Source organism: Megalopta genalis, unplaced genomic scaffold (genome assembly GCF_051020955.1).
Source record: "Megalopta genalis isolate 19385.01 unplaced genomic scaffold, iyMegGena1_principal scaffold0149, whole genome shotgun sequence".
NCBI lineage: Eukaryota > Metazoa > Arthropoda > Insecta > Hymenoptera > Halictidae > Megalopta > Megalopta genalis.
Window position 1 is genome coordinate 219,572 of NW_027476218.1, and position 144,179 is coordinate 363,750.

The window sequence follows — 144,179 nt, forward strand, 5'->3', positions numbered from 1 at the left end:
CTTCTGGAAATTTGGCGGTACGTCATGCGGCCAGAATATGCCGTGAAATATGATCGCCACGTATCTTTCTTTTGGAAAATTTTAACGTTTTCGTAGAATTTTTAGTCCGTTCTTTTCTATTTCCCAGGTTTTATTCGTCGATTGTTATTTATGTATTTAACGTTGTTTTTATGTTGTATGGTTTTTAGTACGGTTATTTGATGCAGCAATGGCTCGAATGATTCTCAAAGCTAATTTAATAAATAATAATCGTGTTAAAGGACGTGAGGGATATGTTTGTTAGAGAAATATGAAGAATATTATCAATAAGATACTCACCCATTTAGTTGTAAAATCCACTTTATGCACGGAAATGTGTGGGGGATAGTGCATTGACCACATTTACGTACTTTGTTAATCTTCACTGTACACCACATGTTTAAAAATTTCATACGTTACACACAAGGTGTCATGCACACTAGAAAATTAAAACGGCCGTCACGGTTAAATTACTTACTATTCCGGGTCCGAAAAATTAGTAAATATTCTTCAGACGTTCTAAAGTAAAGGTGAACAGCGTTTTTCTTAAAAATATCACTGTAAAAAAAATCCGGAAAGTTCTCGCTTCGTGATTTGTTCAATACTTCGAACGCGGCTCGAGTCCGACCCGACCATCTGTCAAAGCCTCTTTCTGCGGGCTCTCGAACTTCGCGCCGTCACCTCCCATTGGTCAGTGATTTCCGTTAATAACTCGTAAACAAAGACGCAGATTGCATTTTCGCAAAGGAAAAAGTTACTTCAAATGACCTCAGCTACCCCTCATTTTCGGCTGTTAGAATAATTTGTGGAACACCCTGTATATATAAATCATTTATATATATTTTATTGAACATTTATTAGTTAAATATCTCGAAGTTCGAAAAATCGGCAAAATTAGCCCAAAAGTGATCAAAAGTAGCTTCCTCAGATAAGAAAGTTAAACAACGAGAGTTTTTTACTTCGTTTTGTCATTCCAAGTACGTAATAGCAAAATTGTAACATTATCTATTATACAGGTCCCTCTATGATCTAAAAAAAATTCAAATCGTCTACTCTAATTTTAAAAAAGTTAAAATTGCGCCTTGAGAAGTGTTCGAATGTCAGTAGGACTCACTGTATACATATAGCTGATGGCCGGTCTCGGCGACCAAGGGTTGTATTCGCGAGGCATTTTCACGCCCGGCATCTTTTTCGCCGGCATTGTTCGTCCTTGACGAATACGAGTTCTCTGTTCTTCAGCAAGGGCGAAATAAAGAGCCCTCCCAAGCATTGGCGGATTAATGCGTACTGGTGCCCGAGGCGCGATACAAAATTGAAATCCCTAATACGCTATGACACGCTATGACAAATAGAGCGATTATTAAAAAAAGTTTTATTTGAAAATAAAAACTTTATTTATGGCATTGAGAAATTAATTTCAATAACAGCTTTTCGGGACTTTTGCTAGTGCACAGTCGAATGCATGTGTAGATTTCAGCTAGCAACTTGCGTTCATTAGTCGCATATGCATTGCATTTATATCATTTTACTACATGAAATAATATCACGTCGTTCGTTTCATATAACAGCTGTTATATTATGTACAAAAAAATAAAATACTACTAATTTATCAATATGTAATTTAATCAAAATAATACATGTTTGCTGGCTTTAAATGGACTTACATCATTTTCATAATTAGTCAATTGTAATAATCATTTAATTTCAGTTATGAAATTTTAAATATCATTTGAAATATATTTTCTATTAATCCATATAATTTTGTTTATTAATAATAACAATAAATAAAATAGGAGTCTCGTTTCTTATTTTGAACGTCAAATATATTTATATATTGTTAAACTTAAAATAAGATATTGTTATTATTTATTTACCGTAAATAACCAGACCCTGTTTACTCCCGGTAGGTTCTGCTTTCCCTTGCAAATCATAATTTTCATCAAGGCTCGGTGCGAGCCTGTTTACAATGGTTCCTTCAATTGACTCATTTGCACTGGCTCGGCCTAATCCGCCGCTTCTCTTTTTTTTTTTAATTTAACCGAACGAGCCAATCCTTGCAAAATCCGTATGACACGACCGGTCATCGCAGGTACATGTGCTTACCTGATAGCCGGCAGCGGTGGCTAATGGTTTTCCACGGGAGACGTTTTTATAACTGGCGCATCTTTTCCGGTAGTATCCTTTTGTCATTGTTCGTCCTTGCTGATTAGGACGTTCTGTCCTTTAGCAAAGACAGTATAAATAGCCTGCCGATGTCAACGGAAACACTTATTCTGCGATCAGTGCAGCAACAACCAGCAATCAGCAAACAGCAGTGATCAGTGCGAAGACTTCGGCGAATTTTCTCAGTTAATTTTCCCAGTAAAGTATAGTGACAATTTCTTAGTGAACTAAAATGGCATGGTACGTACATTTTTGCTATATTTTTCCGGGAACATTCTTCAGTCACTTGTTTTGACTAATGTTTTCCGTGTGTCGGGTATAAGAAAGAACAATTTATTTTTACGAATTTAAATATTTATAAATAAAATATATTTTTCATCGAGACACGAATCAACCTCTAGTTTGGCCGGATACGGAGAATTCTCCCTAATTGATGCTCGGATAGTGCACGAAGATGGACAAGTCGGGAAGAGGAGATACGATTATTCAAATTTTTGTAAATTGAAATCTTGAAAATTATAACATTTAAATACTAGATAATTTAAAAAATGTACATTTAGAAATCGGAGAACTTAAAAATCGTGAATTTGTAAATCAAAGAATTTAGAGATTGAAATCTTAAAAATTAGATCATATAGAAATCAGCTAACTTCGAAATTGTAAATTTATAAATCAGAGAATTTAAAAACCGTCAATTTGAAAATCGTACGATTCAGACATTGGAATCTTAAAAATCAGAAACTACAGAAACCAGATAAGTTCGAAATTATGAATTTAGAAGTATGCGCATTGAAACACCGTGCCATTCGAAACGGTTGGATCGAGAAATTGCAAGTTTCTCGGAACGGAAAAATGTGTTTAATCCTGGCGTATAAATATTTCCAATTTATTCGCTTATAAAAACGAGTCGTCTACAAAGTTGTCGATTCACCGATAACTATAAAAACGAGCCGCGAGGCTCGAGTAATCGTGTCTCCTCTTCCCAGATTGTCCATTTCTGTGCGTAATCCGAGCGTCAGTTAGGGAGACATTACTGTATCTCCAAACGTTTCTGCAAACTTGATTCGATTAAAGCTTCCGTCGTTTAATATACCGTTTAATATTACTATACCACACGCCATCAGAAGCTGCAAGATACGTGCATACTAATTAATTGTTTCTTTTCGTTCAGTTCCAGAACTACAACTGAATCCTGCATTCAGTGGGGCTCCATAAATGGTGGAGAAATCGAGTTCGAGTCTCTGACGGAGAATACTTTGGAGGGAGCATTAGAAGTAATAAGGAAAAGCTTTTTCCCCAACGAGAGCATCTGCAAAGGCATAAATCTGTTATCGGATCCTTGTAGCGTCAAAGCGCTCGAGGAGGTGTGTTTGGCAGTTACTAGAGACGGTGTCAGCCTTGTCGCAATCGAAGTCAAGACTCAGAAAGTTGTTGGTGTCGTTCTCAATAAAATTAAGAAAATAAAAAGAGATGAAATTGACCCGCGGTGGTTGTGGGGGCAACCACCGTACGATCGACTTCCCCCGATCATCAGGCATCCTCCTGAAATGACTTGGCTTGAGAGCTTCAGAGAAGATTGTGAACATCACACGGCCAATGCCTACCTAGATTTGATGATTGCTATAAACGACCAGATAAATTTATTCGAATATTATGATGTTGATTGTATTATGGAGTGTATGTTCCTGGCTACGCTGCCGGAGATGCAGCAGCAAAATATTGGCGAGAGCTTAGTGTGCTTGTCCGTGGATGTTGCCAATGCGCTGGGTAGTGGAGAAGATGTGAAAGTACCATTAGCCGATACTGGAGGTGATAGTATAATCCGTCATTACCTGGGCGTACCGAAGTTAGTGACTGCCGTCATGACTTGCAATTACGCGCAGATCATCGCGAGGAGGTGCCGCTTTAAGGTCTTTAAAAGGATCAATTACAGGAACTTTGGCTGGGATAACGTACCGTTCCGCGAGAGAATCGGGGATGAGCATCGTGACTTCACTGTAGTAGTCAAGAAAATAAAGAACTTGTACGATTCTTAAAGAAGATATCGCGATATCAAGAAAATTATATTTTATTTAGTATTTACGTGTGTTTAGCACGATTACGATAATATAATTTTGACCGAAGTTGTCAATTATTATCCTCGAAATTATCTTTGGAATTATTAATTTTGAACTTATCATCTTCGAAATTGTTATCTTCGACATTGTGATCATCTTCGACATTATTATCTTCGAAATTATTATCTTCGAAGTGATTCTAGAAATAATTATCTTTGAAATTGTTATCCTAGAAATTATTATCTTTGAAATTGTTATTCTATAAAGTGTTATCTCCGAAATTGTTATCTTTGGAAATATAGATCTCGAAATTATTATCCTTGAAATTATTATCCTTGAAATTATTATCCTTCAAATTATTATCTTTAGAATTATCATCGAAATGATTAAAATAACACCAATTGACCAAAATAAATTCGCTATCCATTGCTATTGGAATCTCGTCGATTTAGCAATCGACTTATCAATGAAAAGTGTAGAAATAAAACAATGAAATTTATACTTTTCTGCCTGGTTACTCGTCGTTTAAGCCACTTCATGAAGGAACGGAGATCAGGCACTCGCGCATTTGCATCAACATTTGCATTGTTGCGGCGCAACGCCGACGTAAAATAAATAAAGCAAATCGCCGAGAATTCCGGAATTCATAAAGTTCGCACGGAATCGCAGTTATTCTTTTCTGATTATTATTCATGGTCGTGATGAATAAGTCGCGTCCGTTCCTTCGGAACCAACATCTTTTTCTGTGAAATATCAGCGGAACGATGCCGCCGTAGAAACAAATTGGAAATATTTATACGCCGGGATTAAACACATTCTTCCTTTCCGAGAAACTTGCAGTTTGTCGATCCAGCCGTTTTGAAAGGTACGATGTTTCAATGCGCATACTTCTAAATTCACAATTTCGAAATTATCTGGTTTCTGTAGTTTCCGATTTTTAAGATTTCAATTTCTGAATTGTCCGATTTATAAATTCACGATTTTTAAGTCTTCTGATATCTAAATTAACAACTTTGAAATCATTTGGTTTCTAAATTTCCTGATTTTTAAGATTTCAATTTATAAATTCTTCGATTTTTATGTTATTTGATTTTTAAGATTGCAATTTATAAATTCTTTGATTTTTAAATTCACGATTTTTATGTCATTTGATTTTTAAATTTAGAATTTTGAAGTCATCTGATTCCTAAATGTTTTAATTTTTGAGATTCCGATTTCTAAATTCTTCGATTTTCGAATTTGTAATTTTTAATTTTTCAGATTATGGTACCTAAATGTTTCGATTTTTGAAATGCGATATCTTGATTGTTATTTCGGAACAGTTTGTATTCCAATCGGCGATCTATGGATTATTGTAGAGTGGTTTAAACGACGCCGTTATTAACACTGTCCGGAGGTTTGTCGTTTTCACGTTCGAACTAGCCAGCGGTTAATCGAACCTTGGTAATGTCCCGCGTACACGCGGAATTAGAAACGTATAATTCCAATCCAATTCGCCTGCCACGTTGAATTTCATTTACACCGGCGCGACGGCGGTTTTGGTGCGTCCGATTTGATTAGCAGTAACAATTCGGTTGACTGCAGTTTGTTTAGACGATTTAGATTCAATGGATTCAATCCGCGAAGCCGCTCCAAAGGGAAACCGAACGGTTCGCACGATTAGCACTTTTCTTTTCGTTATTAGCTATTGTGATTATCTTGTGTTATTATCCACAGCTTGGTTGTGTTAAATACAAATTGTCTACGTCGATCGCGACATACAAATACAAACTCTATAATATGACCGAATTTGGCTTCCGATGATTCCACCATTTTGCATTTGAATAATGATGTTTCGTCATAAATTTATAAAATTCTATTGCCATTATTAACAATTGATCTTACTTTTCGTAGATTATTATTAAAAGAACAAGATTTGGAACGACTTTATCGCCTAATAAATGCTCTATGACGAAAGCTAACCCAAAATCGACAATTACTTTTTAGCAACGTACGCTTTCAAAATATGCAAATATCATAATTATACAAAGTTCTCGCTATTAATAATTGTGGCTTGTTAACAATTGTTGTTGTGATAAAATTGTTCGTAATTCATTGTAAATATATTGTCAACAATTGTTGCTGTAATAAAATTGTTCATAATTCATTGTAAATATAATGTTAATAATTTGTATCATTTGTCGTAGACAAATGTATACAAATTCTTGAGCAATTAATAAATTCTCAGTCTGCTTCATTGATAACAAATTTTGCAGTATGTTTTCGATTTCTTTAAAAATAAATATTGACGCAACGATAAAGAAATGTTCAGAATTTTATGAATATAATACGATGATAAATAAAAAGGGAAGTTTGTAAATACGGATATGTAGTTACAATAGAGGAATAATCAAAGTGGTGCACACATCCGATTGACTGCTGCGTTCTCACTGTAATTTCCGATCCGCGTCGCGATCTAATGGATTAACAGAAGCTTGCGGTCTCGTGTTAAAACGGATATTAACAGACTGCAACTAAAATAATCAATTAAACCCCTTTAACAGAATTGCATGCAGACGTGAATCCTATTAGCGGCTTTGCTCAGCCTCTAATACATTCGTTATGTAACAGAGTTGCAATCATTGTAGAGAGGATAGCGAATTACATGTTTTTGAAAATCCATTGCTTGAATTTTGAATAATTTCCGTACACAGAAAATGGCATCAAATGGTATAAAATAGCATAAAATTGCCTAAAATTGCATAAAATGGGATAAAGTAGCATAAAATGGTGTAAAATGGCAGAAAATGGCAAGGAAAGCTAGTAGATCACTGTTTTTGGTCCCAATGGAAAGAGGAGACTTCATTCTATCAGATCATAGTCATTTCAATCGCTATGAAAAGTTTAAATTATGAGAGAAATGTGAATTTGAAAATAACCAAAAAATTACCATCTCTACTTAGAATGGGGGGTCTTAAAGATACAAAGGCACTAATACTGAATAATCCAAACGGCGCGGAAGCTAAGATTTCACCCTTTGAAATGTATCTAAGGACACCATTTTATAGTTTTTTTTGTTAACAAAGTTACGATATTTTGAATTTCAGGATTTCATTCGGAAGAGAATCCAAGGTGCTATACGATGGCAAACAAAAATCATAGATCAATATTTTCGGGCTCATTCGAAAGGGGAGACTTCGTTCGTTAAAATAATTGTGAACTAAACAATTTTTTGAACCACTCAGACGTATGCGAATATGAGAAATCGACAAGACGGAAACAGTATTTACAGTGCAGGGTATTAACGAAATAAAATTTATTAAACAGAAGAATTAAGATGCTACGAAACTGGAAACTTGGACTTTTAAAATGAGTCGAAGAACACCACCCTAAAAAATGTTCGCCTAGAATTCCACGACCACAGAAATCACACTAACCTTGGACACTTTTTTTCAAAACTGCCATGAATTGGCAACAAAATATCGCAGATCAATGTTCTTGGACTCGTTGGAAAGGGAATACTTCGTTCCACAGAATCACGGTGATTTCGTACGCCGGAGAAACGTTTCGAACATATTAGAAGCACGCGAATTTGAAAAACGACCAACAATGTTCCATTTTCGCTTATCGCTCGAGTTCCATCGAACCATTTTTCGTTTCGTGCGATTTATGGTGTAGTGCCGGCAGTGCACAGAGCCAAAAATATTCGCGCCGAATCGGAAATGTGATTATCATGTTCGCGCGACCCCCAGCCGCCGAAATTCAATTGGTCCAGCAAGTTTCGGTTGATCCAGCAAATCAGAACTTGGTGAAATATCGTTGGCGCACTTGTAACAATGACACGGAGTCACTAGAGCTTCAGATGATAGCGATTAGGGCAAATTTCGCAGGAGTTAGACGATTACGCTAGTTCTGGCTTGTCGTCGACGGATAATAAAACGGATAATAAGAGCACGCGTCGCGACGGATAATTTACGATTTTTCGATGATTTTTAGCGCTGGTTGACAAGAATCGCCGGTACGAATGTCGGACAATTTTATTTCATAATTTTAATTGCTCCTGGACAAAATATTCTCCTTTTTATTTTCTGCACTGTGAAACTGCCACTTTAACAACGACATCCTGATGTTATTCTATTTTCTTGTATATTCATCAAATTTATCAGATATTGAAATAATGTGTATAATAAAACGTGAACTCTTTATCCCCTTTTCCTATTTTCTTTTAGAGCGGAACAGCCCTTTTTTAATTGCGATATGTAGATGTTACCTTATTTTTTTATATGTTTAAAAAAAATGATATTAAATTATGTTATTAAGGAATTTTCAATAAAAGCAAAATGTCGAAGAATTTTCAGAGTTGTTCAATACTGTTGATAATCAAATTTCATCAATTTATTTTGTCAATTGATTATACAAAAACTTGAAATATACAAGCGAATATTTACGCTAATTTTACGCACAAAATTCTCGACATATGTAAATAACAATCTCAATCGCCTCTCACTTCTCATTCATCATCCGATCATTGAATACATTGATCACGCATCATTCGTTTCCGCATTTATACTAATTATACAATTTTAATAAAAATAATCCCGAAAATATTAAATAAATAATTAAAAATTATTTCAATTATTTTTTTCATTCTTAACACACTCAATACATAGCTTTCTTATTATTAAATAAATGAATTTCCTTATATATCAGGTATGGAATTGTTATGTGTACAGTAAATTCTCCCTAATTGATGCTCAGCTTAGAAACAAAAATGGATAATTTGGGAAGAGAAGATACGATTAATCGAGCCTTGGAACTGGTTTTTATAGTTGCTGACAATCGGTATCTATAAAAAGGAGCTGCAAGGCTCGAATAACCGTATCTCCTTTTTCCAAATTGCCCATTTTTCTTTAGAAGCCGAAAGAAAATTGGGAAGAATTTAATATACAATGTACTATGAATGTATATGGAAACGTGGAAATATCTAAAAAATATGGGTGATACGAACAATGTTTTAAAACGAATATTATAAGATATCGATGATCAGATTCGATGCTTTGTACATGCTATTCAACAAAACTATTTGTTTATACTATTCGTTATTTCTCGATATAATCATCGATTTTTCAAGTTCCATCGTATAGATATTAATCAGTGAGGTATGTAAACACTTTTACAATACAATTCGAAAAGTCGTCGACTAGAACAACCGTGCCTGGGTTAAAGATTCGTTCTCGATGATCGCAAAGGATCGCATCTTAATGTCGATATTTACATCGATTTTTAAGTGAAAAAGAAAGAACTTTTATCATTAAATATATATATAATAATATAATGCGTGCCATAAACTCGAGGACCGGTCGTAAAAGTATCAAAGTCGAGATCCTGGGTCTGGCCCCTTGAAAGTCCTTATAATTTTACAACCGGTCCTAAGAACCGACCGTTCATGTCACGTATTTGGGTATGCTAGAATTTCTGATTTTAATTTCTGCTTGCCCCCTCCCCCATCGGACAATGTTCTGCCCATCATCAGCACGGCATTCTAGTCTATTGATTACGGGTGAATAATGGTGGGGGAGATTAACCAAGAAATTCTTATTTGTATTCTCTTCGATCGTGAATGGCCGTAACGGTACCTTAAGGGGTGAACGTTTCCTCTGCCCAATCCGCTGGAAGGTCCGCGGACTGTACGCATTCTTGTAAATGAACAAGAAAACAATGTACGCAACAATCTACGTTTTCTTGGCTAATGACCGTGCCCGGCCGCTCGGTCTCCCGTGCAATTTGCCGTACGGTGCAGTAAATCCACCCTAATTGACGCTCAGATTGTGCACGAATTCTGTTTACACAGCTATACATATATCGATTTACCAGTGAAATTCATGATGTTCGAAATAAAAATCGAACCGTCGAAAAACTTTCGGTGTTGTTAATTATAATTGTTCAATATTGTTGATAATCATATTTTATCGATTTATAATAGTAAATACTATAAATTATAACAATAGTAAATTCTAGCCGGACTACATAGCTTATGTGTTAATTTTATAGTAATTAATACGAATGTTAATTTCAGCAATGCTAATGCGAAAATTGACAGCAATTTCAATTTCGATGATATTAAATAATATGTTATTAAGGAATTTTCAATAAAAACAAAATGTCGAAGAAATTTCAGAATTGTTGTATACTGTTGATAATCAAATTTCATAAATTTATATTGTCAATTGATTATAAAAAAGATTAAAATATACACGCGAATATTTACGCTAATTTCACGCTCAAAATTCTAAATATGTAAATAACAATTTCAATCGCCTCTCACTTCTCATTCATCATCCGATCATCGAATACATTGATTTTCACTGCTCACGCATCATTCGATTCCGCAGTTATACCAATTATACAATTTTAATAAAAATAACCCCGAAAATATTAAATAACTAATTAAAAATTATTTCAATTACTTTTTTCATTCTTGATACATTAAATACATAACTTTCTTATTATTAAATAAATGAATTTCCTTATATATCAAGTATGGAATTGTTATGTGTACAGTAAATTCTCCCTAATTGATGCTCAGCCTTAGAAACAAAAATGGACAATTTGGGAAGAGGAGATACAATTATTCGAGCTTTGCGGTTCGTTTTTATAGTTAACGATTGCCACCAACTATAAAAACGAGCCGCGAGGCAACGAAAGCATTCTGTTTGAAAGAAAATTGCTGCTATATTTTTAGACATAATCATTTCAAATTTATATTTATTTATATGTAAAATAAAATTTGTATTCTAAAGATTTCTATGGAATTTCCAATGAAATAATCATCAATTATTAATTAATTGATAATGAAACAAAAATTGAGACAATCTTCAACGAAAAATTTTAATTCTGACCAACGATGCCCTAAAATATTGGTAGCGAAATATATTTCTTGAAATGAGGGACTCGACGAAAAGTCGCCTGCGACTCGACTTTTGGTGAACAGATGCGGACGATATATAATACTGTAAAATACTAAAATGTATAAGGGAGAGTAACGTTTTCACGAAAATACTGCTTCGCACGGATAGATCGATATTGTCTACAATTCATCATCGGGAGGACAAGCGCAATACAAATTGAATCATTCGGAAATCTTAATCGTTTCTCATTGGTTTATTTTGAAAATGGTGTTTTTTTTATTTTAAAAAATTTAATTTATTATTTGTATAATATTAATAATTATAATTATACATTTATTATTTAGATAACGATAAGTTATGTACATGCTAAAAATTTCACTGAAATCGGTTGACCTTCGTACGAGTTGTAAATAATTAATGATCGCAAAAATCGCACTTTTTATCAAGAAGTGTGAGAAATTTGCAATTTTTACAATCTTTTAACGTTTGTAACTTACCATTGCGTTAAACGATTTCAATGAAATTTTCAGCATGCGTATAACTTACCGAGATCAACAAGACGCATTTTTTACATTTTCGTTAGATTTCATAATATAAACATCCTTTTTTATTTTTAAATAATTAACCTTCATATTTCAAAAGAAGTATTCGAAATTTATAGATTTTATCATTATTAATAAATATAATTAACTAATGATATATATTGAAATTATTTATAAATATTTTATTAAACATTCATTAGTTAAATATCTCGAAGTTCGAAAAAACGGGAAAATCGGCAAAATTAGCCTAAAAGTGATCAAAAATAGCTTCCTCAGATAAGAAAGTTAAACAACGAGAGACTTTTACTTTGTTTTGTCATTCCAAGCATGTAATAGCAAAATTGTAACATTGTGTATTATACAGGTCCCTCTATGAGCTAAAAAAAAATTCAAATCGTCTACTCTAATTTTAAAAAAGTTAAAATTGCGCCTTGAGAAGTGTTCGAATGTCAGTAGGACTCACTGTATACATATAGCTGATGGCCGGTCTCGGCGACCAAGGGTTGTATTCGCGAGGCATTTTCACGCCCGGCATCTTTTTCGCCGGCATTGTTCGTCCTTGACGAATACGAGTTCTCTGTTCTTCAGCAAGGGCGAAATAAAGAGCCCTCCCAAGCATTGGCGGATTAATGCGTACTGGTGCCCGAGGCGCGATACAAAATTGAAATCCCTAATACGCTATGACACGCTATGACAAATAGAGCGATTATTAAAAAAAGTTTTATTTGAAAATAAAAACTTTATTTATGGCATTGAGAAATTAATTTCAATAACAGCTTTTCTGGACTTTTGCTAGTGCACAGTCGAATGCATGTGTAGATTTCAGCTAGCGACTTGCGTTCATTTGTCGCATATGCATTGCATTTATATCATTTTACTACATGAAATAATATCACGTTGTTCGTTTCAACAGACAGCTGTTATATTATGTATAAAAAAATAAAATACTACTAATTTATCAATATGTAATTTAACCAAAGTAATACATGTTTGCTGGCTTTAAATGGACTTACATCATTTTCATAATTAATCAATTGTAATAATCATTTAATTTCAATTATGAAATTTTAAATATCATTCGAAATATATTTTCTATTAATCCATATAATTTTGTTTATTAATAATTACAATAAATAAAATAGGAGTCTCGTTTCTTATTTTGAACGTTAAATATATTTATATATTGTTAAACTTAAAATAAGATATTGTTATTATTTATTTACTCTCTTTATGTGGCGGTGTTTTGAAATAGTCATGATGCACAGGCGTTACATAATGTAATAACTGTTTCATATCCTTATATTTTTCGTATGTAACAGATCTCTCGGCATCGCTATACAAAGATGACATTTGAAAACATTAATTCCACTTGGATATCTCCCGCATCACTATACCTGCAGGAAAATTCTTCATACCATCGAATGCCCCCTTTCATGCTAAACAACTTTTGTAGGAACATGTTTTCGATAACTTCACCCTGTAAATATATCCAATAACAAAGGTACTGTAAATAACCAGGCCCTAATTAGTCCCCGTAGGTTCTGCTTTCCCTTGCAAATCATAATTTTCATCAAGGCTCGGTGCGAGCCCGTTTACGATGGTTCCTTCAATTGACTCATTTCCACTAGCTCGGCCTAATCCGCCGCTGTTCTTTTTCTTTTAATTTAACCGATCGAACCGATCCTTGTAAAATCCGTATGACACGACCGGTCATCGCAGGTACATGTGCTTACCTGATAGCCGGCCGCGGTGGCTAATGGTTTTCCACGGGAGACGTTTTCATACCTGGCGCATTTTTTTTCGGGTAGTATCCTTTTGTCATTGTTCGTCTTTGCTGATTAGGACGTTCTGTCCTTTAGCAAGGACAGTATAAATACCCTGCCGATGTCAACGGAAACACTCATTCTGTGATCAGTGCAGCAGTGATCAGTGCGAAGACCTCGGCGAATTTTCTCAGTTAATTTTCCCAGTGAAGTATAGTGAGAATTTCTTAGTGAACTAAAATGGAATGGTACGTACATTTTTGCTATATTCTTCCGCGAACATTCTTCAGTCACTTGTTTTGACTAATGTTTTCCGTGTGTCGGGTATAAGAAAGACAATTTATTTTTACGAATTTAAATATTTATAAATAAAATATATTTTTCATCGAGATATGAGTCAACCTCTATTTTGGCCGGATACGGAGAATTCTCCCTAATTGACGCTCGGATAGTGCACGAAGATGGACAAGTCGGGAAGAGGAGATACGATTATTCAAATTTGTAAATTGAAATCTTGAAAATTAGAAAATTTAAATACTAGATAATTTAAAAAATGTACATTTATATATATAGAAATTGGAGAACTTAAAAATCGTGAATTTGTAAATCAAAGAATTTAGAAATTAAAATGATAAGATTTAGAAAATTTGGGAAGCAGATGATTTAAAAATTTGTAAATTTAAGAGTCGGAAATCTTAAAAAGCGTAAATGCAGAAATCAAACAATTCAGAAATTGAAACGGTAAGAACTAGAACATTTAGAAACCAGTTGATAACAATTAAAATTTCAGAAAACTGAAAAATCGTGAATTTATAAATCAAAGAATTTAGAAATTGAAATCTTAAAAATTTGATCATATAGAAATCAGCTGACTTCGAAATTGTAAATTTATAAATCAGAGAATTTAAAAACCGTCAATTTGATTTGAATTGGAATTGGAATCTTAAAAATCAGAAACTACAGAAACCAGATAATTTCGAAATTATGAATTTAGAAGTATGCGCATTGAAACATCGTGCCATTCGAAACGGATGGATCGAGAAATTGCAAGTTTTTCGGAACGGAAAAATGTGTTTAATCCTGGCGTATAGATATTTCCAATCTATTCGCTTATAAAAACGAGTCGTCTACAAAGTTGTCGATTCACCGATAACTATAAAAACGAGCCGCGAGGCTCGAGTAATCGTGTCTCCTCTTCCCAGATTGTCCATTTCTGTGCGTAATCCGAGCGTCAGTTAGGAAGACATTACTGTATCTCCAAACGTTTCTGGAAACTTGATTCGATTAAAGCTTCCGTCGTTTAATATACCGTTTAATATTACGTGCATACTAATTAATTGTTTCTTTTCGTTCAGTTCCAGAACTAATACTGAATCCTGCATTGAGTGGGGCTCCATAGAAGGTGGAGAAATCGAGTTCGAGTCTCTGACGGAGGATACTTTGGAGGGAGCATTACAAGTAATAAGGAAAAGCTTTTTCCCCAACGAGAGCATCTGCAAAGCCGTAAATCTGATATCGGCGCCTTGTAGCGTCAGAGCGCTCGAGGAGCTCTGTGTGGAAATTGCTAAAGACGGTGTCAGCATTGTTGCAGTCGACGTCAAGACTGGGGAAGTTGTTGGTGTTGTTCTCAATAAAATTAAGATATTGAGAGATCATCCGATGCCGAGAGATCCTGTAACTAACCCGCGACGTCCGTGTGGGCGCCCACCGTTTCGTCGACATCGCCCGGTCCTCTGGCGACCTTGCCAAAAGAGTTGGCTTGAAAGATTCAAGGATAATTGCGTACATCACCGGGCCAGGGGCTACGTAGATTTTCTGATTGCTATACACAGCAAGATAAATTTATTCAAATATTATAATATTGATTGTATTATGGAGTTGATGTTCCTGGCTACGCTGCCGGAGATGCAGCAGCGAAAAATTGGCGAGGGCTTAGTGTCCGTGTCCGTGGAGGTTGCCAATGCGCTGAATAATGGACAGCAAGTGAAAGTACCGATATCTGACACTGGAATTAATAGCGTGATCCATAATTTTCTGAGCATACCGAAGTTAGTGACTGCAATCATGACTTCCAATTACGCGCAGATCATCGCGAGGAGGTGCCGCTTAAAGGTCTTGGAAAGGATTAATTACAGGGGCTTTCGTTATAGTGACGTATCGTTCCGCAAGAGAATAGGGAAGGAGCATCGTGACTTCACTGTTGTAGCCAAGAAAATAAAGAACTAATCGACGGTTCAGAAGATATCGCAATGTCAAGAAAATTATATTTTATTTAGTATTTGCTTGTATTTAACAGGATTTCTATAATTTCGACCGAAATTGTCAATTATTATCTTCGAAATTATCATCTTTGAAATTATTAATTCTGAAATTATCATTTTCGAAATTGTTATCTTCAAAATTGTTATCTTCGACATTGATATCTTCGAAATCATTATCTTCGAAATTACTATCTTCGAAATTATTACCTTCGAAATTATCCCAGAAATTATTCTAGAAATTATTATTTTTGAAATTGTTATCCTAGAAATTACTATCTTTGTAATTGTTATTCTAGAAAGTGTTGTCTCCGAAATTGTTGTCTTTGGAAATATAATTCTCGAAATTATTATCTTTGAAATTATTATCCTTGAAATTATTGTCATTAAAATTATCATCGAAATGATTGAAATAACACCAATTGGCCAAAATATATTCGCTATGCAATCTCGTCGATGTAACACTTATCAATGAAAAGTGTAGAAACAAAACAATGAAATTTATACTTTTCTGCCAGGTTTCTCGTCGTTTCAGCCACTTCATGAAGGAACGGAGATCAGGCACTCGCGATCGGGCACTAATACTAAATAATCCAAACGGCGCGAAAGCGAAGATTTCACCCTTTGAAATGTATCTAAGAACACCATTCTACAGTTTTTTTTGTTAACAAAGTTACGGTATTTTGAATTTCAGAATTTCATTCGGAAGAGAATCCAAGGTGCTATACGATGGCAAACAAAAATCATAGATCAATACTTTCGGGCTCATTCGAAAGGGGAGACTTCGTTCGTTAAAATAATTGTGATTGCGTTTGCCAAACAATTTTTTGAACCACTCAGATCTATGCGAATATGAGAAATCGACAGGACGGAACCATTTTTATTTACAGTGCAGGGTATTAACGAAATAAAATTTATAAAACAGGAGAATTAAGATGCTACGAAACTGGGAAATTGGACTTCTAAAATGAGTAGAAAAACACCACCCTACGATATTTTTTAACGAAGTTATGGTATTCTGAATTTCGAAAAATGTTCGCCTAGAATTCCACGACCTCAGAAATCACATTAATCTTGTATACTTTTTTTCAAAACTGCTATAAATTTGCAACAAAGTATCGCAGATCAACGTTCTTGGATTCGTTGGAAAGGGAATACTTCGTTCCACAGAATCACGGTGATTTCATACGCCGGAGAAACGTTTCGAACTTATCAGAAGCACGCGAATTTGAAAAATGACCAACAAAGTTTCATTTTCGCTTATCGCTCGAGTTCCATCGAACCATTTTTCGTTTCGTGCGATTTATGGTGTAGTGCCGGCCGTGCGTAGAGCCAAAAATATTCGCGCTGAGTCGGAAATGTGATTATCATGTTCGCGCGACCTTTACGAAGGCGGCTGGCCACCCCCGGCCGCCGAAATTCAATTGGTCCAGCAAGTTTCGGTTGATCCAGCGAATCAGAATTTGGTGAAATATCGTTGGCGCACTTGTAACAATGACACGGAGTCACTACAGCTTCAGATGATCGCGATTAGGGCAAATTTCGCAGGAGTTAAACGATTACGCTGATTCTGGCTCGTGAGCACGCGTCGCGACGGATAATTTACGATTTTTCGATGATTTTTATGTCGAAATTATGAATGTCGGACAATTTTATTTCATAATTTTAATTGCTCCTGAACAAAAAATTTTCATCCCCTTTTTATTTTCTGCACGGTGAAACTGCCCCTTTAACAACGACATCCTGATGTTATCCCATTTTCTTGTATATTTTGCAAATTTATCAGGTATTAAAATAATGCGTATAATAAAATTTGAACTTTTTATCCCCTTTACCTATTTTCTTTTAGAGCGGAACAGCCCCTTTTTAATTGCGATATGTAGATGTTACCCTATTTTTGTATATGTTATCAAAATTCTCATGACATTAAAAAGCTGTTTATAACATAAATTAAATTTTTCATGCCTTCCTTACTTTCTTCAGGGTGAAACTACCGCCTTAATAACGATGTCTAGATATTACCTATCTCCATGTTTATTTCTAAAATTTTACCGTATATTAATAAAATATTTGCAGTGAAAATTAAATGTTTCATCCCTTTTTATTTTTCGTAGTACGAAACTACCCCCTGAATGAATGTGGTATCTTGTAGATGTTTCCCTCTCTGCATAATTATTTCTACAATTTTATTGGATATTAAGGAATTACTTCCAGCGAAAATTAGATTTTGCACCCCTTTTTATTTTCTTTGAGATAGAACTTCCATATTTTTAAAATTGCACCAGATATTAAAAAAATTTAAGATAAAAATTTAAAGATATTAAAAAATTGAATTTCTTTCCTTCGTTTATATTTTTAAGGGTAAAACTATCCCCTCCTTGCTCGAATGATATATATTCGATATGTACTAAATGTTCAAAAATATGTTACAATAAAAATTGAATATGTTGTCATTTAAAACAATGCAGTCATATAATGTAACAAATATAAATTTTCTGTCTCGTGTAGAATTTATTAACGACAGAGTATGCTAATCAACATGACAATGAAAGAAATCGTATTTCAAGGGGTTAATTACGTCGGAGAATCTGTAAAATTTTTTCTCCGAGGAATTTATAAATAGCCCGAGGCTATACGAATATTAAAAACTTTATAATGAAGGGATCGGAATGGTTGAATTTTGTGGAAGGGTAATTATTCCTCAGACGAAGTTTGGTTGTTGACAAGAACAGCGATTCTTCGAACGAAATTTAAAATAAAAATTGAAATATCATAAGAATTTTATATTGTTCAACATTGTTGATAATCATATTTTATCAATTTATAATGGTAAATAATATAAATTATAACAATAGTAAGTTCTAGCCAGACCACATAGCTTATGTTAATTTTATAGCAATTACAATTTGAACGACACCAGTTAATGTTAGATTAATACGAATTTTAATTTCAGCAATGCTAATGCGAAAATTTACAGCAATTTGAATTTCGATGATATTAAATGATATGTTATTAAGGAATTTCAATAAAAGCAAAATGTCGAAGAATTTTCAGAGTTGTTGTATACTGTTGATAATCAAATTTCATCAATTTATATTGTCAATTGATTGTACAAAAAATTAAAATATACACTCGAATATTTACGCTAATTTCACGCACTATATTCTCGACATATGTAAATAACAATCTCAATCGCCTCTCACTTCTCAATCATCAGCCGATCATTGAATACATTGATTTTCACTTCTCTCGCATCATTCGATTCCGCAGTTATATCAATTATACAATTTTAATAAAAATAATCCCGAAAATATTATATAACTAATTAAAAATTGTTTCAATTATTGTTTTCATTCGTGATACACTAAATACGTAGCTTTCTCGTTATTAAATAAATGAATTTCCTTGTATATCAATTATGGAATTTATATACATCCATATTTCGGTTTCGTGAAATACTAAATAGAATTGATTCTCATATTATACAATAATTGAATTTTCGAACGTGATAATTATGGCATGGAACTCTTGGGAATTATAGCTGTGTTTGATTATTGAAGCACATTAGCGAGCCGAGAGATGACCAAGCAATATTAATTATAATTTCGAAAGTTTTCTTTTCGAAAGAAAATTACTGCTATATTTTTAGACACAATTTTTTTAACTTTATATTTATGTATATATGTACAAGAAAACTTTAATTCTGAAGATTTCTACTTAATTACCAATGAAATAATTATCAATTATGAATGATTTGAAAATTAAATAAACATTGAAACAATCTTTAACAAAAATGTACGTGTACATATCCATTTATTACTAATGATTTTATTCTCCACGATCTTCATGAAACTTCTTTGAAAATAGGTTTTAATAATTATTTCATATAAGTTCGTAACTAAAATAAATATTATAATTAAAATAAATATATTTATTTATGGAAAATGTTTTCTGTTCTTGATTTTCACGTAACTTCAACCAATGTAATATTTAATTATCATTACACATAAATTCAATTTAAATGAATGTTGAAATAATCGTAAGAATAATACGCGGTTGTATTTGTTTATAGAAGGTGATTTTCTCTCGTTAATTTTCATCGAACTGCAGAGGAAATAATAATAATAATAATAATTATTATGAACAAATTTCATTAAAATGGTTCCCAATTATTAAAAGGAGAATACGTTCGATAATGAATTTCTCCTGACGAATTGCACAGAGATTATTACAACAACAAATGTATATTTTATATAGACATGTAAAATCAGTGGCCTAATCGAAGCTTATCAAACATTCACGAAACCAGTACGAAATAATCCTTGCGCTGATAGCTGGCTCATTATCAATCCATCAAATCCATAATCCCCTATGCAACAAATACGACGTGAACTCGAAAGTCGATCATTCTCTTTCTCGTCGATCAATACCGTTGAGAGTTTCGCAAAATTTTCCGCGAAAATCTCGCATCAAACATAATTCCGCTATTCGAGTTTAGTTAAATGTGAATTCGAGCCGAATGATTTCGCACGATCCATCAAATGATAAATGTCGTCGACTGTAGAAATACTATACATTAAAAAATCACAGCAGAAGCTCAATGATTGTAAGAATCGTTGTAATACATGGCAGAATTCCGATACATGCAAAATACAATTAAGAAGAAAATGATAGAAATATTAGAAACTTGACGAAATACAATAATCAAATATAAAGATAGTAAAATGTAGAAACTATATAAATTCAGTAATCAAATGTAGATATATTCAAATATGGATACTATTTATTATATATTACTATATATATTATATTTATTATATTATTATATTATAATATAGATTATTAATATACAACAAATATAAAATTTACTGAATTTTTGAATTCATGTAGCTTCTACATTTTAGTATTTTTATATTTGGCTATATGTATAAACAATATAAATAGAGTATACGTAATAAATAAAGAAATATTAAAAATATAAAAACTGCACGAATGTAATAATCAAATATAGAAATACTAAAGCCATAGAAACCACTAAAATGCAACTGGCGAATATAGAAACACTAAAATATAGAAACTACGTAAATGGAATAGTCAAATACACAAGAACTAAAAATTTAAAAATTATGAAAGACGCAAAATAGGGGAAAACTATAAAAAAAGACCGGTGTAAGTTGTGATTACGAAAAATATAGAGTCTACAGAAAATGCAATAGTCAAATATACAAGTACTAGAAATTTAAAAATTGTAAGATATGTAAACTGGGGGAAAACTATAAAAAATACCCGCTGTAAATCGTGGTAGTACTAATATAAATGACAAATAAAATTAATAACTAATTACCAATGATCAAATATAGAAATACCAAAAATTTTAGAAAGTGTAGAAGATATAAAATAGGCGGGGAATATAACAAACAATATTATAAATGATAAAATTTTCGTTATCATCATTTTACACTTTTAAACATTACACGAAGCAAAATTGTGTAACTTAACAAAAAAAAAATTATTGTGTGTGTATTATACTATTTTCTATATTTAATATACATATAATTGGGTTGATGGTTTTAATCAATCATCTTCTCCTAATAGCATGTAATTACAGTCGCATTACAATATTCATCATACTCCAATCACAATCACAAATGGCGAGTTCTAATTACATTACAGCCAATATCGTATAATATTATATGTACATAGTCACCTTGTCACCGTCCACTCACCACAAACCACATCCAGTCTCTCACGAAATCAATATTAGCTTATAAGAAATTTATATTTCGACAACAGGAAACAATAATACCTCTCATCATATTAGTTTATGTCAATTTAACAGCAATTTGAATTTTAACGACACTAATTAATGTTAGGATAATATGAATTTTAAGTTCGAGAATATAATATTTTAATATATATAATAACATATATAATAATAATTTAATAATATTTTTTGTAGAGAACTTCAACTCTCATGATATTAAATAATATTTTTTGTTCAGGTATTAAAGCTCCAATAATATTGAACGGAATTATAATAACATCGATACGAATTTTATATTAAATTTATGGGATATATGATGCTCAATGTTATATTTTCATATGATATTGTTTAAAATTGTCTCATATTGTTCTTTTTAACAATGTTTGTTATATGACGTACAATGATTATTTATTGATATCACATTTATGAGGAATTTAGATATCAATAATTACTATCGCATAAATAACGATAACTAGATTGTTGCATCATTAAAATATTTGAATAATACAACGAGGAACTCAAATTTCCATGATTTTAAATAATGTTTAATTTATTAGGAATTCCAGGATCAATAACATTATACACAATGTAATCGTACTAAACCATTCTTATTAGGTTAATGCATAATTTAATACGGTAATAATGTATTAAATGCTGCAGCAATAAAAAAATATAAAAAATGTAAATTTGATAATATTATTAATTATATATATTTTATATATAAATATATATATATAATTAATAAAATATTATTAAATTAACATTTTTTATATTTTATAATATATAATTATAATTATGTATATATATATATATATATATAATTATACTATATAATATACAATATAATAATTTAGTATAATATACAGTATAATATATATATGGTATATAAATATATATATATATTATACTTTTTTTTTTTTTTTTTTTTTTAACGTGGGGGAAATCTGCAGGTCAGACACCCCCGCTCCGCCCGAAGGGCGGAGGGGGGGTAGTGCGGGGTTCGACCCGCTAAAACCCCCACGGCGGCCTAGGGCGCTGGCGATTAACGGGGGAGCCACGGGAACTCTTCAAGAACACGACCGCAGCTCCCCCTCGCCTGGCCGGCCGCGTCCCGGGGGGAGATTAATCCTCCCCCCCATGAATCATCTTGATTCGGCGGTGCGGGGGACCGCACCCCACACCGCCTCTTCACGACGGCCGCACCAGCGGCCGTCAGGGGCGACGGTTTTGTCGCCCCCACTTTAAAATAGGGCATCCTCGGTTGGCGGGCGGCGGGCAATTAAACCGGCATGGTCCGGTACACCCGCCGCCCGCCTAGTATCAGCTACTCGGGGGGGGGGGGCTCTAGGCGTGGGCGCACACGCCGCACCCCCCGCTCACGGCGACCCCGCTCGGCAGCCTCCTTCTGCAACATTACCTGTTCGCAGAAGGCTATGGCTGCCGCCCATTTTGTCGGGCTCTCCAGCATGGCCCCAACTAAGCTGGAGAGAGCGAGGTCGCCACCAACTTCCCTAGTTAGGACTCGGCGCAGCATTGAAAAGGCGGGGCACACCTCCAGTGTATGCTGCGCCGAGTCCTCCTCCGCGCCACAGTGGTGGCACACCGTCGTCGCTTCCCGACCGATGCGACACAGGTAGACACCGAAGCAGCCATGCCCGGTGAATACCTGCGTCGCACGGTAGGAGAGCCTGCCAAACCGCCTCTCCCGCCACGTGGTGAAGTGCGGCAGGAGAGCCCCGGGGACGCGCTCGGCGGCATGGGAACAAAGCTCCGCATGCCACCTGGCGAGCGCTAGTCCCCGGGCCTGGAGCTCGAAGCCCTCGACCGCCTCTTGCTCCGGCGGGTCCCCCCGAGCCCGGCCAGCGATGCATATGCGCCTATAGACATAGGCGCGCATCGCCGCCTGCAGCTCGAAGGGAATTTCTCCCGCCAGAGCAAGCGCCGCCACGGTAGACGTGGTGCGGTACCCCCGTATGAGGCGAAGGGCCATTTGCCTCTGAAGCCGGCGCAACAACAATGTGCTGCGCCGGCTTGCCCTCACGGACGGCGCCCAAATCGGGGCGCCGTATAATACCATTGACCGCACCACGCCTAGGTATAGGCGGCGCACCATATCGCCCGGTCCCCCGATATTGGGCAACAGGCGGCCTAACGCGGCCGCCGCCCTCTCAACTCGGGGGACGAGGCGGCCGAAATGTACTCCGAACCTCCAGTGGCTGTCGAGGATCAGTCCGAGATACTTGATCTCGGACTTCACCTCGACGCAGGCTCCTCCAACCCAGATCCACGATCTGGCCCGTGGCCGAGACCAAGGCCGTCCAAACCAGACGGCCTCGGCCTTCTCCGGGGCCACCTTCAGCCCCAGACCGTGGATCCTCGCGACGACGGCTGCCACCGCAACTTCCGCTCGTCGGATGGTCCTCTCGAAGGTGTCCCCGACGGCGACCACCAATGTGTCATCTGCATAGCAGATGAGGGTGGCACCGTCGGGTAGGGAGGCCTTCAGGACTGCGTTATATCCCAGGTCCCACAGGAGTGGTCCTAACACGGACCCCTGTGGGACCCCGCAGTCCACTTCCCTCCGTATCGTCCCGTACCGGCCCGGGTATTCCACCCACCTGCCCCGCAGGTAGGCCCCGATTACCCGCCTCAGATAGTTAGTGTCGTCGTTGTGAGTCTTAAGATGGGCTATGCCTGGGTCCTATGTGGACTATACTAGCCGCTCTCTCGACGCGTGCCGATGGTCTGGCTCTACCCTCGTTCGTTATCGTGACAGGGGAAGACAACGTGCTACTCCCGCTGCCACCTCGAGTCCAACCCAATCCAGGCACTCTTGACGGAGTAGTGTTAAAGTCAATTTATCTCCGCAAGAGGGGCTTCAGCCTGGCCCGAGGGGGCGAACCCCGAGGGGTCCGCCCAGCATGCCGTTCGAATGGCGGAGTGGACAAGTCCACGTCTGCCCGTCACTCAAGTCGGACACGGGACGACTCCAAAGCTAGCGCCGCCTGATAGGAAGCGCAAGCTGGGTCCCGCGACTTGTGTGCACTAGCCCACCCTCTGTCCTTGCAATTAGAGCAGACCGGAGGTTCACTCTTCTTGCTACAGAGCGTGAAGGTATGCCCCTTTTGGGAGCAGTGACCGCACACGTCCTCCTTGAATTTACAACGCTTCGAGGTATGCCCGAAGCGTTGACAACGGTAGCACCGAAGCACCTGGACGAAATCCCGTACACGACAGGAGTTCCATCCAAGGTAAACTCGGCTACCCCTCTGCTTCAGCCGCTGAAGATTCTGCGGACTGACGGCAACGACCCAGTTGGCTGTCTCCGGGGTCTTGCCAGCCATGCGGCTGACCCGAATTCCCGAAGGCACATCCTTCTGGTTCGCATCGCAGAGATTTTGCCTCCAAATACTGGAGGCAATTTCGTCCTTACCCATCCGACGCGGGACGTCGTAAACTAAAACCTCGGGGTCCCGCTTGGTAGGTAAGGAGACGGACAGACCCGCGCTCCGGAGCTTCTTATTGCCAACGAAGGCTTGCAGGTCCTCCTTTCGGTCGGTCTCGACGACGATGCCACCGGAGTGGATGCGTCGGACCGACTTTATTCGGATCGCCTCCTTCGCTGGTTTAACGAGGGACAGAACAGTAACCTTCGTAACTTCGCTGCTCTGTCCTTTTTCCTTCGGCGGGAAGATTTTTACCACATGCTGCGATTGTGGCCGTCTCCCCGCTTCCGGAGAAGCTCCTTTGCAGTCGACTTTGTTCACATGGGCGTAAGTCGACTGCGCGGCGTTGCAGGCCGTCTTCGGGAGAGTTCCCTTGGACGGCCCAGGTCGCATCGCACTCATTACGGCAGGACGCGCTTTTAGGTCCGCCCTGACCGCGGCGAGCTGCCCTTCGACGAAGCTATTCCGTTGAATAAGCTCCTGGACCAGCTCGTTGAGTGCCTCAACCTCGGCGAGTATCTTTGACCCGGACTCCTTATTGACTTTCGACTCAGGTCGAAAGCAAAAGGTCCGTATTTCGGACACTCGCCTAAAGGCTTCGTCTCTTACGAGATCGAGAGGCCGTACCTTCTGCCCGGAGAACGTCCCCTTCGGTCTCCTGGCCCGGTTTACTGCGGCCTTGCCGGTGGGTGCGCCCGGCTTGGCTCGCTTCGACTTTTTGGTGACGGTTTGCCAACCGTCACCAGTAGGGTCCTCGACACGCTCGGGTGCCGACTGCACCTTCACGAGTGACGTGTCTCCGACTCGTTCGATTACTTCCACGTTACCGGTGTCCGGCGTACCTTCTACCGTGGGCTCGGTTTTCACCGAGACCGCTCGCGTGGGAGTCGTACATCTTTGCAAGATCACACGAGGATTGGCGATATTAATCACCTTCCCGGATCTTGTCTTTCTCACAGACGCGGGGGGACTGACAGCTGCATTTGCAGTTCCCGCGTCTGCGGCGACGGCTTCACTCCGAGTAGGAGCTGGACCCGTCGTCTTTGGACGCTTAGTTTTTGTTTGTTCAATTTTATTCAGACCCATAATGTGTCTTGGTCTTTCATTCAGTGCGCTCCCCGGCCACCACCGACCCGCACAATTTGGAACCCGCCAAAGGCTGAGTTAGGGCTACGCACCGAATATAGTCTGCTGGCTGGGTCGGTTTCCTTACCCAGCCCGCGTCCTCGCCCAGCAGAACCCACTTGCCCGAAGCGTGTGGTCGTTCCAAGCCGATTGACTGGACCAGGGCTGCTTTTCTCGTCCAGCCGCCCATCTAGCCGAAGCAGAGGCCAAAGGTACGTGTTGGGGACGTCTCACCCGCAGGAGAGGGCCCCCTCAGATCCCAGGATCCTCTTTTCCGACGACAAGGGTCGCCACGCACGGCAAACACGTGGGAGACAGCAGTCGGAGAGGCTGCCTCTTCCTCTCCACCACACTTCGTTCAGTTCGCTGCGTATTTAAGAACACGAGCTATCCAGCGGTACCTTTTTCGTGGAGGCTCAAGTGTGGCTAGGGCACGTTTGCCCCTTGCGGCCTGGGTTGCCCAGGGGATTGATTGCATCCCATGTATTCCTGAGCCCAGCGGAGTGTTGTCTAGTGGCGTGTTCCGCCCACGAAAAACGGTCTGAAAAACCGTTTAACGTAAACTGGGGAACTGATGCCACGAGTGACAACAGTTCCCCAGTCGGAAGTCATACAGCACATACAGTGCTGTACAAAGAACACGCCACAGCCCGTATGCTAAATCAGGGCCTCGCCATTATGCGAAGTACTACATGTACGACGCACTGACGGTCTCTAATGCCTTCATCGCCGATACACCCATCGACTCGGCCGATCAACCCTCCTACGCGAGGGCTAGTTCGGGGGTTATCTCCCGCCCTGGGTGGCCACAGACCGCCACCGCCACCCGCCTCAGATAGGGAGGCACCTGGTGTTCAACCAGGGCCTCCCTAATGGCGGACCAGGGCAGGGTGTTAAATGCATTGACGATGTCTATCGACACCGCCAAGCACACCCCGCCCCGTGCCACGGCATTGTCCGAGAGGGACTTTAGACGGTCGATTGCATCGACCGTCGATCGCCCCTCCCGGAAGCCGAACTGGCAGTCCGCCAGATCGGGGCCAACGCGGGACAGGTGCCTGGCGAGGCGGGCAGCAATGATCTTTTCAAAGATCTTGCCCACCTCGTCCAGGAGGCAAATGGGCCGGTACGCGGAGGGAGAATCCGCAGGCCTCCCATCCTTCCTTAAGAGGACCATCCGACTTCTCCTCCAAAGGTCCGGGAACACCCCGGACCTCAGGAGCCCGGAGTAGAGGCCTCTAAGCCTCTCGCCCAGGACGCCCATGGCAAGCAGCCAGACCCGGCCGGGGATACCGTCCGGCCCCGGGGCAGTATTCTTGCCCCGGAGCCATTTGACTACCCCGGCCATTTCCTCCGGCGCGACCTCCAGATCCGGGGACCACTCGTGTCCCTCTAGCTGAGGGACGGGCCGGGACGCCTCCCCGCTGACGGGGAATAGCGCGTCCACGACCCGTCCGAGCATCCCCGGATCCAGGCTCTCCGTCAGAGGGGGCGCCCAGGGACGTAATCGTCCCATCGCCATTTTATATGGGCGCCCCCATGGATCTCGGTTGATAGTGCCGAGAAGGTCGCGCCAGGCCTGGCTCTTTGCTTGCCTGATGGCCAGCTGCAGGGCGACCACCTTCTCCCTGTATTGCCCATACAGCTGGATAGCCAGCTCCACGTCGGAACGCCGTCGTCGACGGGCGCGGGCGTACTGGCGTCGCGCGCGAACGCACTCTGTGCGCAAATCCGCTATCGCGCGCGACCACCAGTACACCGCCTTCCTCGGGAAAACCCTGGCCCGGGGCATGGCGACGTCGCAAATGGACGTCATTGCGCCCCGGAACCATTGGGCCTCCCTTGTCCCGTCGACTGGCCCGGCCGGTGTTGCTGGCCAGGCCACGACGTGGGCTGCCGCCATCAGGGCGTCCTGGTCGAGGCGCTTTAGCGCCCACCGCGGCTGAGGCGATCCCTCATCAGCGGGGCGACGTCGGGGCGTCGATGGGGCGGCGGAGAGGCCGAGAACAATGTACCTGTGGTCAGACAGCGTCTCGACCTCCTCCGCCACCCTCCACCCCGTAATACGGCGCGCGGCGGGGGGCGTTGCCCATGAAAGGTCAACGATGGACCCCCCATTATGCCGCACACACGTATGGACCGAGCCCGTGTTTAAAAGACGGAGCTCGAGTCCCGCCGCCCAGTCAAGCACCTCCCGGCCCCTCGGGTTCGTCCTGGGGGAACCCCAAGCCGGCGACTTGGCGTTGAAGTCCCCCAGGACCAGCACCGGACGGGGCTGGCAGCGGGAGACGCATCTCCCCACCCCGTCCAGATACTGCACAAACTCCTCGAGGGACCACCTTGGAGGTGCATAGATCGCCACAACCGCGGTGCCGCCCCAGTCAACGGCCAGGTATCCCCGGCCGCGCTCGATAACGGAGCACGCCGGGGACCCCGGCCGGCCTACCCATATTATAACGGCGGAGCCGCTCAGGTCCCCCATCCAATGTGGATGATCGGGAATCCTGTACGGCTCCGCCGCTACGGCCAACCCGGCACCCCGCTCGGCCAGGAATTGCACCAGGAGGTCCTGTGCCCTGGCCGAGCGGTTCAGGTTGGCTTGTATTATAGGGCCCTTGGGCCCCATTACGGGCAGGCCTCCACCTCCATCGCCGCCGCGGGAGCGGTGGCGTCTGGGGCCTCTTTGGCCCCATCCGCCCCCGCGGGCGCGACGGTGGCACCTTTGGGTGCCACCTTTGGCTTAGTAGCCACGGTGGCCGTCGCCTTGGCCACCGCGGATTTTCTCCCCCTACTGCCCCTGCCGCGTTTCGCGCTGGCGGGGCACGCCCGGCTACCGAGGCGGTGGCCGGCCGGCTTGCCCGCTCCCGCACAGAGCGGGCAGTTGGGCTTCGCCGTACAGCCGGCCACCTTGTGGTCCCGACTGCCGCACCCAAAGCAGCAGTCGGAACGATCCTCGGCCGCAGTGCATCGCTGAGTTGTGTGGCCTAGGCCAAGGCAGCGATAGCACTGCAGGGGCCGGGCGCTAAGGGCCTCCACCGTCGCCCGGGTCCAGCCGACCGTGAGCTTGCCCGCAACCGCAACTTTACGCGCGGCCGCAGCAGGGCACTGGACCCAGAGGGTGCCCAAACCGGAGGGGGAAGACCGGATTTCGCCGGTCTTAACATCCCCCCGGTCGCACCCTCCTACATGGGCGACGGCCACGGCAACCTCCTCCGGCGTGGTCGAGTCGACCAGGCCGCGCACCCTTAGATCGGCCTTCTTAATTGGGCGCGCGACCTTCACGCCGGTTCCCGCCAGCGCGTCCGCCATCTTCGCAGCTAGGGCAGTGGCCTTAGCTGCCCCATCAGCCCCGGGGACCTCCAAAATGATTCCCCCCGTCACCGCTCTCCTGGGCTTTAACGAGGCGATGCCAATCTCTGCCAGGTCAACCTTCGACCTGGCAGTGGCCATCGCCTCGGCGTACGTCATCGCCCCGCCGGCCGGTACCGTTATCGTAACGGCAGCCGTGCGGGGCGGACGCGGCGGCAGGGGAGCCCTCTTCGGGGCAGCCGGTGCCACCCGTTTCGCCGCCCTCCCGGCCGAAGAGGCCTTGGCAGCCGCCGCAGGTTTAGCTGCGGCAGCCGCCTTTTTGGCCCTTCGGCCAACTACCCTCGACCACAGCTCAGTAGGAGGTGTGGTGGAGGGCGGCACAACAGCAGAGGCAGCCCTCTGCTGTGGGGGCTGCATCTGCGCCGCCTTAGCGGACGCAGCCCCTCCTCCACTGCCACCCTTTCTCCCCCCTTTCTTGCCTATCGACGGGCTGGGGGCGGGCGGCACGGGCGGCACCGACCGCGGATCCTGCATCCGTGGGATCAGCTCCCTCCTGAACGATGCCAGCTTGGCATCGATCAGGGAGCCGATCTGTTGCAGCAAGTTTGCCGGCGCCGCTGCGGACGCCGGCAAGGGCTTCCCTCGCCCAGGGCGTTGGGGCCCTCGGGCGCCGGCGCCTACCAGCGGCCCCGTGCCCCCCTCAGGAGCCGGCGGCGGAGGCATCTCGGCTGCTGCCGGCTTCGCCTCCACCGCATGACGGAGTCGGGCCACCTCGGTCCGCAACTCCGCCATCTGCTCTCTGAGGAGAGCGTTCTCTTCTTCCAACAGCCGGGTGGCGTCGGAAGCTGACCTCATGGCCAGCTCCGCAACGCCCGCCCGGCTGTTCAGGGCCGCCGCCTGCAGGACCCGCACCGTGGCCGGCCGCAACTCCCTTGTTGCGCTGGAGATCCTGGCCACTTCGGCCAGGCTCTCCATTATTGACGCCGCCACGTCCCGCGTCGGACGACTGCGAAGATTCGCGGCGACCTCCACCTCGTCCGGAAGTGGGTCGACCGATCTCCCGGGCTGCGGCCCCGGGGCCACCGGGTCGAAGATCGCCGCGATGAGGCCCTTGTTGGCCTCCGTCAACTTACGTTTGGCCTCATAGAGGCCAACGTACTGCCCAGTAGTTGGCGGCCTTCCCCGCTTCCTCCCTATTGAGGAGCCAGGGGCGCTCTGCGAAGAGCGGTGAGAGGAGACCGAGTGGTCGGACTCCTCTCCCGCATCGCATTCGCCAAGGTCCAAAGCGGACCTCTCTCTGCCGCGTGTTGCGGGAAGTTCCCGCAACACCGACCCATCCATGCGCTCGAGGCGCACGCTAGCTACGCGCGCCTCCTCCTCCCTCTCGTTTCCCCCCTCCCCGGTTTTTTTTATTTGTGAACTATCCATGATAAATCCCACGAGTGTGGTCGGAAAGGAGGTCACCCCGGGTAGAGCCGCCATACCCGGGGAAGGCTAATACGCCCGGGGGATCGCCAGGTACCCCGGGGTTGTCCGCTAACGATTGGTGCACCCACCAACCATAGCTGGCGCTGACTCCAGCTACGCCCTCTTCACCGCGCAACGCTGCTTGGGGCTAGGGATTTTTTAGAGAGGTTGTCATCCTCGCGGTCCAGCCGGCTAAGGCAAGACCCCCGTTCCTGTAAAACATGACCACAGGTTTACGGTATGTGTCCGACTTTAGTTGGCCCCTCACCTCAAGCCACTCCGGCTAGGTAGGACCTGCCAGGGAATAAAATCCCCGCCGGCACAGCCTTGAGGATCATTGGGGCACGAAGCCCCCCCCACCACGACAAGGTAGCGGACACGGGGGGGAGATGTTTCCCTCTCTGCATAATTATTTCTACAATTTTATTGGATATTAAGAAATTACTTCCAGCGAAAATTAGATTTTGCACCCCTTTTTATTTTCTTTGAGATAGAACTTCCATATTTTTAAAATTGCACCAGATATTAAAAAAATTTAAGATAAAAATTTAAAGATATTAAAAAATTGAATTTCTTTCCTTCGTTTATATTTTTAAGGGTAAAACTATCCCCTCCTTGCTCGAATGATATATATTCGATATGTACTAAATGTTCAAAAATATGTTACAATAAAAATTGAATATGTTGTCATTTAAAACAATGCAGTCATATAATGTAACAAATATAAATTTTCTGTCTCGTGTAGAATTTATTAACGACAGAGTATGCTAATCAACATGACAATGAAAGAAATCGTATTTCAAGGGGTTAATTACGTCGGAGAATCTGTAAAATTTTTTCTCCGAGGAATTTATAAATAGCCCGAGGCTATACGAATATTAAAAACTTTATAATGAAGGGATCGGAATAGTTGAATTTTGTGGAAGGGTAATTATTCCTCAGACGAAGTTTGGTTGTTGACAGGAACAGCGATTCTTCGAACGAAATTTAAAATAAAAATTGAAATATCATAAGAATTTTATATTGTTCAACATTGTTGATAATCATATTTTATCAATTTATAATGGTAAATAATATAAATTATAACAATAGTAAGTTCTAGCCAGACCACATAGCTTATGTTAATTTTATAGCAATTACAATTTGAACGACACCAGTTAATGTTAGATTAATACGAATTTTAATTTCAGCAATGCTAATGCGAAAATTTACAGCAATTTGAATTTCGATGATATTAAATGATATGTTATTAAGGAATTTCAATAAAAGCAAAATGTCGAAGAATTTTCAGAGTTGTTGTATACTGTTGATAATCAAATTTCATCAATTTATATTGTCAATTGATTGTACAAAAAATTAAAATATACACGCGAATATTTACGCTAATTTCACGCACTATATTCTCGACATATGTAAATAACAATCTCAATCGCCTCTCACTTCTCAATCATCAGCCGATCATTGAATACATTGATTTTCACTTCTCTCGCATCATTCGATTCCGCAGTTATATCAATTATACAATTTTAATAAAAATAATCCCGAAAATATTATATAACTAATTAAAAATTGTTTCAATTATTGTTTTCATTCGTGATACACTAAATACGTAGCTTTCTCGTTATTAAATAAATGAATTTCCTTGTATATCTATTATGGAATTTATATACATCCATATTTCGGTTTCGTGAAATACTAAATAGAATTGATTCTCATATTATACAATAATTGAATTTTCGAACGTGATAATTATGGCATGGAACTCTTCGGAATTATAGCTGTGTTTGATTATTGAAGCACATTAGCGAACCGAGAGATGACCAAGCAATATTAATTATGATTTCGAAAGTTTTCTTTTCGAAAGAAAATTACTGCTATATTTTTAGACACAATTTTTTTAACTTTATATTTATGTATATATGTACAAGAAAACTTTAATTCTGAAGATTTCTACTTAATTACCAATGAAATAATTATCAATTATGAATGATTTGAAAATTAAATAAACATGGAGACAATCTTTAACAAAAATGTACGTGTACATATCCATTTATTACTAATGATTTTATTCTCCACGATCTTCATGAAACTTCTTTGAAAATAGGTTTTAATAATTATTTCATATAAGTTCGTAACTAAAATAAATATTATAATTAAAATAAATATATTTATTTATGGAAAATGTTTTCTGTTCTTGATTTTCACGTAACTTCAACCAATGTAATATGTAATTATCATTACACATAAATTCAATTTAAATGAATGTTGAAATAATCGTAAGAATAATACGCGGTTGTATTTGTTTATAGAAGGTGATTTTCTCTCGTTAATTTTCATCGAACTGCAGAGGAAATAATAATAATAATAATTATTATTATGAACAAATTTCATTAAAATGGTTCCCAATTATTAAAAGGAGAATACGTTCGATAATGAATTTCTCCTGACGAATTGCACAGAGATTATTACAACAACAAATGTATATTTTATATAGACATGTAAAATCAGTGGCCTAATCGAAGCTTATCAAACATTCACGAAACCAGTACGAAATAATCCTTGCGCTGATAGCTGGCTCATTATCAATCCATCAAATCCATAATCCCCTATGCAACAAATACGACGTGAACTCGAAAGTCGATCATTCTCTTTCTCGTCGATCAATACCGTTGAGAGTTTCGCAAAATTTTCCGCGAAAATCTCGCATCAAACGTAATTCCGCTATTCGAGTTTAGTTAAATGTGAATTCGAGCCGAATGATTTCGCACGATCCATCAAATGATAAATGTCGTCGACTGTAGAAATACTATACATTAAAAAATCACAGCAGAAGCTCAATGATTGTAAGAATCGTTGTAATACATGGCAGAATTCCGATACATGCAAAATACAATTAAGAAGAAAATGATAGAAATATTAGAAACTTGACGAAATACAATAATCAAATAAAAAGATAGTAAAATGTAGAAACTATATAAATTCAGTAATCAAATGTAGATATATTCAAATATGGATACTATTTATTATATATTACTATATATATTATATTTATTATATTATTATATTATAATATAGATTATTAATATACAACAAATATAAAATTTACTGAATTTTTGAATTCATGTAGCTTCTACATTTTAGTATTTTTATATTTGGCTATATGTATAAACAATATAAATAGAGTATACATAATAAATAAAGAAATATTAAAAATATAAAAACTGCACGAATGTAATAATCAAATATAGAAATACTAAAGCCATAGAAACCACTAAAATGCAACTGGCGAATATAGAAACACTAAAATATAGAAACTACGTAAATGGAATAGTCAAATACACAAGAACTAAAAATTTAAAAATTATGAAAGATGCAAAATAGGGGAAAACTATAAAAAAAGACCGGTGTAAGTTGTGATTACGAAAAATATAGAGTCTACAGAAAATGCAATAGTCAAATATACAAGTACTAGAAATTTAAAAATTGTAAGATATGTAAACTGGGGGAAAACTATAAAAAATACCCGCTGTAAATCGTGGTAGTACTAATATAAATGACAAATAAAATTAATAACTAATTACCAATGATCAAATATAGAAATACCAAAAATTTTAGAAAGTGTAGAAGATATAAAATAGGCGGGGAATATAACAAACAATATTATAAATGATAAAATTATCGTTATCATCATTTTACACTTTTAAACATTACACGAAGCAAAATTGTGTAACTTAACAAAAAAAAAATTATTGTGTGTGTATTATACTATTTTCTATATTTAATATACATATAATTGGGTTGATGGTTTTAATCAATCATCTTCTCCTAATAGCATGTAATTACAGTCGCATTACAATATTCATCATACTCCAATCACAATCACAAATGGCGAGTTCTAATTACATTACAGCCAATATCGTATAATATTATATGTACATAGTCACCTTGTCACCGTCCACTCACCACAAACCACATCCAGTCTCTCACGAAATCAATATTAGCTTATAAGAAATTTATATTTCGACAACAGGAAACAATAATACCTCTCATCATATTAGTTTATGTCAATTTAACAGCAATTTGAATTTTAACGACACTAATTAATGTTAGGATAATATGAATTTTAAGTTCGAGAATATAATATTTTAATATATATAATAACATATATAATAATAATTTAATAATATTTTTTGTACAGAACTTCAACTCTCATGCTATTAAATAATATTTTTTGTTCAGGTATTAAAGCTCCAATAATATTGAACGGAATTATAATAACATCGATACGAATTTTATATTAAATTTATGGGATATATGATGCTCAATGTTATATTTTCATATGATATTGTTTAAAATTGTCTCATATTGTTCTTTTTAACAATGTTTGTTATATGACGTACAATGATTATTTATTGATATCACATTTATGAGGAATTTAGATATCAATAATTACTATCGCATAAATAACGATAACTAGATTGTTGCATCATTAAAATATTTGAATAATACAACGAGGAACTCAAATTTCCATGATTTTAAATAATGTTTAATTTATTAGGAATTCCAGGATCAATAACATTATACACAATGTAATCGTACTAAACCATTCTTATTAGGTTAATGCATAATTTAATACGGTAATAATGTATTAAATGCTGCAGCAATAAAAAAATATAAAAAATGTAAATTTGATAATATTATTAATTATATATATTTTATATATAAATATATATATATATATAATTAATAAAATATTATTAAATTAACATTTTTTATATTTTATAATATATAATTATAATTATGTATATATATATATATATATATATATATATATATATAATTATACTATATAATATACAATATAATAATTTAGTATAATATACAGTATAATATATATATGGTATATATATATATATATGGTATATATATATATATATATATATATATATATATATATATATATATATATATATATATATATATATACATTATACTGTATATTATACTAAATTATTATATCGTGTATTATATAGTATAATTAAATACATTTATACTGTATATCATACTAAAAACTGTACATTATATATAATATAATGTAATACATTAAATACTATTTCTAGTATTTTACATAATTGCCAAAAGCTGAGTAATTAAATTATATTACGTTCGCTATCAGCATAGTTATATTTATTGTATTTATTGCATTAAATACATTGTATCATCTTACGCGACATGATGAAAATGCCGCCAAAGTGAAGGCATCAATTCTCTAAATATCATGCTATGTGCTATAATTTTAAATAATTATATTCAGAACATTAATATGACGTTCTTTATGCTGCGGGCGAACGTGTTAAGCAATGATCCAAACGCCACGGGTTGAAATGACCTCGACGGTCCATAAACCAAAAATAATATTCTTCCTAATTGATCGCATTTTTTAATTCGAATCTTAACCGTTAGAAGCGATACGCAATTTCAATGCGTTCCTTTTAACGCTGCCAAAAACCTGTTCCCAGTCACGTCCCACCAAAATTGATATTCCCCGCCGTCGCCACAAATTTCCAATAAACTCGCCGCACCAACAGCGCCGCCGAAACCGAAGAAGGAAAACTCGATCGACACTCGCGTGTTTCCCGGTAACGAATCGTCGCTTTCGCCACTCCAACCACGAGTGCAAACACTACGTGGCTGCATCACCGACACCTTTAGGTGCTGGATCGGGGTGGGGTGGGGGGTCGTCGTTGGTGTTCGCTAAAGGTTGCCTCTGTGTTGTAAATAAACGGCGCGACCCGATCGTACTGAAGATAGAAGCCAATCATCCAGCAGGATTTCTGGTTTCCTTTAGTTCCGTCCCCCTCCACCGCTTTCTTCCGTACCTTATGGAGCATAGCAGTACTATCCCCCCCCCCCAAAAAAAAAAATTTGCCGGAAAGCGATATTCGGAGTACGTATAGACTAACGGTCGTAAGACGTTGCCCGCGACCATCGAAACCGTCTTCCGACGGTTAATCCGATACATGGAGTTGCGAAATTTCAGCGACACGGTTGTTTTTATGTTTCTGGTCTCCTGACTTCTGCGAACGGCGGATTACGATCGCCGGATATCCATCTCGGTGGACGTAGAATAAAGCAGACCCGATTTTCTGAAGCTTCGCAGATTATGGTATTCGGAAATAAAAGAATTTCGTAGCTTGCTTTCAAGAGCCTTTTAGAGTGTAACGTACGGAGAATCTTCCCACGAATTTTTTATATTCCCTCCTGAAGGCATACGCCAGGCTGGCGCCAGCCAGCCGGGGATTCATTTGTATATCGCGAGTCGAGTACCTCCGAGAGAGTACGACGACGAACATTTCTGGAGTCGGACCACATAGGATCATCCCCACTACCATTTTTCCACAGAAAAACTGACTATATAAAGGGCCCAAACGCGACCGGGAATTGGGCTAGTTTCGAGTCATTCGTCGACGCGGAAACATTAGTAACATCGAGTTTCAATTCTTCTTCCGCGAAAACTTACTTACAGTTGTAAAACCCAACGCGTAATAATTTAGTTTTTACCAGTTTTCTTTGGTTTCAAGTTTAATCATTTCCACCTCCTGTTTCAAACCAGTAGTTGGTATAACCCACCAAGATATATCTTAACCGCTCGAGGTATATCTTTATTTCTTTTCTAACCCTAATATCAATTTCTCCAAACACCTTATCCTAATTTTAAAGGTAGCTACCCGTGTCGAAATAAACATCGGCTGGTCTACGCACCTCATCCAAAAATTCCAATTACATGCAACCTCCGGCCACCCAAACTGCCTGGCCCTCGGCTCGTAACAAGAGCATGATAAGACGAGTAGTATTGTGGTCATTTAATCCTGAGATAGTAGCGTCTGAAAGCAGAGGAACTTAAATATTTTTGATAAATTATTTTCGTTTAATTTTAAATAGAATCGTACGTGTTTTGATGAAGGGCGAAGAAACGAATCCAACAAGTATAATGATTGAATACTTTCGATTGTTTAACCTCGATATGTTTGCGTTTGAAAGTTGATTACTTAATGTTTCGGACACGATATTGTTACAAGAATTATATCTCTTTTTTAATGTTTATGATAATATTGTTACGGCGACTTGTCCAAATCAAGTGGCTGTAATGTGAAACAGCCCTGTTGTGAACACCTCCTTAAAGAATAATAGAAGAGAGGGGTTGCCACGGAGGTGTGTTATCAACGGACAATCGAAGAGTCGGGATCGGACCGTCGAGCGGTCCAAAGATCTCAAACATAATTGAATTGAGTTGTATTATAGTTTATGTACTTTATTGTAAATAAAATGCCGCGACGCGAAAGAAATGCAGTAATTCGCAACAATATTATTGAATCAATTGTTTTCTCATATAATAAAGCACTCCTTAAAGTAAGTAGAAACATAAATTTTGTTTATTTATTGCACATGTCCTTTTGTATAATAAGCGATAAACAAGATAGTGACGAAATTTAACGTCACAAAAATAATCGGACAGTCCGTAGGTATAGGTGAACTAGTTTTTATCGATGGTATTATGGATAAAATGAAATATTTGGACATTTTTTAAAGAAAATTTAATTACAAGTGTTATAAATATGGGTGTACGTACAGTTTTAAGTTTTATTAGGACAGTGATCCTAAACACAAGGTCAGAATTGTACAGGAATATTTGTTAAACAATTGTCCAAAAGTACTGCATCCTTCTCCTCAATCGCCTGATTTAAATCCAATTAAAAATTTATGGGATCAACTGGACCACAAAATTCGTACAATACTTACAAAGACAACAACAAAGATAAAACAACGTTTGTTAGACGAATGGAAACGAATTTCGTCGGATTATTTAAATAAAGTCATCTGTAACATGCCCAAGCGATTACATGAAGTAATAAAACAAAAGGGTCAACCGACAAAATATTAATATTATGATAACGTGATTAAAAAGATTTTCATTTTATATAAAATTAATGTAATTCATTCACTGTCCGAATATTTTTGTGACGTTAAATTTCCTCACAATCTTGTTCATCGCTTATTATACAAAAGAACATGTGCAATAAATAAACAAAATTTATGTTTCTACTTACTTTGTATGAGAAAACAATTGATTCAATAATACTATCATAAACAATAAAAAGGAGCAATTGTTCTTGTATCAATATCGTGTCCGAATATTAATGCGAGTCACTGTATATATTCATTATACTCGTTGCATTTGTCTTTCGATGCTCTACAAGAATATCGGTAACAATATACAGAGTGTTGTATAAAAGTGTGCTGGAAACAGGAGTAGTCCTCAGGAGTAGTATCTTTTTTTCAGATACAAATATCAAGCGGATTACGAAAAAAAACCGAAAAAATGGACGTCGGATCTGTTGTACATACGAAAACCACACAATGGAGCGATAGAAAAAGACATATCCCTAGTTAACAATACATATGTAACAATAATTTAAACAATATTTATAATTGATTATGTTTTTCTTATTACATTGTCTATAATCATATTGTTCATAACTGATAATATTCTTTATTACTACTTTAGACAATATATTTGTACTACGTGACCTATAATATTATTTAAAAAAAATTGGTTAAGTAAACATTTTTATCACAATTAAATACAAAAATTACTTAACACGAAGATCGTCGTATGAAATTTTATATTCCAATCATATAATTGTAGTAAAAAATCGTAGGCAAATATTGTAGCTAAAATAGAAAAATATTGACATCCACAAAAAATAAGTACTTGGTCAATGAAAATATATAAAGTAAAATGTACAACTAAAATGTTTAGAATAAAATGTTCAAACAAACTGTTCGATAAACATGCTTAAAATAAAATGTTCAACTAAAATGTGTAAAATAAAGTATTCACAACCAATATGTTTAAAATGAAGTGTTCAAAATAAAATGTTCAACTAAAATTAACATCTACGAAAAATAAGTTCGAAACAATGCTTGTGTACGTCGATAGCGTCTGGTGTCGCATTTCGTATCGACAGCGCATTCAAATTCAGGAAACCTCGAAAACATGAAAACACCGATTTTCATAAAAGTCGCACGAAGTTGTGGATTGTGGCCAACTCTTTGAGCGAAAAGTGCGACGTGTGGCGTCGGGTGTCATCTGTCGAAGGAACGTGCAAACGTCGGAATACAAAAATTCTCCCCTCCACACTCTCGCCGATCCCATCGCACACTCTAACCGCCATTTCTGGCGCGGCTCCTATCGGGTCCCTTATTTCGTCGACGAAAAAATGGGGAGGTGGGTGAACTGGAAGAATGCAGTCTCAAGCCTCCGCGACCTAACCCAGTGAAATGAATTGGAGGATCGTGCCCCGACCGTGAAAATCGACGCCAGAAAAATATTTTCCTGGCCTTCGTGCTCCGGGCAACGAACGATGCCGATCTTTTGCGTAAGCCGCTTCCAGATATCTCGCAGAGTCGCTGAGATCGCTCGGTCCCCGAAAAATTCCGTTGGAAAAGTCGTTCGCCCATCGATAGCAAAGATTTCTCGCAGACGGAAGTGGTCACGATTTTTTTTCTTGCGGATTTTAGGGTCGAAGGTTTAGGTTAGGTGGACGGGTTTTTATGGAGCTTGGTGGATGGCGTATGAAATGGAGGGTTCGGGGTGTAGTGAAAAAAAAAGATTGCAAATTGAATTGATATTTTATATTGCTAGTAATAATAAAATTTTTTATTTCATTAAAAAATCATTCAAATAATTCGACAAATTATTTATTTATTATTGCAAATGATAAAAAAAATATTTATTATGCAAATAAAATGTTATTTTTCATTTGGGTTTTAGAGAGGGACGAAAAGATTTAGAATACTATTTGCGCTGATATACATATGTATACTTAGTGAATAAATTTAGGATAATGTAAATTAAAGGGTTGGAACTTGAGTTCCAATATATCAATTACTAAAGAATTGAATTTGTATTACAAAGTTTCAATTATTTAAATCTCAAAATTTTAATTTTTTTAATTTTAATTTAAATATTAAGTTACACTTCTGCTTATGTCTACATGCTCCTATGTATTCAATAAATAGATTTTGGCTAGATTTTCTTTCTAATGTAAATTAAGGGTTGTTGACCAAGGTGATAATTACTGAAGGGGTGAATTCGGAGTGCATAGTTAATATTTAAAATAATTTCGAAATATTGATGAGTATTGATTTATTTTTGTCAATAGATTTAAGCTAGAACTCCATTTCCTTATAAATTTAAAGGTCCAGGGTTAATGACTGACGTGTATTAGTTACTGCTGAAGTAAATTTGGGGTGTAAGGTGAGTATTTTAAATTACTGTGAAATATTCACGAATGCTGATTTCAGTCAATAAAGGTCCGGCTTCCCTTTTCGATGTGAATGGAATGGTCGAGGGTTAATGACCGATTGATCGTGGGCAAAGTGAACATTTACAATCATTCCGGAATATTTCTGCATGCCGACGTATTTTTATAAAATCGACTTAGACCAGGTTTGCTAATACATTTCTATTAAATACGTTAAATAAATTTAAGTTAGCTTTCCTTTATTTTCTGAATCAGGGCGCCGAGGCTTGATGATAAAGATATCAACTATTGAAAGGGTGATTTTGAGGTGCAAAATTGACAGTTAAGATTATTCTAAGACACTCCCTGCGCTCTGATAATATTTTCTTGTCTACACGTATTCTGTAAGCAAGGGTTCGAGGTTCCCCTCTTGTACACAAGTTACCCAAAGGGGTGAGTTTGGGGTGCAAAGTTGGCAGTTTGTATTATTTTGGAAAGTTTGTTGATACTAATATTATTTATGTCATGTAAATTTCGGCTGGGTTCTCCTCTTTTTAATGTAAATCAGCTGGTTGCGGGGCGGTGTTGTACATCTAATTTACAGTAGGGACGAATTTTGGGGTGGAAAATTCACATAATTTTCGGAAGCTCGCAGATACTTACATATCTTTATTATGTAAGTTCATGTTGTACTTCCCTTTTAATATAAATCGGGGGATTGAGGGTTGAAGCTTCAAATGTTGATTGCCGAAAGGGTGAATTAGGGGTAGAAAGACTACGGTCTAAACTATTCCAAGATATTTCTTCGTTCTTAGAAAAATTAATTGACTAAATGTGTCGTAAATTAGCTTCCCAATATGCGTGCAAGGGTTGAGTGCGGTATGTTTAAGGCATCAGTTACTAGAAGGGTGAATTTAGGGTGCGAGGGTTTACGTAGTTTCCGAGGAGGTCGTAGACTCTATTTTTATGCGGGTACGTTTATGTGGTAGCCAGTAATTTTCATGACGTTGTAATGACCAGAACTATAATTCTAGGCAATCATAGGTCTGTTGAAGCTGGTGATACTTCTGATTCTAACCGCATTCCTGTTCTCTCTCGCTGCCGTAACACGGTTGATGGAGCTGACTGTCATCGTAATGTATCCGGTGCCCATTTTCGTGCTCAGACTATTTTCGAGAGTAGTCGTGAGTACATGTATAAAGGCAAATCTTACTTTCTGAAACATTCGCTCTTCCCATAAATCATCTTAATATTATGCTAATTTCTTAACATAACATTGGCTATTAACTTTTTAGTTTATCTAACAAGTAACTTACGTGGTCAGCATTAGTAAAATTAAGAAATTATTAATCACTGTCTCGAAACCATTTTTATGCAAAATAATCGAATATTCTTGGTAGTTGATTGTGATAATTTTTCAGCATTTTGCTAGTGGTTTTTCGGTTGATTTAGTAACTTCTGCGGTCGTCGTTAAAAAATTTAATATAAATTATATTATTCATAATCACTAAACCATTTTTATGCAAACTTCTGGTCAAAATATTTTAAAAGTTGATGGACAATTTTGTCGTGCCTCGCTAGTGACTTTTCAGTTTACCTAGTAACTTCTGTGATCGACGTTAATAAAGTAAATAATAAAATGAATTGCACACTACGAACGTGGTCCAAAAGTATCAATAACGTCGGGGTAATTATACATACTCGATCAGCAACAAGCGGTCCGAAAGCGTTCGTTGCTCGCTTTTTATTTAAACATTCGCGCTGGTGTCGACCCCGTGTATTTTCTCGCGGCATAAGCGCCCAGGAAAATGGAAAACTGTCATCGTGACTGAGGGAAGTCTGGTGAAATATTAGGTTATTATGTAAACTGAAAAGTCACTAGCGAGGCACGACAAAATTGTCCATCAACTTTTAAAATATTTTGACCAGAAGTTTGCATAAAAATGGTTTAGTGATTATGAATAATATAATTTATATTAAATTTTTTAACGACGACCGCAGAAGTTACTAAATCAACCGAAAAACCACTAGCAAAATGCTGAAAAATTATCACAATCAACTACCAAGAATATTCGATTATTTTGCATAAAAATGGTTTCGAGACAGTGATTAATAATTTCTTAATTTTACTAATGCTGACCACGTAAGTTACTTGTTAGATAAACTAAAAAGTTAATAGCCAATGTTATGTTAAGAAATTAGCATAATATTAAGATGATTTATGGGAAGAGCGAATGTTTCAGAAAGTAAGATTTGCCTTTATACATGTACTCACGACTACTCTCGAAAATAGTCTGAGCACGAAAATGGGCACCGGATACATTACGATGACAGTCAGCTCCATCAACCGTGTTACGGCAGCGAGAGAGAACAGGAATGCGGTTAGAATCAGAAGTATCACCAGCTTCAACAGACCTATGATTGCCTAGAATTATAGTTCTGGTCATTACAACGTCATGAAAATTACTGGCTACCACATAAACGTACCCGCATAAAAATAGAGTCTACGACCTCCTCGGAAACTACGTAAACCCTCGCACCCTAAATTCACCCTTCTAGTAACTGATGCCTTAAACATACCGCACTCAACCCTTGCACGCATATTGGGAAGCTAATTTACGACACATTTAGTCAATTAATTTTTCTAAGAACGAAGAAATATCTTGGAATAGTTTAGACCGTAGTCTTTCTACCCCTAATTCACCCTTTCGGCAATCAACATTTGAAGCTTCAACCCTCAATCCCCCGATTTATATTAAAAGGGAAGTACAACATGAACTTACATAATAAAGATATGTAAGTATCTGCGAGCTTCCGAAAATTATGTGAATTTTCCACCCCAAAATTCGTCCCTACTGTAAATTAGATGTACAACACCGCCCCGCAACCAGCTGATTTACATTAAAAAGAGGAGAACCCAGCCGAAATTTACATGACATAAATAATATTAGTATCAACAAACTTTCCAAAATAATACAAACTGCCAACTTTGCACCCCAAACTCACCCCTTTGGGTAACTTGTGTACAAGAGGGGAACCTCGAACCCTTGCTTACAGAATACGTGTAGACAAGAAAATATTATCAGAGCGCAGGGAGTGTCTTAGAATAATCTTAACTGTCAATTTTGCACCTCAAAATCACCCTTTCAATAGTTGATATCTTTATCATCAAGCCTCGGCGCCCTGATTCAGAAAATAAAGGAAAGCTAACTTAAATTTATTTAACGTATTTAATAGAAATGTATTAGCAAACCTGGTCTAAGTCGATTTTATAAAAATACGTCGGCATGCAGAAATATTCCGGAATGATTGTAAATGTTCACTTTGCCCACGATCAATCGGTCATTAACCCTCGACCATTCCATTCACATCGAAAAGGGAAGCCGGACCTTTATTGACTGAAATCAGCATTCGTGAATATTTCACAGTAATTTAAAATACTCACCTTACACCCCAAATTTACTTCAGCAGTAACTAATACACGTCAGTCATTAACCCTGGACCTTTAAATTTATAAGGAAATGGAGTTCTAGCTTAAATCTATTGACAAAAATAAATCAATACTCATCAATATTTCGAAATTATTTTAAATATTAACTATGCACTCCGAATTCACCCCTTCAGTAATTATCACCTTGGTCAACAACCCTTAATTTACATTAGAAAGAAAATCTAGCCAAAATCTATTTATTGAATACATAGGAGCATGTAGACATAAGCAGAAGTGTAACTTAATATTTAAATTAAAATTAAAAAAATTAAAATTTTGAGATTTAAATAATTGAAACTTTGTAATACAAATTCAATTCTTTAGTAATTGATATATTGGAACTCAAGTTCCAACCCTTTAATTTACATTATCCTAAATTTATTCACTAAGTATACATATGTATATCAGCGCAAATAGTATTCTAAATCTTTTCGTCCCTCTCTAAAACCCAAATGAAAAATAACATTTTATTTGCATAATAAATATTTTTTTTATCATTTGCAATAATAAATAAATAATTTGTCGAATTATTTGAATGATTTTTTAATGAAATAAAAAATTTTATTATTACTAGCAATATAAAATATCAATTCAATTTGCAATCTTTTTTTTTCACTACACCCCGAACCCTCCATTTCATACGCCATCCACCAAGCTCCATAAAAACCCGTCCACCTAACCTAAACCTTCGACCCTAAAATCCGCAAGAAAAAAAATCGTGACCACTTCCGTCTGCGAGAAATCTTTGCTATCGATGGGCGAACGACTTTTCCAACGGAATTTTTCGGGGACCGAGCGATCTCAGCGACTCTGCGAGATATCTGGAAGCGGCTTACGCAAAAGATCGGCATCGTTCGTTGCCCGGAGCACGAAGGCCAGGAAAATATTTTTCTGGCGTCGATTTTCACGGTCGGGGCACGATCCTCCAATTCATTTCACTGGGTTAGGTCGCGGAGGCTTGAGACTGCATTCTTCCAGTTCACCCACCTCCCCATTTTTTCGTCGACGAAATAAGGGACCCGATAGGAGCCGCGCCAGAAATGGCGGTTAGAGTGTGCGATGGGATCGGCGAGAGTGTGGAGGGGAGAATTTTTGTATTCCGACGTTTGCACGTTCCTTCGACAGATGACACCCGACGCCACACGTCGCACTTTTCGCTCAAAGAGTTGGCCACAATCCACAACTTCGTGCGACTTTTATGAAAATCGGTGTTTTCATGTTTTCGAGGTTTCCTGAATTTGAATGCGCTGTCGATACGAAATGCGACACCAGACGCTATCGACGTACACAAGCATTGTTTCGAACTTATTTTCGTAGATGTTAATTTTAGTTGAACATTTTATTTTGAACACTTCATTTTAAACATATTGGTTGTGAATACTTTATTTTACACATTTTAGTTGAACATTTTATTTTAAGCATGTTTATCGAACAGTTTGTTTGAACATTTTATTCTAAACATTTTAGTTGTACATTTTACTTTATATATTTTCATTGACCAAGTACTTATTTTTTGTGGATGTCAATATTTTTCTATTTTAGCTACAATATTTGCCTACGATTTTTTACTACAATTATATGATTGGAATATAAAATTTCATACGACGATCTTCGTGTTAAGTAATTTTTGTATTTAATTGTGATAAAAATGTTTACTTAACCAATTTTTTTTAAATAATATTATAGGTCACGTAGTACAAATATATTGTCTAAAGTAGTAATAAAGAATATTATCAGTTATGAACAATATGATTATAGACAATGTAATAAGAAAAACATAATCAATTATAAATATTGTTTAAATTATTGTTACATATGTATTGTTAACTAGGGATATGTCTTTTTCTATCGCTCCATTGTGTAGTTTTCGTATGTACAACAGATCCGACGTCCATTTTTTCGGTTTTTTTTCGTAATCCGCTTGATATTTGTATCTGAAAAAAAGATACTACTCCTGAGGACTACTCCTGTTTCCAGCACACTTTTATACAACACTCTGTATATTGTTACCGATATTCTTGTAGAGCATCGAAAGACAAATGCAACGAGTATAATGAATATATACAGTGACTCGCATTAATATTCGGACACGATATTGATACAAGAACAATTGCTCCTTTTTATTGTTTATGATAGTATTATTCAATCAATTGTTTTCTCATACAAAGTAAGTAGAAACATAAATTTTGTTTATTTATTGCACATGTTCTTTTGTATAATAAGCGATGAACAAGATTGTGAGGAAATTTAACGTCACAAAAATATTCGGACAGTGAATGAATTACATTAATTTTATATAAAATGAAAATCTTTTTAATCACGTTATCATAATATTAATATTTTGTCGGTTGACCCTTTTGTTTTATTACTTCATGTAATCGCTTGGGCATGTTACAGATGACTTTATTTAAATAATCCGACGAAATTCGTTTCCATTCGTCTAACAAACGTTGTTTTATCTTTGTTGTTGTCTTTGTAAGTATTGTACGAATTTTGTGGTCCAGTTGATCCCATAAATTTTTAATTGGATTTAAATCAGGCGATTGAGGAGAAGGATGCAGTACTTTTGGACAATTGTTTAACAAATATTCCTGTACAATTCTGACCTTGTGTTTAGGATCACTGTCCTAATAAAACTTAAAACTGTACGTACACCCATATTTATAACACTTGTAATTAAATTTTCTTTAAAAAATGTCCAAATATTTCATTTTATCCATAATACCATCGATAAAAACTAGTTCACCTATACCTACGGACTGTCCGATTATTTTTGTGACGTTAAATTTCGTCACTATCTTGTTTATCGCTTATTATACAAAAGGACATGTGCAATAAATAAACAAAATTTATGTTTCTACTTACTTTAAGGAGTGCTTTATTATATGAGAAAACAATTGATTCAATAATATTGTTGCGAATTACTGCATTTCTTTCGCGTCGCGGCATTTTATTTACAATAAAGTACATAAACTATAATACAACTCAATTCAATTATGTTTGAGATCTTTGGACCGCTCGACGGTCCGATCCCGACTCTTCGATTGTCCGTTGATAACACACCTCCGTGGCAACCCCTCTCTTCTATTATTCTTTAAGGAGGTGTTCACAACAGGGCTGTTTCACATTACAGCCACTTGATTTGGACAAGTCGCCGTAACAATATTATCATAAACATTAAAAAAGAGATATAATTCTTGTAACAATATCGTGTCCGAAACATTAAGTAATCAACTTTCAAACGCAAACATATCGAGGTTAAACAATCGAAAGTATTCAATCATTATACTTGTTGGATTCGTTTCTTCGCCCTTCATCAAAACACGTACGATTCTATTTAAAATTAAACGAAAATAATTTATCAAAAATATTTAAGTTCCTCTGCTTTCAGACGCTACTATCTCAGGATTAAATGACCACAATACTACTCGTCTTATCATGCTCTTGTTACGAGCCGAGGGCCAGGCAGTTTGGGTGGCCGGAGGTTGCATGTAATTGGAATTTTTGGATGAGGTGCGTAGACCAGCCGATGTTTATTTCGACACGGGTAGCTACCTTTAAAATTAGGATAAGGTGTTTGGAGAAATTGATATTAGGGTTAGAAAAGAAATAAAGATATACCTCGAGCGGTTAAGATATATCTTGGTGGGTTATACCAACTACTGGTTTGAAACAGGAGGTGGAAATGATTAAACTTGAAACCAAAGAAAACTGGTAAAAACTAAATTATTACGCGTTGGGTTTTACAACTGTAAGTAAGTTTTCGCGGAAGAAGAATTGAAACTCGATGTTACTAATGTTTCCGCGTCGACGAATGACTCGAAACTAGCCCAATTCCCGGTCGCGTTTGGGCCCTTTATATAGTCAGTTTTTCTGTGGAAAAATGGTAGTGGGGATGATCCTATGTGGTCCGACTCCAGAAATGTTCGTCGTCGTACTCTCTCGGAGGTACTCGACTCGCGATATACAAATGAATCCCCGGCTGGCTGGCGCCAGCCTGGCGTATGCCTTCAGGAGGGAATATAAAAAATTCGTGGGAAGATTCTCCGTACGTTACACTCTAAAAGGCTCTTGAAAGCAAGCTACGAAATTCTTTTATTTCCGAATACCATAATCTGCGAAGCTTCAGAAAATCGGGTCTGCTTTATTCTACGTCCACCGAGATGGATATCCGGCGATCGTAATCCGCCGTTCGCAGAAGTCAGGAGACCAGAAACATAAAAACAACCGTGTCGCTGAAATTTCGCAACTCCATGTATCGGATTAACCGTCGGAAGACGGTTTCGATGGTCGCGGGCAACGTCTTACGACCGTTAGTCTATACGTACTCCGAATATCGCTTTCCGGCAAATTTTTTTTTTTGGGGGGGGGGGGATAGTACTGCTATGCTCCATAAGGTACGGAAGAAAGCGGTGGAGGGGGACGGAACTAAAGGAAACCAGAAATCCTGCTGGATGATTGGCTTCTATCTTCAGTACGATCGGGTCGCGCCGTTTATTTACAACACAGAGGCAACCTTTAGCGAACACCAACGACGACCCCCCACCCCACCCCGATCCAGCACCTAAAGGTGTCGGTGATGCAGCCACGTAGTGTTTGCACTCGTGGTTGGAGTGGCGAAAGCGACGATTCGTTACCGGGAAACACGCGAGTGTCGATCGAGTTTTCCTTCTTCGGTTTCGGCGGCGCTGTTGGTGCGGCGAGTTTATTGGAAATTTGTGGCGACGGCGGGGAATATCAATTTTGGTGGGACGTGACTGGGAACAGGTTTTTGGCAGCGTTAAAAGGAACGCATTGAAATTGCGTATCGCTTCTAACGGTTAAGATTCGAATTAAAAAATGCGATCAATTAGGAAGAATATTATTTTTGGTTTATGGACCGTCGAGGTCATTTCAACCCGTGGCGTTTGGATCATTGCTTAACACGTTCGCCCGCAGCATAAAGAACGTCATATTAATGTTCTGAATATAATTATTTAAAATTATAGCACATAGCATGATATTTAGAGAATTGATGCCTTCACTTTGGCGGCATTTTCATCATGTCGCGTAAGATGATACAATGTATTTAATGCAATAAATACAATAAATATAACTATGCTGATAGCGAACGTAATATAATTTAATTACTCAGCTTTTGGCAATTATGTAAAATACTAGAAATAGTATTTAATGTATTACATTATATTATATATAATGTACAGTTTTTAGTATGATATACAGTATAAATGTATTTAATTATACTATATAATACACGATATAATAATTTAGTATAATATACAGTATAATGTATATATATATATATATACCATATATATATATATATACCATATATATATTATACTGTATATTATACTAAATTATTATATTGTATATTATATAGTATAATTATATATATATATATATATATATATATATATATATATATATATATACATAATTATAATTATATATTATAAAATATAAAAAATGTTAATTTAATAATATTTTATTAATTATATATATATATATATTTATATATAAAATATATATAATTAATAATATTATCAAATTTACATTTTTTATATTTTTTTATTGCTGCAGCATTTAATACATTATTACCGTATTAAATTATGCATTAACCTAATAAGAATGGTTTAGTACGATTACATTGTGTATAATGTTATTGATCCTGGAATTCCTAATAAATTAAACATTATTTAAAATCATGGAAATTTGAGTTCCTCGTTGTATTATTCAAATATTTTAATGATGCAACAATCTAGTTATCGTTATTTATGCGATAGTAATTATTGATATCTAAATTCCTCATAAATGTGATATCAATAAATAATCATTGTACGTCATATAACAAACATTGTTAAAAAGAACAATATGAGACAATTTTAAACAATATCATATGAAAATATAACATTGAGCATCATATATCCCATAAATTTAATATAAAATTCGTATCGATGTTATTATAATTCCGTTCAATATTATTGGAGCTTTAATACCTGAACAAAAAATATTATTTAATAGCATGAGAGTTGAAGTTCTGTACAAAAAATATTATTAAATTATTATTATATATGTTATTATATATATTAAAATATTATATTCTCGAACTTAAAATTCATATTATCCTAACATTAATTAGTGTCGTTAAAATTCAAATTGCTGTTAAATTGACATAAACTAATATGATGAGAGGTATTATTGTTTCCTGTTGTCGAAATATAAATTTCTTATAAGCTAATATTGATTTCGTGAGAGACTGGATGTGGTTTGTGGTGAGTGGACGGTGACAAGGTGACTATGTACATATAATATTATACGATATTGGCTGTAATGTAATTAGAACTCGCCATTTGTGATTGTGATTGGAGTATGATGAATATTGTAATGCGACTGTAATTACATGCTATTAGGAGAAGATGATTGATTAAAACCATCAACCCAATTATATGTATATTAAATATAGAAAATAGTATAATACACACACAATAATTTTTTTTTTGTTAAGTTACACAATTTTGCTTCGTGTAATGTTTAAAAGTGTAAAATGATGATAACGATAATTTTATCATTTATAATATTGTTTGTTATATTCCCCGCCTATTTTATATCTTCTACACTTTCTAAAATTTTTGGTATTTCTATATTTGATCATTGGTAATTAGTTATTAATTTTATTTGTCATTTATATTAGTACTACCACGATTTACAGCGGGTATTTTTTATAGTTTTCCCCCAGTTTACATATCTTACAATTTTTAAATTTCTAGTACTTGTATATTTGACTATTGCATTTTCTGTAGACTCTATATTTTTCGTAATCACAACTTACACCGGTCTTTTTTTATAGTTTTCCCCTATTTTGCATCTTTCATAATTTTTAAATTTTTAGTTCTTGTGTATTTGACTATTCCATTTACGTAGTTTCTATATTTTAGTGTTTCTATATTCGCCAGTTGCATTTTAGTGGTTTCTATGGCTTTAGTATTTCTATATTTGATTATTACATTCGTGCAGTTTTTATATTTTTAATATTTCTTTATTTATTATGTATACTCTATTTATATTGTTTATACATATAGCCAAATATAAAAATACTAAAATGTAGAAGCTACATGAATTCAAAAATTCAGTAAATTTTATATTTGTTGTATATTAATAATCTATATTATAATATAATAATATAATAAATATAATATATATAGTAATATATAATAAATAGTATCCATATTTGAATATATCTACATTTGATTACTGAATTTATATAGTTTCTACATTTTACTATCTTTTTATTTGATTATTGTATTTCGTCAAGTTTCTAATATTTCTATCATTTTCTTCTTAATTGTATTTTGCATGTATCGGAATTCTGCCATGTATTACAACGATTCTTACAATCATTGAGCTTCTGCTGTGATTTTTTAATGTATAGTATTTCTACAGTCGACGACATTTATCATTTGATGGATCGTGCGAAATCATTCGGCTCGAATTCACATTTAACTAAACTCGAATAGCGGAATTATGTTTGATGCGAGATTTTCGCGGAAAATTTTGCGAAACTCTCAACGGTATTGATCGACGAGAAAGAGAATGATCGACTTTCGAGTTCACGTCGTATTTGTTGCATAGGGGATTATGGATTTGATGGATTGATAATGAGCCAGCTATCAGCGCAAGGATTATTTCGTACTGGTTTCGTGAATGTTTGATAAGCTTCGATTAGGCCACTGATTTTACATGTCTATATAAAATATACATTTGTTGTTGTAATAATCTCTGTGCAATTCGTCAGGAGAAATTCATTATCGAACGTATTCTCCTTTTAATAATTGGGAACCATTTTAATGAAATTTGTTCATAATAATTATTATTATTATTATTATTTCCTCTGCAGTTCGATGAAAATTAACGAGAGAAAATCACCTTCTATAAACAAATACAACCGCGTATTATTCTTACGATTATTTCAACATTCATTTAAATTGAATTTATGTGTAATGATAATTAAATATTACATTGGTTGAAGTTACGTGAAAATCAAGAACAGAAAACATTTTCCATAAATAAATATATTTATTTTAATTATAATATTTATTTTAGTTACGAACTTATATGAAATAATTATTAAAACCTATTTTCAAAGAAGTTTCATGAAGATCGTGGAGAATAAAATCATTAGTAATAAATGGATATGTACACGTACATTTTTGTTAAAGATTGTCTCCATGTTTATTTAATTTTCAAATCATTCATAATTGATAATTATTTCATTGGTAATTAAGTAGAAATCTTCAGAATTAAAGTTTTCTTGTACATATATACATAAATATAAAGTTAAAAAAATTGTGTCTAAAAATATAGCAGTAATTTTCTTTCGAAAAGAAAACTTTCGAAATCATAATTAATATTGCTTGGTCATCTCTCGGTTCGCTAATGTGCTTCAATAATCAAACACAGCTATAATTCCGAAGAGTTCCATGCCATAATTATCACGTTCGAAAATTCAATTATTGTATAATATGAGAATCAATTCTATTTAGTATTTCACGAAACCGAAATATGGATGTATATAAATTCCATAATAGATATACAAGGAAATTCATTTATTTAATAACGAGAAAGCTACGTATTTAGTGTATCACGAATGAAAACAATAATTGAAACAATTTTTAATTAGTTATATAATATTTTCGGGATTATTTTTATTAAAATTGTATAATTGATATAACTGCGGAATCGAATGATGCGAGAGAAGTGAAAATCAATGTATTCAATGATCGGCTGATGATTGAGAAGTGAGAGGCGATTGAGATTGTTATTTACATATGTCGAGAATATAGTGCGTGAAATTAGCGTAAATATTCGCGTGTATATTTTAATTTTTTGTACAATCAATTGACAATATAAATTGATGAAATTTGATTATCAACAGTATACAACAACTCTGAAAATTCTTCGACATTTTGCTTTTATTGAAATTCCTTAATAACATATCATTTAATATCATCGAAATTCAAATTGCTGTAAATTTTCGCATTAGCATTGCTGAAATTAAAATTCGTATTAATCTAACATTAACTGGTGTCGTTCAAATTGTAATTGCTATAAAATTAACATAAGCTATGTGGTCTGGCTAGAACTTACTATTGTTATAATTTATATTATTTACCATTATAAATTGATAAAATATGATTATCAACAATGTTGAACAATATAAAATTCTTATGATATTTCAATTTTTATTTTAAATTTCGTTCGAAGAATCGCTGTTCCTGTCAACAACCAAACTTCGTCTGAGGAATAATTACCCTTCCACAAAATTCAACTATTCCGATCCCTTCATTATAAAGTTTTTAATATTCGTATAGCCTCGGGCTATTTATAAATTCCTCGGAGAAAAAATTTTACAGATTCTCCGACGTAATTAACCCCTTGAAATACGATTTCTTTCATTGTCATGTTGATTAGCATACTCTGTCGTTAATAAATTCTACACGAGACAGAAAATTTATATTTGTTACATTATATGACTGCATTGTTTTAAATGACAACATATTCAATTTTTATTGTAACATATTTTTGAACATTTAGTACATATCGAATATATATCATTCGAGCAAGGAGGGGATAGTTTTACCCTTAAAAATATAAACGAAGGAAAGAAATTCAATTTTTTAATATCTTTAAATTTTTATCTTAAATTTTTTTAATATCTGGTGCAATTTTAAAAATATGGAAGTTCTATCTCAAAGAAAATAAAAAGGGGTGCAAAATCTAATTTTCGCTGGAAGTAATTTCTTAATATCCAATAAAATTGTAGAAATAATTATGCAGAGAGGGAAACATCTACAAGATACCACATTCATTCAGGGGGTAGTTTCGTACTACGAAAAATAAAAAGGGATGAAACATTTAATTTTCACTGCAAATATTTTATTAATATACGGTAAAATTTTAGAAATAAACATGGAGATAGGTAATATCTAGACATCGTTATTAAGGCGGTAGTTTCACCCTGAAGAAAGTAAGGAAGGCATGAAAAATTTAATTTATGTTATAAACAGCTTTTTAATGTCATGAGAATTTTGATAACATATACAAAAATAGGGTAACATCTACATATCGCAATTAAAAAGGGGCTGTTCCGCTCTAAAAGAAAATAGGTAAAGGGGATAAAAAGTTCAAATTTTATTATACGCATTATTTTAATACCTGATAAATTTGCAAAATATACAAGAAAATGGGATAACATCAGGATGTCGTTGTTAAAGGGGCAGTTTCACCGTGCAGAAAATAAAAAGGGGATGAAAATTTTTTGTTCAGGAGCAATTAAAATTATGAAATAAAATTGTCCGACATTCATAATTTCGACATAAAAATCATCGAAAAATCGTAAATTATCCGTCGCGACGCGTGCTCACGAGCCAGAATCAGCGTAATCGTTTAACTCCTGCGAAATTTGCCCTAATCGCGATCATCTGAAGCTGTAGTGACTCCGTGTCATTGTTACAAGTGCGCCAACGATATTTCACCAAATTCTGATTCGCTGGATCAACCGAAACTTGCTGGACCAATTGAATTTCGGCGGCCGGGGGTGGCCAGCCGCCTTCGTAAAGGTCGCGCGAACATGATAATCACATTTCCGACTCAGCGCGAATATTTTTGGCTCTACGCACGGCCGGCACTACACCATAAATCGCACGAAACGAAAAATGGTTCGATGGAACTCGAGCGATAAGCGAAAATGAAACTTTGTTGGTCATTTTTCAAATTCGCGTGCTTCTGATAAGTTCGAAACGTTTCTCCGGCGTATGAAATCACCGTGATTCTGTGGAACGAAGTATTCCCTTTCCAACGAATCCAAGAACATTGATCTGCGATACTTTGTTGCAAATTTATAGCAGTTTTGAAAAAAAGTATACAAGATTAATGTGATTTCTGAGGTCGTGGAATTCTAGGCGAACATTTTTCGAAATTCAGAATACCATAACTTCGTTAAAAAATATCGTAGGGTGGTGTTTTTCTACTCATTTTAGAAGTCCAATTTCCCAGTTTCGTAGCATCTTAATTCTCCTGTTTTATAAATTTTATTTCGTTAATACCCTGCACTGTAAATAAAAATGGTTCCGTCCTGTCGATTTCTCATATTCGCATAGATCTGAGTGGTTCAAAAAATTGTTTGGCAAACGCAATCACAATTATTTTAACGAACGAAGTCTCCCCTTTCGAATGAGCCCGAAAGTATTGATCTATGATTTTTGTTTGCCATCGTATAGCACCTTGGATTCTCTTCCGAATGAAATTCTGAAATTCAAAATACCGTAACTTTGTTAACAAAAAAAACTGTAGAATGGTGTTCTTAGATACATTTCAAAGGGTGAAATCTTCGCTTTCGCGCCGTTTGGATTATTTAGTATTAGTGCCCGATCGCGAGTGCCTGATCTCCGTTCCTTCATGAAGTGGCTGAAACGACGAGAAACCTGGCAGAAAAGTATAAATTTCATTGTTTTGTTTCTACACTTTTCATTGATAAGTGTTACATCGACGAGATTGCATAGCGAATATATTTTAGCCAATTGGTGTTATTTCAATCATTTCGATGATAATTTTAATGACAATAATTTCAAGGATAATAATTTCAAAGATAATAATTTCGAGAATTATATTTCCAAAGACAACAATTTCGGAGACAACACTTTCTAGAATAACAATTACAAAGATAGTAATTTCTAGGATAACAATTTCAAAAATAATAATTTCTAGAATAATTTCTGGGATAATTTCGAAGGTAATAATTTCGAAGATAGTAATTTCGAAGATAATGATTTCGAAGATATCAATGTCGAAGATAACAATTTTGAAGATAACAATTTCGAAAATGATAATTTCAGAATTAATAATTTCAAAGATGATAATTTCGAAGATAATAATTGACAATTTCGGTCGAAATTATAGAAATCCTGTTAAATACAAGCAAATACTAAATAAAATATAATTTTCTTGACATTGCGATATCTTCTGAACCGTCGATTAGTTCTTTATTTTCTTGGCTACAACAGTGAAGTCACGATGCTCCTTCCCTATTCTCTTGCGGAACGATACGTCACTATAACGAAAGCCCCTGTAATTAATCCTTTCCAAGACCTTTAAGCGGCACCTCCTCGCGATGATCTGCGCGTAATTGGAAGTCATGATTGCAGTCACTAACTTCGGTATGCTCAGAAAATTATGGATCACGCTATTAATTCCAATGTCAGATATCGGTACTTTCACTTGCTGTCCATTATTCAGCGCATTGGCAACCTCCACGGACACGGACACTAAGCCCTCGCCAATTTTTCGCTGCTGCATCTCCGGCAGCGTAGCCAGGAACATCAACTCCATAATACAATCAATATTATAATATTTGAATAAATTTATCTTGCTGTGTATAGCAATCAGAAAATCTACGTAGCCCCTGGCCCGGTGATGTACGCAATTATCCTTGAATCTTTCAAGCCAACTCTTTTGGCAAGGTCGCCAGAGGACCGGGCGATGTCGACGAAACGGTGGGCGCCCACACGGACGTCGCGGGTTAGTTACAGGATCTCTCGGCATCGGATGATCTCTCAATATCTTAATTTTATTGAGAACAACACCAACAACTTCCCCAGTCTTGACGTCGACTGCAACAATGCTGACACCGTCTTTAGCAATTTCCACACAGAGCTCCTCGAGCGCTCTGACGCTACAAGGCGCCGATATCAGATTTACGGCTTTGCAGATGCTCTCGTTGGGGAAAAAGCTTTTCCTTATTACTTGTAATGCTCCCTCCAAAGTATCCTCCGTCAGAGACTCGAACTCGATTTCTCCACCTTCTATGGAGCCCCACTCAATGCAGGATTCAGTATTAGTTCTGGAACTGAACGAAAAGAAACAATTAATTAGTATGCACGTAATATTAAACGGTATATTAAACGACGGAAGCTTTAATCGAATCAAGTTTCCAGAAACGTTTGGAGATACAGTAATGTCTTCCTAACTGACGCTCGGATTACGCACAGAAATGGACAATCTGGGAAGAGGAGACACGATTACTCGAGCCTCGCGGCTCGTTTTTATAGTTATCGGTGAATCGACAACTTTGTAGACGACTCGTTTTTATAAGCGAATAGATTGGAAATATCTATACGCCAGGATTAAACACATTTTTCCGTTCCGAAAAACTTGCAATTTCTCGATCCATCCGTTTCGAATGGCACGATGTTTCAATGCGCATACTTCTAAATTCATAATTTCGAAATTATCTGGTTTCTGTAGTTTCTGATTTTTAAGATTCCAATTCCAATTCAAATCAAATTGACGGTTTTTAAATTCTCTGATTTATAAATTTACAATTTCGAAGTCAGCTGATTTCTATATGATCAAATTTTTAAGATTTCAATTTCTAAATTCTTTGATTTATAAATTCACGATTTTTCAGTTTTCTGACATTTTAATTGTTATCAACTGGTTTCTAAATGTTCTAGTTCTTACCGTTTCGATTTCTGAATTGTTTGATTTCTGCATTTACGCTTTTTAAGATTTCCGACTCTTAAATTTACAAATTTTTAAATCATCTGCTTCCCAAATTTTCTAAATCTTATCATTTTAATTTCTAAATTCTTTGATTTACAAATTCACGATTTTTAAGTTCTCCGATTTCTATATATATAAATGTACATTTTTTAAATTATCTAGTATTTAAATTTTCTAATTTTCAAGATTTCAATTTACAAATTTGAATAATCGTATCTCCTCTTCCCGACTTGTCCATCTTCGTGCACTATCCGAGCGTCAATTAGGGAGAATTCTCCGTATCCGGCCAAAATAGAGGTTGACTCATATCTCGATGAAAAATATATTTTATTTATAAATATTTAAATTCGTAAAAATAAATTGTCTTTCATATACCCGACACACGGAAAACATTAGTCAAAACAAGTGACTGAAGAATGTTCGCGGAAGAATATAGCAAAAATGTACGTACCATTCCATTTTAGTTCACTAAGAAATTCTCACTATACTTCACTGGGAAAATTAACTGAGAAAATTCGCCGAGGTCTTCGCACTGATCACTGCTGCACTGATCACAGAATGAGTGTTTCCGTTGACATCGGCAGGGTATTTATACTGTCCTTGCTGAAGGACAGAACGTCCTAATCAGCAAAGACGAACAATGACAAAAGGATACTACCCGAAAAAAAATGCGCCAGGTATGAAAACGTCTCCCGTGGAAAATCATTAGCCACCGCGGCCGGCTATCAGGTAAGCACGTGTACCTGCGATGACCGGTCGTGTCATACGGATTTTACAAGGATCGGTTCGTTCGGTTAAATTAAAAGAAAAAGAACAGCGGCGGATTAGGCCGAGCTAGTGGAAATGAGTCAATTGAAGGAACCATCGTAAACAGGCTCGCACCGAGCCTTGATGAAAATTATGATTTGCAAGGGAAAGCAGAACCTACGGGGACTAATTAGGGCCTGGTTATTTACAGTACCTTTGTTATTGGATATATTTACAGGGTGAAGTTATCGAAAACATGTTCCTACAAAAGTTGTTTAGCATGAAAGGGGGCATTCGATGGTATGAAGAATTTTCCTGCAGGTATAGTGATGCGGGAGATATCCAAGTGGAATTAATGTTTTCAAATGTCATCTTTGTATAGCGATGCCGAGAGATCTGTTACATACGAAAAATATAAGGATATGAAACAGTTATTACATTATGTAACGCCTGTGCATCATGACTATTTCAAAACACCGCCACATAAAGAGAGTAAATAAATAATAACAATATCTTATTTTAAGTTTAACAATATATAAATATATTTAACGTTCAAAATAAGAAACGAGACTCCTATTTTATTTATTGTAATTATTAATAAACAAAATTATATGGATTAATAGAAAATATATTTCGAATGATATTTAAAATTTCATAATTGAAATTAAATGATTATTACAATTGACTAATTATGAAAATGATGTAAGTCCATTTAAAGCCAGCAAACATGTATTACTTTGGTTAAATTACATATTGATAAATTAGTAGTATTTTATTTTTTTATACATAATATAACAGCTGTCTGTTGAAACGAACAACGTGATATTATTTCATGTAGTAAAATGATATAAATGCAATGCATATGCGACAAATGAACGCAAGTCGCTAGCTGAAATCTACACATGCATTCGACTGTGCACTAGCAAAAGTCCAGAAAAGCTGTTATTGAAATTAATTTCTCAATGCCATAAATAAAGTTTTTATTTTCAAATAAAACTTTTTTTAATAATCGCTCTATTTGTCATAGCGTGTCATAGCGTATTAGGGATTTCAATTTTGTATCGCGCCTCGGGCACCAGTACGCATTAATCCGCCAATGCTTGGGAGGGCTCTTTATTTCGCCCTTGCTGAAGAACAGAGAACTCGTATTCGTCAAGGACGAACAATGCCGGTGAAAAAGATGCCGGGCGTGAAAATGCCTCGCGAATACAACCCTTGGTCGCCGAGACCGGCCATCAGCTATATGTATACAGTGAGTCCCACTGACATTCGAACACTTCTCAAGGCGCAATTTTAACTTTTTTAAAATTAGAGTAGACGATTTGAATTTTTTTTTAGATCATAGAGGGACCTGTATAATAGACAATGTTACAATTTTGCTATTACATGCTTGGAATGACAAAACAAAGTAAAAGTCTCTCGTTGTTTAACTTTCTTATCTGAGGAAGCTATTTTTGATCACTTTTAGGCTAATTTTGCCGATTTTGCCGATTTTTCGAACTTCGAGATATTTAACTAGTGAATGTTTAATAAAATATTTATAAATAATTTCAATATATATCATTAGTTAATTATATTTATTAATAATGATAAAATCTATAAATTTCGAATACTTCTTTTGAAATATGAAGGTTAATTATTTAAAAATAAAAAAGGATGTTTATATTATGAAATCTAACGAAAATGTAAAAAATGCGTCTTGTTGATCTCGGTAAGTTATACGCATGCTGAAAATTTCATTGAAATCGTTTAACGCAATGGTAAGTTACAAACGTTAAAAGATTGTAAAAATTGCAAATTTCTCACACTTCTTGATAAAAAGTGCGATTTTTGCGATCATTAATTATTTACAGCTCGTACGAAGGTCAACCGATTTCAGTGAAATTTTTAGAATGTACATAACTTATCGTTATCTAAATAATAAATGTATAATTATAATTATTAATATTATACAAATAATAAATTAAATTTTTTAAAATAAAAAAAACACCATTTTCAAAATAAACCAATGAGAAACGATTAAGATTTCCGAATGATTCAATTTGTATTGCGCTTGTCCTCCCGATGATGAATTGTAGACAATATCGATCTATCCGTGCGAAGCAGTATTTTCGTGAAAACGTTACTCTCCCTTATACATTTTAGTATTTTACAGTATTATATATCGTCCGCATCTGTTCACCAAAAGTCGAGTCGCAGGCGAGTTTTCGTCGAGTCCCTCATTTCAAGAAATATATTTCGCTACCAATATTTTAGGGCATCGTTGGTCAGAATTAAAATTTTTCGTTGAAGATTGTCTCAATTTTTGTTTCATTATCTATTAATTAATAATTGATGATTATTTCATTGGAAATTCCATAGAAATCTTTAGAATACAAATTTTATTTTACATATAAATAAATATAAATTTGAAATGATTATGTCTAAAAATATAGCAGCAATTTTCTTTCAAAAAGAATGCTTTCGTTGCCTCGCGGCTCGTTTTTATAGTTGGTGGCAATCGTTAACTATAAAAACGAACCGCAAAGCTCGAATAATTGTATCTCCTCTTCCCAAATTGTCCATTTTTGTTTCTAAGGCTGAGCATCAATTAGGGAGAATTTACTGTACACATAACAATTCCATACTTGATATATAAGGAAATTCATTTATTTAATAATAAGAAAGATATGTATTTAATGTATCAAGAATGAAAAAAATAATTGAAATAATTTTTAATTATTTATTTAATATTTTCGGGGTTATTTTTATTAAAATTGTATAATTGGTATAACTGCGGAATCGAATGATGCGTGAGCAGTGAAAATCAATGTATTCGATGATCGGATGATGAATGAGAAGTGAGAGGCGATTGAAATTGTTATTTACATATATAGAATTTTGAGCGTGAAATTAGCGTAAATATTCGCGTGTATATTTTAATCTTTTGTATAATCAATTGACAATATAAATTTATGAAATTTGATTATCAACAGTATACAACAATTCTGAAATTTCTTCGACATTTTGTTTTTATTGAAAATTCCTTAATAACATATTATTTAATATCATCGAAATTGAAATTGCTGTCAATTTTCGCATTAGCATTGCTGAAATTAACATTCGTATTAATTACTATAAAATTAACACATAAGCTATGTAGTCCGGCTAGAATTTACTATTGTTATAATTTATAGTATTTACTATTATAAATCGATAAAATATGATTATCAACAATATTGAACAATTATAATTAACAACACCGAAAGTTTTTCGACGGCTCGATTTTTATTTCGAACATCATGAATTTCACTGGTAAATCGATATATGTATAGCTGTGTAAACAGAATTCGTGCACAATCTGAGCGTCAATTAGGGTGGATTTACTGCACCGTACGGTAAATTGCACGGGAGACCGAGCGGCCGGGCACGGTCATTAGCCAAGAAAACGTAGATTGTTGCGTACATTGTTTTCTTGTTCATTTACAAGAATGCGTACAGTCCGCGGACCTTCCAGCGGATTGGGCAGAGGAAACGTTCACCCCTTAAGGTACCGTTACGGCCATTCACGATCGAAGAGAATACAAATAAGAATTTCTTGGTTAATCTCCCCCACCATTATTCACCCGTAATCAATAGACTAGAATGCCGTGCTGATGATGGGCAGAACATTGTCCGATGGGGGAGGGGGCAAGCAGAAATTAAAATCAGAAATTCTAGCATACCCAAATACGTGACATGAACGGTCGGTTCTTAGGACCGGTTGTAAAATTATAAGGACTTTCAAGGGGCCAGACCCAGGATCTCGACTTTGATACTTTTACGACCGGTCCTCGAGTTTATGGCACGCATTATATTATTATATATATATTTAATGATAAAAGTTCTTTCTTTTTCACTTAAAAATCGATGTAAATATCGACATTAAGATGCGATCCTTTGCGATCATCGAGAACGAATCTTTAACCCAGGCACGGTTGTTCTAGTCGACGACTTTTCGAATTGTATTGTAAAAGTGTTTACATACCTCACTGATTAATATCTATACGATGGAACTTGAAAAATCGATGATTATATCGAGAAATAACGAATAGTATAAACAAATAGTTTTGTTGAATAGCATGTACAAAGCATCGAATCTGATCATCGATATCTTATAATATTCGTTTTAAAACATTGTTCGTATCACCTATATTTTTTAGATATTTCCACGTTTCCATATACATTCATAGTACATTGTATATTAAATTCTTCCCAATTTTCTTTCGGCTTCTAAAGAAAAATGGGCAATTTGGAAATAGGAGATACGGTTATTCGAGCCTTGCAGCTCCTTTTTATAGATACCGATTGTCAGCAACTATAAAAACCAGTTCCAAGGCTCGATTAATCGTATCTTCTCTTCCCAAATTATCCATTTTTGTTTCTAAGCTGAGCATCAATTAGGGAGAATTTACTGTACACATAACAATTCCATACCTGATATATAAGGAAATTCATTTATTTAATAATAAGAAAGCTATGTATTGAGTGTGTTAAGAATGAAAAAAATAATTGAAATAATTTTTAATTATTTATTTAATATTTTCGGGATTATTTTTATTAAAATTGTATAATTAGTATAAATGCGGAAACGAATGATGCGTGATCAATGTATTCAATGATCGGATGATGAATGAGAAGTGAGAGGCGATTGAGATTGTTATTTACATATGTCGAGAATTTTGTGCGTAAAATTAGCGTAAATATTCGCTTGTATATTTCAAGTTTTTGTATAATCAATTGACAAAATAAATTGATGAAATTTGATTATCAACAGTATTGAACAACTCTGAAAATTCTTCGACATTTTGCTTTTATTGAAAATTCCTTAATAACATATAATTTAATATCATTTTTTTTAAACATATAAAAAAATAAGGTAACATCTACATATCGCAATTAAAAAAGGGCTGTTCCGCTCTAAAAGAAAATAGGAAAAGGGGATAAAGAGTTCACGTTTTATTATACACATTATTTCAATATCTGATAAATTTGATGAATATACAAGAAAATAGAATAACATCAGGATGTCGTTGTTAAAGTGGCAGTTTCACAGTGCAGAAAATAAAAAGGAGAATATTTTGTCCAGGTGCAATTAAAATTATGAAATAAAATTGTCCGACATTCGTACCGGCGATTCTTGTCAACCAGCGCTAAAAATCATCGAAAAATCGTAAATTATCCGTCGCGACGCGTGCTCTTATTATCCGTTTTATTATCCGTCGACGACAAGCCAGAACTAGCGTAATCGTCTAACTCCTGCGAAATTTGCCCTAATCGCTATCATCTGAAGCTCTAGTGACTCCGTGTCATTGTTACAAGTGCGCCAACGATATTTCACCAAGTTCTGATTTGCTGGATCAACCGAAACTTGCTGGACCAATTGAATTTCGGCGGCTGGGGGTCGCGCGAACATGATAATCACATTTCCGATTCGGCGCGAATATTTTTGGCTCTGTGCACTGCCGGCACTACACCATAAATCGCACGAAACGAAAAATGGTTCGATGGAACTCGAGCGATAAGCGAAAATGGAACATTGTTGGTCGTTTTTCAAATTCGCGTGCTTCTAATATGTTCGAAACGTTTCTCCGGCGTACGAAATCACCGTGATTCTGTGGAACGAAGTATTCCCTTTCCAACGAGTCCAAGAACATTGATCTGCGATATTTTGTTGCCAATTCATGGCAGTTTTGAAAAAAAGTGTCCAAGGTTAGTGTGATTTCTGTGGTCGTGGAATTCTAGGCGAACATTTTTTAGGGTGGTGTTCTTCGACTCATTTTAAAAGTCCAAGTTTCCAGTTTCGTAGCATCTTAATTCTTCTGTTTAATAAATTTTATTTCGTTAATACCCTGCACTGTAAATACAAATGTTTCCGTCTTGTCGATTTCTCATATTCGCATACGTCTGAGTGGTTCAAAAAATTGTTTAGTTCACAATTATTTTAACGAACGAAGTCTCCCCTTTCGAATGAGCCCGAAAATATTGATCTATGATTTTTGTTTGCCATCGTATAGCACCTTGGATTCTCTTCCGAATGAAATCCTGAAATTCAAAATATCGTAACTTTGTTAACAAAACTAACTATAAAATGGTGTCCTTAGATACATTTCAAAGGGTGAAATCTTAGCTTCCGCGCCGTTTGGATTATTCAGTATTAGTGCCTTTGTATCTTTAAGACCCCCCATTCTAAGTAGAGATGGTAATTTTTTGGTTATTTTCAAATTCACATTTCTCTCATAATTTAAACTTTTCATAGCGATTGAAATGACTATGATCTGATAGAATGAAGTCTCCTCTTTCCATTGGGACCAAAAACAGTGATCTACTAGCTTTCCTTGCCATTTTCTGCCATTTTACACCATTTTATGCTACTTTATCCCATTTTATGCAATTTTAGGCAATTTTATGCTATTTTATACCATTTGATGCCATTTTCTGTGTACGGAAATTATTCAAAATTCAAGCAATGGATTTTCAAAAACATGTAATTCGCTATCCTCTCTACAATGATTGCAACTCTGTTACATAACGAATGTATTAGAGGCTGAGCAAAGCCGCTAATAGGATTCACGTCTGCATGCAATTCTGTTAAAGGGGTTTAATTGATTATTTTAGTTGCAGTCTGTTAATATCCGTTTTAACACGAGACCGCAAGCTTCTGTTAATCCATTAGATCGCGACGCGGATCGGAAATTACAGTGAGAACGCAGCAGTCAATCGGATGTGTGCACCACTTTGATTATTCCTCTATTGTAACTACATATCCGTATTTACAAACTTCCCTTTTTATTTATCATCGTATTATATTCATAAAATTCTGAACATTTCTTTATCGTTGCGTCAATATTTATTTTTAAAGAAATCGAAAACATACTGCAAAATTTGTTATCAATGAAGCAGACTGAGAATTTATTAATTGCTCAAGAATTTGTATACATTTGTCTACGACAAATGATACAAATTATTAACATTATATTTACAATGAATTATGAACAATTTTATTACAGCAACAATTGTTGACAATATATTTACAATGAATTACGAACAATTTTATCACAACAACAATTGTTAACAAGCCACAATTATTAATAGCGAGAACTTTGTATAATTATGATATTTGCATATTTTGAAAGCGTACGTTGCTAAACAGTAATTGTCGATTTTGGGTTAGCTTTCGTCACAGAGCATTTATTAGGCGATAAAGTCGTTCCAAATTCTGTTCTTTTAATAATAATCTACGAAAAGTAAGATCAATTGTTAATAATGGCAATAGAATTTTATAAATTTATGACGAAACATCATTATTCAAATGCAAAATGGTGGAATCATCGGAAGCCAAATTCGGTCATATTATAGAGTATTGTATTTGTATGTCGCGATCGACGTAGACAATTTGTATTTAACACAACCAAGCTGTGGATAATAACACAAGATAATAACAATAGCTAATAACGAAAAGAAAAGTGCTAATCGTGCGAACCGTTCGGTTTCCCTTTGGAGCGGCTTCGCGGATTGAATCCATTGAATCTAAATCGTCTAAACAAACTGCAGTCAACCGAATTGTTACTGCTAATCAAATCGGACGCACCAAAACCGCCGTCGCGCCGGTGTAAATGAAATTCAACGTGGCAGGCGAATTGGATTGGAATTATACGTTTCTAATTCCGCGTGTACGCGGGACATTACCAAGGTTCGATTAACCGCTGGCTAGTTCGAACGTGAAAACGACAAACCTCCGGACAGTGTTAATAACGGCGTCGTTTAAACCACTCTACAATAATCCATAGATCGCCGATTGGAATACAAACTGTTCCGAAATAACAATCAAGATATCGCATTTCAAAAATCGAAACATTTAGGTACCATAATCTGAAAAATTAAAAATTACAAATTCGAAAATCGAAGAATTTAGAAATCGGAATCTCAAAAATTAAAACATTTAGGAATCAGATGACTTCAAAATTCTAAATTTAAAAATCAAATGACATAAAAATCGTGAATTTAAAAATCAAAGAATTTATAAATTGCAATCTTAAAAATAAAATAACATAAAAATCGAAGAATTTATAAATTGAAATCTTAAAAATCAGGAAATTTAGAAACCAAATGATTTCAAAGTTGTTAATTTAGATATCAGAAGACTTAAAAATCGTGAATTTATAAATCGGACAATTCAGAAATTGAAATCTTAAAAATCGGAAACTACAGAAACCAGATAATTTCGAAATTGTGAATTTAGAAGTATGCGCATTGAAACATCGTACCTTTCAAAACGGCTGGATCGAGAAACTGCAAGTTTCTCGGAAAGGAAGAATGTGTTTAATCCCGGCGTATAAATATTTCCAATTTGTTTCTACGGCGGCATCGTTCCGCTGATATTTCACAGAAAAAGATGTTGGTTCCGAAGGAACGGACGCGACTTATTCATCACGACCATGAATAATAATCAGAAAAGAATAACTGCGATTCCGTGCGAACTTTATGAATTCCGGAATTCTCGGCGATTTGCTTTATTTATTTTACGTCGGCGTTGCGCCGCAACAATGCAAATGTTGATGCAAATGCGCGAGTGCCTGATCTCCGTTCCTTCATGAAGTGGCTTAAACGACGAGTAACCAGGCAGAAAAGTATAAATTTCATTGTTTTATTTCTACACTTTTCATTGATAAGTCGATTGATAAATCGACGAGATTCCAATAGCAATGCATAGCGAATATATTTTGGTCAATTGGTGTTATTTTAATCATTTCGATGATAATTCTAAAGATAATAATTTGAAGGATAATAATTTCAAGGATAATAATTTCAAGGATAATAATTTCAAGGATAATAATTTCGAGATCTATATTTCCAAAGATAACAATTTCGGAGATAACACTTTATAGAATAACAATTTCAAAGATAATAATTTCTAGGATAACAATTTCAAAGATAATTATTTCTAGGATCACTTCGAAGATAATAATTTCGAAGATAATAATGTCGAAGATGATCACAATGTCGAAGATAACAATTTCGAAGATGATAAGTTCAAAATTAATAATTCCAAAGATAATTTCGAGGATAATAATTGACAACTTCGGTCAAAATTATATTATCGTAATCGTGCTAAACACACGTAAATACTAAATAAAATATAATTTTCTTGATATCGCGATATCTTCTTTAAGAATCGTACAAGTTCTTTATTTTCTTGACTACTACAGTGAAGTCACGATGCTCATCCCCGATTCTCTCGCGGAACGGTACGTTATCCCAGCCAAAGTTCCTGTAATTGATCCTTTTAAAGACCTTAAAGCGGCACCTCCTCGCGATGATCTGCGCGTAATTGCAAGTCATGACGGCAGTCACTAACTTCGGTACGCCCAGGTAATGACGGATTATACTATCACCTCCAGTATCGGCTAATGGTACTTTCACATCTTCTCCACTACCCAGCGCATTGGCAACATCCACGGACAAGCACACTAAGCTCTCGCCAATATTTTGCTGCTGCATCTCCGGCAGCGTAGCCAGGAACATACACTCCATAATACAATCAACATCATAATATTCGAATAAATTTATCTGGTCGTTTATAGCAATCATCAAATCTAGGTAGGCATTGGCCGTGTGATGTTCACAATCTTCTCTGAAGCTCTCAAGCCAAGTCATTTCAGGAGGATGCCTGATGATCGGGGGAAGTCGATCGTACGGTGGTTGCCCCCACAACCACCGCGGGTCAATTTCATCTCTTTTTATTTTCTTAATTTTATTGAGAACGACACCAACAACTTTCTGAGTCTTGACTTCGATTGCGACAAGGCTGACACCGTCTCTAGTAACTGCCAAACACACCTCCTCGAGCGCTTTGACGCTACAAGGATCCGATAACAGATTTATGCCTTTGCAGATGCTCTCGTTGGGGAAAAAGCTTTTCCTTATTACTTCTAATGCTCCCTCCAAAGTATTCTCCGTCAGAGACTCGAACTCGATTTCTCCACCATTTATGGAGCCCCACTGAATGCAGGATTCAGTTGTAGTTCTGGAACTGAACGAAAAGAAACAATTAATTAGTATGCACGTATCTTGCAGCTTCTGATGGCGTGTGGTATAGTAATATTAAACGGTATATTAAACGACGGAAGCTTTAATCGAATCAAGTTTGCAGAAACGTTTGGAGATACAGTAATGTCTCCCTAACTGACGCTCGGATTACGCACAGAAATGGACAATCTGGGAAGAGGAGACACGATTACTCGAGCCTCGCGGCTCGTTTTTATAGTTATCGGTGAATCGACAACTTTGTAGACGACTCGTTTTTATAAGCGAATAAATTGGAAATATTTATACGCCAGGATTAAACACATTTTTCCGTTCCGAGAAACTTGCAATTTCTCGATCCAACCGTTTCGAATGGCACGATGTTTCAATGCGCATACTTCTAAATTCATAATTTCGAAATTATCTGGTTTCTGTACTTTCTGATTTTTAAGATTCCAATTTCTGAATCGTCCGATTTTCAAATTGACGGTTTTTAAATTCTCTGATTTATAAATTTACAATTTCGAAGTTAGCTGATTTCTATATGATCTAATTTTTAAGATTTCAATCTCTAAATTCTTTGATTTACAAATTCACGATTTTTAAGTTCTCCGATTTCTAAATGTACATTTTTTAAATTATCTAGTATTTAAATGTTATAATTTTCAAGATTTCAATTTACAAAAATTTGAATAATCGTATCTCCTCTTCCCGAATTGTCCATCTTCGTGCACTATCCGAGCGTCAATTAGGGAGAATTCTCCGTATCCGGCCAAACTAGAGGTTGATTCGTGTCTCGATGAAAAATATATTTTATTTATAAATATTTAAATTCGTAAAAATAAATTGTTCTTTCTTATACCCGACACACGGAAAACATTAGTCAAAACAAGTGACTGAAGAATGTTCCCGGAAAAATATAGCAAAAATGTACGTACCATGCCATTTTAGTTCACTAAGAAATTGTCACTATACTTTACTGGGAAAATTAACTGAGAAAATTCGCCGAAGTCTTCGCACTGATCACTGCTGTTTGCTGATTGCTGGTTGTTGCTGCACTGATCGCAGAATAAGTGTTTCCGTTGACATCGGCAGGCTATTTATACTGTCTTTGCTAAAGGACAGAACGTCCTAATCAGCAAGGACGAACAATGACAAAAGGATACTACCGGAAAAGATGCGCCAGGTATAAAAACGTCTCCCGTGGAAAACCATTAGCCACCGCTGCCGGCTATCAGGTAAGCACATGTACCTGCGATGACCGGTCGTGTCATACGGATTTTGCAAGGATTGGCTCGTTCAGTTAAATTAAAAAAAAAAAGAGAAGCGGCGGATTAGGCCGAGCCAGTGCAAATGAGTCAATTGAAGGAACCATTGTAAACAGGCTCGCACCGAGCCTTGATGAAAATTATGATTTGCAAGGGAAAGCAGAACCTACCGGGAGTAAACAGGGTCTGGTTATTTACGGTAAATAAATAATAACAATATCTTATTTTAAGTTTAACAATATATAAATATATTTGACGTTCAAAATAAGAAACGAGACTCCTATTTTATTTATTGTTATTATTAATAAACAAAATTATATGGATTAATAGAAAATATATTTCAAATGATATTTAAAATTTCATAACTGAAATTAAATGATTATTACAATTGACTAATTATGAAAATGATGTAAGTCCATTTAAAGCCAGCAAACATGTATTATTTTGATTAAATTACATATTGATAAATTAGTAGTATTTTATTTTTTTTGTACATAATATAACAGCTGTCTGTTGAAACGAACGACGTGATATTATTTCATGTAGTAAAATGATATAAATGCAATGCATATGCGACTAATGAACGCAAGTTGCTAGCTGAAATCTACACATGCATTCGACTGTGCACTAGCAAAAGTCCCGAAAAGCTGTTATTGAAATTAATTTCTCAATGCCATAAATAAAGTTTTTATTTTCAAATAAAACTTTTTTTAATAATCGCTCTATTTGTCATAGCGTGTCATAGCGTATTGGGGATCTCAATTTTGTATCGCGCCTCGGGCACCAGTACGCATTAATCCGCCAATGCTTCGGAGAACTGTTCATTTCGCCCTTGCTGAAGAACAGAGAACCTCGTATTCGTCAAGGACGAACAATGCCGGCGAAAAAGATGCCGGGCATGAAAATGCCTCGCGAATACAACCCTTGGTCGCCGAGGCCGGCCATCAGCTATATGTATACAGTGACTCCCACTGACATTCGAACACTTCTCAAGGCGCAATTTTAACTTTTTTAAAATTAGAGTAGACGATTTGAATTTTTTTTAGATCATAGAGGGACCTGTATAATAGATAATGTTACAATTTTGCTATTACATACTTGGAATGACAAAACGAAGTAAAAAAACTCTCGTTGTTTAACTTTCTTATCTGAGGAAGCTACTTTTGATCACTTTTGGGCTAATTTTGCCGATTTTTCGAACTTCGAGATATTTAACTAATAAATGTTCAATAAAATATATATAAATGATTTATATATACAGGGTGTTCCACAAATTATTCTAACAGCCGAAAATGAGGGGTAGCTGAGGTCATTTGAAGTAACTTTTTCCTTTGCGAAAATGCAATCTGCGTCTTTGTTTACGAGTTATTAACGGAAATCACTGACCAATGGGAGGTGACGGCGCGAAGTTCGAGAGCCCGCAGAAAGAGGCTTTGACAGATGGTCGGGACGGACTCGAGCCGCGTTCGAAGTATTGAACAAATCACGAAGCGAGAACTTTCCGGATTTTTTTTACAGTGATATTTTTAAGAAAAACGCTGTTCACCTTTACTTTAGAACGTCTGAAGAATATTTACTAATTTTTCGGACCCGAAATAGTAAGTAATTTAACCGTGACGGCCGTTTTAATTTTCTAGTGTGCATGACACCTTGTGTGTAACGTATGAAATTTTTAAACATGTGGTGTACAGTGAAGATTAACAAAGTACGTAAATGTGGTCAATGCACTATCCCCCACACATTTCCGTGCATAAAGTGGATTTTACAACTAAATGGGTGAGTATCTTATTGATAATATTCTTCATATTTCTCTAACAAACATATCCCTCACGTCCTTTAACACGATTATTATTTATTAAATTAGCTTTGAGAATCATTCGAGCCATTGCTGCATCAAATAACCGTACTAAAAACCATACAACATAAAAACAACGTTAAATACATAAATAACAATCGACGAATAAAACCTGGGAAATAGAAAAGAACGGACTAAAAATTCTACGAAAACGTTAAAATTTTCCAAAAGAAAGATACGTGGCGATCATATTTCACGGCATATTCTGGCCGCATGACGTACCGCCAAATTTCCAGAAGAATTCATGTTCGTCCCGATGTGCGCATCAACCAAAAAACTAATCTCGTTTCGAATGGAATCGAGCGAATTGTTTCACGTCGGGGAGAATGATTCTCGGCTGGCAGGGCGCGATGAATTTAAAGTTGATTTGTCTATTGTCTATACTGTCCCATTATTTCACGGCAGCCATATTGGTTTCATGGGGGTCCACGGGGGTCCACGGGAGCTAGCGGGAAATCGAAAAATCGGTGACGATCGGCCGGCCGCGGCCGGTTCGGTATCGGTGTTTCTATTACGCTCCTGTCCCGGTGCCGTTCGCGGAATCACGTTATTTTAATAGCGACAGTGGAACAAAAGACTGTATCGAACGGTCCTCTCGATTTGTACACGCGTGCGTGCTGCGCATCGTGGGAAATCTGGTCGTTAAGCGGATAGGTTCGCGTCGATGACGGAAATATAGTCGCGATCCGCGTCGTAACCTACCGTTACCTACCGTGGACCCTTAAATTATTCGGTTGATTGCTGTTGCCGCACCGCGGACGCGCTGGAACCCCGATCGAATTTCCCGCCAATCGGCCGTGATCGCCGCGATGGGCGCGCAGAGCTCCAAAAGGTGAGCGAAACCACCCGCTCGAGGACACTTATTAGGCCGCGGTCACGCTTCCGGCCGTGATGATAACCGACGATGAATTTTATCTCGTAAATTCCGATCTCATTTACACATCGCGAGACGATCTTTTCTCGATCTCTTTGTCGGTTCTTCGAAGATTTCAGTTTGAAACTCGAATTGCTGGGAGATGAGTTCCTTTTTCAGCAGACAAATTATCGCGTTTGAGAATTTTTCCCGGTGTAACTTGTGACGCTAGAGGCACGAATTTTTCGTAGAACGATTCTGTAGACTCTCGCGATCGTAACCGTATATTTTTTTACTATATCATGGAGCAATAAACATTTTTAAATGACGCTCGAAGAATGCCAGACACCGCTGACGTACGATTGATTTTAAAACCTAACCCTTTGCACTCGAATGGCGACTCCGAGGCGCCAACAAAATTTACCGTACCGCTACCAATATTTTAGGGCATCGTTGGTCACAATTAAAATTTTTCGTTGAAGATGGTCTCAATTTTTATTTCATTTTCAATTCATTAATAATTGATGATTATTTCATTGAAAATTCAATAGAAATCTTTAGAATACAAATTTCTTTTTACATATAAATAAATATAAATTTGAAATGATTATGTCTAAAAATATAGCAGCAATTTTCTTCCAAAAAGAATGCTTTCGTGGCCTTGAGGCTCGCTTTTATAGTTGGTGACGATCGTTAACTATAAAAACGAGCCGCAAAGCTCGAATAATTGTATCTCTTCTTCCCAAATTGTCTATTTTTGTTTCTAAGCTGAGCATCAATTAGGGAGAATTTACTGTACCTATTACGGAACGCTTTTCAGAGGGTATAATATTATCATCGATTTTACGACGATTAAAAATGTTATTGTTGAATATTTATACTACTGTTCGATGAATTGATGTTTGTAGATAAGATTATACATTTTGGAATATTTATTTAATACTAGATTTCTAGACAAAAAACAGCTGTTTTAAATGAGTTTATAAAAGTAACAATAAGACGTTTATTCTGATTCTCAACAAGTGTTGTTGTAACATTTGCCGTAATTGTAAATTAAAAAATTGGTGACACGCCATTTTAACGGGTTCCGTAAATCTAATGTTAATATGAATAAAAAATAGTCGGAATAATGCGGTATAAAAAGTTTCAGAAATAAGTGTTTTATTCCAAAAAATTAAGGTCATCTTCATTTTCTTAAATTGCATCTTATATTTTTTACTTCATATCATTGTAGCTTGTGCCTAGACGAATCCAACGATATGTTACACCATATCCTACGGACAACCTTGACGCACAAAAAATGCGATCAACGAAGTGATATGTTGTCATTGAAAACTGTGTTACGTCAAGGTCATCCGAAGGTCGTGGTATAACAGGTCATCGAATTCGTCTTGTGCAACTTAAAAAAAAATGAAAGTGACCTTGATTTCTTCACGTAAATTATTTCTTTCTGAAGCTTTTTATATCGCAATCCGTAGCCGGCTAAAAACCGAGTAACATTTGTTCGAAACGTTTATTTGTTAGACCGCCGGAGATGCTGGAAAAAATCGTGGCAACGGTTACGTGGAACACCCTGTACACGCTGAAAATTTCATTGAAATCGGTCGATTGAAATTGGTTATAAAACTGTTCCAAGTGGGAAGACAGCCTAAGTCCTCCCCCAGCATCGCCGCGAATCCCGTGGACGACGCGTCATAAAATAATTAACGGGCGCGCCCGGTTCGGATGGCTCATCAACTTGCAAAAAGTCCTCTATTAGTGCCCGGTACGCGGCTGAATTTTTCAAAGCAGCGCGCCGCTCGGAAACGGTTCCTCACAGGAGAATCCATCCGATAAAGCCGCGCCGGTGTGCATAAGCGATCAATGATTCAGCGACGCTTTAACCCTGATAGATTTTTCATACGGCCCCCGTAAAAAGCTAAGCTGACCGATCATCAGGAGATTCGAACCTCGAGAATCCTCTTCCTATAACCCCCGGGATTCTTCTCGTCTCTTATGGAGAGGGGCGGGGAGGAACGGCTGCCGAGTCAAACGGGGGTTGAACGTAGCCAGATACTAATTCTAGGTGGAAAAACCGATATCGCGCTCGCGCGTGGATGGGCCATCGATCGCAAATGGCCGGCCGCCATTCGAAACTCTTTAACAATCGTTCCCGGGAGAGGATCGCGGATGATAGATCGCCGGGTGCTCGGTCTTTGCCGGCTGACAGCGGTCCTACGGTGCTATCTGCTCGATTCCGAAGAGCCTCTCCGTCGCTTTCCGAGGCCAGACAGCCGTGACGCATTATGAGCCAGACTGGTGGCACCGCGGTTTTATGGATTGAGATCGAACGTCTCGATCTAGGGACCGCGCTCTTATTGAGAGATTGTGTCGCGTGGGCGTTACGTCCTTAGACCGTATATACATGTATAGTAGTGTCTCTCTTCCTGGCGCGACTTAAGTATGCCACTTCTGACACCGAGATATTGCGCGACCCTTTAATTTATCGATTTTCTCGCTATGCGAGTCGGTGAACACGTGTGCTGCGGCACGCGCCCCGGCTCCTTTGACTCGAATTCCCGGAAGACAACTCATAATACAATGACATAGATTTTTTTTAATTTTAACATTTTAATACTGATTTTTTTTTAACATATTGCTGATGGATTTCTGATTCAAATGAGACCAAACGTGATATAGTTTGGACAGATATTTGTGTTGCCAATAGAATCAAAGACGATAGACGTTGTGCGTAATGCGCTGCCAAGATGCACGTGGTGTGCGATGGTGAAAAGTTTAGGCAATGATGTTTATTTGATTCTCCCAAAAGATTCAAATTTGTAGCCTTAAATGCTATTTTCCGATGGTTTGGTACAATCGATCAGATGCAAATTAGTGCGCTGCTGTCACAGTTTTCGCAGGTACGAAGGGTGGTCAGAGAGTTCGCGATCGCTGGTACCACCCTGGCTATGGCAATCGGGATGCGTCGCATAGTCACCGGGTACACCTTAAATACTAAAACTTTCACCTTTTCACAATAAAATAATTTCGTTCTTTCGGATCTTCTTCCTGGATACGGAAAGAAACCGAAACAGATTTCCAGCCTTGCAATGAGACTGAACAACATTTATTTACTTGATAATTAATCTGTAATTCATTTTATTTTAGCAAATTACGTAATAAATAAAATACGTCGTTATAACAAGGTGGTGTTTTTCCTCTATTTTCTCATAACAAATAATGTAAAAAAAAACATTAATTTGTAAATAATTCATATTCAAATTGGCTGCAAATTTTTACCATTGTATATGAATACGTATGATGTTTACTGTAAGATGTCAATAACTTAAGGGCCGCATGTAATTTATTGTGGTTGTTTGGTTCATTTTGCAGTTCTGTATTTTCGTTTTCGTTCCTTCTTTCTTCCTCCTCACAGTCTAATAAAAATTGTGTGGCATGTATCAGGGTGCATTGCTCTCCTGTAATTGCACTCATTATCTCTGGCCAATCAGGTTCAAACTCTCCCATGTGTGATTGAATTGGAGGGCCAGCAGGATTACTATTATGTAGCAGTTTATTCCATGCATTTTTTATGGTCTTTGTTGTAACTTTGAACCACGAATCCGATAAAATGTCAATACAGGTTTTTAATGTGTAATCGTCATAAAATTCATTTATTCCTTGATCATATGTTAAAACAATTTGCAAAAGCTTGTGCCGGAAAATTCTTTTTGTTTTTCCTATGATCCCTTGATCCATTGGTTCCAGAACAAATGCTGTATTAGGTGGTAAATATATAATTTTAAAATGTTCCTCTTCTTGTAGCGAAATTTTGTAGGCTTCGCAATCATTTAACATCATTTTACTTTCTCCGATATTTGTTTTCCTCCTGATATTGTTTTACTGATGGTTCGAAATGGTTTTCAAATCAATCTGAAAATAACGTTCTACTCATCCGTGCATTTGACTGCGATTTAAAAATTACAGGTAATGAAAGTACATGTTTCAAAGCTCTTAGGTTTTTATATTTATAAATTACAATAGGCATAATCCTATGTGTGCCTAACGCATTTGCACATAAGCCAATTGTAATTCTATCTTTCTTCGCCCCATGTCCACTAAGACTTTTTGTTCAATGACACAATGACACAAGAAACGAAGAATAGAAATTGATTGACCAGTGACGCGATGAAAGGGGATGTAAAAGTGACGTAGCACGCAGTGCCGCAGGTAGCAAGAAACCCTGGACGGGCGACCGAAGCGGTGCGTGCTAATGACCCTATTATAAAAAATGCTGCCGATGAGGCGTGCATTACTCGAAAATGCAGAAATGACTTTATTGCCGGAAAGAAGACGGCTCGAAAAAACCATCAACTTAGAAACTGCAATTGTTCCGCGTTAAAAGTATTATAGAAGCTATCTATTATTTAATAAAGCATACGCGGCTCGACCGCTCGACCCAACACCGTCGGGGCATAAGCATACAATAGATTCCGAAAATTACCAATAGTAAAATTAACAATAGTATCTAATTATCCGAAAAGCCGTTATTTCCTGCCTGTAAGGTAATGAAAGTACATGTTTCAAAGCTCTTAGGTTTTTATATTTATAAATTACAATAGGCATAATCTTATGTGTGCCTAACGCATTTGCACATAATCCAATTGTAATTCTATCTTTTTTCGCCTCATGCCCACTAAGACTTGTTGTTCCGCGTTAAAAGTATATAGAAGCTATCTAAAGTAATAAAGCATACGTGGCTCGACCGCTCGATCCAACACCGTCCCTACCATACAATAGATTCCGAAAATTACCAAACGACTCTATCTGTACTGCAAGCGTCTTTCCACAAACAAATAAGCGACCGTAATAATAGTATCTAATTATACCGAAAAGCCGTTATTTCCTGCCTGTAATATTTCCTTCAACGCTGCCTACATCTGGTCGCCAAAATTCTCTCACCGTCACCTATTCCCCTTACCTTCTGCACAACACCAATTACCCAATTACCCACTTTTTCCCCAGTCTTATTACCTGCGCCACGGTTAACGGTTTGACTACAAAATGTGTAAAATCGTTTAAAATTGAAGACTGATTTAAAATTGTCTAAAATCGCAGACTGACTTAAAATTGTTTATGATCAAAGGCTAATTTAAAATTCCTTAAAATGGAAAACTGATTTAATATTGTTTGTGATCAAAGGCTAATTTAAAATTGTTTAAAATGGAAGACTGATCTAAAATTGTTTAAAATCTATTGAATAAATTAGTTTGTTTGCTAACATAATCTTCTTACTACATATTACGTACTATCATTTATTTTATTAAAATTTTTGCTCGATACGATCCACGAATTCTCATAAATTAATTCTCAAGAACCTCATAAATGAAGAAATAATTCTGTAACATTTCATAAATGTATTCCGGTTTTATCAGCGGATAAAAATGGCTCGCGACTAGCTCGTCGATCTGCGCGGATTTAATTACAAAATCAACACGCTGCGAAAGGTTATCGGTGCAATTAGGATCATTAAGATCGGCGATCACACGCCCGGCAACACAGTAAAGTAAGAATTATAATTGCCTGCCGAACAATAATTATCTCGGGACTAACAAGTCGGCCGACGCGGCCGAGCTTGCGTTTAATTATCGCTAGCAGGAATCAGTTAAAGCGAACGTGACACGAACACGCTCTTGATTGTTTTTTCTTAGCCCGAACGCTTTGATTTCTTTCCGTTGTTTTATGCGTTTCATTTTTTCTTTTTAATAAACTACCCGACGGAATTCGGAATGGAAACGAGTCGGTCGGTCCTATCGCGTTTTTAAAAATGGCGGAGGATAATGGAGATCCGCGCCGCGCACCGCGTCCACAATGAAATATTATTTTTAATTAACCCGGCTGAATATTATTTTGCGTTATTTATGGCCACGGATCTACCCGGTTCTCAGCTTCCGCCGGGTTCCTCATTTGATCGCGGACACGCGGACTTTAATGAAATTTATTGTATTAGTTTCATTGGAATTTTATAATTATGTGCTCCCCGATGAAATTTATTGTGATCGGTTGAATGAAATTATTGACTGTTCTGAAGTACTACATTCGATTTTACTGGATTTCTTGTTATTTTATAAAATTCTAACAAATATCACTTTTATTTATGTCCAAATAGACTAATTAATAAAACTCAAAGAAATCGTCAAATGTATTTAGGTTTATTGTTGTACGATTTATTTGGTTAAAATCAGTGAGAAATTAAATATTTCGTTATTTTAGTTAGTTTATTTTATTTTACCCTGTATAATAAAATATTTTCGTATTTTTGCTGATATCAAAAATATGTGCCAACTTTCTTTAGTTCAGAGCTAAGAATATTACGATTGATGTTCTTCTTTTCTTTCGAGATCATTTTCTTCCAAGTATTGAAGATCATCGCTATTTTGTGCATATTTACACATATTTTTTCAAAGGTCATTGTAATGTTTGGCTATCAAAAATCAAAAAATTTTGTAATTTTGTGAAATTCAGTTTCTGATATGTTTCTTGGCAGACAGGACGCAGACGACGATATAATATCGAAGAAATCGCTGCAGTCGGTCAGGGAGACCATAATCTTCCTCAAGGAGCGTACGTAACGATTTTTACGATTTTACCACAAATTTAGAAATCATTATAATCTAAAATTTGTTTTAGATTATAAAAATTCATTTTAAAACGAAACGTCAAACTGTCGACTACAACTTCTTTTAGCTTCTTAATTGAAAATTTTTCATTTTTCTTTAACCGTGAATGCCACACGCATGATATTTGCGTAGAATAATTCTACAGATTCTCCTGATTACGACGATACACTGTTTTACAATATTACGAACATTTAAACATGTTTAAATAATTCTTAAAGAGAGGGAGGCATTTTCCACAGTCCTTTTGTAATTTATTTTCAAAATTAAGTATCCGAAGGAAGATCCGACTAGAAAATATAAATGGCGTTTTCTAGGGTTTAAGCTAGATTTGGTAAATTCTAAAGTAACCGGAAGTTAGGTCTCCATCTTAAACCACAATTAGAAAACTATTCAAACTCCAATTTTTTAAAATACAAGTTTAGATTTCGCTATCCAATGTTAATGAAATAGCAAAAAAGTTGTGGGTCAGAACAGACAGATTATTATTTTATGCTAAGTCCACCATTTTTATTTCCTACCTTCTCTACTTTCAATTTTCCTCCCTAATTGGCAATTGTTATTTCGTTTCATATCTTGAGTCATATTCTCTGTTCACCTTTGGTGCTCTCATTTATATTTTTTAGTTGACAATTCTCAGAATCAGTTCTCTACTTTGTGCAAATACTAACGAAAGTTTTTATTTCTATTTTCCATTCGGCATTTTTTCATTTCAGTTCGTGTTACTGTAATTTATCAGTTTCCATTTTTATATTTTATTTGGCAATATTTAATTTCCGTTTCTACACACACACGCACCAGTACTTCCATTTTTATTTTTTAATTGGCAATTTTTACTTTTATTTCTTATTTGATATTTTAATTTGTAGTATCTATTTGGCAATTTTTCATGTTAGATTCCACTAGATGTTTTAATGTCTGTATTCTATTTGACAATTTTTAATTTCAGTTTCCAAATCAGTACTTTCATTTTTATATTTTCTAATTGACAATTTTTACTTTCATTTTCTATAATATTTGGCATTTCAATTTCTGCTATCTGTTTGGCAATTTTTTATGTAAGCTTCCACTCGGAGTTTTAATTTCTATAATCTATTTGGCAATTTTTAATTTCAGTTTTTACTCAGAACTTTCATTTCTATTTTCTGGTAGACAGTTTTGTATATTATGTTGTATTTGTTATTCCAATTTTTATTTTTTCATTTGGTAATTTTTCAATTTGGTATTTACTATTAGTTTCGATTTTTATACTCTGTTCAGCAATTTTTCATTTCAGCTTCTAGTTATTACTTTCATTTTTATTTTCTAATTAGTCACTTTTTATTTTGTTCTTATTTTATTTACTGCTTCATACTTTTATTTTTACTTTCAAATTGACAATCTTTTGTTTTAATTATCATTTGATATTTTTCATTTCTATTTTCTAGGTAGCAATTTATATTTTTGTTTACCACTTGCTACGTTCATTTTTATTTTTTAATAGGCAATATTTATGTCTAGTTTCCATTTGGTATTTTCATTTTCTAATATTATTAATTTTAATGGCACGTATAAGTTATTTTTCATAATATTATGCTAATTACGGTATTTTTTGTCCTATTTGTTACTTTCAATTTCATTTTCTAATTAGCAATTTTTAGTATTTGTTTCTATTTCTTTATTTCTATATTCCAATATTGCTAATACTAACAATATTATTCTTAATAATTTCACATATATTTCTCAGAAGAATGTAGTTCATTATTCACAAGAATAATATTATTATTGTCGCACCTAAAACAGACCATTCTATTAACCTTCCTAGCTGCCATGTAAGAAATATTTCTGGAACATTAAATTTTATCCAATATACGCTTCATGCTAATGAAAAACAATATAACTAAAGATGCTTTAATGGTCATACTATTATGGTAAAAAAATAGAATGAAGGAGATAAGTTTAAGGTTTCTTTTATATGGAGCACCCTGTATGTACACGCGTACACATTATTTCACTTGCACTGGTTGCAAATACATGTTTAAGGAAAAATATTAATTTTATTGCATTTGTTAAATCGTATATGTACATATATTTTTGAGAAAAATGTTTCGAGAATTCTTATCGATAATATTATTATAAAGTATAATAAAATACAGTCAATACACACACAGTCAATATGCATAATTTAAATAATATATGCACCCCTCCCCTAATTTTCTTCTGCAACATTTCACTTTGTCGAAATGAATTTTTCACCTTTTGATAGAAATTCGATTCGATAGAAAATGGCCTGCGTTTATTATCAAAGCGTATAATATAAAAAAGTATAAAATATGAAATGTATAATATAAAAACGTATAAAATATAAAATATATAATATAAAAAAGTATAAAATATAAAATATATAATATAAAAAAGTATAAAATATAAAATATATAATATAAAAAAGTATAAAATATAAAATATATAATATAAATATATAAAGACATATACAAATCTTCGTTTTTATATTTTGTTTAACAAGATTTGAATCGAATGAATTCGCAACGACTAAAGAAATTCATTGCTGCAAGTCTGCGCATTTAACTGAATGGCGAATCAAAGTTGACGGGAACGCGGAACAACGCGAGGTTGCCGGAAAAGTGTTAACGTGTTTTTAATTCGGTCGTTCGCGAGGATAACAACGCATTCTTTTCGATTGCACGCGCACGCTGATGAAATGAACAAGTAAACGACGAACGCTGAGTTAAGCAATAATTCCGCCATGTTGCTCAATCGTTGATTCGAAACGGTGCCCGATAATTAAAAGGGGTCACGCTGTGTCAGACAGTTTGTAAAATTTCATTTTCGTACTTCGACGTGTTCTTTGATGCGCACCGCTTTTGGAAAAAATCCTTGCAAGCTCCATGCTAACGAAGAGTAATTAAAATAGGGTCCGACGCTGCATTGGTACTTTTGAATCAAATTCACGCACCCGAGATCGATTTTGCGACATTTTTCAAACGCCATTCTCAATGTTGCTTCAGAAAGTATTATAGTAATTTCAGTTAATTTCCGTATTCCTTAATTTGTTTGTTTCTTCGTTGCTTCATTTATCACGTCGTTTCTCCAGTTTTTCATTTCTTAATAGGTTAATTTTTGTTTTCGTCAGTTTGTGAATCATTTAATTTTTTTTGCCATTATTTCTTAATTTATTTAATTCATCATTTCATCAATTTCTGAATTGTTTTGTATCCTCATTCCAGACTTTGTTTATTCAATGCTTGTAATTTGTTAATTTATGTGTTTCTTCAATTTTTCATTCTGGTTTCCACCAATTTCTTGTTTCTCTTCATTTATTTATTTATTTTGCCATCTCTTATTTCGTTTATTCTGTCATGTCCTATCTCCCTTATTTCACATATCTTTGACTTCCTAATTTATTTATTTCATCATTCCTGATTTTGTTTATTCAACTTCTTAATTTACTAATTTGTCAATTTACTTATTTCTGGCACTCCATATTCATCACGAAAGCATCCAGTCCTCGAACTGGACAGGATTGGGAATTTGGTTTTTTAATTTGTTGATAGCACTGGTCGAGGAAAGTAAACGAACAGCAGTCGTTCACAGAAACTTTCGCACATTTGTACCGTTATTTGTTAACGTAAGTCATCAATTTCCGTCGAAGCTAATTAATCGTTTTACGCTGCCTGTCCCTATCTGCAATATAAATATCGACTTCCATAAATAAAGTAGCATTTCCTCGTTTTTGTCATTTATAAACTCGAATCAATGAACGCTGAGACCCAATAATTTCCAATTCGACGCATGGTGTACCTTCCTTTCGATTGTTTTTTTTGCAAATTCTCCTACATTATATCTGCTCAGAAAAAATTGCACCCTTTAAATCGAACAAAAACCAAGTTTTTCAGATTTTACATTTCATTTCTGAATACAAAACAATTTTATTTGAAAAATCGCTTTAAGCAATAATATTTCAGCATTTCTTATTTTCATGTAGAAAGTTCTCCACTTTAACCATTGTTTAAATAATCCTACAGCAACAACAAAGTTAATAAATAATTCCATATTGAAACACTACTAATTAAATCTCCAAAAAATAACTAGACATTGGCACCATAACCTAACTGTCCGCCATGTTGCACAAACGGTCCCAATTGAGTCAGCAGTCGTCAGAAAACTGAATATCGAATAGTTCCAAAGTCAAATTTCCCTTATTGACTTACAAAATCATCAAGAACGGACAAGTGTCACACACCTAACCTCCAAAGCGTTCTTTAACAGCTTTTCAAACAATTCTATAGCAATAACAATTTCAAAGAACAACGTTACATCGAAACAATTGCATAAATACAATTTTCTACAGGCATTTACAAAAACGTTCTAAACAGAACAATCAAAAACTAACGCTACTAGTTAAATCACCAAAAAATAACTAGACATTGGCACCATAACCCAACCATCCGCCATGTTGCACTAACGGTCGCAATTGTATATCGAGTCGTTCCAAAGTCAAAGTTCCCCTTATTAGCTCGGAACATCATCACCATCGACAACGGATAAGTTCCACTAACCTAACCTCAATAGCGTTTAGCACGATCAACTAGGAAAGTAGCGCACGCAGCGCAGGCCAATGGTTACCATAAATCCGACGCCATCCGTCCCCGCACGACTATAACTACCGGCGGGGGGCCAAGAATCGTAAGAGCGGTGATTAAATGGTAATTTCGCATCGACCAGCTGACAATCCGGGGGTGACCGCCGATGTGATTGTGAGGGACGCCCTGGGCTTAATACGGCAGGACGTCGGCGGCCGTCACGGAGAGCTGCTGGGCAAGCTTCTTGATTTACCAAGACATCCCCGACCGAGAGATCGGAACTACGCGGTTCGCTGCTTCCGATAGCGCTGCTCTGTCTTTTTCACTTTAACGGTAAGCCCCGGGACTTAACCTCACCCATTCCTGTTCTATGACCGCGAAGCTTAAACGTTCCCCTATCCGAATATCTGCCTTTGACACAACCCGAAATTCCCCCCGATTGTCTCACTCTTCAATCCTGGACTAATCCTGTGCGCGAATAGATCGTTTTCGCGCCACGTTGTTTAAGAATGATGGATTTTGGTACCTCAGACTTCACAATCGCAGGTTTTGATGTTGCAGATCACGGTGTGATAGATTCTGGGACACTAGACCACAGTAACGTTGATTTAGGGAGCCTAAATCATGGTATCATAGATTTTGGAACACTGGATCATAGTAACATGGATTACAGAATACTAGATCATAATAACATAGATTTAGGAGCACTAGATCATGGTAACATAGATTTCGGAACACTAGATCATAGCAACATAGATTTTGGAACACTAGATCATAATAACATAGATTACGGAACACTAGATCATAGCAACATTTTTGGAACGCTTGATTATAGTAACATAGATTTTGGAACACTGAATCATACTAACATAGATTTTGGAATACTTGATCATAGTAACATGGATTACAGAACACTAGACTATAGTTACATATATTTTGGAACACTGGATCATAGTAACATAGATTTTGGAATACTAGATCATAGTAACATGGATTACAGAACACTAGATTATTGCAACATAGATTTTGGAGCACTAGATCATAGTAACATAGATTATGGAACAGTAGATCATAGCAACATAGATTTTGGAACACTAGATTATAGTAACATAGATTGTTGAACATTGCATCATAGTAACATAGATTTAGGGGCCGTAGATGGTGGTAGCTCAGTTTTAAAGACCCTAGACGATATCATCCCAGTTTTTAAGCATCCTAGACGGTAACATCTCATTTTTAGGGATCCTGGATAGTGACATTCCAGTTTTAGGGACCCTAGATGGTAGCATCCCAGATTTAGGGGCCTTAGATGAGGTGACATCCCACATTTTGGGTCTCTCTTTTGTGAATCCCCAGGAAAACATATACTTCCAAAGAATACTCTAGAATACTAGCTTAAGCTTTAACACCCCTAGATCTTAGTTTCATTGCGTCGGTACACTAGCTTTAAGGGGCATAGACTTTGTCATCCTAAATTTTATTACTCTAGGTTTTAACATCCTAGAATTTGGCAGTGCGTATATTGGTACCATTGATACTGCATTACCACATTAGAGTTTTGTTCCCTATATTTATGAATCCAGATTAGATTGCTTTAAATCATTTTCTCCCGATTTGAGCTATAAATAATTCTATGATATAATATCGTCCCTGGGAATTTAATATTTCAGGTTTAATAGCCCTCTCTAGCACAAACGATCTAGAATCCCAGAAATATAACCGTAAAGGTTAAAGGTTGCTTTAAATTATCTTCCTTTTAGTATAAATTCTGCACTTGTGGAATACTCTACTTCTATGATATAATGGTCTCCCCAAGGGCTTAACATTTGGGGTATGGTACCTGACCAGCGAACGAGGTAGAATCCCAGAAATATAACCATAAAGGTTAAAGATTGCTTTATATCATCTTCCTTTTCATGTAAATTCTGCACTTGCGGAATCCTCTAATTCTGCGATACAATAGTCCCACTAAGGATTTAATATTTGGATCGCGGTACCACCGACTCTGTTCGGGCTATTTCCTAATTCTAGCACATTATAATAGCCCCCTACGGCTTTAATATTTGAGTTTTGACTCACTTAACTAGCAGATGACGTAGAATCCCAGAAATACGGCCACGGAGGTTACACGTTGCTTCGAAATTATCTTACCCCCAGATGGGGTTGAGCTAAATTTTCAGATTGTGTTATTCTTTAATTTTACACTGCTTCTCCTAGGGCTTCAATAGTTTAATTTTGGCATGCCTGTAGGGTTCCAAATATTTACTATGATATGACTTTCTGCTAAGTTTCTAATGGCCTTTATCTTCTAGTAAGATATACAAACCTTAATTTGTATCTAGTTCTTTAGTATATAACTCTCTTCTATAAATAATTTCTTCGTTATTTCTAAATTTTTATTGAATGAGTTTAGGTTAGAATTAGGATTATTCTACTCACATTCTAGTGACCTTTTCCTTCTAGTGAGATGTACAAATCTTAGTTTGTATATAGCCTTCTTCTATAAATAATGTCTTTGTTATTTCTAAATTTCTAGTGAATGAGTTTAGGTTATGTATAACATCATTAATCACTCCAGTCTTGGTACTGCAGAAGATTCTTCTATTATTATCAGTATGACTTTCTAGAGGCCATTTTAAATTAAGCCAGTAAGAAACCCTTTTACTGGATCCTCTTTTTTATAAGAATCTGTTCTTTTAACCCAGGATCCCTGCTTGGTCGATTCAGGTTAAGTGTTAATGGAATTTCTTATTTTCGTCGTCCGCTAGCGAGGTAACCAACCTGAATCCATTAATCACTCCAGACTAGGTGCTACACGAGGTTCCAAAAACATCGCTATATCTTTTCGATCGGTACCTTTTAGTGAATTGTCCAGTTAGTGAATTAGTCCAGTTGGTCTAATAACATGTGTAAGCATTCAGCTGAAATTTGCATAAAACATACACAAATGTTCTCTTGCATACAATTACTAATATTCAAGATATTACTATTATATAAAAACATTTATCGCGTCAGTATTATTACGATTTTAAAATTTATCGACATTAATGGACATTTAAATATAAAAATTACACATAAAAATCTGTATAAAAATGTAATTTTTCTTAGCGAATTTACTAGCGAGTTTTCTAGTGACTTTCCCAGTGAAGTTTCTAGAAAAATCATCCGTCAAAGATTTTCAACTGATTAAACATTGATGGAAATTTATACATAAAATACATAAATCTTAATAGACCTAGTAATCATATGTAGTAAATTTCTTAGTATATCTCCTAGTTAGTTTCTCATGATTTTTCTACAGAACTTTATATCGAAAATTTAAAAAATACGGAAACATCGATGGAAAATTATACATAAAATACATAAATCTGAACATAACAAATAATTTTTTCTAGTGATATTCCTAGTCAATTTTCTGGTGTACTTAATACCGAAGATTCTAAAACATATTAAAATTGTTAGATATTTGTACGTAAAATACAACCAAGTTATTTTTTCTAGTAAAATTCCTAACGAATTTCCTACTGAATTTCCTCTTGTCGTTAAAGAGCCAAAGACAAAAATTGCCCAACGGTGAAATCCGAATGGAAATCTCGGGATTTCATACCAAAACTGTTCGAAACAGATCTATTTCTTTCGCTGATGTCATCTGGCCCAGAGCGTTGCTCTCCGGGGCAAGTTAATGAACGGATGTAGGTCGGGCAGATTCTATTTTTATTTATCGCTGCCGAATTCGATCAGTCCGGGCTCTTGTTAATTAATATTCGAGACCGGGAGGATTATACTTTGTCGGGTTGTAGAAACGCTCACGATTTAACGGGCTCGCAAGACTGATTCCTCGAATCGAAGGAGAACAAATCGTGGTCTAAATTACATAGATTTTCCCGGGGATTGATCGATCGTCTACCATTGCAGCCAGCTGACCTGCTGAAATGGAAGCAAGTAGCGACCAGATTCAGCGAATTAATTACCGAAGCCCCTGACCAACTGCAGCTGAATGAAGATCGATCGCACGACATGGTAACCGTGGACGACAACGCCGGAAATGCGACCACCGGCTTAAGAAGCCGGAACCGCGTGTTGGCGGCGTAAAGAAGGACAAATGGGAGCGTCAAAGTTCAGATAAATCAGGATCAAGATCGAAAGAAAGCACGGCGTTAAGTCTCCCCCCCCCCCCCCTCGCTCTCGCTGGAAGAACAACGAGATTACAAAAACTTTGTGCGCGCTTCGGCGACCGGTTTGCTTTTTAACTTAAAAATACGACTTCACCTGCTTCCGTAATCCGACATTTTTGCCCATTAAATGGAAGATCGTTCTATTAACGAACGTGCTTATATAGAAGAGGAAAAACAATGACAGCGTTGTTCGCCATGGCACCGCTAGCTGTCTACGACAAGGATTCTGAAAGGACAACTCAACATCCTACTTCTAAAAGACCTGAATTGTTATTGTATCGAATTGTGTTATAGTTAATATCCTTTATTGTAAATAAAATGCCGCGACGCGAGAGAAATTGTGTACTTCGCAACAATATTATAATCGTATAATAATAAGTTGAACATGACAAAATTATCATATTTGAAGCATGACATTTTTGGTTCGGATTTTATATTATAATTAAATACCATACATAAATATGTAATGTAGAGCTTATAGTAACTATGTATTACTTACTCGGTCTTTTGTTTTTTACACAATAAAAAAAAATGTTTTTCTTTCTTTGTATTCATGCAACCTGTCGCAATCCCCTTTTCGGACTTTTTAAAAAATATAAAATATTTTAACAACGAAACATAATTTGTATATAATCATATTGTTACACAATTTTTTGTGTATATACATAACTTTTGCCGTCAAAAATTTCAAAAAAAAATTTTGCAGTTGGTCGAAAAAATGCAACGGAGACCGCAGCTCGCGAGTTCATTTCTCGCGCAGCTGAAATATCATCCTTTGAACCTTCCCGGTCATGGCGGAGCGAGAACGTAAAACCGAAACGGCGGCCCGGAGTATTTTCATTTTAATAACGAATTTATACAAATGCTCGTCGGCGATCTCGGATATCAGGAATTTCGCCGTTTTCAATTCCAATCGATAGAGATATTAACCGCCATTACGTTGTACGAGAGTTCCGACGCAGTGCCAAGCAACGCTGTTCGCCTAATCAGCCGCCATCCCACGGGAACCGTCGAGTTTCCGGAAGCTTTACGCATTTATTTTCACTGTGCGCGGTTTCTTTAATCACACGCCATTAAATATGTAAACTGCTCTCTGCCAGTGGTTTGAATTCGATTCTCATCACCGGCAGCTTTTGAATTTCCCGCGCTCGATCGCGGCATCCATCGGACATTTTCGTTTGAAACTTAATTTTCTTGGAATCGTTGATCCAGGAACGATCTTCTGACGCGTTTCCTACGAATTGGTTCATTTAGCTCGTCAGCTGAATAGCAAATTAATTTGCAACGTTGTAGACACTTGATTTAATTGTTTAATAAAGAATTGTCTAGTTTTCATTTTTACTTATTTATATTTGTAACAATGTCGTAGCTGATTCGGCAGTACGTGTGCTAAAAATATGTATAATAATGTGATATTATTTATAATATTTATTAACTTGCGACATTTTAGCGATATGATTAAATTATTTAATAAAGAAGTTTGGCGACGGTCGTTGTGTGTGTTTGGTCGAGAAAAGGAGAGGGGAGACGTTTCGTCCGGGGCCCGCTAGAGGACTCATCAGTAAGGCTATCCTAGCGTGCCCTTGCCTTAGACGTGGGGGTAGGACGAAGTCTCTGTATATATAGGGATCGAGGCGGCTTGGTTACTAGCGGGAAGAAGAGCCCTCTGCTGGCGGGTCTGGAGGTAGCCGCCACAGAAGTTTCTATTTTCAATCGATATTTGTCCATATCTGCAATAGTGTTAATATTGTCCTCAGTAATAAAAGATCTCGTAGCTTGAATTTGTATTTATTCATGTTTATAATACTGTTAATATTGTTTCTAATATTGTTAATCTGCAACATTCTATATATCTAATTAAATTATCAAATAAATAATTTCTTAGTTTTGGTTATTACTTATTTATATCGATAATAATGTTAATATTGCATTTAAATGTTGTGATCAATTTTTCCATATTTACATACTTAGAATTTTGATTAAAATTATTATTAATTTAATAACATCAGTAGAAAAATTTATTTCTAAAATTCTTAAATTATCGAAAATCGATGAAATTTATATTTAAAGTAGCTTCACCTATTTGTTCAACATTAATTACCAGTATATCAATCGAATTCAGTCAAATTCCATTTTATTTAATTGCAGAAGAATCAGAAATAGTTTCTGGACGTATTAGAAGATTATTTGGATGAATTTTTCTAGGTGCATATTTAACAATTATTTCTGTCTTCGATAGTTATTATATTTTTTTAAAATCCTATTACTAAATAAGTTTGAAAACCGAGATTTCTAATACATTAAAAAAAAGATGTCGTCTGTTAAGTGCTGTTTCTAAAGGAATTCTTTCAATTTTATCGAAATAATTTTTATCGAAATAATTTTCTTCGTTTTTGAGACTCGAATTAAATCACAGAGAGCACGCGGCATTCCAGTGGATGGTAATTAATTACTGCTTTTATTCTGCAGCAAGTACACAGCATTTAAAAGCCTCGAGAAAATTTCGTTATTGCGGACACACGGACGGAGGAGGGTAGTAACTGAGGCGCCGGTGCGCTCGAAACGTGTTTGAAACTAATTTGCTACACTTCAGCTCATTAAAATAATTATTCGACGTAACGGTAATTATGCAACCGTTACAGCTTGATGCTTGCGCTTTTCCCGTGCTGTCGACGCTATCAATCTTCCAATGAAACAAACGTGTCCAATCTTTCTCCGGTTTCAATCAAGTATAAAATTTCATAAAACAAATTTTCATCAGGCAATTAAGTTTTTAAAGCATTCGAAACTTGTTTTCGAATATACCTGTAAATAAGTTCCCAAATAGATGGGGAACATTTCTGTACATAATTTCTAAAATAAATGACGAAAATAGTTTTCTACAATTGTCGAAAAAAATGGAGAAAATAATTTTGCACAATTTACAAAATAAATGTAGAAAATAGTTTTGAATAATTGTCAAAATAAATGAAGAAAATGATGATATATACTTTTTTTTTTTTTTATTTATCGTGGGGGAAATCTGCTGGTCAGACACCCCCGTCCCGCCCGAAGGGCGGGGCGGGGGTAGTGCGGGGTTCGACCCGCTAAAACCCCCACGGCGGCCTAGGGCGCTGGCGATTAGCGGGGGAGCCACGGGAACTATCAAGAACACGACCGCGGCTCCCCCTCGCCTGGCCGGCCACCAGGATGGAGCGGTGGCTGGCCGCATCCCGGGGGGAGATTAATCCTCCCCCCATGAATCATCTTGATTCGGCGGAGCGGGGGATCGCACTCCACACCGCCTCGTCATGACGGCCGCACCGGCGGCCGTCGGGGGCGACGACTTTTCGTCGCCCCCACTTCTAAAAGGACATCCTCGGTTGGCGGGCGGCGGGCAATTGAACCAGAGATCTGGTACACCCGCCGCCCGCCTATTCTCAGCTGCTCGGCGACCCCGCTCGGCAGCCTCCTTCTGCAACATTACCTGTTCGCAGAAGGCTATGGCTGCCGCCCATTTTGTCGGGCTCTCCAGCATGGCCCCAACTAAGCTGGAGAGAGCGAGGTCGCGACCAACTTCCCTTCTTAGGACTCGGCGCAGCACTGAAAAGGCGGGGCATACCTCCAGTGTATGCTGCGCCGAGTCCTCCTCCGCGCCACAGTGGTGGCACCCCTTCGTCGCTTCCCGACCGATGCGACACAGGTAAACACCGAAGCAGCCATGCCCGGTGAACACCTGCGTTGCACGGTAGGAGAGCCTGCCAAACCGCCTCTCCCGCAACGAGGTGAAGTGTGGCAGGAGAGCCCCAGGGACGCGCTCGCCGGCATGGGAGCAAAGCTCCGCATGCCATCTGGCGAGCGCTAATCCCCGGGCCTGGAGCTCGAAGCACTCGACCGCCTCCCGCTCCGGCGGGTAAATGATGATATATACTGTAAGATATTTTAATGATTTTTAACGAATTCTGTACTATTTTATACAATTCTATACTATTGTAGTATCGTAATTTAGTGGGTACGTTTAGGACGAGGAGGAGTGTTAGGCTTAGGGGACCGTAGTTTTAAGTCTTTGTAATTATGGTAGGCAATAGAAGAGAAACTTTGGCGAAGGCCGGGTCAGATGAAAAAAATCCCTTGGCGACGGAGTGCCGGCGGATGCGATTGGCACGTTTTTAGAAAAGGCAGGCATTGTGTCGGAGGAGCGTGTTTGGAGTGGACAGAGAGTGTACGAGAGTCGTCGAGTGAGGAGTGTTGCAAGTTGTAAAATTTAGTGAAGTAGTTGTAATCCTAGTTGAAGGTACGGTACGCGATATTTTCTGTCTTCACCACGTTTTGTCCTTTCCTAATCGATACAGATTCTATATTGTTTAAATATTAGACAATTTCTACATAATTTTGAGGGCTCAGCCGGGATTTGAGGAAAAGGTAGCGTTGAATGATAACAATGATATTGTGACTGTAGGAGTTGAGAGTTGAACTTTAGTTGTTGTGTTGTGCATTGAAAAACCTTTCAAGATGTCTGAAGGAAACGATACCGTTGTCGAAGTATCACAAGCAAGCCTATCTGCTGACAAATTAGAGGAAATTCTAACAATGAAGTTAACCGGTTTAAAGGAAGAATTGAAGAGCCGCAAGCTGAGGACGTCGGGAAATAAAAAGCAACTACAAGATCGGCTTAAAGCAGCCATAATGTTGCAAATCGAACATGCCGAAGAAGAAGATGATATTGATGGCAGTGAAGATGAAGAAGAAGGAAGCGATGTGAGACGATGCGTGCGTCGGATGCAGGCGTTAACATTCAGGGATGTTGAGGAGTCCATGCGTACATTTAGCGGAGACGATAAAGCAAACATTCGTTGTTGGCTCGAAGAGTTTGAAGACATGGCGGAGCTATGTGAATGGAGTGAAGTACAAAAAGTTATTTATGCGAAGCGGTTATTGCGTGCAACGGCGAGATTGTCCGTCGACTGTGAAAAATGTTGTCGCAAATGGGTCGAGATGAAGCGAGCATTGGAGTCCGAATTTGGTAAAACTGCAGATACGTACAAGATACATAAAGAGTTGTCACGTAAAATTAAAAGATCGAACGAGTCGTATCAAGAATACATTTATCAAATGTTGGAGATTGCGAAGCAAGCAGACGTGGAAGTCTCAACAGTTATTAAGTATATTATTGACGGAGTTCAGGATTTCGAGACAAACAAACCGATATTGTACGGTGCTAGAAATATACGTGAGTTGAAAGAAACATTCAAAATTTACGAAGACATGAAGGAAAAATCAAGAACGAAAAACAGGCGACCTGAGGAGAAGAAGAAGACGACCGTCCATGGAACCTCGTCACAAGGTGAATCACAGCAAGTGGCACGGCAAGAATTAAGGCGATATTTTTTGTGTGGAAACCGATACCATACGGCTGCAAACTGCCCGACGAAAGAAAGAGGACCCAAGTGTTTTAAGTGTCAAGGCTATGGGCATGTTGCGTCAAGCTGTAACGGTGCGAATGGGCCAGCAAGGGTTGTGAGTAGTGTGTCTGAAGCGTCGAGAAAGAAGCGAGTTAAAGAGGTGCAAGTCGAAAATTGTAAGTTGACAGCGTTAATAGATTCTGGAAGCGATCTGAATTTGATGCGAGCGGATTATTATGTTAAAATTGGTGCTCCTTGATTGAATAATAAGATTTTGCAATTTCGTGGTGTCGGAGCAGAGAACAACCACACATTAGGGGAATTTTCAACAACTATTGCAATAAATCAGATAACATATCCAATAAATATACACGTTCTACCCAATACTTGTCGTCCCATAGTTTAATAATCAGTACAGAATTTTTACATTCCGTAGAACTAAGTATGAAAGGAGAAGAAATTTCTATTAAATAAATAGATTTGCCGGAAATTTTTAATGTCAATGTCGAGGCTATAGTTGACAATGTAGATTTATCACACGTTGCGGTTCCTGAACACAGAAATGTTATAGAAGATTGTGTTGCAAATGATAAACCATCTAAAACGAAAGAAGTAGGGATTAAAATGAGCTTGATACTGCAAGACGAGATCCCAGTGTACGAGAGACCGCGATAAATCTGAAGTTGATAAACAAATAACGTCATGGTTGAAAGATGAAATAATTCGAGAGTCTTGTTCAGATTACGCAAGTCCAATTGTACTAGTAAAGAAGAAGGATGGCACAACTAGAATTTGTGTTGACTACACACAGCTTAATAAAAAAAAATGGTAAATGATAGATATCCCCTACCTTTGATAGAGGATCAATTGGATTTATTAGAAGGCGCGAAAGTATTTAGTTCGTTGGATCTCAGAAATGGATTTTTTCATGTTCCCATTAATGAGAATAGCAGAAAATATACCGCCCCCGTAACTCCCACCGGTCATTATGAATTTTTAAAGGTTCCGTTTGGGTTATGTAATTCGTCAGCCGTCTTTCAAAAGTATATAAATGCAGCCTTCAAAGAGTTAATTGCAACCGGGGTCGTTTTGACATACATGTGTTTCGTTTAAATTTGAATCTAAATCACGTGTTTCGTATCAATTTGAAGTTAAATCGTTTGTTTGGTATGCATTTGAAGCTACATCATGTACTTCGCATGGATTTTAAGCTAAATCATGTGTTCCAAATGAATTTGAATTTAAATCGTTTGTTTCGCATGAATTTGAAGCCAAGTCTTCTGTGGCGGCTACCTCCAGACCCGCCAGTAGAGGGCTCCTCTTCCCGCTAGTAGCCGATCAGCCTCGATTCCTATATATACACAGAGACTTCGTCCTACCCCTACGTCTAAGGCAAGGGCCCGCTAGGATAGCCTTACTGATGAGTCCTCTAGCGGGCCCCGGACGAAACGTGTCCCCTCTCCTTTCCACGACAACGACACTTTGAACCGCCGCCAAACTTCTATTTCTCGTAGATTTGAAGCTAGATAGTTTGTTTCGCATGGATTTGTAGCTTAATCATTTGTGTCGCATAGATTTGAAACTAAATATTCTATTTCGCATGGATAAATCGTTTGTTTCGCATGGATTTGAACCTATATCGTTTGTATCGCGTATGCATTTGAAGCTAAATCGTTTATTTCTCATGAATTTGAAGATAAATCTTCTATTTCTCATGGGTTTGAAGCTAATCATGTGTTCCGCATGAATTTGAAACTAAATCGTTTGTGTCGCATGAATTTGAAGCCAAGTCATCTATTTCGCAAAGATTTGAAGGTAGATCGTTTGTTTCGCTTGGATTTGCAGCTAAATCGTCTATTTCGCATGGATTTGAATCTAAACCTTCCATTTGGCATGGATTTTGAGCTAAATCATGTGTTTTGCATGAATTTGAAGAGAAATCATGTGTTTCGCTTAAATGTGAATCTAAATCACGTGTTTCGTATCAATTTGAAGTTAAACCGTTTGTTTGGTATGCATTTGAAGCTACATCATGTATTTCGCATGGATTTTAAGCTATATCATGTGTTTCGCATGGATTTGAAGCTAAATCGTATGTTTCGCATGAATTTGAAACTATATCGTGTGTTTTGCGTGGAATTGAATCTTAATCTTTTGATTCGCATGGATTGGAAGCTAAATCTTCTATTTCGCATGGATTTGTAGCTAAATCGTATGTTCCGCATGAATTTGAAACTAAATCGTTTGTGTCGCATCAATTTGAAGAGAAATCTTTTATTTCGCATAGATTTGAAGCAAAATTTTCTATTTTGCATAGATTTGAAGCTAAATCGTGTATGTCGCCTGAGTTTGAAGCGAAGATATCTATGTCGCATATATTTGACCCTAGATCGTTTGTTTCGCATGGATTTGAACCTATATCATTTATATTGTATGCATTTGAAGCTAAATCGTTTATTCGGATGAATTTAAAGATAAATCTTCTATTTCGCATGCATTTGAAGCTAATCGTTTGGTCCGTATGGATTTGTAGATAAATCGTTTATTTCGCATGGATTTGTAGCTTAATCGTTTCTTTCCATAGATTTGAAGATAAATCTTCAGGTTTCGCATGAATTTGAAGCTAAATCATGTGTTTTGCATGAATTTGAATCTAAATCACGTGTTTCGCATCAATTTGAAGTTAAATTCGTTTGTCTGGTATGCATTTGAAGCTACATCATATATTTCGCATTGATTTGTAGCTAAATCACGTGTTCTGCGTAAATTTGTAGATAAATATTCTAATTCGCATAGATTTGAAACTAGATCGTTTGATCACGTGGGTTGTTTCTTAATCGTATGTTTCGCATTACGTTGTTGTACGTTGCATTACTTTGTTTTTACGTTGTTTTGTGTTGTTTTACCTTGATTTACGTTGTTTCCCGTTGTCTCACGTCGTTGTTTAAAAGAGTATTAGGTTGTTTTACGTTTCTATACATTGTTTTTACGTTATTTTATATTGTTTTACATTGCTTTACGTTGTGTTACGTTGATTTACTTTGTTTTGCATTGACGATTTAAAATGTTTGACGATGCTTTACGTAGTTTGCTTTGTTTCGCGTTGTGGTTTAAAACAGTATTACGTTGCTATACATTGTTTTTACATTGTTTTATACTGTTTTACATTACTTTACGTGTTACGTTGTTTTACTTTGTTTCGCATAGATGATTTACGTTCTTTTACGTTGTTTTGCTTTGTTTTGACGTTGGTTCACGTTGTTTTACCTTGCTGTACGTTGTTTTACACTGTCTCACGTTGTTGTTCAAAACCGTATTACGTTGTTCTACGTTGTTGTACATTGTTTTTACGTTGTTTTATATTGTTTTACATTACTTTACGCTATGTTACGTTGTTTTACCTTGTCTTACGTTGTTTTACGTTGCCTCACGCTGTTGCTTAAACCAATATTACGTTGTTCTACGTTGTTATACGTTGTTTTTACAATGTTTTATAGAGTTTCACATTGCTTGTCGTTGTGTTGAGTTGTTTTACTTTGTTTCGCATAGATGATTTACATTGTTTTACGTTGTTTTATCTTGCTTTCGTTTGTTTCGCACTGATGATTTACATTAATTCACGTTGTTTTACTTTGTTTTCCTGTTGTTTTATGTTGTTTTACCTTCTTTACGTTGTTTTACGTTGTCTCACGTTGATGTTTAAAACCGTATTACATTGAGCTACATTGTTATACATTATTTTTATGTTGTTTTATATCATTTTACATTGCTTTGCGTTGTGTTACGTTGTTTTGCTCGCCTCGCATTGATGATTTACGTTGATTTACGTTGTTTTACTTTGTTTTATCTTGTTTTAAGTTTTTTTACGTTGTCTCACGTTGTTTTTTAAAACCGTATTACGTTGTTCTACGTTGTTATACATTGTTGTTACGTTGTTTTATATTGTTTTACATTGCTCTACGTTGTTTTACTAACTTTTTCTTTGTTTTGCATTGATAATTTACGTTGTTTTACGTTGTTTTATTTTGTTTTTACGACGTTTTTATGTTGTTTTAGCTTGATTTACGTAATAATCGAGGTTGTTTAATCAACAACGTGAGAAAGCGTAAATAAACGTAAAGGAAGGTAAAATAATGTACTACAACGTAAAAACAAAGTAAAACAACGTAAATCATTATAGCGAAACAAAGAAAAACAAGCAAAACAATGTAGAAAACGATAATCATTAACGCGAAACAAAGAAAAACAAGGTAAAACGACGTGAAAAACATAAATCATATATGCGAAACAAAGTAAAACAACGTCACACAACGTAAAGCTATGTAAAACAAAATAAAACAACGTAAAGCAATGATAGAACAACGTAATACTGTTTTAAACAACATCTTGAGACAACGTAAAACAACGTAAAGCAAGGTAAAACAACGTAAAACAACGTAAAACAACGTAGAAATAAAGTAAAGCAACGTTAGATAATGTAAAAATAATTAAACGTCGTAAAAGCATACTGTAGCAACGTAGACCTACGTAATACTGTTTTAAACAACAACGTGAGACAACGTAAAACAACGTAAAGAAAGGTAAAATAACGTAAAACAACGATAAAAAAAAGTAAAACAACGTAAAATAATGTAAAAAAATGTAAAACAACGTAAAAACAATGTATAACAACGTAAAATAACGTAAAACATAGAACAACGTAAAAGCAATGTATAACAACGTAAAACACAACAATATGGGTTTAAAAACAACGCCAAACAAAGAAAACAACGTAAATCATCGTAAAACAACGTAAATCATGAATGCGAAACAAAGTAAAAGTACGAAACACAACATAAACCAATGTAAAACAGTATAAAAGAACGTAAAAACAATGTATAACAACGTAGAACAACGTAATACTGTTTTAAACAACAACGTGAGAAAACGTAAAACAACGAAAAGCAAGGCAAAACAAAGTAAAACAACGTAAAAACAATGTCAATCAACGTAAAACAACGTTTGTTAACATAGCGAAACAAAGAAAGACATGGTAAAATACCGAGAAAAAACATAAACCATATATGCGAAACAAAGGAAAACAACGTAACACAACGTGAAGCTATGTAAAACAAAATAAAACAACGAAAAACAATGTATAACAACGTAAACCAAAGCTATACTCTTTTAAAAACAACGCCAAACAAAGAAAACAACGTAAATCATTGTAAAACAACGTAAATCATGAATGCGAAACAAAGTAAAAGAACGTAACACAACATAAACCAATGTAAAACAGTATAAGTCGACGTAAAAACAATGTATAACAACGTAGAACAACGTAATACTATTTAAAAAACAACGTGAGACAACTTAAAACAACGTATAGCAAGGTAAAGCAACGTAAACCAATATAAAATCAAAGTAAAATAATGTAAATCGTCAATGCGAAACAAAAAAAACAACTTGACGCAACGTACAGCAACGTAAAACAATATAAAACAACCTAAAAACAAAGCATAAGAACGCAGAAGAACATAAAACTGTAATAAATAACAACGTGAGACAAGACGAAATAACGTAAAACAAAGTAAAACACGTAAAATAACGTAAATGATGAATGCGAAACGAAGTGAAACAACGTAAAGGTGGAGGTTGGTAAGGTGGATGGAGGTAACAGGTGGAGGTAGAGATAGAGATAGAGGCACATACGTAGCGGTAGAGGTAGAGGTACATGCGTAGAGGTAGCGTTTGAGGTACATGCATAGAGGTAGAGGTACATGCGTCGGTTTAGAGTTAGAGGTACATGCGTAGAAGTAGAGTTAGAGGTACAGGCGTAGAAGTAGAGGTAGTTGTACAGGTGTATAGGTAGAGGTATAGGCATAGAGGTAGTGGTAGAGGTAGAGGTACAGCCGTAGCGGTAGAGGTAGAGTAGAGATAGACGTAGAGGTAGAGGTAGAGCTAGAGGTAGAGGTAGAGGTAGACGTACAGACGTAGAGGTAGAGGTAGAGGTACCGGGCGCAAGGGTAGAGGTAGATGTATAGGTAGTGGTACAGGCGTAGAAGTAGAGGTATAGGTACATGCATAGAGGTAGAGGTACATGCGTAGCGGTAGAGTTAGTTGTACATGCGTAGAGGTAGAGGTAGAGGTACTTGCGTAGAGGTAGTGGTACGTGCGTCGGGTTAGAGTTAGGGGTACATGCGTCGGGGTAGAGTAAGAGGTACATGTGTAGAGGTAGTGGTAGAGTTACATGCGTAGAGGTAGAAGTAGAGGTACATGCACAGAGCTCGAGGTAGAGGTAGAGGTAGTGGTAGACGCACATACGTAGAGGTAGAGGTAGAGGTACCAGGCGCAAGGGTAGAGATAGAGATGGAGGTAGAGGTATAGGTGTAGAGGTAGAGGTACGTGCGTCGGCGTAGAGTTAGAGGTACATGCGTCGGTAGAGGTACATGCGTACAGGTAGAGATAGAGGTTCATGTACTCTACCACTACGCCTCTACCTCTACCTCTTTGCATGTACCTCTACCTCTAACTCTACGCCTGTATCACTACCTGTACCACTACGTATGTTCCTCTATCTCTACTTCTATGCGTGTACCTCTACCTACACCTCGACTTCAGCGCATGTACCTCTACCTACACCTCGACTTCAGCGCATGTACCTCTACCTCTACCTCTACGCATGTACCTCTACATCTACCTCTACGCTTGTATCTCTATCTTCTCCTCTACGCATGTACATCTACCCGTCCAAGTTGAACGTAAATGGCTTTTACAGAGCCCCGACGGCACAGACGACGACGACGACGGAAATGTTGCACGATACTATTTTCTCTGATGCAAAGTGTCTTTACCTTATGTTCTTCCTGCTGCACGTTTATTTCTTTGCTCTCTGCTTTTTAAAGAAATCTGTTGTTTTCTGCTCGTTTACTTTTGCCTGAGTGGTCCTTACCTTAGCGACACTGTGAGTGACACGTCCCTTAAAATTCTCCCTTGAATTTTGCTCCAGTTTTCAATGGGAAACGTTGTGTTGCCCGCGACTTCCGATTTGTTTAACCATGGTGTTTCCTCCGTGCCGCAGGAATGTTACCCCGGAACTTTGTAATATTGAATGTATGCTTTATCCCGCTTCATTTTCCCCACCAGGGATTTCGCCCGACTGCATACCTTCAATTCTCATGTACTCCGTCCAGGTTTCTGTTGTTAAAAGCAAATATAGCAGGAAAGTTAAGTGATACTTGAATTCGAGAGGGTTGAAACAACCCTCTGGAATGTGCGGCGTCTCGAAAATTATCTTCGAAACTAATTAGATTCTTATGTTTAGTTGTTTTTGTAGTTGTAATGTTTCCATTTTCAATTACACAACGCTATACTTACTGAGTATACTAATCCGACCAAAAATTATATGCAAGATTTTACGAAATCTCCGTATTCGACTGTACAGCTTCCAAGAGCGATTATCGTAGACACGAGAAAGCAAAATTTTTTGGTTTATCGTTTCGATTGTTGCGTCTGACTTCTGAAACACTAACAGATAGAGGCGGTCATTCCTACGATTTACGCGTTGCGGAGATTCCAAGAATAGCAAACGTCCGGACGGTGTCACTTTAATGCCAACGGTTTCGGAAGTCCATTATTCATTTACGCCATCCTTCGATTAATTATTATCCTGATAAACGTCACCCGGTGCGCAATCCGCCGATAAATCGTTATTCCGCAAACGGGCGCAACCGATGAAACGAGCAATTGATCTCGCCAACATCACGCGAGATAATTGACCCGACGACAATTTTTTTACCGGAGATCAACGATTATACTGGATCGAGCATATTGCTACTTTGTTTGATATGCAAACCGAGCCGTTATTCGCTTACAACTATCCGAACAATTCGATTATAAATGGTTAATACATGTGAGCTTAATTGAACGAAGCGCCATTAAATAAATAGAAAAAAATATTGGCGAAAGACGCCGTTAAATGCACGCAATAAATTATCACCATATCTTCATTTGCTATTAGTTCATTAGGATTTCGCGTATTTCTGTAAACCCTCTGTTCGCTCGAATTTTGTGCACCATTATACAAGAACTGCAAACTCGAAACTAGGAAATATGAATCTCTAGATGCAAAATAATGACGAAACTACAATGTTATTTTCTCGTGTTTTTTAATAATACCGATTGCCTTTTACCATCGTATTATTAAAGCTGTTTAAAAAAGCAGCCTTAAAAATAACTCCGCGCAGAAAATTCGAAATAATTCCAAGGGAACTACGAAATTGAAAATTGTCTAAATTTTCCCAAAAATTTGCACCAACAACTATTTTCGTACATTTTTTCCACATCAGGAAATAACAGAGATAAATCGCAGAGCGCGAAAACAGAAATTTGTCAAGCGACAATGGGTATAAAATGTAATTTGTCATTTTCGTGCAAAGCTGCAAATGAAATCGTATAGAACGACTCGCAGGCCTAGTTAAAATCCGTATTCAATTGAGCAATATGAAGGGATTCTGGGAAAAATTCTATTCAGAATTTTCCACTTATTTCTCCACGTTGGTTCGCTACTGTTCTCGTATATATTGTTCATTATGGTATTTACCCGGCCCACATTCGCGGAACCGTTGTCAATACGTTTAATATATTTGTGCGAGCGGAGCTGTTATTGTTGAACCGGCTTTTAGCGCTAATAAAAATATTTTCTGCAACCGATACGTTGATAATTAATTTTGCAAATGCACGGTTTGTTTCATCGAATGTTTTTCCAGAGGTTTGCCAGAGATGAGCAGTACAAGGTGGCTCAAGCGTTTCATTTTATTGCAATATTTTAATTTTGCAATATTTTAATATTGCGTTTACTAATTCATCAATTTGTAATGTGAAATTCTTCTAAATTGTACAAGTTCAAGAATAATTTACTTTATTGTTCTTTGCCTGCTTTATATCATGGTGAACTATTAATAATAATTATATACACAAGTAACGTACTAACATATAAGTGTGGATCTGTGGCATCAACAATAATAAAAAAAGACACTCACCATCTTAGCTTGATCTCTGAAATCACGTTTTAACACTAAATCTATCAAACCCTGTTCATAGTAATAATAATCGGTTTCTCACTTTTCCTTTTAAAAACGTAGAAAATCTATTTTACTTTCGCAGAAAATAATTAACTACATTTTCTTTAGTAAGTTTAAATAAATGCAGTAATGTCATTTTTTTTAAATAACGCAGGTCAGTCACTTCGAGTGCTCTATTTAGTGTGAATAATTTCCGAACTAACATGGTTCTCGGTCATCGATCCCATAGACAGTATTCTCGCTTCGTTTTCACGAGACACCCTATATGAACAGTCGTCGTTTGTAAGACAGGATACACGTGACGTGCAGGCTCTAATGCAGCACTCGTAAAAAACATTGTAAAAGTGTGTCAAGTTGTAATGACTTTCCGGATCTGCAACCGCGGCGAGATATACCGTTTCGCAAGTGATCATCAACCGTTGCCAGGTTGACGTCGATTTTTAATGAAAAGCGTTAACGCGAATTCCGGGATCCCCGCTTTCGTCAAACACACAGACTTTTATTTGGTCACGTTTCGAGGACCGGAGCCGTCGAACTTTCGCTGACGGTTGCAGTTTCCGCGAAATTTCGGAACGTAAATCTGTTCCCGCGCGCACGCGATGGGGAGTTCCGAGACGAGATGGGAACTTCGCCGGCTGAACTTTGATGTACGAACTATGAACAGCCTAATTTCGGTGTCAGAATACACACTTTCAAATGCAAATCCCTTTCGATATACGTTTCCTCGGGTGAACATCTTGATTGTAAATTTTACGGTATCTTCGGCGAACTGAACGTGATCCCGCCACCGCCTCCAACAAAAACTGTTTGCCGGGACCAAGTAGCTGAGAAAGTCAGTCAAGAGATACGTTGTGTGTGGTTTTAGTGTAATTTAGAGCGTGCTGGGCTCGCTCGATTCGTGTTCTTGAAAACAAAAGGAACGAACCGGAATGAAAGAACGCTTCTGCGTGACGTCACTAATTCATTTAGGTGTAGGTTAACGTACAACTTGTACAGTTACGAGCAGCAATAGTTAACTAACAAACTCACTAGAAAGTATAAACAATGATACATTGGAAACAAGGATCAATTGCAATCAAGGATCATTAATTAAATATTACACATACATGTGAAAGAAAGAACAGTAAAACAAAGGGAAATAGTATACCCTTCTTATATTAGTAAATTACAAACTTTGCTCTTATTTATCGAACGAATTAATTGATAAGTTAAATATCTTTTGTAAATTTTTCTCTTAAAAATTCTTTTTTGTACTTTAACACTTTGACAGCCGCGTCGTCTACATATGGGCGATCGAAAATGATTGAATTATCAGATTTGAAAATTGATTTTCACGCTAATCCGTCATAATTTCCTAATTTTATTAATACCCGCGAAACGTAATAATATTGGAAATGCGAGTCACGAGATACAAGTTTGCTTGGCAATTCGTAATTTAATGAAATGAAATACTTTAATTTCGTGAAATTTTAGTGGTTGTCGAAGCGTGGCAGTCGATGTGTTGAAGTCAGTAATAAATGAGAAAAGGTGTTTAATGTCGAAAGAAACTGGCAGAAAGTCGAAGCCTAATACGACGTTTAATTAGTTATGGCGGAAATCGCGCGGAACCGTAAAATACGGGCTGCCACGTGCAGTCCGCACGTTTAGGATTAACCATGTCAAGTTCAAATTAACCGGGCGGAGCTTCTGATAAGGGGGATTTCATGAGATCCATTCTTTCCGGTGAATTATGTATCATATGATTACATATCGTTTTCATAATCGTCGACAACAGGCAGCTATAAAAATGATCCGCGAGGCTCGATTAAGCGTATCTCTTCCCAAATTGCCCATATTTTTTAGGTTAACTTAATTATTGACTGATCCTCGCAAGTGTACAGGACGTTGCAAAAGTGAAATGATCGAGGGAGAAACTGATGTACGAGCACCGGAATGGGTACCGCGTAAATCACGAATGAAAAGGGTCCAGCAGAATCTATTCGTACATGATCGAGTTCACGTCGACTTCGCGCAGCAAGAAAGAATTACATCCATATGACAATAACACGAGGTTCAGTCAGCGCTGGAAAGTGCTCGAAACCCCTGAGGACTTGCCCGGAAAGTTTAAGCAGAACGGATAGATGTAGGAAGAGAACTGAAAAAGAGTCCGAAAGAGGAAAAGTAACTCATCCCAGGGACGAACAGATAGGTTACGTCCGCTAATAAGTGGAGTTCGCTCTGTTCCTGGTATAACTCGGAACATTCGAAAACTTTTAGAATCCCTTTATTTTCCATTTTTTTTTCGCCGTCGTAAACATATAATCGCAGTCGTCGCGGGAATACCAAATGAAAACTAATTTCGACGGTGTTCTCAAATTTGGCTTGTCGGTTCGAATAATTGTGGAGTAAGATAGCATAAATGTACAATAGAACCAATATCTTTTATTCTATTGGGTTGGCAACTAAATAATTGCCGATTTCAGTTATAGATGTCTCTCACTCCCATTTTTATGATATCCGTAAATGTTATATTATAAAATCATTATTATTATTATTATTATGTTATTTTTTATTATCCGTGAATGTTAGCAACTCGACAAATTGAATGCAGCGGTCAAGGAAAAGCGACTAGAATTGGTCAATCGTAAAGGTGTCATTTTTCAGCAGGACAATGCTAGGCCGCACATGTCTTTGTCCACTCGGCCAAAATTGATGGATATTGGTTGGGAATTGATGTTGCACCCACCATATAGCCCTGATCTCACGCTATCGGATTACCACTTATTTCGATCCCTGAATAACTCCCTTCGTGGTAAAACTTTTAATGATGATGACGGTGTAAAATTTCACTTAACTCAGTTTTTAGCCGGAAAGCGTGGAATTTTCAAATTGTCATAGAGATGGCAAAAAGTCAGCGAACAAAATGGAAAATACATTACAGATTAAACTGCATTCCAAGTAAAAAAAAATTTTTTATTTCATGGAACAAATTGGCAATTACTTAGTTGCCAACCCAATATATTGTCTAAATACATTTCATATGAAATATTTCCATGTAAGAGATGTCATTTGAATATAAATACACGCGTTTTAGGAAGAATTATTTGTTTGAACCATTTGCAATACTATATGCAGCACAGAATTTCACAGACGACGTTTAATATTAACGTTATGAAATTACAAGTATAAAAATGCCAACAACAAATATTTCGTTCGTTTGTTCAACAATTAATTGCATTATTTTAGCAAATGAAATGTTTGTAATTACCGGTGAAATTAGAGCAACAGTTTTTATAACCACCGCATTGTTCCATCGATTGATTTTTGCAGTGCACAAAAATTGATTGACTTAACGGCATCATGTAAATTCTAATAATATAATATTATATTATAATATAAGCTTTATATTATTATATAATATATATAAATTTAAATTTTATTATATAAATGATTATATTATATCGGATATTATAATATCCGAAGCTTATATAATAATATAAGCTTCAGATATTCAATGTGTTTCTGAATTGATTCCAGTTTCGAGGAATTCCTCGCAACAGCAAATAGAGCCGGAGCAAATTCTGTTTCCAGTACCACGGATATTATTCGCAGGAGTAATAAGCCACTTCGGAGACAATATTGAAGTCCTAAAAGTCTTAAAAGACTGTGCGGAAACTTTTCCTGATTCTGTTCGTTTCCGAACAACAAGGACAAGGGAACCAGATAAAGCCCAAGCGGCAGGAAGCGCTAGAAGTGCGAAATAAAGTAGAACGAAAGGGCACCTCGGGGAAACACGTCGTACTACCAGCGAAACGTAATATTAATAAATTTTCGAACGCGATATTACAGTCTTGATTTCGTGCAATCCTTAAAGCTCACTTATTTGCGAGATTGTATTCGCGTGTCATTATATAAGAATATGAATTTATGAAAACGCAAATAAATCGAACAATTCGATTAACTCTACTTTTTACCAAAATAGTGAAAAGCACTGTGGCGGCTACCTCCAGACTCGCCAGCAGAGGGCTCCTCTTCCCGCTAGTAACCGATCCGCCTCGATCCCTATATATACAGAGACTTCGTCCTACTACCACGTGTAAGGCAAGGGCCCGCTAGGATAGCCTTACTGATGAATCCTCTAGCGGGCTCCGGACGAAACGCCTCCCCTCTCCTTTTCTCACCCAAGCACACACACTACGACCGCCGCCAAAGCACATTTAAAAATCTGAATTTTAATTTATTTTTTTACAGAAGCGTCAAAAATATCTTTCAAAGTTTTCGTTTCGCCTAATTTCTGAGAAAGGAGTCGAGAGAGGGGTCAAAATGAGATTTTAATTTAACAGTATTTCTACATAAGGGGTTAAAGACGACACTTCATCAAATTTTCGTTTAGCATTATTTCTACGGAATGGGTGAAACGACACTTTATACAACGTTAATTTAATAGTATCTCTACGAAAGGGGAGAAAAGACACCTCTCAAAATTTCCGTTTAACATTATTTCTACGAAATGGGTCAGAGGACACTTTTTAAAATTTCTATCCGAAACAATTTTCTAAGTTAAATCACTTTTCCTCAGCCGGCTTCTCAACTTTCCCTAGAACGATTAGAAAAGTGACGTGGTAAAAATAGGTATACACAGACCAAAGTATAGTGAAAGTATGATCGATGATGTTCAATCTTCGATTAACGCGAATTATCAATACCCTCTTTCCCGGCGCTGCGGAAGAGTGTTGAAACTTCAGATTCAATTTGAACTAACTACTCCGACATCAATTTGGAGAGCGGTTGGCGCGTTAAACGCGTGAAAAATTCAAGTTTGCTGGTGCAATTTCCAAGGAATATTATGTTACACGCTTGCCGGAATCTGAAGGCAAATGGTACATTACATCCTTCGGGTAAGGCACGCCACTTGGCCGTAAGCTTAATGGCTCAAACAATCGGGCGCAAAATTCTCAGGTTTGACTCGCGGTGTCGCGAAACTTCGACGTCAAATTTCCGACACATTCGTTCATAATTATCGCAGCTGCGACCGCGCTTTTCGTCGCCGAGGGACACGCAATCGCGCAACAGTTTGCGCGACAAAGAGGCGACTCCAACGCCGATGTCGCGTCAAATGCTCGCCTAAAAAACTCAAATTTCGGTAGCGACAAGAAAAAGGATACATAGATCACCGAGTTGATCGATTCATCGGCGACACAGCGTTCGCCTTATTTAGCGCGGACGAACGATAACTGCTGATCTAGGAGGAACAGCCCCAAGGACTCGGAAAAGGGGCCGAGCGGAAGAAGAATTCCACTCGTAAAACGCGGGAGGGCTAAGGAGTATGGGTGCAAAAGCAATGATCACATATTATCCGTGGACATATATCTCCCGGTTTTAGGTGCCGCGCGATTTTTTCGTCCGATCTACGGCAATATTTCGGCGACCTCACGGGTTCCCGAGGGCCACTTGCGACTCGTCCAACTGCGAGGCCGAGGGGGGCCTCGCTAATTGAACGTGTAGGACACTGGAGCCAATTACTGTGAGCTAGCCAATTACTGCGTCTTTTGTATATTTTCAAGCATAAATAACATAATCGAAAAAGATATACCAAACATTTCTACTTAAATTCAAATTAATTTCTTCTAATACTATAAAATTTGTTTGAACTTTTTTATATCGATTTTGTGAATTTTTCAGCAAAACTCGAGAAAATAGTGAACGAATTGTGTTGGTGAAACGAATTAAAATTACCGGAGAACAAAACAGTGGTTATTTGTTCAAATAACCTACATAACCTGAAAATTTTAATCATCTCTGAATCATCATCAAATCGTATTTTCGAGAAGAAGAAACGTAAACAGGAAATTTTGTTGATACAGTTATCTCTATTGAGAAACTCTGTACCTTTGAGTTCTTCAAAACTGTTCATTAAATTGCTGGATTTGTTTTTAGCAGTGGGAACGCCAGGAGTCCGCTAACGAGGCACAGTAATTGGCTCATCTGACCTACAACAGCATTAGAGAGGCTCCAATTATGTCTGTATATCGTTATGCAAATTTTCTAAGCTGCGACACCGAAAGGCGAAACGCGTGCACCGGCACGCCGTCCGGATTTTAACCGTGCGTGGAAAGCTCGATTACTTCGTTCGAATAATAAGCATGTCTTTAATCGACCAGGATACGATACACGAAATCCCAATTGAGTTTGTTGGAAAGTTCGGTGCCGGGCTCGGCGTCGCCTCCCCCCCTCGCCACGGAAATCCGATTCGCGCGTTTCGAATGGTTCGCGAAAAGTGGATACGCGTAAAGAGAAACAGATGCAAATTGGATTGCGCGACGCGAAATAAATGTCGCGGGTGCTGCGGCATGCATTCGGCGCCGCGGTATTTAATGCGGCTGAAATTTAGTATGCGACTCTGTCGCGTTGCATTTCTGTTGTAAATCGTCTGCGACCGCTGGAAATATTGTCGCGGAATCATTCGATGGATAAATGCTTGCACGTACGAGATGGAAATGCGATAACTACGCGAGTCGAGAACAGATTTCGATGGTATTTTCAGCCGTCCGTGTTACCGGGATCTACGACAAGTATTCTCTAAATTTTCATGAGCTTTTAACCTTATTCATTATTCCAATCTTTTTCATCATTTCAATCGATTGCTAGATTTGCCCAATATTTTAAAGTTTAATGACTTTAGTAAATTGGTTAGTTTTTAAAATATTATTCCGATTTACCAAGAATGTTTTTAACCATTTGCAGTGCAGTAAATGAGTCAGTCACGAGTTGAAACAAAATTCGATTCTTCCATTATCAGTATCTAGGAATTAAAGTAAATAAAGTCAGAAGAAAAAAAATTATCTGGTTTTATAGAGAAATGATTCGAAGGAAAGATACCAAGAAAAATATCAGTTTCATAGACATTTTCAGCTTATTAACCGTGAGACATCTGTTAATAATATTTTTTCATATTAAAAAAGAAACAGAGGTATTCCAGTGCTAGTTTTGTACTGTATGGAGTACTGTCTTTAGAAAAGTATGTCGAGAGTTTCACCCAACTTGATAACGAACATAATACCCACGCAATAAAAATACAAACGTTATACTTGTTATTCGTTTAGTACAGCCTGCTTAAAAAGACAAAGAAAGTAGTAATGTCTACTACATTATGTATACTTGCTATTAAATACCATGCTCTTTCATATACTTGACTGGGCAAATTATTTCACTAACGCACGTGTGTTTCTATCAATAACCAAGTCTGGTAATTCGGCTGGCAATCCGAACTGCTGCTCCACTCCGCTTTTGTGTACTTTCAGTAAAGACCGCCGCGATACCATTCGAACCGGGAAATAATAGCACAATCTGACACATGTGGGGTCTGAGCAAAGTCTTATGGACCTCGACTTCCGGGGTTTCGTGTATCGAACAGGTCTAATCGAGTATCAGGGATTTCAAGGATTTCGCAAGTTGGGGACTCCATAGAAGCTTCGAAGACCTCGGGACCATCCTGGACAGGGAATACTAGGATATCCAGAATATCCTGAAATCCCTAAGATGCTCTACGACTTCGCGCATGCGAGGTAACTCTTGAAAGTTCGCTAAAAGAAATCTGGGCACTCTAGGATCGTCATAAATAGCAGCCAGGTCGATGGTATAGAATCTACATATTCTATGCTATAGGCTATAGATTATGCAGTTCTGTGTTGGTCCGAACGAACGGTTGCGTTTGTCGGCTCCTTCTGTGTCCCCAATGAACTACGCATATCGAATAACAATACCTTACCTGAATCGTATCGGATGAATGCACGGGGCTGAGAGTAAATAATATCGGATGACTCTGTAATTATATCTGTATCAAGATTCGGTGTACCATGCCCCGAACAGTCTGAATAGTACCCGGTAACTCTGATCTTAGTTAGTCGCGATCAGTTTCTGGCCCGCGATTATTTGTTTCCTTGAAGCTGTTACTTACTTTATCATTTTTTAAGTATATCGGTTCTTGATAATTCTTATAACCTAGTGGTCAAATATAGTACTTCCTTATTTGAAGGTTTACTTTTGTTATATTCTGACACAAAAATAGATTATTATCTAAGCATTTCATTCGACTTCTCTGCTAGATGATAATATATTTGAATAATATAATGATTATGTGATAAAACGTTTGGATAGCCGAATATTGCAAAAATAAATGGTCTGATAAGACAGTACGAGATATATAAATTATTAAAGAGGTAAAAATCTTTTTGGAACCTTTGTGCTCACTATTTTTATTTTCTACATATATCGTCAGTATGCTAATAAAAACCAGTAATTATTATCGTTCAAGTATGGATATCCAATGGATATTTACTTATTTTTGTAATATACTGACACAAAAATAGTTTATGATGGAAGAATTTCATTCGAGTTCTCTGCTGTATGGTAATATATTTAAATAATACAATGATTAGATGATGAAACGTTTGGATAGCAGAATATTGCAAAAATAAGTGGTCTGATAAGACAATACAAGATGTATAAATTATAAAAGAGTAAAAAATCTATTCGGTATCTTTGTGCACACCATTTCTATTTCCTATAAATATCGTCAGTATGTCAATAAAACCAGTAATTATTATCGTTCAAGCTTGACTATACTGACGATATTTATATAATAGAAAATTAAAATGGTGTGCACAGAGATACCAAATATATATTTTACTCTTTTATAATTTATACATCTTGTATTGTCTTATCAGACCATTTATTATTCCAATATTCTGCTATCGAAACGTTTTATCATCTAATCATTGTATTATTTAAATATATTATCATCCATCAGAGAACTCAATATGAAATTCTTAGATAATAAACTATTTTTATATCAGAATATTACAAAAGTAAACCTTTTCGTCCTAAATGGACCTCTTGTCGATTTTTAGCCGAAGGAAGATACGTCGTTATGGCATTTCCCTGGCCGGAAGTCACGGCGTGAACACCAGAACGCAAAAATATTTGGCCTTTCGTTCGACCAAACGTGTCGATGAACTTTCATAGTCAGAGATACGGTATAAATCGAATGACTGTACGCGAGCAAAAGAGTCGAGCACGAAAATTTATTGAGATCGTTATTTGTACCGTGTCTGACAGTCACTGGATATTTCTACTTCCAGGGAGCATCGATCCTAGTACGTACATATTTCGTTTCACTGTTTGCTAACAGCTGAAATGAAATTTATGTGAAGAACAAAGAATGCAAGCAGTCAATAAGAGTTTACAAATTATAATTGAGCCGTTTATTTTGAAAGTGGCATAAGTCACTTTTTTTTTAATGAAAAGATACCGTTCAATTGTAATTAGTGTTGCCATTAACTCGATTTTTTTGAAAAAGTAACTTGTGCCACTTTCAAAATAAACGGCTCAATTGTAGCTGGAGCAATTATTTGTTCGTATCGAATAAAAAAAGATCAACGACAGCGCCAGTTCCGTCCAATACTTACAAATATCTTTCTTAATATCTTACCAGTTCCATAAAGTGGTCTATTTGAAGCTTCAATATGTTTCTAGGTTGACCTCGAGACATTGGACATTTCAGAAATCGCTTGGACCGATGAATTTTGTATTTTTATCAATTTTAAAAATTTTTTAAATTTCGAACTTCGTTTTCGTCTACCTCCGATGGCAGTCCTGAACGCGAATGATCCGTAAGCACCTTTATAAAAGCAATGAAACCATTTTCTGTACGAACGGAATGATCAAAGATCTACCTAAACGGCGCGAGCACAGTTTGTGCAACGACAATTGCTTTATTTCCACCGCGAAACACGTTCGCCGGAAGGTATCGGGAGCTTGTACACGTGTCACTCAACATTTTCCACAGTGCAAAAGATAAAATGCTTATCGTTCCCTTCCCTTTCCACCCCGAATGCCGCTTTTAGACTTAACTCGATCATCTCGACCTAGTTACCTTAGCGACTAACACTCTGCGCTCGTTAAACACATTGTTAGTAGCGGGGAACGCGTTCCGCCGAGCATCCGGTACAAGAAAAATGTGTCGAAAACGTTGAATAAATCTCACCGGGGATACTCAGCGTCCAACGGATCCACTGCAATTACCTCGAGCAACGTAAGAATCGTATTATTGCCCGACTGCGAGACCGACGTCCGTGATTACAATTTTATTGCTTCCGTCGTAGACGTAGCTCCGCGACGGTGAGCTTGGAGTCGCGGCAGGCACGCGTAATTAACGGGAAAACTATAAAGGATGGACGACCGCCGAGGACGATACGCACAAAGGTGTCCCACGATGCCATTCTTAATTACTGTTCCGGATTGATTCGTCGGATGCGGTGCCGTTAGGACTTCAGTCAAAGCGAAACGTCTGGCTCTAATTGCGTTCGATTGCGTATACGCGCGGAATTTGTCCCAGCAAAACTCGGGACCGCGCGTACGCCACGGAATTCCATCATCTCGAGAAAGTTTGGCTCGCCTCTGTCTCTTCTTCGACCAGGTTTATGTCGCGAACATGACGAAAACGCTGTTTCCGAGATTCAGACGATTCTCACATTCCGCGATCATTCCGCATCCTTCGCGGATGATACCGAAATACCAGTCGCGCATTCCGGCCTCGAAAGTACCAGTAAACACACTCGGTATCGCGTGGGGAAATAGAGGAATGGCTCAGGGATAAAAAAGAAATAATAGCTAACTTCGGTGAGTGTAACCGCGTCACGTTCACAGTTTCCAGACGGTATCCGCCGAATGTTAGGGAAGTGGAGCCGGTTACTGTGGGGTGACCGATTGCTGTGCCTTTGGTTCGTTGACAGGGATAATTCATTTTATATTTATCGAATTAGACGCGTTACATTTTTTCTATTGGAAATTGAACAAAATAAGAAAAATACGAATATTTAATATGACATATTCGGTAAATAGAAAATTAATTATCCTACACTAATTGACAGGTATATTTAATTCCGTATTTATCCAATAAGATGCGTTACATTTTTGTTATTGGAAATTGAACAAAATAAAAGAATGCGAGAATTTAATATGATTTATTCGACAAATACAAACATAATTATCACGCAGTAGTTAACTGCTTAGTGGACACGGTAGTTCGCTCGAAAACTCTTTTGTGTATTTTGCCAAACATCTTGTGTTCCTTCTATATTTCAATAATGATCAAATTTGTACTAATGCAAAAGACACCAACGAATAATTGAAATGTATCAAAAAGTGAGATATAGGTAAAAAAACCGTTCAATTTGTCGAAAACTTCGAACATCACTTTGATGGACACAGTACCTCGCTCAAAAACTGTCTTGCATATTTTATTAAATATTTCGCGTTCTCTCTATACTTGAATCGATATATGTACATATACAAAAGACATCGATGTACAATCGAAATGTTCAAGACGAGCAACACAGATAAAAAGTACTGCGGATTTTTTAGAACATCGGTCGTCGCTGTAATAGGCTCAGTGAATGACGTACTTACCCTAAAAAACAAAAACGTAAAAAAGGGGGGGAGACGAATGTATCGGCAGAGGAAAAAAGTCATCCGTATGCCTCTTTCCGTAAAGCTCCGAAACGGCCGTTTCGTTACCAACAGTAATCCTAGTCGTCGAAGACCCTGCACGTTCCATGTTCCCGGAGCGGAACAGCTGAGCTGCGCGCTGCGTGTACGAGAGTAGATATCCGCGGCAGGTCGATAAACGGCGTGGAAACAAAAGGGAAACAGAATAGAATCGGCGGGGAACCCGGAAGCCGCCTTGGTATAAGGGATGATAAGCTTTGCGAGACGGCGTCACCAAACTGGAATATCGGTTCCGTTCGCTTTGGTTCTCGCTGGCGCGGCGAACGGCCATATACATCGACACGATAATAAGCCGCGCTCGAAAGTACCGTCGAAACCTCTCGAGATTCTGGAAGGAACATTGTCGTGGAATTTGGTCTCCAAAGACCAACCCCGCCTCCTCGCGGCGGAGACTGGGCAACGCACATCAGTATGGGCGGCAAAACAGGGCAATGGCATCCCTCTGCGTTAGCGGCGAGCGTTTCTTTTGCTAGGACCTGCGCGCAGAGGAGTAACTTGTTAGAATTGGACATGGATCTCGTTAAGTTCATGTGCGCGCTAACAGGTGACAAGAGAGGCAAGAGCAGGGGCCAATGATAGATATAAACATGGTGGTGCATGACATGATTACAATTGACTTTCCTACTACAGGTCTGTGACGCTGGGTCGACGCGGTGCTTGCGTGTGGCGCTTGGCGCCCGCTACCGTGGTCGACGGTATTATTGCTACTACCACCCGCGGCCCTCGGGCTTGTCGGTGGTGTATTTCCTACCCGCGGCCTTCGGGCTTGTCTGGGTAGAATGCATCTGCAGCCCTTTGGTTTGTCGAGCGGTGCCAAAATTACTTCAATGACACGGGCTGGCTGTGTTGGGTTCAGCAGTCAGCTCTATAAATTTATCAGAAGCAAATACGTAAATAGCCGCCCGCTGGCCTAGCACGCTGCACTATTGCTGTCGTGTGGTATCTTGGGGGCGGCAAGACGGCAAGAAATGCCGTTGTAGCGGTTGGCGTGCGGTGCCGAGCACCCGCCGCCGCGGTCGCCTGGCAGAACGACCATCACTACTTTCATATTATTATCGCCGGCATTATAGCCGGCGAAATACTTAAAACAAACATACAACTCCTTGCAGCCGACAGATGAGTTAAGACCGGGTCTTCTGACTCCCCGGTCCAATGAACTTAACAGCGAGGGCGCGATGGATCCAAGTCCCGGTTCCTTCGCAGCTGTTCACCGCTGATTATCCATCGACCGGCATAAGTGAGCACCACTTCGCCCGGTCAGAGCAGGCTTCGGCCTCGTTAATGCTCTAGTCTAGACAATAACTGTCGTGGAATTTACCGCGAAATCCCGCGTACAACGGCGTGAATGGAGGTAACCGCGCAGCCGGCAAAAAAAGACCGCGAGGTAAAAAGAGGCCACGTTTCGCGGCCTGGCACTGGGAAAAGTGGAAAGTGCAGTCGGGCAAACGAAGGCAGAGGAACGGGTGGAGGGGCGGGTGGGGAGACGGCGATTAAACGAGGCACTTCTTTACATTACGCTTGACGCGATGAGACGAGCGAATTAAATGAGACCGGCGCGGCGTTCACGCATCGTTTTCCTTCAAATCTCGCGGAATCCGCCGCCGGTTTCAAATTAGTTCTTGATGTCGCACGACCAACGTGGATGCTCGCAAAGTCTCTTAATGAATGGTATAACGAGGGTGTGTCGCGAATTCTGCTCGGCGCGTCGAGCCCGCGAAATAGTCTGCCGCTGATGATGCACGGGGTGTCTCAGCCCGGATAAGCCATCGAGATGTCACCTTAAGCTTCCGACGATCACAGCCTAGACGATTTTCTAGTGGCTCCGCCAGCAACCGCTCTTAACGCTCTCTCACCTGGCCCCGCTTGCACTCGGAACCTCGAGTTGTGTTTTTTATCGGTTTTAACCATAAAACTGCTGAGCACTTCGCGCGATCGACGGATGTATGGTTTTTTTGACAAGATTGCGTTTAGTCGCAGGTTGTACAAATTCCATTCAGATTCATATTTGCAATATTTACATCCTTGTTTGAGCATTAATTTCTATTCAGATTTATTATATTTGTGATGTCTTTATTCATATTTACATGGTGATTTCTATTCACATTTATTCATATTTGTGATATTTATATTCACACTTACATATTAATTAATATTCACGTTTATTCATATTTGTGATATTTATGTTCATATTTACATATTAATTAATATTCACGTTTATTCATATTTGTGATATTTATGTTCATATTTACATATTAATTAATATTCACGTTTATTCATATTTGTGATATTTATATTCATATTTACATATTAAATCCGATTCGCATTTGTTCATATGTGTGATATTTATATACATATTTACATATTTAATTCCTATTCATATTTATTCATATTTGCAATATGTGCTTCAAGCAAGAAGTTCATTCGAATTTCACGAAGAAATATTTTAGTAATTTCAATAATCGTCCCCCATTTTCCGAATTTAATTTCTGACAAAAAGTCAGTCTAATGAAAACATTGATTGAATGGAAAGAAATACATTTTACAACATTATCAGTGAAACAGTGAAACTATTTCATTTAAACAAGAATGAATAAATAATTGTTTCATTAGACGTCTCATTAACAACCACAACTATTCAATTCTCCAATGTGAAAGTTTTCCATTAAGTTGAAATTGTAACAAACATTTTTATTATTCTCACTCATCCAATTTTAACACGTTGTTGATTGTGGGTTGCAGATAGAATTTCAATTCCATTTTCGACGACACCCGGAACAAATGAAATAAAACGAACGAGTACGTGCGGTAAAAATAAATGTTCAGCAAACCTTGTCGCGTACAATATAATGACCGTTTCCTAATTTATTTAAATTAATTGCAAAACTTCACTCGTACACAGGTCTGTCTCAATGTATTCTTTCGCTTCTGACGGTTTTCGATTTCTCAAATGTCTTCTTAATTCCGTAAAATTCTTAGTTTCTTAATAAAAATTAAATTAGAATATTTCAGACACTCGTAAAGAGAAAGCTAAGTGCAGTCTTCCGACAAAAAGAATAACGAAGCAAAACGATTCGGATAAGTAGAGAAAGTCCAAGTGTATTGTTGCTGTCAAGTGGCCAGGATTTATGGCAGGGGCCATGTGCTTGGGTATCCCGACGGTATGGGTCTGTCTTTGGCCGTTCCGGGGCACGTGCGACCCCGTCATAGCGTCTCCTGGTCCTTGATTACGGTCCAGTCAATTACGGTTGGGTCTCGCACTGTTTGGGCACGTAGGCCCATCAGCGCGGGATGTTTAGCAGGTGTTAGTTTGCCATTCTCGCTGCTAACTCCCGGCCCACCGCTTTGGGGCAATCTCAATGGATCTGTGATTGCAGTGATTGGACCGTAATTCCTTGCCGCCCACCCTAGGTCAAGAAGAGTAGGGAGGACCGAGGTAATATTAGGGATGACCCCGTTCCTCTAACGAGAGACATTCGTGAGACCACAAGGGACTCACTGGACACGAAACCACAAGGGACTCGGGAGATACACGAGAGTCAGGAGAGACCACAAGAGACTCTAGAGACATCGTGAGAGATACGCGAGACCATAAGGGACTCACGAGATACCTAAGAGACTTAGTAATCGGACGGCACACCACGTACAAAATTCTACAGAGCTCGAAGCTCACAAGGAGCACCAACGAGCATTTTAACATGTATTGTACTTAAATCTCGGGGAACTTGTTAGCAAAGGATCAAAACGTTCCGCTCATGCCTTTGATATTTTCGCGCGTTTACCCGCGGTTAATGCGGGAACATTCAAAATCAGGTTAAGATACACGATCTATTAAGAGCTGAAATTTAATATTTGCTTTACTTTCTTTTTTGTTTTTTTTTCTTTTTTTACTGAAAGTAACTTCACTGTGCCGCTAAAAAGAAGCGAATCGACGTCGAATTCGCAGTTCTGCTCGCCCCGAAATGTGTAACCGAACTTTCCGATGGAAAAAATTACACCGCCGTGGTTGCAACGTTTTCAGAGAAAATATCTTGGACGCGAATTTTCTTTTCTATTGTGAGCAAATTCTCGCCAGCCTCTAATCCGGGTTTTCATCGACTAGATATTTCGCTGGTAAAAATTAGGCAGCGATAAAAAGAAGTCTGCTTAATTAGTACATTTACTATCCAAGTAAATTCAAGGTGCATTATAATTACAGATTAACTGACTGCAGTTTTTCGTGCATTTATTATAAAAGTTAATAGCTACAATTTAAAATAGTACGACAATTAATGGGATTATAAAATATAAAATATAATTGAATATTTTAATGTACTTTAAATACGCCTTAATTTGTTGAAATTATTAAAAAAATATATATATATATACATGAAAAGTCCATAAGCGGTTCTTATTACTTACAATAGATGCAACAAATTTTTATTTTGTATAAAGTAAGTTTCCTTTCTTTACGAATTTATTTATAGGTTCCTGTGTCTTTCTAAATTTCTAGTATGCTTCTGAAAAAATTTATTTACGTCCTTCAAATGACGTCGAAGATGACAGAACTTTCATATAACGTTCAATAGTTGCGTTTTCTTATTTCAATAAAATTGGATTTACAACACAAATGAGACACCGTGCAATACTTCACGATAGCAGCAAGAAGGACTGTAGCTTAATAAGCCCCATTAATAATACGGCCACAGGGAATGGTGCAATGCGTATTTGGATTCATTCGGAGTCCGAAAAAGCTGCTGAAGTAAATGGTGTAGGAATGAATAATTTCTTCGAGAAACATATGGCACGTCTTTCCATCTTCACGTCGGCGACTTGCGAATGCTAATTAAGCGGATAAGAGTTTTTCCTCCAACAACAGATTTATTGGAAACGTGAAAATAACTTCCCCAGTCATTCGTTACAGTGGATGTTCGGACACTTTTTAATACGGAGAAAATGTAATGACATTGAATCGTGAAGAGGCTCAATTTAGCAGACAATCGCCGAAACAATATTTACATAAATTAAAATTGGTTGAAATGGTAAAGAGAAATTTAAAACAGAAACCATACTTTTTAACTTTTTTATTTGAGTGATTAAATTATGTATAACATGTCATAAAAGGAATACAATTGTTATTTCAATCTATTGTTCAACTCTATAAAGAAATAATTATACCGTATGAAGACATAATTGCGTAATTATGAAGAAATAATTGCGCATGAGGTACAGTAAATTCTCCCCAATTGCCACAAGATCATTTATTAATCGTGTTTAATAATCGTAATAATCGAAATTAATAATCGTAATAATTATCGTATTTAATAATCATATCTCCTCTCCCAAATTGCCCATTTTTGTGCACAATCTGAGCGTCAATTAGGTAGAATTTACTACAGTTTCGACTAATAAATGTACCATCCTATATTCCACGGTCGGCTGGAGGTGGAAATTTCCACGGTGGCCTGTATCCTCGGAGCGAGGGTGGTGCGAGAAGGGGCTGGGCGAAGAAGGAGGACGAAGAAGGAGGACGCGAAAAGCGATGGTCACCTCAGTCACCTCAAAGAAGAGGCGAGTCGTCACCCCCCACTCCCAACAGGAGAGGACCTCTTCTATTGGCGGGCGGCGGGCACTAAGTCTAGCAAGAGCTGGTTCACCCGCCGCCCGCCTACCCTCAGCTGCTCGGGGGCACGAGGCGTGGGCGCACACGCAGCCCCCGAGCTAGTCGGTCCCGCTCACGACCTCGCCCGGCAGCCTCCTTCTGCAGCATTACCTGTTCGCAGAAGGAGATTGCTGCCGCCCATTTTCTAGGGCTCTCCAGCATGGCCCCAACTAAGATGGAGAGAGCGAGGTCGTGGCTGACTTCCCGTTTTAGGACTCGGCGCAGCGCTGAAAAGGTGGGGCATTCCTACAGCGTATGCTGCGCCGAGTCCTCCTCCGCACCACAGCGGTGGCACACCGTTGTCGCTTCCCGACCGATGCGACACAAATAAACACCGAAGCTGTCATGCCCGGTGAATACCTGCGTCGCCCGGTAGGTGAGCCTGCCATTACGCCTCTCCCGCCACGAGGTAAAGTGTGGCAGGAGAGCCCCGGAGACCCGCTCGCCGGCGTAAAGACTTACCCTTGCCAGAGCGACAGCTGGGAAGCTGTCCCAGGCGAGTTCCACTTCCTCGCCCGTGTTTCCATGACGTTGACTCGAGAGGTTCCTCGCTGCCGTCAGTGTGTTCATCCCCATCCCGTCACCGACGAAGAGAACGTCGCCCCGCGCCACGCCGCACGGCGGCGTCGTCCCGCTGTCGCTCGAACTCGCCGCCGACACGCGAATACGTGCCTCGATCGCGTGTGTCGCAGCCTCATACCAGACCTCCCGCTCTGCGAACAGACATTTTTCTCCATTCAGGGAATGTTGTGTATCGTAATCCCCTCTCCCCTCACGAGCCTCGAACCCATCTTAATTGAATCTATAGTCCGGGCGCGCTCGACCGAGCTATGAATCTACGTGGAAAAGGATCACTAGTCGGAAACGGCTTCTTATCTTAGCTTGTAATGATGTTGTTAACGGAGAAAATTTACTTTGGCGAGTTTCTCGATTTTCATTACCTGTAGAACTCCGTTTTTGCGAGCTCGACGGCAGGCTATTGGAGCTGCGCAGGGTGATGGGGCCAGTTACTGAGTGGTAGTAAATTACTTTGTGTTTTGTTTATATTCGAACGTAATTAACTTCTTTTTTTTATTAAGCTGTTAAACACCCTATGGGTTTATTAACAATATAATTTGTAATATATTATTACAAAATTAATATTACATGTACAATATATTATTACAAAATTAATATTACATGTACAATATATTGTACAATATTATTACATATTACTTTGGATATATGAAACTTGTCAAGTATTGTATCTAACGCTCAAGGATCATAATTAACTTCATGTTTGTCGAATAAGGTCTAACACATTTTTATATTTAAATTGAAATTGATTGTTTATTTGTTAAAATAAAACATGCAAAAGACAAAAGTTCTTAAAATACGGAAATTGTTTGAATTTTTGGTACTGAATTAGCGAGATCTCCTGTCAAGCTTGCGAAAAAGCTTAACAAAATGGCGAACGAATGAAGATCAATGTTCGGTAAAATAAATCGTTGCAGTCCCTTTGAAAGGTGTAAGTTATTGTAATTGTACTGTATATGTTTGATTTTCTTCATATTGTGTTTAAATACTTCTATGAAATACAAATATGATATAAATATCGAAGTATATATCCTTCTTTAAACTGTTAGCTGTCTTCGACGAGTATACTCGTCATGAAGAAGTGGCCATAATCTGTTATGACGAGTATACTCGTCACGAAGAAATAGCAAAAATTTATGTCATGACGAGTATTCTCGTCACGAAGAAATAGCAAAAATTTATGTCACGACGAGTATACACGTTACGAAGAACTAGCAAGAATTTATGTTACGACGAGTATACTCGTCACGAAGAAATAGCAAGAATTTATGTCACAATGAGTACGTTTGTCATGAAGAAATCACAAAAATTTATGTTACGACGAGTATACTCGTCATAAAGAAAGAACAAGAATTTAGGTTACGAGTATACTCGTCACAAACAAGTAACCGATTAACAGTGCTGTTAGATTGCTTTCAACGTACCAAAAATCGCAAAAATGAAAACGAACGTCTAGTTAACTCTTGTTTGTTGCTCTCAAGATAGTGAATGTTTATACCGCATAAATAAAATATTGCATAAAATTCTCTGCATTTAGTGTTTCATATTCCGCCGATCGCTCTCGCCACACACGCATAAAATCCGCAGCCCGCTCGTTACACTGTCAGCCATATTGAATCTTCGTCTATTCCGCCGATTCCCTCGACGCTAATGTATTAAACGTTTAAATATTTTAATGCGGCAAGTGGACATTCTCGATAACGGAAACCGAACTGTAACAAGGTGTTATTAGACGCCGAGGGGGATTCGCGAGCGCTGAAAACGTGGAACGACGATGATGCTAATCTTTAAGTACCGTGCTTCTTCCCGGGCCAGCTCGGCTACGTTGGAATTGTCATGTTGCAGGCTGAAATCGCGCTCCCCTGTCTGCGACAGAAGCGTCTCTCGTTTGGATGCTGCCGAAGGGGCCGGATATATTAATTGAATCTGTTAGTAAAACGGACCGAATCCAACTGTTTCCGGGGAAGTCGTTTGCCGCTGTTACCCGCGGAAAAAACATCGCCTCGCCAGCGTTAACCGAGTCAAAAAAGAAACGGAACGACGGAGATTAGAGTCTTCTAAGGGTCGCGTAAAAGTCGTGGAATTTCGCCGAGTTATCCCGACTCGAAGGGATAACACCCAACGGAAATCGTCGACTTTTAAAGCGTCCGATAAAATGGGAAAATAGAATGCATCGAACGGACGAAATTCTTATCAATTATCTCAACATTAAATTAATTTCTCCGGCTGTGTTTCACTCGATTATTATGTCTGCCCGCTTCGCCGGACACAGATGCAACTAATTTTACATAATTAAATTGTACTTAGCATTACCCGTGTGATACGAATTCATTTGATAATTAACCAACCGGCACGGAAATAATCAACGATCTAATTGTACGAAATTCTTTTCTTTTCTGTTTTGCAATTATGTGGAGCGTATTGGTTAAACTCACTAATTATTTTAATTGTGCACACTCGTTACACGACTACGATAAATTGACTGAAAATTTTATGAAAAATTGAAATTGTCAGCATTAATTGCAAGATTTTGGAGCTACGTAGAGATTTCATTCTTTTTCGAATTATTTTATTCTGTTGAAAATAAAATAACGGTATTTTTGTATCGTTTAATTTATTTTTCTTCTTCGTTTTCCGTTTGACCTACTCATTTTTGTCACAAATGCATAAAATCCGCGCTCTAATGATAAGAGCACACGTTCCACCCGGCGTAAAATAACTTTTGTTCGTCGTCGCTGTATCCTTCGTTTTATCAGTTTATAAAAGTAACAATGAGACATTTGTTCTGATTTTTAACAAATATTATTGCAACGTTTGCCGCAAGTAACATATAAATTGAATAAATAACTCGTAAATGTATCTCTATACGATAAAAATAATCGTAAATTAAAGAATTAGAGACCCATTATTTTGACAGGTTCCGTAAATCTAATGTTAACCCTTTGCACTCGAAACTATTTAAACTGTAAATATAATCATTTTTCTCACTTATAGTATTTTTTATTTTATACGATAAAATGCATTTTATGCATATGAAATTGATTCTTGGAACTCACACAACAGTTATTGTTATTATATAATTATTATATAATTATTATATAATTATTATATATTATATAATTTTTTAAATCTAAATTTTATTAATATAAACATTATCTTAAAACGTGATGTAACAAATTTTAGTGGTGCCTCTGAGTCACTCGAGTGCTAAGGGTTAATCAAATAAATTTACTAGCAGCGTCAATTTTGTCACGAAGTATTATTTCCGTTCCGTTGCCTACGTGACGGAAGAGAGACCATTCTGGCCGAACATGATAATGTGATTATCAGACAGTGGCTTCTTATACTATCGCAGCGTGTTTAGGGCAACCTGTTATGCAACTAGACGGAACAGTTGACGCAGAAAGTTGGCCAGATTTGTGCCGGCGGAGATTTTGTTCGATGGCAGTGTCGCAGAAAATGTATTATGGTGGACGACTGTTTCCTGGAAACTGCGCCACTCCAGGATCTCGTCTCTACGGTTTGCTTAGAAACACATTGCCGGCTAGTAGCCACTAATGGATGAGTTTAAACTGCGCCATACCTACCAAACTACCATATCCTGTCGCGATGTTGGCCAACCCCGTATCTCCATGAAAGCAAGATCCGATACACATCGTGCTACAGAGTTACAATCTGTGCACCCCTTCGGAGACATGTTTCTACTCCGGAACTGCCTTAAGGAAAGAACCCGCCGTGTAAATGGCACTACAGTACTATCTACGGAGTGTTCGCGTGTCTACAGAGTGGCCCGAAAGTAACGATAATATTTTCTACTAAATCTTGAAGTTATATCGAAGTTATATATATATATATTACTATCGAGCCCAGAATCTTGAATCACTCAGGGTGTCCCGAATATGTCTCGTAATCCGGATATTGGAGGTTCCTGAGGTCATTTAAAGCAACTTTTTCCTTTGCGAAAATTTTCTCCGAAGCTTCGTTTACGAGTTATTAACGAAAACAAAGATCAATGTTCGAAAGTTTAACGTTGTCAATAAATATAACGGGATAAATCGAAATTTTCTTCTTTATTAACATGTGTGCCATCAACATTATAAATCGATAACGATTCCGTATTTTCTGCAAAGGGAATTAAATTAATTTTACGAAGGCAGTTAATTACAGTCACATAAACCCTACCGTTAATAATCAGAAAATTTGCGATTCTACTTTGTTCCATATTTTCCATATTTTGTGCAACGGACGTGGCGCATTTAATAAAATATTGTATCCCATGCTTCTACTAACTTTGTTTTTTTTTTTTAAACGATGAATCGACGAGAGAAACTGCAGATATGTAAATTACTCTCTTCGTGCACAAAGGAGAGAGGGAATACGTGTATTTTTATTTTTACTAGGAAACATTTCAATCACGCAACACGGTGCACGGAGAAGTTATGAAACAATACTGAAGTTATTCTTTTATTGTGCTCAGCATTGCAGAATATATTGCAATGCCCGAAACGCGTGTATAAACTTTTATTCAGGAATATGCATCACTTTTGATCCGCATGAGACAACAACTTTTATCAAGATCAGTGAAACGAAATGAATACTCTTTTGATAATCACTTCGGAATCAATGCAAAACTGTATGAAAAGTTTGTACTGTTGCACTGAACAACAAGGTTCAAATGGATATTTTATAAGGAATATAGACAAAAGGCATTATTAAAAAATATTGGATAAAAAACATAAAGTGCAATACTTTGACCATTATTTCTGCAGAGTGTAAATGGTACGGTATAAATTACTTCAAGTATTATTTATTTTGTATTATATATATATATATATAATATTATTATATATATTATTATATATATATATATATATATATATATATATATATATATATATATATATATATATATATAATAAAATATTATATATATTACAATATTATAATATTATACTATATAATATATATCATAAAATATACACTATAATATATATTCCATATAGTATAAACAGAATTAGTAATAAATGATAAATAAACGAAATTGATAACAACTGATCGCCGATACTTATGCAGCATAATTTATTATTCCATTTTTACATAGCAGTGAATCGTGTAAAAAGAAACAATCGCTGCTGTATATTGTAACATAATTGCATTGGAACCTCACTAGTTGCAGTTTCGATACCGGCACGTGACACGCCTCGGTTGAATGTGATCAAAATACGTCGGTGGCTGTTGTGTAATTACGGGAAACACGTAGCACAAGGTACTACGTTGTCTAATATAGTAGCATCGATGGTATATAGTGGAGATGAGTGATTCCGTATAGTAGATTGATCGCCTCGATAATTCCAGGAACTTGGTCACTTGCAGCTTTCATGTGCTTTCGTGCAACTATCGGGGCTCTACCGCGCAAAAGATGAAATTCGATCGAAACAGGAATGCCAATAATGTTCAATTTATAGAATGATTCGTTTACTTTCCAGACGACAGGAAAATAAACGAATTTTTATTTGCTGTAGCTCGTACATTATTGTTAGACTGCGGATCTTCACGCGAAATAAAAATTGTTCGTATCAATTGCAAGAGAGTCGAAATCGAATGATTATATTTTTTCTAAACTAAACCTACCAAGACGGTCAGGATGACCGGTTTTAGATTTTATATTTTAAAATTGCTGAAATTATAGAGACTTTTTCATAAGAAATTATTAAATGAATTTCACAGTCCGAGTATTCGTTGTAATAAAAATTATGGGAAGTCTAAATAGATTCGGTTTTATCGTTTTTACAGGGCAACAGAAATTCGTCGCTTTTAGTGCTCGGTAGGTTTAGTGTTAAAAAATCTAATAAGCTAAAACTATAATACATTGACGTTCATAAATACTTTTAATTTGTCTGCTGATTTAAATTCGTTGCTAGGCTAGTAATTGCTCAGTTTTCACATACAGATGTACCAAGGAAAATGGCTGTTTCAAAATGACCGTATAAAATTCTCGAGATTTTAACAAAACAAATCATTCGAAATCCTGAATAAACAGCGACAACATGGAATGCCTCAGGACCTTCCCTTCGCGTGATTGGACTGCAGTATTTCGACGAATTCCGCGAGCTTTTTCAAACCATGCTGACAATATGAATGGGGTGAAGACTGTTGCAATAAGACGCGGCAGATATATTAGAATGGCGTACAATAGAATATCCTATTTTGACAAGCTTGCGGTAGCAAGCTTATTATTTAGTTCCAATAAGTAGACTGCGAATCTTTATGGAAACTTTCGTGAATTTTTGTACAAAAATGGTAAAAGAAAGGCGAAATTTCTTACGTCAACTATAAAATGCTTTCTGGTCAACGTGCGACAATATTACAAAGATATTATGAATTAATCTTTGAATTGCTACAGAAAGATAATGAATCAATTTTTGTTATGCACGTTTATGTGAATTTTAATGGGTAAAAATCAGTTCAATAGTAGTAAAAACACAGATTTTGCTGTTCTGTAACGTGGAGCAAAGAGAACTTTTCACCAGTTTTATTTTGATTTGCTCGAGACAACTTTTTCTATCATCTCCAATTTATTGTCTAAAAGGAAGAATATTTCAAGCTTATTGTAGCATATTGTACAAAATCAGGACACGCGTTCAAAAATACCAATTTTACCCTTTATAAAATAATGTTACTGAAAATTTTAATTTGTCGAGCTTGCAGCGAACAAGTATTCGTATTATTTTTAATATTTCTGTTACAGAAGTTTTGCATAAAATGCAAAAGCTTCATACGCCACGATGCATTTATTTTACATTGACGATCTTTCGAACTAAAATCGGCTTTTCAAGCTTGACGAAATAATTCCGTGTCAGTTCTATATATCCCCACATGTTTGACATGGAACTGTCGAAATCATTTCTACAATTATACGCCCGGAAATAATAAGGAATTTGTATAGCTACGTATCACGGTCCCAGCTCGCATGCACTCGTGATATTGAGAGCTTCGAAGCCACAATCGTAGAACACAACTTACGGAGCTGAGTTTCACCTTCGGTCAAGTTCTATGTGGTCGGGGCGCAGTGGAAACTGCTGAGCTCCGCGCAGGTGCGAAAAGTTGCGCTACATATGAGGTACGAAGCCAAGGCAGTGCTTCCGACAATTCCTCGAAATCTGCCAAAACGGATTTAGGATATCATAAGCTCCTTAGTAGTAATACGTAGAAAATGCATCAGAATGTTGTACCACTCTTCGGAGAAAATATTTCAGCAGAATGCTTAAACGCGATTGTTGAAGTAAATTATTACAGTCATCGTTGAAAACGAAGATTATTTTTAATTTTAACATAGAAATAATTACTGTCACTGTGAAAGTTTCTAACGTTGATCGACGCGAATAAAAAATGAATGGAAAAATGATTCAAGAATAAAGCAAACGGTACAAAATATTCGATGCTCTTTTGTTTATACGTCAGAAACTATATCACATAATTTCTTTATTCCGTATCTTATAAAAATATATATAATTTCATATTAATATTGTCTTTATATATATAGTTATTAAACAGTATATTATTATAATAATTATAATAATATTGTATATATGTACAAACAAAGTTAGTATAAAATTTAATATATATCTTTATAATTATTATAATAATATACTGTAATATAATATATTATACTTATATATATATAATAATATACTTTATTATAATAATATAATAAGCTATTAAACACTGTATAATTATAGTAATTATAAAGCCAGACGTCCGTTCTATCGAATAGAATACTTTTTACCAATAGTAACAGTAACCCTGCAAAAATTGCATTCTCATTTCACAGTATGCCTGAATGCAAGTTTCTCCTAAATTAAGTACAATTCGATAGAATTATGTGGAAAGTGTATGTCCAGTCCACCACGCGAAGCGTGAAGCGTGACCAGGGATATATATGTACCTATATATACGCCTTGTATCTGCATCAGCAACATGGAGTACTTCAGGAAATTCCTTAATGTGGTCGGATGGCTCGACCCTACCAAGGTGGATTTTATTTCCGAACTTCCGCCGGAGGTGTCGTAGTTGATCGTACGCACGTTGGATCCTCGATCTCTGCTTTGCGCTGCTCGAGTGTCAGGTAAGTGGTTGAATGTCTGTAAGGATGATCCTATACTCAGACGAACCGCGAGACACTACAAGCAGCGCATAGTGCAGAGAAAGAGAGAACGTTTTGCTGCGGCTGCTGTTAAAGAACCGAGGGCGACGGTACATAGAGCAGTTCCATTTCCTACTCAGGTGAGAATGGTCGCACCTCATGTACAAGCTCGGCCAGCTTTGACAAATTCGACGTGTGCTCGAATGCGTGGCAGGTCTATTATATTGTAGTGTTTTTTGTATTAATAAATTGTTTAACCTGACATTTGCTCCTTTCAGCAAATAAATATTATTATTATTATTTAGTTAAGTAAGTGTATATAACTTTTAATTTTTTGATGTATCTTGACCAGTTTCTTTAATAGTAGCAATATTTTTTTAGGTTTATCATAGGACTATTAATAATAAATTGTATCTTGTATAGTTGTATTTTGACCAGCTGCTTCTATAGTAACAATTTTTTTTTCTAATTAGTTCTAATATGACGTAACTAAGAATAACTTGGCATCATATTTGACGATCTCTGCAGCCAATGCGAGTAAAGAACAACTATAGCAGATCTCTACACCGACAAAATGAAAGTTCACTTATCCGCATTTCATACGTACATACAGAGTGTCCATGAAAAATGGTGTACAAGTGGACTCCAGCCCAGACAAGCACAGAGACGTCTTTAAGACGTCTTAAAGACGTCTGGTGTAGAACATTCGCGACAATCAGAACAATCAGAACTTTCGGAAGAGTTCTCCAAACATTAACGGCAGTCACTGTATCGCCATTAACGTTCGTACAACTTTTAAAACACAATAACTTTTTTAGAACTGGACCAATCGACTCGAATTTTATTTAAATGATTTTGCTATTGCTTGGAATGACAAAAGAAAAAAGAAAAAAGCTCATGTTCGAACATTAAAACTCGATTTACTCGGAAACTACGTGCCGTGCAGCTGTAACGGCTACACGAGTCATATCCGCGCATTACGCCGACTCTTTGCGATTAATCCACCGAGAAACAGGGCAGCGCAATTTGTATCTTTCCGTATATCTCGTATTTTTCCGGGGACGTGTAACCGGCATGCATTCCGGCGGACAGGCGATTTACGCTGTGTTTCGCGTTACACAATGTGTTTATACATGATGTACGATTTAGATGTGTCTGAGGAGAAAAAAAATGTAGGAGAACGCTTCTCGCACGCATACAATGTTTGCAGACTTTTATGCGAAATAAATATCTCTCAGAAAACACGTCTTACAACAAAGTATCTTCGTCGATAACTTTAGTTAGGTACAAATAACGCGCGAATCTTTTTAAACTATCCTATTATCATTCTCAGTCACAAAAATATCGTGAAACTATCGATCTGAATTCGAAACGGTCGTAAAACGTCTAACAAGTTCGCGCGAAATGATTATTAGGTCTACCGGAAAGTTGTAGAATATACTTTCCATCGTTACTTATGACTTCTTGCCAGCACGATGGCAACTTGTAAATGCCAGTTTTGAAAAATGATTTATTTTTAGAGGCGAAGAACTCAACTAGTGCTTGGTTGACATCAGCTACATTTTTGAATTTTTTTCCTGTACAAAGTTTTGCAAAGAGAGAAACAAGTGACAATCAGAGGGTGCTAGGTCTGGGGAGTATGGTAGATGTGACAGAATTTGCCTAGCTCTGCGATTTTCTAACGAGTCGCCAAAGCAGCATGTGGTCTGGCAGTATCATCGGTAGCCATGTTTTCACGATCGCGTCTCGCTTAATAATGACATGAGACATCTTTGTTTCAGTTTATTTAGGAGAGTACATGTGTGTAAATGCAATGATAATGAGAGATAGTCATATATGTCTCAAATCAACATGTGCATATGGATTGAAACTTGAAGTGACACTATCGGACAGAACTTTCCAGAAGACCCAATAAAAAGAAACGTGGTCCGTTGCTACTGCAAACGAAGACGCTACATCGAGTATTCGAAGCCGATTATAAAAACGAGCGTACACGGCACGATCCATAGAATATTTTAGCCGACGGTTTGCCGTCCGAACGATTCTTTCGCCGTGTCGTTAACCCGAACACCGTGAATGGTTGATACTTGGACGACGAGAGCTACGGATTTATGGCGGTTCGGTAGTCGGTGACGCATGTGTGCACGGTCCGGCGCCGGAATTTATTTTACTAGGCAATTCTGATAAATATTTGCGTGGCCGCGACGGATTGATATCCACACGGAAAGCCGTTCTCGTGCCTGTTTCCTATTATCGATTGACCGCGCGCATCGCGCCGGCTGAATATTCACAAATATGCGCGGTCCGATGATTCCTCCGAGGGCAGAGACTCGCGCGGGATGTAAGCCTGCCATTGCGCCGGCCCGTATGCCGGCTATGTTTGTATAATCGAAAATTAATTACCATGAATTCGCATGCCCAGCTAGATTAGTGATCCGCATTTAAAATGCGCCAGATGCTGCGATTCATGCGCGAAATCGTGATCCAACCTAGATAGTAAACACGATTGTGTAGTACGTGCCTCCATTTGCCGAGCTTACAGGGGCTACACCATCCTTCACTTTTCGGCAACGCGATAGAGTCTGCGGGAGCAGTGATTAGTACCGTTATTATGGTTGGTAAACCTTCGCGGGCCAGGATTTATCGGAATACTGGAAATATTTCTTCTCGGAGAAGCGATGAGAGTCGGCTCGACTGTTCATTGATAAGGCATAATTGTGACAAAATGTAAACTTCGTTGCAATATTTTGGACCTAATCAACCGGGGATTGTCATTTAATCTTCTCGCAGGTACAGCACAGATTCCGGCAAAATCTCTTACACTCGACACGCCATTATTGCAATTAATCGTTGATAGAGGGCCGTTTTACTGTTCTGCTCACACGGACAGAGATTTATAGTGCTTCAAAAAGGCACACTCAGTTTTTTCGTAATAACTTCACGTAAAGAAATAGCACGTTAAAGCAATCCGGGCTTCCCGAGGCACGGTGTATACGGGAATGACATACTTGCTTCGGGAACGTTAATGGGAAAATAATTCGACTCGCGCGAATATTTAATTGTCGCGAAATGATCGAATAACGACGATCGCTGGAATCAAATGAAAATTAAAGAATAATATCGCTTTCAAGAAATAAGTAGCTGCATTTTTCCATAGAACTGAATTTAATATTTTATAATATTTTTGATTCAATTTAATAAAATATACAAATGTTTAACCACGAAATTGTTTCGTCATTATAAATACGTTGCAACAAGTAGAACAACATTACGTTATATGCTCATTTACGGTATATGCTCTTAATATATTGTTTCGCTCTTTACGCATTTTGCAAAAATCATTGCTATTTTCGATTCGACGTGAAAGATAGAAAGAACCCTGGTGACATGTTTACGACGACGCGTGCAAAATATTTTGACCTGTCTCTCCATTTACATTTTGATGTAAATGCAACATTATATTTATCAATTTTGCAACGGTTCTGGCGGTCGACCGTAGAATATTTTTGTTCGTCGCAGCGATAATGCGTCGCCGGTTCTGTTCAACGATTAACTTTGTTAATTATCATCGCTTATCGTCTCTTGTAATTTTATTGTAACTCCAATGAGTAATTACTGTATTGCCAATCACGTTTGAATTCCGTTCTGAACGATGCGGGAACAAAATGAACCGGAATCCAGAAAATAACCGTTCCCACCTTTGTGGATTATAATTCTCTTTCGAATCGAAATTGCTCCGACTCAATAATTTTAAGCTGCGCTCCCCCTTCTGTTTATAAATTAATGCGTTAAATGAAACTAGCACGCGAAAGCTAATTTCCTTCGTTACAGTTCGTTTCACGCGGAGAGAACCGAACTGGAAGATAGAATGTTTAATCCGATATGGAATCGATATAGAGTCCCGATGTAATAATTGGCATCTACAGAAACCGTAATCGGAGCCAATATAAACGAGCTCATATTTCATCTTACAACTGGACCGCGGATCTTTATGCCTTTATGGCATGCGCACACTTTTCAAACGCGAGGGAACCTGTAAATTGTCTTAGTTACAATAGCATTTTCTCATTTTATTTCTACTTTATTTCTACTTTATTTCTGTCTATCACGTTTCTATTTCTATTCATATAATCACTCTGCTAATCTTTTCAACGCCGCGTTTAAATGAAGGAACTTTCTGCATACGATCATGTACAAGGTTATGTCAAGGTTATGTCAAGGTTATGTCAAGGTTATGTCAAGGTTATGTATAAGGCGACGTTCCTTATTTACGCCGACTCTTTGCGATTAATCCACCGAGAAACAGGGCAGCGCAATTTGTATCTTTCCGTATATCTCGTATTTTTACGGGGACGTGTAACCGGCATGCATTCCGGCGGACAGGCGATTTACGCTGTGTTTCGCGTTACACAATGTGTTTATACATGATGTACGATTTAGATGTGTCTGAGGAGAAAAAAAATGTAGGAGAACGCTTCTCGCACGCATACAATGTTTGCAGACTTTTATGCGAAATAAATATCTCTCAGAAAACACGTCTTACAACAAAGTATCTTCGTCGATAACTTTAGTTAGGTACAAATAACGCGTGAATCTTTTTAAACTATCCTATTATCGTTCTCAGTCACAAAAATATCGTGAAACTATCGATCTGAATTCGAAACGGTCGTAAAACGTCTAACAAGTTCGCGCGAAATGATTATTAGGTCTACCGGAAAGTTGTAGAATATACTTTCCATCGTTACTTATGACTTCTTGCCAGCGCGATGGCAACTTGTAAATGCCAGTTTTGAAAAATGATTTATTTTTAGAGGCGAAGAACTCAACTAGTGCTTGGTTGACATCAGCTACATTTTTGAATTTTTTTCCTGTACAAAGTTTTGCAAAGAGAGAAACAAGTGACAATCAGAGGGTGCTAGGTCTGGGGAGTATGGTAGATGTGACAGAATTTGCCTAGCTCTGCGATTTTCTAACGAGTCGCCAAAGCAGCATGTGGTCTGGCAGTATCATCGGTAGCCATGTTTTCACGATCGCGTCTCGCTTAATAATGACATGAGACATCTTTGTTTCAGTTTATTTAGGAGAGTACATGTGTGTAAATGCAATGATAATGAGAGATAGTCATATATGTCTCAAATCAACATGTGCATATGGATTGAAACTTGAAGTGACACTATCGGACAGAACTTTCCGGAAGACCCAATAAAAAGAAACGTGGTCCGTTGCTACTGCAAACGAAGACGCTACATCGAGTATTCGAAGCCGATTATAAAAACGAGCGTACACGGCACGATCCATAGAATATTTTAGCCGACGGTTTGCCGTCCGAACGATTCTTTCGCCGTGTCGTTAACCCGAACACCGTGAATGGTTGATACTTGGACGACGAGAGCTACGGATTTATGGCGGTTCGGTAGTCGGTGACGCATGTGTGCACGGTCCGGCGCCGGAATTTATTTTACTAGGCAATTCTGATAAATATTTGCGTGGCCGCGACGGATTGATATCCACACGGAAAGCCGTTCTCGTGCCTGTTTCCTATTATCGATTGACCGCGCGCATCGCGCCGGCTGAATATTCACAAATATGCGCGGTCCGATGATTCCTCCGAGGGCAGAGACTCGCGCGGGATGTAAGCCTGCCATTGCGCCGGCCCGTATGCCGGCTATGTTTGTATAATCGAAAATTAATTACCATGAATTCGCATGCCCAGCTAGATTAGTGATCCGCATTTAAAATGCGCCAGATGCTGCGATTCATGCGCGAAATCGTGATCCAACCTAGATAGTAAACACGATTGTGTAGTACGTGCCTCCATTTGCCGAGCTTACAGGGGCTACACCATCCTTCACTTTTCGGCAACGCGATAGAGTCTGCGGGAGCAGTGATTAGTACCGTTATTAATGGTTGGTAAACCTTCGCGGGCCAGGATTTATCGGAATACTGGAAATATTTCTTCTCGGAGTAGCGATGAGAGTCGGCTCGACTGTTCATTGATAAGGCATAATTGTGACAAAATGTAAACTTCGTTGCAATATTTTGGACCTAATCAACCGGGGATTGTCATTTAATCTTCTCGCAGGTACAGCACAGATTCCGGCAAAATCTCTTACACTCGACACGCCATTATTGCAATTAATCGTTGATAGAGGTCCGTTTTACTGTTCTGCTCACACGGACAGAGATTTATAGTGCTTCAAAAAGGCACACTCAGTTTTTTCGTAATAACTTCACGTAAAGAAATGGCACGTTAAAGCAATCCGGGCTTCCCGAGGCACGGTGTATACGGGAATGACATACTTGCTTCGGGAACGTTAATGGGAAAATAATTCGACTCGCGCGAATATTTAATTGTCGCGAAATGATCGAATAACGACGATCGCTGGAATCAAATGAAAATTAAAGAATAATATCGCTTTCAAGAAATAAGTAGCTGCATTTTTCCATAGAACTGAATTTAATATTTTATAGTATTTTTGATTCAATTTAATAAAATATACAAATGTTTAACCACGAAATTGTTTCGTCATTATAAATACGTTGCAACAAGTAGAACAACATTACGTTATATGCTCATTTACGGTATATGCTCTTAATATATTGTTTCGCTCTTTACGCATTTTGCAAAAATCATTGCTATTTTCGATTCGACGTGAAAGATAGAAAGAACCCTGGTGACATGTTTACGACGACGCGTGCAAAATATTTTGACCTGTCTCTCCATTTACATTTTGATGTAAATGCAACATTATATTTATCAATTTTGCAACGGTTCTGGCGGTCGACCGTAGAATATTTTTGTTCGTCGCAGCGATAATGCGTCGCCGGTTCTGTTCAACGATTAACTTTGTTAATTATCATCGCTTATCGTCTCTTGTAATTTTATTGTAACTCCAATGAGTAATTACTGTATTGCCAATCACGTTTGAATTCCGTTCTGAACGATGCGGGAACAAAATGAACCGGAATCCAGAAAATAACCGTTCCCACCTTTGTGGATTATAATTCTCTTTCGAATCGAAATTGCTCCGACTCAATAATTTTAAGCTGCGCTCCCCCTTCTGTTTATAAATTAATGCGTTAAATGAAACTAGCACGCGAAAGCTAATTTCCTTCGTTACAGTTCGTTTCACGCGGAGAGAACCGAACTGGAAGATAGAATGTTTAATCCGATATGGAATCGATATAGAGTCCCGATGTAATAATTGGCATCTACAGAAACCGTAATCGGAGCCAATATAAACGAGCTCATATTTCATCTTACAACTGGACCGCGGATCTTTATGCCTTTATGGCATGCGCACACTTTTCAAACGCGAGGGAACCTGTAAATTGTCTTAGTTACAATAGCATTTTCTCATTTTATTTCTACTTTATTTCTACTTTATTTCTGTCTATCACGTTTCTATTTCTATTCATATAATCACTCTGCTAATCTTTTCAACGCCGCGTTTAAATGAAGGAACTTTCTGCATACGATCATGTACAAGGTTATGTCAAAATTATTGCACAATCGAGAAATGAGGGATTCCTGGGGTCATTTGAAGCAACTTTTTCCTTAACGAAAATGCAATCTGCGACTTCGTTTACGAGTTATTAACGAAAAACGCTGGCCAATGAGAGATCGCGTACGGCTGACGCCCCACTCTCACGACCACTGCCGCTGCGCAAGGGCGGATCGGCGGTCACACTCGCTCTCCGATTGGTCAGTGTTTTTTGATAATAACTCATAAACCAAGCCGTGGATTGAATTTTCGCTAAGGAAGAAGTTGTTTCAAATGACGCGAACCCCTTATTTCCCGCTTGTACAATAATTTTGAGACAGAAGTCTCGAGTGATTTAACGTGCAGCACCTGCCCAAAGGCTTATCCACACGGCCCCCATGGGCGCGGAATTGAGATACGCTCAATAAGCGCGCTCCCACATGCCAAGCCATGCAGGAGCTACCAGTTACTACGAGGACGCGGACTCTCGTCAGCAGACAACTGGTGGTGCCGAGCCCTTTCTATGCTCTACCGGCTCAGCAGGTCGGTTCCCGAGCTGAATACCGCAGCTCACCCGTCGAGGCCCCCAACAACTTCAGGGAGGGAAGGAAGGGAAGGAAGGAGGAGGGAAGGAAGAGGTAAGGAGAGGAATGGAAGGAGCCTCTGGCCAGCTTTAGCCATTTACCACTGCCCCCTCGATGGACCTACCCACTGCCGGCCCGAGGTATCCCGAGCCAGATGGCCGGAACCTCGTGGGCACGCCGACACCCGAGGTACCAGTATTTAGAAGGCCGACTGGTAGGACCTGTCGTAGCTACGCTACTACCATGTTCGGAGACACCGCATCTCCAGCACTGGTCGGCTAGCGCTTCGGGATCGTGTAGTCGCTACTCTACAACGCTTAGCACTTAAGGAATCAGCAGAATAGGACCCGGCAAGCCGTATCCTACCCGCCTTTCTGCCTGTGTTCAGCGCCCTGCGCCAATAATTTTGAGACAGTTTGTAGAAGAATTTAGAAGTCAAAATATACTTCAACGAATAATTTAATCATTAAAAATAAGATTTAACTACAATTCCATTACCGCCAGTATATTAGAATTGCCATTTTACTAAATTATACAACGCTACAGCCGAATGTAACTTAACCGAGTTTTTAGAATACTAGCCGAAACCGAGAGTTGTAATCTGATTCTAGACTTCGCAAGACCAACTTGCAAAGAGAAATTACATCAATATTAAATACCCAGGCCGAGGATTCTTACGGATTTAACGCACGACCCGTGTTGAAAATTCCTTGGCAAAAGATAACGCCATAAATCAACGGTGTCGCGAGTCCTCACGTAAACGGCGTATTTTCCTCGTGAAGAAGATACGAACGGTAACTGCATAAGAATAACAGCTAGGAACCGTGGGATATTAGTAACGCGACTTAATACTGATAAGAGTCGTTGAAAAATGCGACCGAGATGAAAGAAAGGAGACCGTCGAAAGACCCCGCTGGAAACTCCAGATAACTTTGGGAAAGTACAATACTCATCCCCGGAGAACTTTTCGAGGAGAGCAGATAAATGGTTTTAATAGTATGATCCCCGGGGTCAACCGGGCCCGGTAAAATTACAGGCCTAACAGAGGAATAAACCGAACGATAATAATGGCCGAGAAGTGTCGAATGAATATTTTACAAGTTCTTTCCGCTGGCAATTATCGGAGGTTATTTGTGCAGCTTTTCTTTGCTGTGAACAGCTTTTTTCTGGTACAGGCGTTTTCTCTCTGAACTACTTTCTCTGACGTTGCCGAGAACTTCAATGCATAATAACTTTCCTTGGTCATTCATATTAAAACTTGATATATTATTAATTTATATCTGTGGCAAAAAGAGGCACTCGTCATATCAAATCGAATCTATTTGATAAGTGGGAAAGATATATAATGTACAATAATTTTGCTGGGGATTGTTATGCACGATAAAAACTTTCCGCATTTGTCGCAACAAATTGTAATTACTTAGCAATTCCTTTCCGTTTGATTGTTTTAGTAAATCGATTGTATTACGATACTGTTAAATGCTTTCAATTATTTTACAGTTTCAAATTGCGGTTACTCATTACTATTATTATTATTATGTAGATGCACAAAATCGACAGTCTAGCAATAATGACAGAAGAATATAAATGGATCTACAAACGATGATGATGATCTACTTTCGATAAAATTGTTTCGCCAGAGCGCTAGAAACTTTTACGGATGTTTCTTCAACGTTCGGACAATCTCGGGACTCAATTCTTGACATTGTTTACGGCGGTACATGTAATCGCTGTACCGCTTTAACTTAAACTTCCATCGATGTACTTCTCTTCGAAAACATTCCCTAATAGCGAGTACCTGCATTTCAAAACTTCCCCGAAGACTGCCTCGGACGCGTCGACCGCTGATTCATTGTATTTCGAGTCTCAGACTTATCGCGACTACGACCAGCATATTTTCTCCCGAGCTCCTCGAACAACTGAACTTCTCTCGCAAATTTAGCTCTCACCGTTTTTTCTCCGACACGCGCACATATCGCAATGGCCACGCGAATTGGGGAAAAGAATGATCAGAGACATTTTTAAACCAACTACGGTGCCAATGCTTTCCACGATGGAAATCAAATCAGCGTTGAATAAAAACGGTTCCTAGACAATTAACAGATTCGAAGCATTGATGGTTTATTTAAACGAACACTAATAGGCAAAACACTTTACAATTCTAACACCGTACATTCCGAAAATTATCAGAATAAAAAGTTGATATTGTTCGAAGTAGAGACACGTATTTGCTATCAACGGAATCATTGTTTTTTAATTTAATGTCGCATCTGCTTAATATCAATTAGCGATAATTTATTGGATAATATGTGTAGGGTTACATATAACGCAATATATACAATAGTCTCGCATTACATTTTTACATTATTTTCTTCATTAAGGCTTCTCAAATTACTATATAATTTCGCTAAACAATTTGGTTTCGTTTAAGTATGACACAACATTTACAACAGCATCATTTGTTAGACGAATAATACAAAAATGTCTTTGATTTTTTTACCGAACAAACGCTTTGTTATTACTTCCAGCAGTTTCTGCAGCTTTTCACCCCAATCCAAACCGATGTAACAAACTCGTGCAAAAATAAACTCTTCCACCATTTTCGCTAGAATTACAAGGACAATCTAATACCGACAGTCGAATCGAAAAGCAAAACGCTGCTACTGGCTAGAACTTTTCGCGCTTTAAATCAACGTGCTACGAAGGTAATCAGATAAAACGTCGCTTCAAAATAACCGCTAGGAGTTCGAATCGCTAAAAAAAGGCGAAAACAAACGGAGCCCGATAAAAACCGGCAAAAACCAACAGAAGTCGATAAAAACCGTTCGTAAACCGCAATCATTTTCGCACGAACTCGACGCATTATTCCGCAGGTATTAACGGATAAGTTCACCTTTGGCCGAAATCGTACGGGAGCGTGAAAAATAAAAGCAAAATTCAACGATGCCCAAGGGTTGACAGCGAGAGGGGACGGGGCTTTCCATTTTTCTCTCCCCCATAGACAACGGGCTGCTCGCTAGTTTAACTGTAAATCCCGGTGTCGGGCGCATCGATGCGGATGAAGGTGAATTGTTGCGGGAACGAGCCGATGCGAAACAAAAAGGCCGGATCCGCGGCATTATCCAACATTCGCGCTCGCAATTAGACGTTGCGCGCTCCACCGAAAACGCGGCCGTACAATATTTACCGTCGCCGATCCCGCTTCACATCCGCGAGTTTATCCAGAAGATAAACGCGCCTGTAATACGCTTTGTGGCTGATTGCCGAGATCCCGCAACTTGACATAATTTACGCCCCTGAACTTATTATAACCAGCACGAGCCGCGAGTCGCGAAACGTCGCATTGCGAAGCGGAAATCTGTTTTTGGTGCTGGAAACTCGAGTTTCGAGGTTGCAAATTTCGTTTAGCAGTAATCTAGCGGTGATGAACTAAATAACATCGAATTGACAAGGTTATTATGGTAAGACCGCTGAAGAGAGTCATCATAACTACAGTAATTTCTCCTGAAAATGCCAAATTTCGGGTTGCTGTGAATTTCCCTGGGCTAATCCTACAGTAATCTAGCAGTGATAAACTAATTAACATTGAATTGTCAAGGTTAGTATGCTAAAACCGCTAAACAGTCGTCATAACTACAGTAATTTCTCCTGAAAATGCCAATTTTCGGGTTGCTGTGAATTACCCTGTGCTAATCCTAAGTCTATGTAAATCATTACATTCTAACCGACAGTTTTTGTATAATAAATTCAAATAACACTGGCAAAAATAGCGAAGCTTATAAAAAGGATCCAAATAGGTATGAACGACAGTGTATGCGCCTACTTGATTCCACGTGTAGCGACAACCGAGGGAGTCAGCTTATGATCGCGATAGGTCGCCGCGAGAAGCATTGCGGAACCGCTTCCAGCTCGTTCGCGTCGATGGTCGCTGCCAGGTGCAACCTACTTGCTTTGAGGGTAGAACGGAACCGGATGCGAATATCGTTATCGGACTGCTGCGGCCAGCCTACTTTCGCTGGCTTTTCTCGTCCGGCCTCGGTCTATGTGCCATTTTAATTACGTGACCGATCCGAGAGCGCGGCTACCTTTGAGCTCGTCGACGCTTTGGAACAGACCCGTTTCAACGGGATAGATTACGGCCAACGTATCATCCGTACACGAAAAGGTCTTACCCATCGTCCGCGAGTTACGTCAATTCTTCTTTATTAACGGAGGTAGTTATGACGCTTAAAATGCCGGCTGATGAAGTTGCGGGCTTTAATTGGATTACGGTGATTGACCATCGGATATTTCACGCATCGGTTTGCGAACGTGAACGCTATTTTAAATATTCGGAGGCTAGCGGAACCGGTTACTGTGCGGTGGGTGACCACTTGCTGTGCCTTTGGTTCGTTTTCGGGCACAATTAAATTTATATTTGTCGAATGAGATGTATTCAATTTTTATACAGTTTTATTTTGTTTATTTTGCAATTAGAAAATGTAATGTGTTTTATTATTGATATACAGTTAATTCGATATATTATTTATTACTAATTATATTATTATTATTAATTGTATTTATTATTTATTAATTATATATTATACAGTTATTATTTTTCCGGTTATTTATGGCACAAATGATACGACGTGAGAATAGTCGAGAGTAAGCGAAATGATACCGATGAATTCCTAGCTTTTCCCGGGCAATGCTCGGCGTTTCTAACGCAGTGAAAGAGTCTCCTACGAATCCTCAAATATGTATATTGATGAAGCTTGCCACTTCTCCGCAGTTGATATCCTACGGTATCATTCCTGCGACTGTCATCAAGAGGTCATTCAATTGACCTCTTTGGAACCACACTACAGATCAATCACTCCAGTTTTCATTGCTCTCGACACAATCCGTTGAAAAGGATTGGTTACTCTTAAAAGGGCGTGTCTCTCGAAATACGGTGAAATGAAACATGGATTTGAAAGAGAATTAATCGATAGCCCTGTTATAAAGTATTTAAACTTCCCGAAACTTCTGTATAGGGGTTGAATACATCTAGTTGCCTCGCTGTTTCCAAACCAAAGCGTTTGTCCTTTGATAATGCACTTTTGTGTTCGAGTAAAATTCACAGCTCACTTACCGACTTAATTAACTATTCCTAGTTAACTATTTAAGTTAGATAACTATTTAACGTATAAAGTAAGATTTTTATATATTAACTAGTATATATTAATATATGAGTAAATTTATATATAGTATATAATATATTTATATTAATATACTAGTAATATACTACTACTCAAACTAATATTAATTTTTATATCAATATAGCATATATTAATATTAATATAATTAATGGCTATATTGATATAAAAATTAATATTAGTTTGAAAATGTAATTCACGAATGCAGAAAATTCGCAGTGTAATTAGTTCAGTCATATTTTTTTGAACATATTCTTCATCCTTTGTTTGCAAGTCGATTTCTACTGACGCAATAAAAAATGATCCAATATGCAGACAGATGTTGAATTAATTTACTTTCTACACTACTTTCGTCATTCGCTGCAACGAGAAAAAAACTGCCACCGTTCATTATGCTTCCGTATTAGAATCACCCGTAAACCTTCTGCCGTTAATAATCATCGACATCCAGCAATCCGTTTGCTCGTCTCTTTGTAGACGATAGATCCAATGATATTCCACGTGGAATAAAGACATTTCAGAGTGTAACGTAGTCTCCCTTGAACAACGCAGGCTCTCCGAACACCTCAATTTCGGATACATCTTCGCGCCGCGCGTTACGTGAAACCGGTTACGTGTCGATGATCTTATCAAGAATTCTGTCTCCAGCAGGATAATTGATATCGACGGTGGCGGTACAATTTCATCTTCCCAGTTCCGCATCCGAACAAGCGCTAATTAGTTAAACACTTTGCTGACCATAATTAATACGGTCCTAATGAATATTCGCTGGCGGGATCGAGTTCCGCGAACTTAGCTCCAAGTTTGCCTGACATGAACCTGGCTCGCTCCTAAGGGATTCCTGTAAAACCACACGGAACCAGCTAAATAGACAGTACCTCGGACGAGAAACAGTATCTCGAACCTCTGCTGCGAGAAATCGATATCAATAGCTTCGATGATATCTATTTTATTAAATGGAACGTTATTTCAAATGGATTTCATTCTCTTTCTCTCTCTTTCACTTTCTTTCTTTTTTACTTTCTCTCTCGCTCTCTCTCTCTCTCTCTCTCTCTCTCTCCAATAATGAAATAATCTAGAGAAAGACTAGTTATATATTAACATAAAATAGCAAATAATTTTGTCAAATAACATGTATGCAAATAAGATAATATATTACTAGACTGCAGATTTTAATGCAGATTTTATGCAGATAAAAATTGTCTGCACTAATTTCATAATACAGGAGCTAAATAGATATTCACTTAATTTCTTAATAATACTAACAGGTTGAAAATAGTTCAATAGTACTTTCTATCTGAAATATCGAAGTGATGAATAATCCCGTCATTGTATTTTTATTTCCCATTGTAGTAAAAGTTTAATTAAATTCACATGATTTCATTAGCTAAGAATATAATACCAATAAAGCGTTTTTACAGTTTTTCCGTCGGGTCTATCATGACCCCAGTGTAAAAATCATTTTTAATGATTAAATTCCTTAAACGTTCTCGCAGACTCGTTTCACATAAAATCTACAGTCCGTGTATTAATTTAACGATTGTTCGTTGAAGAGATTTCCTTGAATAATTCCGAAGCTCGCTTTTCAAGTACGACCGCTTTCCGTTTGCTTATTTAAGCACGGTTCGGCCACAAATAATCGAAAATAACGTCCCGAACAGAGTCTCTAGTTTCTGTTGCGTTCCTTTTCCTCTGGCAAGGATCCTGCGGAACGAAGCGGCGAGTTAGAGAATTTATAGACCGCGATTATATCTGAATTCGAAAGCCCAGAAACGATCATTCCAGCATTTATTTATCGTGGTCGTGTTATCGCATAGGCAACTGTGTAAAGCAGAACTGAGGAATAGTTGCGCGCAACAGCTTTATTGCTCCCGCCGCGACGAGAGCAACTACTTTTCGGAATTAGCTGTTCCGCAGTCCATTCCCGATTATGAATCAGCCAGTTTTCCTACTCGTACTTCTCCCTTCCCCCGCCCTCCATAACGCATACTTCACCCGAACTCCATCTCTATTACCTCCGATCCCCATCTTAAGCGTCAAATTTAAATTTAAAGGATACCACGATTGCCCGACTCGATATTCAATCGTTGGCTGGGAGAACCGATTCCGAAGTCCCGATGAAATAAACACGAAACAAAATGCGATAATGTATGTATAATGGCGGGCAATCTTGAAATATTAGGTTCTGAAATTAGTATTTATGTACTTGTGCTAATTGCAAAAATTTTGGCTCGTAGAATTTGATACTAATAA

The 144,179-nt window shown here is 37.5% G+C and overlaps 2 protein-coding genes across 2 annotated transcripts; one reads left to right on the forward strand and one right to left on the reverse strand.

Moving 5' to 3' along the window:
* Window positions 1–13,582: 13,582 nt before the first annotated feature.
* LOC143262569 (uncharacterized) lies at window positions 13,583–43,535 on the forward strand. The gene is made up of 3 exons (XM_076528204.1): window positions 13,583–13,678; window positions 14,786–15,478; window positions 43,400–43,535. Exons 1-3 carry the CDS (start codon window positions 13,671–13,673, stop codon window positions 43,533–43,535), a joined length of 837 nt encoding a protein of 278 aa, XP_076384319.1. The 5' UTR covers window positions 13,583–13,670.
* A 118-nt stretch (window positions 43,536–43,653) lies between these two features.
* LOC143262570 (uncharacterized) lies at window positions 43,654–58,703 on the reverse strand. The gene is made up of 3 exons (XM_076528205.1): window positions 58,608–58,703; window positions 56,808–57,500; window positions 43,654–43,717 (listed from the first exon to the last, which is right to left on the reverse strand). The coding sequence occupies exons 1-3, from the start codon at window positions 58,613–58,615 to the stop codon at window positions 43,654–43,656; spliced, it is 765 nt and encodes a 254-aa protein (XP_076384320.1). The 5' UTR covers window positions 58,616–58,703.
* Window positions 58,704–144,179: the final 85,476 nt, after the last annotated feature.

Coding starts and splice junctions, on each gene's coding strand:
- LOC143262569 (XM_076528204.1), top strand. Junction 15,479..43,399: donor AATTTTCTGAGCATACCGAA/GTTAGTGACTGC, acceptor TCTCGAAAATAG/TCTGAGCACGAAAATGGGCA.
- LOC143262570 (XM_076528205.1), bottom strand. Junction 43,718..56,807: donor AATTTTCTGAGCATACCGAA/GTTAGTGACTGC, acceptor GTCGTAAATTAG/CTTCCCAATATGCGTGCAAG.